Source organism: Atractosteus spatula, chromosome 8 (genome assembly GCF_055471065.1).
Source record: "Atractosteus spatula isolate fAtrSpa1 chromosome 8, fAtrSpa1.hap1, whole genome shotgun sequence".
NCBI lineage: Eukaryota > Metazoa > Chordata > Actinopteri > Semionotiformes > Lepisosteidae > Atractosteus > Atractosteus spatula.
The window spans coordinates 27,986,709-28,110,996 of record NC_142713.1 but is presented as its reverse complement, the minus strand read 5'-3'; the positions used below and the strand labels follow the sequence as shown (position 1 = coordinate 28,110,996).

Here is a 124,288-nt window from a genome sequence, read left to right as displayed (position 1 = left end):
CACACTTCAGGGACTAAACATTGACTCCAGGGGTTAACTTCAAGATCAAGAGCAACCCAAGGACAGAGGGTTTCCTTGGGACTGAAAACTTAAATGATAAAGACTAATCAAAGGCTAATGATAAATTAACTCTTAACTGCTTCTAATAATTAAGCACAGGACTAAAACACAGCACTTTATATTAAACTGTACAGAAGGTATGTCAGCCCAGTATTTCACAATAGCAAAAAAAGCAAAGTAAAAAGTTTAGAAAGCAAGTACATTTGCTCCTAGAAAGATTGTTCTGTTTCCATGTGATACACTGAATGTGACATTCTGTTAAGAGTACAGGTTTCTGCTCTCTAGAGACTTTTTCTTGCCTTTCACCATGTGCAAGTCTGCCACAGTGCTGCGCTACAGACAACAAACGGCCATACACCGAATTTCAAATAGTGTCTGCAGATATTGATATAAAAAAGTAGACCTGTAAACTATTACTTTCTTCAAATAGAAGTCTAAGTCTAGTAGATATTATGCACTTTATTTTTACACTATAAAATCTTGCTATGGTGCTCACAATATAAAGAGATGTATTACAGCAGGGAAGTATAGTATGTTTCTCCTTCGTTTCAGTTACTGTCATTTGCATAACTACTTAAACAATGTTCCTCAGTTTGTTAGAAATAAGTGACATTTTAATAGGTAAAATGAAGTAGGAATGCATCTAGAATTCCTACAGTGTATAGAAAATCTACTGTATAATAAAGCACTGAATAGAAATATGATACCACACATTTCAAGACAAAGGCTTGGATGTGATGATGGAATTGTAAGGTTGTACAATGCCCGTTACCTGAAAAAGATAACGAAATCAGTAGTTCTATACATTTTTCAAGAGTTGTCTGTCCGTCCTTTCCAAGGTGCAAATCTCTGATTTGTCACAAAAACTAACGGTTGTTTATTTTTGGTGTAAGAGATGCAGGCATGCAGGCTCGGAATGTGGAACTGAATTGGACAGGATTCCAGCATATCAACGTGTAGCTTCAGTCAGGATTCAGCTTTCTTTCAGGGTGGGTAGACTACAATGACCTATAGTCTCTACTGAGGGGCATGATTTATAACTCCCACTTTAATGAATGCCATCAAACGTCATTTCTAGGTGATGGGAGGGTTCAGTAAAATGTGTTTATGCGGGTTTTAAAGGAAACAGGAAAATGCAATAGACATGTATAATGAAAAATGGGCAAAAGACTTGCTTTTGGAATTAAAAGCTGCCAACGTCTGCTGTGAATTTTAAATTAAATACCAACTTCTTTAAAATATTACTAGTTCATACTGTACATTTCTGTATACAGGTCTGTACACACCAAAACAGTGTCAAACATAAAAATAGATTCTACTCATTTTTAACGCAGAAAGACAGATTACATTACTAGGGAGAATTTGCGAAGAGGATATTAGAAATTATTTCCTAATTTGCTCAATGTTGTCAAAAATCTGGTGGATTTTTGTGGGTCTTTACAAGTATAGAAAATTGCATCTTACAGTCTTTTTCATACATCATCTTCATTGCTGATCATCTGTTACTGAAGCACCTCCACTAGAATTTCCATGCAATAAAAAATCTTATTGAAGAAACCCTTCACATTTTTAATGGCATACTGTTCTGCAAAGAAACGTATTTTCTTCCAATCTACACTTGGAATGGACATGCTCACTAACATCAATTCATCCATCCATTTTCTAACCACTGCATCCAATTCAGGGTTGCAGGGGAGCTGGAGCCTATCCCAGCAAGCATCAGGCACAAGGCAGAGTACACTCTGCATGGGATGTCTGTCTGTCACAGGGCAGATACACAAACATGCATATGCTCACATCAGGGCCAGTTTCCACAGAAGCCAAATAAACAATAACAATATTAAAAATAATAATAATTCCTCACACTTATATATGGTGGACTCTGGAATTATTGGCACCCAATAATGAAGAAAAAAGTCATAATAAAATTAACCACATAGATAATGACAGATATTTAATACTCATATGTTAGGGGGACACTTGTCCTTTTTCCTAAAACATTTTTTTCACTTCAAGGTTTAATTGTAAACACGTAATACTGTTTTACCTGAAAAACACAGATGACAAAATTATTGGCACCCTTCAGGATGCCTTCAAATACAGTACAATCAAACACATCTGAACCACATCTGTGTGTACACCGTACATCAGATAACCTAATTAACCTATCGGTATGTTGTTGGACTGTGGGAGCAAACCAGTGCAACCAGAGGAAACCATATAAACATGAATAGAATGTACAAATATCATTGTGGATAGTATACTGGTCCAAAATTAAACCCAGGATCCCAGCTCTGCAAAGCGGTTGTGCTAACCACTGTGCCACCCTTGCTCATTAACAATAATTATTAAAACAAGCATTTTTCAAGTGGAAGCTTTGGAATGACAATAGATAGCTTCACAAATGTTCTGGAATCAACCACTGTAGGTACTCAGAACTGACAAGACACTGAATCGGTGACCTAACTTTCATACTGTTGTGTTTTGTGTTCAGTTTGTGGGTTTTCCAGGTATCTGAAACACCACTTCAAGAACTGGAGGAAGCTGTTAACTTGATCCAATTAAGCCAATAATGAGCCAATTGGGGGTGTTACAAGCCTAGCTGGAGTGAACATTTATAGACAAACTGGCCCTCCAGCTTCGGGACCCTGCTCTAAGGCAAGAGTTTATGCAGTTAAGACTCTGCCAGGAGTCTGGAATCCTGATAATGTCTGTCCCCATAGTTCAAGTCCCAGTATAATAACAGCTATTCTATGACTTCTAACTGCATGTCTTTAGACCAGACAACATTTGCATATGCATTTTATAATTAGATGATCTTGCCACTTTAAAATTGAGTAGAGCTGTGTGTTTGTGTCTCAAAGGGATCAAAAATAGCTATTACTGGCAGTCAATAAATAAATGGCAAGAATACTACAACATTCTGGTCATTGAAACTGTAAAAAAGATAAAAGGGTATCCCATTTATTTTCTGTTCTGATTGTCAGCTATAAAGGCCTGACCTCAAATTATCTGACTCAGCTGTTTGTATGTATCCTTTCTAATTCCGACAATCTGTAGTTCTCAGTTGTAGCTGTCTTATAAGAAGGGAGGGGAATACACCTCGCCTGTATGGGTGTAGGCTTTCAGTTCTTTAAAATCGTTCACTGCATTTTGTTTTGCAATTGGACACAGTGTGGTGATGATGAGGCTTTTCTGCGCACTGCTAACAAATCAGACTCTTCCGGTACACATTTTCACATTTTTAATAATGACAAAAATACAAACAAAAAACATTTGAAAATCTTCGAGTGAAGCCTAAAGAAACGAACAAACAGCTCAAAAAGGAAAAAACATCACAAATAGGAAATACGTGTAATAAAATATCTAAATTTATAAAAGTGGAACGATTCGTTTCCAGAAGAGTGGAGGTGACAGAATTTTCAGATACTTAAGAAGAAAGCGATAGCAGATGTTATGTATCTAAACTTAAATACAAAATGTCAAAATACAGAGTATATGTGATTTGAGCCTTCTCCGGTTAACATTAAACTTGAAAATCCGACGCAATGCAGGAGCTGAGGCTCAACATTTTCCAAATTCTCGTCGCACCATCACCTACAAGATATTAACTGCACAAACTATACACGATTCTCGTTATTATAAGGATATGTGAAAACGGTAAGAAATGAAATCTTCAGTCTTTTCGCAGTCTCTTCTTGTAACCTTTTGAACACAATATGCAAGAAAATTACTTAATATTATTAATTTTATTGATTTTGTGCGTGAATTTGCATTGACACCAATAATGAGATGAAGAAAACACCCACACCCAGAGGAAAAAAACAACAATCGTAAATATACTGGAGACCATCAGGAATTTTACTTACAAAACATGGTATCCTCCGCAAGCAATACACGTCTGATCTATAGAGAAAAGAGTTAATGAAGGCTTTCCTTCCCAAGGTTCAACATTAAAGGCACATCTCTCCACCACCGGTGGCTGTTCACCACAGAATACAGAAGACACGAAGCTTCCAAAGGAAAGATCAGAAATAAAGAAATGTACATGTTTAAATTTCGTGCTCTCTCCTGCTGTCATCTGGGCTACAGGAACGGGACGCGCACAGAATGTAAGTGAACGATCCAGTTTACATCCCACGCTTTGTGTTTTAAGGATGGATCTAATTCTGGAAGTTAAACCCCTTCAACGAAAAAAAGACACCGCCGATTGTTTCTTAATCCGTCAATACTATCTCCTTCATCGTCCACCTTCCACCACACTGCTCTTCCAGCGTCTATTCTACCACTGCTCCTCAGGAAGCAGCACCGGGCGCCGGCGATGGCGCTGAGGGTCGCTGTGGGGTCAGAGGGTAAAGGTCGTTCACCCAGCATCCTCGGCTGTAGATACACAGCCATCTTGGATCTGCGAGGAGAAGAGAAATTAATGCGGTGAGTGTTTTTTTCTCTGATTTATTTCTACAATATCTCGCTTTGACCACCGGGGAACCGGCGCAACCCGGTCCAGAACCTTTTCTGATCACGGCCGTGCCGGTTCGGGAGGGATCCGAGCCGGCTGGCGGGGTTCACTCCGAGCGGGTTTCTTTCTCGCTGCTGGTTTTTGTCTGGGGCTGTATAAATCGAGAGGGACGGATAGGGAGCCGAGGGAAAGCGACAGAGCAGGCCCAACCCAGCACAGCAGCCCCCTTCTTTATGGTACTACAGTGTGTGAATAAAATACTACAGAGCCACATATGACCGGTAAAACACTTCGAGCGGGCCTACAGCAGGACATATTATTCCCAAACAAAGCGTATAGCAAATCGAAACGGAGGCTGTAGATTCCACATCAAACACCCCCTGGATTCCACAAATTTATAAAAATCGCATAGGTTATCCTGAGAGTTACGGTTTGCACCGTGTTTTATCTCCATCACAGGCTTGAGATTATATTGTTTCGTAAAGTTCAAGTGACCGATCTTTTTTACCTTGCAAGTTCAGGTGGATGTGGAAAATACATTTATTGCAAAGCTAGGATGCCTTATTAAAAATGCGGCTGTCCGTTGCCGGAAGCGATCGGTGAATGTGTGAAGTTTTGTACCCCCCCCCCCAGTTTATTTTTTTTCAAGCGGTGCTTCGTTGTCCTTAATTTGGATTTTTTTGGGATTAGCTGGGGTTTCGTTTTTATTTGTGAAACTGAAATAGTCTGGTACCGAGTTCTGTGTTTTGCTCACATAATCCCGGAGCCCTGTTATTCTACTGCTGGAAAAATAAAAAATTAACGACGTGCATTGTGCTCAACGATATAAGAGATGTTGCAAGGCTATATGCACAACTTTCTTCATTTGTTGCTGAAAGTTGGATCGGTATTTTTGCACGTAGCCCCGGGATACAGTTTCGGCGCTTAACGAGAGGACGAAAATCCACTGCCGTTATGTTACAGTACTGTAGCTGTACGAGCGCTGTGGGCCGGAACACACGTATACGCTTGTGTTAGCGCCGGTTTTCGGGGAATGCTAGGAGTTTGTTAAACATTTAGAATAACCTGTTCTCCAAGACTTTCTAACACTATTAAAGCATACACGGGCATATTAAATCTATTTTGAAGTACGTCGGTCGTTCTACAGCAAACATATTTGAGCGCCCCCCCCCCCACTCAAACGTAGCTTAACTTCCTTTTTTATTTCACATTTTTGAATTCATAGTTTGAAGGAGAGTGCAGGACCGAGCTACTGATTGCAGGTTACGAGAGAGTGCCGTTATTCAACCATACATAGAGCATTGCTTCTTTTATTGTAACGTGACAGTTATCATGATGGTCGATTTCCAGTTTTGAAAGCTATATACGTGTCGGCTCAGGAGCACGTGACCTGTTTAACGCGCTGTTACGGAGTGGGCTCAGGTGATTCACATTTCGGCTTGCTGCGATTTGCACTTTTTGCATTGTGACAGTTCGTGAGATTTTAGTTTTCAAAACTAGTGGCGGCCTGGAATGTCTGGTCAGCCCGAGAATTTAAGAACCCTTCGGGTTTCCTTCCGATTGCTGCCAATCAATAATGTTTTTTTTCCTGTATAGAGAATGGAGGGAATTGATCAAATCCGATGAGTTATGAAGATTTGTTTACTCTTGTGAATTATTAAAATGTGAGCGCCCTCCCAAGCATTCCCAAGCTGTTGCAACAGTTTTGGAAAGATAGCTTTGGACGTTTTAAGCGGTATATTTCCATATAGAATATTCTACGTCATATTTGTTCTTGCTTTTGAGTTTCCGCACTGAAAGGTATCAGTAGGTTTTCATTTGAAAAATGATAGTATAAAAAAGCATTTTAGCTGTAGTTGTGAACATTTGATATTTTGTTTCATAATGTGACTGCAGCTATTATCTAGTGTAAGTTAATATGACTGAACTATAAATTACAAAAGCCTGAGAACAACACTCAATAGAATTACACAAATGTAATTTCTAATTATTTAGGAAATATTTTGAGAAATGTTAAAAAAGGTCTGTAAGTTTTTTGTGGGGTTCTGCATTCAATATTGGGTCTGCTTTTCGTTACAACTTTTCTTTATATTTAGGAAATATACAAAACCTCTGAGGTTTTTTTGTGAGTCTGCAAGTTTTGTGAATGAACATATCTATTGATGTTTATGGTGTTTGGTTTCTTTCCCCAGTGAATAAATAATTTTAGTCTTAATGTTAGTTTCGCCATTATGTTGCAAAAAGAAATCTGTATTTTGTCATAGTGACATCTATGGTGCGTACCTGAGTTTAGTTTTTGTGCTCCTTCATGGTCAGGAAAGTGTAAGTAGTCTGTTTTTACTTCATTGTTTCACAAACACATTTAGTTCTTTGCTTGGCACAATCCCTAAAGGGTTGAAACCTCTTTGGAAAAATATGGCGTTTTACACTACAATGTCAAACATTATACAGCATATTAGTTGTGTTTAGTTTTCCCATTCCAACATGGGACGAATTGAAGGGTTAGAAGAGCAGGGTATAGTTTAGACTCATTATTGCCCTTTCCCTTAAACCACAGTTTGAATTTTCACCCAGCCTGCATGTAGGTGGACACAACATGTTGTGTTCATCCATGATGAGATTGGCTTACCCATAAAAAGGTGACAATTAGCACTTTTGAGATGAGATAACGCTTCACTTCTGTGCTGGCAGACAAGCAGATTTAATAATAAAGGTAAAAGTGAGAATTTAGTGAAAGCAGTAGTAATCTCCACTCCAGAATGGGGTTTTTGTTTTGACGGGTCCATCAAGTAGGCTGTTTGAGGAGTTCATTTCCAGTTTTAGGTGGTGGTTTTAATGGCACTGTTTGGTTCCTAAGTCAAGTGACCCACAGACCTGTTGTTTTTTTCCATCTTTAGGCGAAGAAGGGTGTAAAGTCTTTTTTTCTGAGGACAGTTAAACCTTTTCCAAAATTATACACAGTATTCTACATAAGGTCTGGATAGAAAGGTGTACTCTTTTAAAGTAATCTTATACCTTATTTTAAATTACACACATGTCTATGTATGTTTACGTACAGCTTCCTTTTTATTGCTTCTACACAGTGGCTGAAAGTTGAAAGTGATCAGAAGACGCATCTAAATGTTTTTCAACAGAAGCTTTGTCAAGATTAGTGTGTCTCCTAGCTTGGTTTCGCATGTAATACTCTCCACTTGCCATCATGAAAATGTGATCTGCGAATCTGAATAGTGTACGTACTCTACAAATATTCTGATTTTGATATAAATTAGGAGGCACAGTGATCCTAATACAGATCTCTGTGGTACTCCGCTAACTACATCATGCCAATTTGACCATTCATCCCTTGTTTAGTGTTTTCCAGCCATTGGTCTTTTGTCAATCCCTACATCACCTTGAATGTCTGCCTCCTACAATTTAAGAATTCATCTTTCATGATAGAAGTTATTGAACATACCATCTCATATGTTCTGTTTGTATCCCTCCTGGTGCTGTTTAAGGAATTCTGGCAGGGTAGTTATGCATTCCCTATAGCTGGTTATCTCCTGGAGCCCACTTATTATAAATGATCCTCAGGTTGAGCTCTAATTATTGTTTCCATAATCTTGCATGCAATCAGCCTGTCTGTCACCGTCTCGCATCTCAACAGCTCTGTCTGAAATACATTTATCCCCAATTTACAATGAAAGCTTTTCCATCTGGCTTTTTCCTAACCGGGTTTCTCTGTTAACCGGCATTTTCTCCCTAAGCCAATTCTAAATCATCCGTTACTGGCCGGGAGAATTCCTGTTTCTGCCCATCTTGCGTCCTCTGCCCCCATGTGTTGAGTTCGGTTACTGTGCGCGAAAACCATGGTTCAGATATGGTGTATCTTCTTTTCCTGGCTTCATCTCCAAATATTTCCACCTTCCGAGGTTCTCTGTGCGGCCTCAGTCTTCCGCATTGCCTCGCGTGCGGATCTTCTCTTGTCTGTGCGTTGTCTGGAATTTTTCCTCTGGGTTTGTAGTGTTATCCTTTTAGTCATGGCTGAAATATGTCCTAGTGACGTGAAAATTAAGCCAGCATGAGGAATTAAGGGACGTGACGTTCTGGGATGCATAACTGTCTGGAATGGTTCTTGCTTGATTTAGGTTTATCAAAGTCCTGGACACTTTAATAATGTAATAGTATACTGTTATCACTACAGGACAGTAATAACAGTTGCATGTGTGAATGTACTGTAGAGCAATGCTGACTCTTGTAACTTTCAGCTTGTGTATGTTTGTACAGTGCATTCTGAAACATTAGTATTAGTGTTATCACCTTCTTAAATCTTGCTTAACTGGCATCCCTGGGAAATGACCAGTGCCAAATAGTAAAGCTTTTACTGTGGTCACTAAAACTCAGCAAACTCACCTGTGTATAAAGGGCTGTTAAATGCCAACAGTGCAACTTCACTTTTAGGTATTTTGGGAACATGGTGAATCTTTGACAAATGCTTTGCTGAAAATAATAACTTTGGCAAGAAGTTGTCTTCACTTAAAATGTCCTCTAATTTTCCCCTGTAACTTCTTCCTTTTAATATTACAAAGACAAACTTACCATGCAGTTAGCAATTGCACATCTGAGCATTTTAAAACTGAGCATGAAAATCAAACACTTGTCTCTCCCTTGCGATGTTAAGACCGCACTTGTAACTAACCCTAACCGCACTTGTATTGAACTAGAGTGTCAAATCTCAAAGAAACCATTTTAATATCTTGCACTTGTCTATCGCTTGTGGGTATTTTTTTTACTGTGCACCATACATTTCTGCTGTATCAAGTAAAAATTTGATCCCATTCTCTTCTGCTAAAATGTAAGGAGTTGTAAAATATTTGTTTTTTCCTCCTGACACAAGGGGCAGAAAGAAGCTTTACTGTTGTTTTGGCCACAGTTTGAAAACTCTATCCTTTGCTTTTCTTACTTGTCCAGAAGCAGGGGCGCAGTAAGCTATTCCTTTGTCCTCGTGCCAGGTGAGGTTTGGAGAACACTTGTACGGTGCCACAAGGAAAATGCCCATTGAGTTATTCACCGTGTTGTGAAATGGGAAACCTGCAAAAAAAATGATAAAATGGTAGCCAGTTGTGTTGTACCATTGTGTAATCCAGTCTTCTCTTCACATGACTTGATGGGAGTATGTCATTTGATTGATAGTGTGGCAAACCTCATTAAAGTACAGCAAGCCCTCAGTCAGTTTAACGGATTTCAGATTTAACAGCCTAAATGTGCTGTGTGATTTTGTGGGTAAAATCATATATGCTGGACAAAGTCCGGCAAAGCAACTAGGCTGGAATAAACAGGCTTTGTTTATTCTTAATAATAGGTCAAAATAGAAGACATAAAAGTAAATGTGTTGTAACAATATGTAAAATAATTCTGTAAAATGTACAGATAATAAGACAAGGTAAAATAAAAACTACATTGTCTTATAAATCAAATATATCTATGAAACCCTATAGGGGTAGGTCTGTTACTGACAATGGTGCTGTTTGTGTTTCGTGTGAGCTTATGTATTTATGATAAAAGGCACAGAAATTGTTGATGGTGTTAAAAACATAAGTCAAATAGATCCAGAAAGCATATATATATATATGATAGTAGTTCAGGTGGGTAGCTGTGTCAGCATGCGTAGGCTGCAAAGGAACAGGTAAAGGTTTATTCCATACTGAAAAGAGAAGGAAGGAAACACAATATTTCGGCTTTGGAGCCTTCTTCGGGCTTGATGGGAATGGGTATGATGTATATTTATTTTCTCTTATAATATTGTGTTTTTCGGTTGTAAAAATGCCACTCAAGATGTAACAATCTTTTTGTTATAGTGGACGCCCCTTACCCTATTAGTCTGTGAAACGGAGGGAGTGCTGTATATTGTTTAAATTTCATGAACTCCTTTTAAGAGAGCCTTTCAAAGTGATGGGGTGTTTGCTAGTTAATCCTGCTGCCAGGCCCAACTTCAAAACGCCGGTCCTTTTTGTGGTGAGCCCATGCCATGCAGGTCTCAGTTCTCTCTCTCCTTAGTTCTCAGGCTCGTTCGTCTTTGTCACCACATTTGTTACTGCGTCAGAAAGAAGAAAATGCAAGAGAAGGAATCTTTATTTCTTCAAAGGCACGTACATTGATTTAAAAATAATTAAAAAAGTAATATTTCACGTAGTGCCTTTTAAAATTGGCTTCTCAAACAGCAGGATTAACACAATTACAACACGAGTTTGGAATGGAGGATCTCAGGCGTCCATGTCTACACAATGAGTGAATGTGTTTTACCTTTGGCGCTAGTTTCCCATTAAGGAAAAGGGTATTCGGTTTTCCTCGCTGAAGTGTTAGGAAAGTATACACATCTGAAAACATGAGTTAATTCCTCATGTACCTGGTAGCTTTGCTTTTACCTACTGTAGGTTATCAAACTTCCATCAATTGATTTAAAACTTTTGCATGCATAGCTTTGTGCAGCAGTACAGAGAGCTACTACTCTAGAGCTTTGAATGTATGAAAGACAAAGGAGCTGTGCTTTCATTCGGAGGAATGATGAGTACAGATGTTAATGAGTTGTGTACTTATCCTTTCCTTGAAGGCCTCAGTATCTTTAGGTTTATATTCCAACTTTTGGGACAAAAGCTTTTTTTTGCATCAGTGACCTAATGGAGCTTAAGTAGCTGCTTAATTGGGTTAAGAATAGGGCTGGGCGATATGGCCAAAAACATTATCACGATAAAAAATTTCATATCAGTCGATATCGATAATTATCACGATAAATGTCAAATCATTATTTCTTTCAAGTTTAAAGGCAGATTTTTTCTCCTGAGTGAAAGTTGAAGAAACCAGACAGTTAATTGGTAAATTAAACAACTCTTTATTTTAAGAACACAACAAACACTTGCCAAACAGCAGAAACATTAAACAAATCTGTTAGCTGCCCGGTCTGCAACACGCACGTGCACTCGCGCAGTATTCTGTGCGCATGCGCGTATCATGTGCAAAGCATAAACATATATATATATAGAACATTTATCGAACTTTTGTTAAAATTATATCGAGGAAAATTATATCGCGATAATTATCGTTATCTAATTATCGCCCGGTTCTAGTTAAGAGTTGTAATCCTGTCATTTAAATGGAAAGAACCTCCAGTTGTATACTAGGTGATGTTCTGTAATGTCAGCTCTCCAGTAAGGGTTGGGTTGTTATAGCTTGCTGATGGAGCTGGAACACAGTAGAATAGACCAGGATTTAAACCAGCCTTGCATTAAAATACATTAATTTGAAAATTCAGCATTAAGCCTTTGTTCGGATGAAAATTTGTCCTTAAAGCCCATCCGTAGTAGTGTGTAATACGGGTCTGTTGTTCACATTTCCCTGGTGGTGATCAGACGGTGTGAACAGCTGAACAGCGTAATTAATTTGTAATGTTGGGTTAGGTTTTGTAGTGAATCAGTAATTAATTAATTGCTTACACTTATATAGTGCTTTTCTGGACACTCCACTCAAAGTGCTTTACAGGTAATGGGGACTCCCCTCCACCACCACCAATGTGCAGCATCCACCTGGATGATGCGACGACAGCCATAGTGCGCCAGAACGCTCACCACACCTCAGTTTAATGAAGCCAGTTCATAGAGAGGGATAATTAGGAGGCCATGGTTGATAAGGGCCAATTAAAAATTTGGCCAGGACGCCGGAGTTACACACGTACTCTTTTCGAGAAACACCCTGGGATTTTTAATTACCACAGAGAGTCAGGACATCGGTTTTACGTCTCATCAGAAGGACGGCGCCTGTTTACAGTATATTGCCCCCATCACTATACTGGGGCATTAGGACCCACATGGTCCAAAGGGTGAGCGCCCCCTGCTGGCCCCAGTAGTAATAATCAGTGTCAGTGTTGCATGTCTGCTATACACTAACGCCAGTATTCATATCAACAAAGGCATACTGCAATTTACACATTTCTTTTTCTTCTTCTATTCTTGCATTTTAAGGCAGTTATTAACCCATCTTATCTCAAAGTACCCCAGAAGACATTTCTCTATATAGCAATAGTTAAGTTCAATTCAGTCAAAAACATATGATGAGAGTTTACATTTTGTGATTTATTTAGAAATAGCCTTCTCACACAACTCTGAAATCACTGGAAAACTATTCGTAAGTTTAGTTAATAAGTGAATAACTACTTAATCGTCTGCAGTTTTTTGTAAAAATGCCTTTTCCAACAGTACAATGCTACGCCTTTTTCCAATAGTTGTTTCACATGTAATGTGCTGCCCTAGGGCTGGTTAAGATAACATCTGAGCACTCTTTTTAAATTAGTAGTTGGTGTGTAATTAGTATTTGTCACTGAGTACTCATGTTAATTTTGGCTGCTTAGTAGTGTTTTTGTACGTGTGACTCATCAACCAATAATCGCAACTATCTAAAGTGAAAGATTTGCTCATGTGTTTTTGGGAAGCAGTAGTAAAACAGTTCTGTGGTTCCTCCAGTGTTATGTCATATGAAAATATGAACGCATGTACATTATTCATGGTCTCTTAGTGTGTAGTCTCTTCACAGCCGCAGTACTATAAGTTTAGTGGTTTATTTGTACAATGTAAAAATGTTATAGGTCCATGTCCAGTTACACAAAGAAGTAACATAAACCATTTAACGTTAATTGCTTAAATGAAAAGGCTGTCTGTAAGGGTTCAATAAATTTGTTTTCTGTATAGCCCCAAAAATATAGAGTGGACATTTTTTAGTTTGTTGAGCAAGGTGTTTTTCTTTGCTCTAGTTTATTGGTCATAAAATGTTAAAAAGTAAAATTAAAAATATAAGAAGCCTCCCTGTGTCATCTCTATAATACTTTTAAACAGAAAACATCTTGTAACCCTGTGTTTGAATGTAAGAGTATTGTGCATGTTGCCCTGGAGTGTTTTGGAGGCTTGATGTTATTGGAGAATTTAATTTGAGTGCACATCTTATAATATATAACTCATTTACAAGATCAGTGGCAACTTCCAAATTATTGGTAACCCAAAAAGACCTACATAAAAATAATAATGATGCCAAAATAGCAAAAGTTTGTTTCTGCAAAAAATGCTTTGCAGAAATAGCAGACAGATACACATAGCAACTGCATAAAAGACATAAGAGGGCATGTAATGTATAAATGCAAAATTCTTGATGTATTAAAATAATAATGATGACTAGAGTAAGTATTATCCCTGCTGTAATCAATATATTAGAACAATCAGAGATTTGTTAATAGACGTTATCAAATATTAATATGGATTACTGCCTGTGTGTCTTAACTCTGTATTAATGTTCTTTTAATCGATTCTAGGTAAAGAATTTATAAATGGAACAGACGCACGTTTTATGTTTTGTTTGATGTTTTTGGCAGTTGGCTGAGACGAGAGGCGAGCACTGTAGTGTGCGGAAATGTTCTGAGTTATGTACAGAGCTTTTGGTGAAATGAAACTATACAAAGACAGCTTTTCTCCCCTGCTCTCCAGGGCTGTGGGGAATAAAACCCAGAGCCCATTTGCTAAGTTTAGTTTAAGCCACAGACATAAGCCTTTTCTGAACTCTCTGCTATACTCCTTCTAAATTTACTTTAGAGAGAGTTGATAAAAATGTCATTGCCCACAGCTGCATTTTATTTACACAGTTGAAGGTATTTACGATCATGCAGACGTACGCGATTCGAGATTGGTTACCCTATGCACAAGCCACAATCTTTGCCTGTACGCCTACTACGTATGTTATCCTGTCTTCAGGAAGCTACTTCAGATTTGTGCAGAGTTTTTCTGTGTATTGGATAGTTTGGAATAGATGAGTAAGACCGGTGACGTCTCGGGAGATGAAATGGAATTACATTTTTTTTATTCTGCAGCCGACATTAAAAGGCAAATCGAACCATTTTGTAAAGCAGTAACAAATTGTTTTCTTCAGAACAGGGTAGAAAACCAAGCTGAGCTTAATTCCACACTGAAAAGTGAAATGGAAGAAAAAATAAGTTTGTTGTTTGAGCCTTCTTCACACATGGGGGGGGGACTCGGTGCTTTAGCTGTTGAGCCACTTTCAGGTCTGAAGGCGGTTCTTTCTGCTTTTCAGTATGGAATTAACCTCTGCTTGTTCCTTTGCAGCGTGTGTGCCAAAACAGCTCCCCTCTCAAACTCATGGTAAATGACACCCTTTAAACTCATGAAGCTCATATTTGTGCGTACAGAATAAATGGAGCAGCTTATGAATTTATTACGGTGTGTAAAGTTTGCGGTGTTCGTGTACAGCCCACCGGCAAATGAGTTGCAGCTCTGGTTTCTGCTTGCTATGAGGAGGCACTTAAAAGGTGAAGAATGTCTTGCGAGCTTTCTCTGCATTTTTGAAAAAGTTTTCAAAGGAGAAAGCATGGAAATGCAAACGATGCAGAATTTGTCCAGAAAAATCCGACCCGTCTTACTTTCTTTCCACCGAGCTGGTAAAAGGCTGCTCTTCTTTCCGTTCTTTAGCCTTTTCTGCATGTCAGTCAGCACAGGCTGCTTTTATTTAAAGGCACTCCTGTGAAATTGATGTGAAGGGTATCCATATGTTTTAATGCATGTCTTTGACAAGGTGATGCTTTGAGCCTTTGACCTCTGTAGAATATTCCCCAGCATAATAATCTATACTGTTTTTCACTGGGGTTTGGGCTTTTAGACTGAGTGGTTGTGTGCACTGACCATAAATTTACTGCCCACTCCTTATTAGGTAGAAAGCTTCCAGTGTGTTTTTTCTGTTGCATGTGATATAGATTTAATGCCCTGGTTTTTTTTCATAATGGAGGGTTGAATTATGCCCACAAATTTCTGACAATCCAGGTAGTGAGACAGTCGTGTGAAATATGTAGTGTGATCCTGATAATACAATATGACACTGATTCATGCTTACTGGTATCATTTTCTGCTCTATTGTGATAGCGCTCGCAAAGAGCCAAGCTATGGAACTGCCGCAAGAGATTCCAACAAACGGCGAGCCTGAGCCATATTGTGTGTCTCAGATGAATTTTCCTTCATTTGTTCTCTAGGAGATGCTTTTACATAAGAACAGACCGGTGTATTCACTGTGTAAAGATGCACTTTATCACATGTATCTTTGTACTAAAGAGGTGGCTGAAGGCTAACAGCAGAAGTTTCAGTAACTGATAAGAGCAATGTGCTGTCGCTATCAGAGCACTAAATCGCATGGCAGAAAGTCACAATGCAGAACCACCTGTCCAGATTTTCCATGGCCGGCTGCTCCGGAGAGCTGGACATAAAGCTTGGCCAGGGTTGCTAAAGGTTGAAAAAGATGAAGCTTTATCACTGAAGAGGAAAGGATATACAGTATTGAAAACAATATTTAAAATTGAAAGTGTCGCAGCTTTAAATACTGTTGGGTTGCATAGAAATGACCTTTAGGGGGAAGAAATGACACTTTTTTTTTCCCACCGCTGTAAAATCTTGAATTCTGCTTTGTATATTTTAGCATCATTGTGTGAAGTATGGAGTGGACGTTTAGAAATTTGAAGGATTAAAAAATATTGACTAATATTTTGCAGATTCTGTGTATCTATAACCACATAAGGACAGGGCACATTAGTTTAATAAAACAGTCTTGCTGTAATGCACTTCTTCCTCCTGCAGCTGTTTGCATGATATTTGAGTTATTTTTATTGTTGCAAAAACACCATTTTTCAAACTTGATTACTGTCACTTAACATGGCATTGCCTGGTTTCCCACTTCACACTTTTGAGTCTGCCTTTAAAGCAGTGTCAGTTGTACCCCTTGCCATTAGTAGATAAGTCATGCGAGCCATCTGCAGGAGACTGTTTTATATTCCTGAAATGTAATCCCATTTTTATTTAGTCTGTTCTTAAGCTTTACCCTACAGCATATCTGCATGTTTGAAGAACATGCTAACATTATAATGCACTTGCGTGTGCTGGCAAAAATATGCAGCATGTTCCCACTGGAAACCCAGTTGCTGAAGTGTTCATAAGTTGTTTGCAATTCCTGCTGAATAAACCTTCTTAAGGCACTTGATGAGGAGAGTACTTTAAAAAATATTTACAGTTTCAATTAATATTGCAGATGAATTGAAAATTAATCAAAATAAATGTATCACTCTGTGCTGGTTTTATTAGAGACAATGTGTGTGGAATCTGGATATTGATTCGATGTTTATGGCATTATTTTGCTCAATCACTCATGACTGACCCATGATACACCCATGACTATTTGCATAAGCTCAGTAGTGAGAGAGTTGATTGGGCACAGGTGGTGAAGTGATTTAGCCTACTGAACGGCTAGGAGTGTTTTTGTTTCTGATTATATAGAGAATTGCTGGTGTAAGTGATTATTTTTGTCTAATGCTTATTGTATACACATCACCAAAAATAGCAATATTTAAAACCAAACGTGTCTTTGAAAGGCCTTGTGACTGTAGTACAAAATTTGTACACCCTTAACTACACATATAAGGCTATTCTTTATTCATCACTTGTCTATCGATGATGTTCTTAAATAACACATTAACATGTATAAGCAGCTGGCATTCTTTAATTCAATGTTTTGCAAAAATTATATTTTTAAGTAATAGTTCATTAACATTGATGGCTTGTGAATGGTTTTTTTTATATCAGAAGAAAAGTAATGAATTTGTGGAGAAAGCCTTAAGAAAAGAGCCGACTCGCACACTGTTTTTAGCACAGTCTGTGCATTATTTCTCTTCATATTCCACCAGTCTGTCATAAATGAGCAAAAACTGCTTTCTTTAGTGTTAATCGGTAGTTTAAAATACAAGTTTTGAACATTTCTTTTATGAACGCCGCTTTGTGGTTTGTTGCAAACCGTTACATGCTGTACATGAAATTTTAAATTTTGACAAATTGTAAACGGTGTTTTCTCCGAGCTGCTGCCTCGAACCAAATAAAAAAGAAAGTGTTTGGAAGGGAATCTCCTCCGCTGAGCGAGGACAAAAGCCACTGCCAGGGTGATTAAATTCAGCTTTTAGCCTGCCTGTTCGCTATTGCATTGTGCTAGTGTATAAAAATGGTAAAAACATAGTTTAAACAGTTTATCTCTTATCCCCATTGATTACAATGCAAGAACATGCATCCCCTGTTTCCTATATTTCCTGGCAAGACCGGTGTGGAGAGATGTAAGATCATGGCCAGCAGCACCAGTTACCTATTTCTCCAGCCTTGGGGTGTACTGGGCTGGCACTGAAAATGGAGTATTTAATGTGCGTAGCTTGGGTACACAGTCACAGGCAGCACACTTGCCGAAAACGTCCAGAATTAATTTCTTGTTCCCAGAAATCCCTGAATTTTATTTTTCCTATATATATCTAGGGATTGTAGAATTGAAAACGTAATCCATGGAGCCTATGCACGGCTTACTAGGCACCATTAAAATACATTTTAAAGACTGCAAAAGTTTTCAGTGCCTTCCTTAATTTGCTGTGCGCATCGTTACTGTACGCAAAAGACACTTCTGCTTCAAACTTTTGGTGTCCCGCATAAAAAAAAAATACTGAAGAGAAAACGCTGAATATTGCTAACTCCCCCAATCACTGCCACATACTTCCTGTTTATGGATTTTTTCCTTCAAAGATGTCATTTCGTTCACTTTGTGTTTCACTGTTTATGCAGTTCTCTGTAAGAGCGCAGGAAGGGAATGAAGAATTTGACCAGTAGTGAGTTTAGGTATCGTAAAGCATGCTTCAAGCATTCTCACTAATTCGGCATTTTAGTTCTGTTTTAGAAATTCGTGAGTAATGTTATAGTTGCCTAATTATTCAAATAGTAGATCCTATGTAGAATGCTGAGGTATTTGAATATTCTATCTTCTATCTCTTGAATGCACATTGAAAGAAACTGAAATTCCCATTAATGTGAAATCAGTAGAAACGTGGTAAAAAATAACTGGATTTTGTGCTTTGTTCATGGTAAAATTCAAGCTATGAAACAAGTAAAAAAAACACATTCTCAATTCTGAAAAAAAGGCTGTAAGAACAAACACCTTTTCCATGCCATTGAGATAGCAGTGTCATTGTGTATTAGTGTGAGTGCTGTTTGAAATACTATACAGGCTCTATGTCTATGAAATGTCTCTATGAAATCTATGTCATAGATTTCAACAGTCCTAGCAGAAAACTCCTCCCTCTTTAATTTCACGGCTGAATTAAGGATCAAAGCTCATTAAGAGAATTTTTCTCGCACATTTTGGTTGTTCTGCAAGTGGAGAAAGATTAAAATATGGACTAGAAGGCATAATGGTGACAGATACAACATCTGGTATGTTGTATTTCAAGACGGGGTTTTTGTATGTTGCAGTCAATCTGGTGTAAATTGGATTTTTTTATGTTTTATCTCATTGTTTCTTCACTTTAATTAAAGCACAAGAGGAAGCTGTTGACTATGATATGATGTCTCATTAAAAGAAACACTGCATATTTTTCAGTAGGTGTGAGGTCTTCGTGGTTAATTCCTTAAGCAGCTCATGCCCTTCACATCTATTTTCTGCCTTCATGTGCTCACGTTTGCACATCAGAAACGTTTGCAAACCGGAGGCGGCCATTTGGGTCCTCTGACCTTGGTACTTAATTGATCCAAGGATTTCATCAAGCTGTTTATTAAATGTAGCTGAATTTTTGTTCCATACCCCCACAACCCTTTGTGTAAAGAAGTGCCTACTATTTATGCGTTTGTGCAATGGGAAAGGGAATAGGATATCCAAGGCTGGCTGCTGTTGGTGTTTAGGTTTGGTGTTAGGAATTAAGGTTTTCTGATGTGGGGGGGGGGGTCTCGTTAGTCAGGACAGGTGCGTCCTGTGCTTTCATGAGGCTGCAGTTACAGCAAGAGTTTTCAGTAAATATGGCCACTCCAGAAAATGAAGGCTAAAACTAATCACAGAATATTTAACGCTTCCTCCGAGAGAAGTTGTGGTTTTGTTGTCAGGCTTGGAGTTAAGGTTTTATTTTTTTACCTCAAAAAGTCACCGTAAACAGTCCAGTTGAGCAGATCGGGTACCCTTTTTAATGAGAGCCCTGTTGCCTGGGTGACGGAATTTCTGACACTTTCCACGTTGTGTTTCTTGAGGTGCACTCTGGAGGTTGAGCCTGTTTCACTGTGTGAACCGCGGTTCAGAAGGAAATGACACCTGAAATTGCAAAAAAGCCCCCAGGGAAGAGCAGGAATGGCAGGCGAGAATGACACGATACCTGAAGCTTTCTCAGACAGCCAGTCGTACTACTGCTGCAGATCATTAGTTGCAAGCATCCTCTTCGCCTGTACTTCAGAGTTAGCAAGTCAAAATATGGAAATATTTTTCAAGTGTATCTTATTTCACTTTCTGATCAGCCTTTGCTTTTCCTTACCTACAGTCATGTCCTGTCATTGTCTTTTAACAGTTGTGCTGTAGGGCAGCAGTCGTCGGAGAAGCTCAAGAGCTTCAGGTTTTTACCTTAACAACAGCGAGGTGTGTAGGGGGTGGCCTGTCAAAGCTCCTGTCTGCTTACATGGCTTTCCAGGCACACCGTTTTAACTTCATAACTTCATGATCACGTCCGTACAAATGTGAGATGCAGCAGCATAATCTTGAGTCCTATTCAAGAGTTAAGGTATGAGAGACCTAAATATGGCAAGACTCCCTTTCTGTAATGAGAGGACTCCCTCTCTGTAAAGAGAGGAATTGGGAATTTACCCTTGTTTTTGAAAGGTAGTGGATATAGTTCTGTTTTTTTTCAGGAATTTTAGTTTTAAAGCTACATTGCACAGACTTGCCACTCCACATCTTTTGTGGGGTTTTCCTCTGTGTTAGAGCAGCACAGCCCACGGGGACAGCATTACTTCTAGAACCCGAATCGGTCTCTCTAATTGAGAGGTCTGCTCGTAAGAAAGCTACATTTGTTTGGCTCTCATATAGAGCATTATTACTTCATTGTGTTAAAGTGCACATAAACCTTTAGAAGTTAAAATTGCAAACCATTGTAGATGAGGTCAAATTTGTTATAAGTGACACTTTCATTCTTTTGGAATTTAAAATTATAGTATGAGTAATGTTCTGGTGTAAATTAAGAAGGCAGCCTGTTAGACCTGTATCACTTCCAAAATGTCACATTTTCTGCACTACAGAACTTATCCATTTGCTATAAAGTCTATCCTTTCTGCCATTCAAAAGGATTTTTGCGGTATTCTGTCTGATAAGAACCTCAAGTCTGCAATCCAGAGTAGGCTGCACAGCCCATTTGGGTCATCTGTTTGGTATTGGATTAAGGATAAAGTGATTCTAGCTGTATATATTTATATTTGGCACTTAAATATGTGTTTTATGCTTTCCTTTGTGTTTGTTTTCATAATAGTGCTCCTGGAGTTTTTACATTTTTTAAAGAAAAGGTCTGAAGAACAGATAATGCAATAGAAAGTGCCAATTTAAAAGTGAACCCGACTTAGTTTTCTATAATGTTCCTAGAAGTTCCTTTGAAGAGATGGAAGGAAATATTTTATGCAGTAGATGGTATGACATAATACATTATCTTCGGGGAGATGAGACTCAGCCTGTCTAGCCCAGTTTGAAGAAGAAGGCACATGTGCACAAAGCCATGTTAAGGTTTTGCATTATTCTGACTGAAAATATCCTGTCTTTAGCTAAGATTTATGGCAAAAATTGATAGAGCACCATATGAAGTGTGATTTTCTGATGCTTATTGTGGAGAGAAAACTGGGAAAAAACCCATAAGATATTCTTCTATTAAAGCACCCTGAAAATTATACATTGAGGTTTAAAAATTCAGAAACATTTTACTGAATAGAACATTAGCTTCCTTTTGTCTGTGACTTTTTTTCAAGTGTACTGCTTAAAAGTCTAATTTAAGTGTAAATGTATTTTTCCCTCACTATGGTTATGATTGTCTTTAATAAGGTTGTATATACTCTGGCCAGCTTGTCTCTCTAAAGCTAAGAAAGGGTGTTTAAGGTGTATGTTGATCTAAAAATGTCTGTATTTCTACATTTTTAAAATATTTACATTGTGTAAGCCACGAAGCAGCCTTTTACAGAACCAAGACTTGGATACCTCAGTCTCTCACTGACAGACAGATTCCAAAGGTTTCTTAAAAAGAGAGACATTCAGTGTAAGGATGAAACTCTTATGAAATAAAAGGCTCTACTCAAGACAAAGCTAGCCTGCTAAACCGATGGAAGTGTTTCTCCCTATAGCAAATGAATCAATTGCCTGATACATATCACAAAACACAAGTAATTCCACAAGTAAAAGCACAGCCCACTTTTCCATATTCTCTTTAGATGAGGTCTCTTCAGATCACAATTAACTGTTCAATTTCTGTCTTTCAAGGGGGGAGGCCTGTAAAAAATGGCACCTGCTCGCACTGTGGTCATTAGAGGTTGAGAGTTGTGATTGCTGAATCTGTGCTATACTGAGCTTGTCTCCTAGACCCACTGTTGACCTCTTAGACTGCAGTTTCATTGCTATATTTGGGTATCGTTTTTACAAATCTCTGCCTATTTGTAGCTCCCACTCAAAGTAGTGCTTAGGTTCAGCATGTACTGCACGCTGTCCTGCTGTGTCGGCACTTCCCAGCTCACTTTTGTGTGGATTGAATTGAGTGGTGATCAGACTGCTTGGTAGCTTCGCACGAATCTACAGAAGCCCCTGTAGCACATAACAACATGTACAGCTCATACATTCCCTCGCAAGAAAACAAGTCTACACTGAAGAACAACAAAGAAAAAAGCACATTTACTTTACTTGCAGCTAAACATTTGTTGAATATGAATGTGCTTTTCTACGTTTTTAACAAATTTGTTAATCTTTCTGCGATGGGTTGCTGCTTGTTGCTCTTTCGTGGTTGTTGCCATGATTGATTCTAGTGATAATGCGATCAGTGTAGCATCCCACAGTGATCTTTTAGCATACAATTTGCATACATGAGCCTTGCATTTGCATTATGTGCAATTAGTTGTTTGCTTCTGGAGCGCTATATGGAACCAGGGTGTGCTCAGTGCTGCAGAGGAGGCAAACAGTAATGAGCAAGGTGAAATTAGTTGTTCCAGAATTCACTTTTTTCATGTACAAGCTGTACTAGATTTGAGGATTTTAAATGGTTTTGGTATGGTGTCATGCCATCTTTCTGAAATGGGACATCCCACTTTTTAAAATATAAGTCAATACAGTATTTCTATTCATCCAATATCCTTCTTTCTCTAAAAGTTTGTGAAGTGCATCAATATATTCATCAGTTGTGCCCCATCCTTAAATCATTGTGTGAAAAGAATTGGTTTTATGGTTTCCATTTTGTTTTGCCTCTCATTTCTATATTGCCAGCTCCTTATTGCATATTTCTAGTGACTTTAAGACCGTTTTAATCAGGTGGCCACTCCCTCCTCAGAATGATGGGCTTTTAAAAGATCAGTTTGCATAATGAAGCTTGAAGTATTGCTAATTGACACTTTTGCTGAGGACAGCAGCTGTGGTTGCTCAGGGAATTACGTAGCTAGGCATGTTGTGCTATACACCGAGACAGTGCCAAAATGTGTCACACAAGGCTCTCTTTTTGTGTACACAGATAGTGGTTTTTCTATGTCTCCCACTCTCCTCCAGCTGTCAGGGATTTTGACACCAGGTGAATTTACAGAGTATTTATAATCAGTATTGCTTTCAGATGCATATAATCCAGTGTTTCTCAACCTTTTAAATGTATACTTAATGACTGATGTAGCTGATGGAAAAACAGATGGACTGATGGTAAAATCTGATTGTGATTCTCTAAGCAGTACAGAGTGTGTTTAACGAGCCACAATTAATCACCTGAAAGAAAATGTATGTATAAGCAATGTAAGTAATCTGTTTCACATGTAATGTTGTGTTACATACTACATACAGGACAAGATTAGAAATATCCTAATTTACACAATTTATCAATTTTAAAAATAGCAACTCAGTTTCATCTTAAGGCTTATCTTCTTAACTAGATGCCAAAGGCAAATCCAGTATACACCATGCTGAAATGTGTATGGCATTCTATTATAATATTTAAACATCAACTTACAAGCAACCGACAGTGTAGAATGATCTCTTTACTCTAAACCAGTAGTTGCCAACCCTAGTCCTGGAGGACTACCTGCAAGTCCTCAATCACAGGCTAATTGATTTTAGTTTTTGATTAATATTTGTAAATTTGCTTCCGGCTCTAATGAGGTCAAATGGGATTTGTCATGTATCAACCCTGCACACATTTCTGACTCTTGGAACTGCCCTCATTCAGGTGTGTACAGTACTGTTGACAGTCAGGATTGACAGTAAAATGCAAACAAAATGGAAATGGATTCAACTCTGTTATTCATTTCCATTACTTGCTAGTCACTGCTGCATAATGCTCTGCTTCCTTTCTGGGCTTCAGTCTGTATTCTACCATCTGGAGCAGCGAAAGATTACTTATTGTGGCACCAGTATAGTTTTCTGTGGCCCCCTGTAGACTCAGAAGGAGGGTCTCGAGGAGATACTGTCCTGTGAAAGTCCGCTAACAACAACAAGAGTGCTAAACTTCAGTTGCTCCCATAGTAATGTCAATAAAAGCAACATTTGGGAAGAGGATTCTGCTGAAACTAAAAGAAAACTAGAAGGAACTGATGAGCATATGACATTATTTTCAAGAATATATGTAGATTTATATCTAGTCCTTTGCGCTCCTGGCATGCGAGATAAGACAAGCAGATGTCCTGCTTCCATTTTTTGTTTGCAGACCATCACTATAGGGCCATTTTTCTAACACTTTTGCCAATTAAGGTTAATTAGGAGTGAAATGTCAGTATGTATTTGCTATATGTTACCACAGAGACGTACTTCTCTGTATATCTTCTAACGCCCCTTATATTCTGTTACTGAGTGGGTATTGAATTTACATGTCTTGTCAAATCGAGTTATTCCGAGCCCTCTGCTCTGGTAAAAGCACATTTAATCGATCCAACAGGACTCAAGGTATAGGTATAAACCGTGTTGTAGCGGTACGCTCAATATATTTTTTTATGCCACTACAGTGCTCTATCTGAGGGTGGGTTGCATTTCCTGTATAAACTAGAGGAGAGTATCTCTTGCCCCTGACAATATGAAGATGTTCTGGAGAGCAGATGGTGTGGACTTCCTGCAACATTGTAAATGCCCTTTTCTGATTTGCCTCTTTGGTTATTTTCATGTTGTTTATAAATCTTTAAATATGAAAACGCTGGATTGTTCTAGCTACACAATCTGCTGCCTTAAAGATCTTTAGTGTTGGGGTATGTTCAGAAAACATGGTGGTGGAACATTTGGGTTCAATTAGGTACTAAATGCAGAAAATATTTACATTAAAAAGTTCATTTTAATTCTCACTGGGTAAGATCCGTGAGGGACATTTTGAGGTTTGACCTTCCAGGTGCTCAATGACTAAGAAGTTGCAGGTCAGTCGATCTCAGATGGAGTCATACTATAATAGGAGGCTCCAGCATCTCAATTAATTACTTGGTAGGACAGTGTCAATATACCTCTGTAGTGGATCTGCTGTGATATCTCATATGATAGATGCAGTTCACTTGCCTTTTAGATTTTATAAATAATAACAGGATTTTTTAATATTATATTTAACCTCAGTTTCAAATATGAGGCACACCTGTGAGAGCTAAAGAGGTCTCCAGGCTCTTACATTGGATGGTATAAATTGGGCATACATGACCTTTCATTTCTTATTGCTCCAGATATGACTTGGATCATGTGCAATGAGCATCAGTCATTGTGCATTTTGTTAACTTCTTACAAAGTTCCCCCATTGTTGTGTCCCATGTTCATTTGCAGGAACCCTAAGAAGTCCTAAAAATATCCCAAGCCACCTAACAAATCCAAGATTGCTACTTCTTACCCGCTCGTTATATTTTTGTAAAGCCCATTGTTATTCAGCAAGTGACTCATCTTTGTTATCCTTCTAGGAGAAGCAAGTACTTTAGTGCACCATGGAATAAGGTCTTTGTTTCCTGAAAGCTGAGCAGGTTGTTCATGGAAAACCTGAAGATAAGTAGGTAGCCTTCGGATACTCTTATCTGCTGTGGAAAAGTCTGGTGCCATGATTACAGAGAACTGGGGACCTCACATTAAACGCTCCCAAGTGCAAAGGGGGTTTTTTGTGTATGTTTCTCCTGTTCTTGAATGCAAAGAATAGGTCAAATTAATTTCACTTTCATCCCTCTTAACAGTGTTCAGCAAGTGGAGGCTTTCTCTGCTGTGTAAAAAAAAAATTCAATGCCAGCCAATCACTAAACAGTTTATGATCACTGGTGGCAGATATGAATAATTTTGTAGAAGAATAAAAATAATACCTCAGTTACATTATAGGTTTCAACTATAATTTATTTTCAGTAAGTACATTTTCCACAGTTCAGTTACAATAAAGGATGGTGACTGTTCACTTTGAAGATAGTAGGCATGGAGGATGGATCTTCCAACAACAAGGTTTCGACAAGGGCTTCTTCCCCTTGTACATTTTCACTGTAATGTTTCTGTAGCATTTAGGCTTTGTCAAAACTGAGTGGAAGCCTATTCAGCATACTGGAGCGGAAAATCGTAAAACCCATCATTGAAACATATTAATGGGTCGTTCTGCCTTTCTTGTTTGGTTGGTTGTAGGTAATTAATCTTCTATTTCTTTAACCTAATCCATCCCCTCCCCCAAATGGAAGGCAAGGTCAGTGTCCTCTTAGAATAGATGTACCCTTTAATATCCTGAATGGTCTTGGAAAGTATACACAGTACAGGTGTGGGTAGGGTCTTCAATTAAAGAGAACCCTTTGGACATCCTGTCTGAACCTTCAGATTTGTCATGGTTTACTCAGTACACACATTGTAAAGAAATATCCAGAACCAAAACATGAAAAAAAGCACAGATGAAATTTAGTGTCTTTCTGCAAAAGTCAATTTCTCAAGTTGTGGCAACTCAGGATGTGAATTTCATTTTCTAGGTCTTCCACCTACCATCTATCAAATGTCTACCATCTTGGATAAAAATCTGAAAGTGATTGAACAAATCTAAAAAGTAATCTGCAGGATTTTACTGAAGACAGGACCTGGATTGGGTTTTTCACAAATATACAAGAAATGATACAAATAATGAAAAGAATACATTTTCTACTATTGTATCTGTTGTATTTCACTACTGCTGGCTCTAGAGTGGACCCTACAATGTTTACAGTTACAGTTACACATTTAAAAAAAAACTTTTTTACACTTTTATGATATTTATTTGCTTATACACAGTTCATAAGAAAATAAAAAAAACTATGTAAGTAATGCTTTAGAGAGGAGGGTTTTAGTCACTGAATGGTCTTATTTTGCTGAATGTCAGCTATTTTAACCTATTTGATGACCCTTTTCTAAAGCTGGTCGATTAGAATTTATAGGGGAGCTTTTTGCTGAATGAGTTATTTTTATAAACTTGCAAATCTCCAGAGCAAAATTAAAGCACTTTTTTAAGGTAAGGGAAAACATTTTTTATGTATTTTAGCACATTTTTGCTTTTGCGCTTGCATGTTGCTGGAGAACTGATAAATTATCGATAAGTTATCAATATACTTTGGTGCTACTCTGAAACGTAAGATGAATATTCCTATGAAAAAAGGCTCATTTGCTTTATGCTGACATATGGAGTTATGAAACAGTTTTGAAAAGCTTGGGTTGTTTTGTGATAGCCCATGGTGTTGTGATTTGCTGGTAAAAAAATATATATATATTATTCTGTATTGTTCAACTGTTGTTCAGTTTCTGTTTAAAGTGCTGTTGTCAGAATTGCAGTATTAATTTGTTTATTATACAATGGTTTCACTGTAGAGAAAACATAATGGTCACGTTTAGAGGATATTGGAGATCACTTGCATTTGTGATATTTTGAAAAACATAAACAAAAAGTTGGTTTTGGTCATGAAAATTGTAGCTTGGAAAGCAAATACACGCTTAGGTGTGCCCACCCAGGGGACTGTACTTAAGGAAGCAAGAGGATCTTCCTCAACAGCTTGGCCAGGAGTCGTTTATAGACACTGCCCGCGGCTCTCCTCCTGTTCCCGGTCTCAAATGCAAGTTGCTTGTTTAATTTTTGTTTTTATTCAGATGTTTGTACTCTGTAGTACCTTTGTTTTACTATAGTGAGGAAAATCCTATCTAGAGTGTCTTGCAATCCAAAGCCATTGGTTCTGTAAGTTATCCAGCAAGTAAGGGATGTAAGGTAATTCACCCGGAACCTTTATTACAACTCACTAGAATTAACCGGCATTTAATGAACATTTGAAATCACTGTAGAAAAATTGAGCAGTTTTAGAAATAAGCATTGTTTATGAATGATTCTATGGAATTGTTTAAGCTAAATTTATTAGTAAACAACTGTTTTAACTGTTGTAAACGTCTGTGTATATGTGCTGCTATATAATATGATTTGCTTGAATTTATACAACACTTTTCATCCAAAAATATATTAAAGCATTTTACATAAAGGCAATAGCACCATTTCACACTAGATCAGGTAATTGAGAGATTGATTCAACAGTACAAATAAGAGAACTTTAAATAGTGCAGATCATTCAACCCATAGATTTCAAAAAGTTCCATGGGATCTTTAAAAACAGAATAGTCAGGAACTCAGTTTAACATCTCGTCTGAAGTAAATACTTGTAAGTTCTGTTCTGAAGGGAAGAGTATTGCCTGCTAGTTACGCTTGCAGCAGACACCTGCTTTTTCTTCGATATCTCCTGTGCTAGTGTTGTCCAGGCCCAGGCTTGCATAGCTTCTGAGATCTGATTAGATCAGGTTACAAAGTCAAAATGCTGCTGCCAGCAATATACAGTGTGTACACAGTGCGTGTGTTTACATGAGAATAATCTGCCCTGAGCTACTAGTAACTGATTCTATATCTTTACACTCGTATATCAGAACACATGGAAAAGCTTTCTGTATGTTATTCAGGTGTTTCTAAGAGAAGCAGGAGTCTCGAGCAGCATCAGCATAGTCAAGATGGAGGTCTTAGTGTAACAGACAAATTCTGTCGGGACTCTGAAAAGAGATCACTACTGGGTCAACAGCAGACTAAAAGACAAATTGAAAATTAAAAGGCAACAATGTCTATAAAATGACTATAGTGTGTAGAGTGTAGTGTTGAAAGCACACCAGTGGGCATTTCAGTGTAGCACCAGCTCAAGGAGAAACCTCAATTTTAATATATCAAACTAGTTCTACCTGTGTGACAGTCCAGAAATTTACGACCTAACTCCCAGTAGCCTGTAAACAACCTGTTCAGTTTTTTAATGCCTCCTTCATGGTGCTTTTAAACTGAAGCTGCCAAGGAGATTTTTAGCTTATTTCTGCCCAGGGATTCTGTAGATCACTGGGTTGTTAAGGAGTTGTGTTTGGGCTCCTTGAACAGTTTGAAGTATTAAGCGAGGAGCACTGGTTGAACTCAATACACAGTTTATTTTGTAATTAAGAGTGGTTTCTCAGTTTATTTCCATGAGCAAAGATAAATGTCAGACTTCTCTTGCCTATAGGATTTGCAATGCTTGTGTTTAAGGTTAATTCAAGACAAGATATTACAGGTGTATCTTGTTGTTTGGGGGTAGATGTGTGGTGTTCAAAATTGAAAGAGGGTGCCTTTCTGAAAATGTGAAGGCCATTTACAAGTTGTTTGAAATTTGTTTCAGTTAACGGTTTAACTTTATTTTGTTTTTGTTATATAGGTGTAAAGTCATGTATGGGAGTAAAATACATTACAAAAGAAAAACGCCACAAAAACATTTGATTCATAAGAATACTGCACCTTTGAGGACAGTGATTTAGCTGTGCGTTCGGTACAACTTTTTGTGAAGGTTTGCTGGTTTGTTGCACAGTTCATGGGGCATGTCTAGGGGCGAGGGATTTGGAAGGCAACTCACTTTATCTCAGCGTTCAAGAAGAGGAAGTGAGCAGTAACAAAACTAGAATCTGTGCAACAACAACAAATAGTCCTATTTTTTCCTCTATATCGAGTTGTGCTTTATTCTAATTTTGCGTTGATTTTATTTCTACACATTCTTCACACATTCACTTTTTTGGTCATGGCAAGGCCTAAGATATGAGTCTAGTCTAGTGGCAAAGCTCATAAGATATCCCTTCATGTCGCTCCTGGAGGTCTGTGCTGAAATTCATTTTCCATGGAAATTGAGCTGTGCTCATGCAGCTTACTGGGGACATAAATTTTAAATGGACTTTGTGGAAGTGCGTTTAAAACTGACAGCAGGAGGCATGTCTTTTTAAAGGCTTGTGGGAGAATGGAACAAGTTACCCAGCCATGTCATTGAAGCTGATACCATTGACATCTTTTTAGAAATGGCTGAGGGAGACCTTCCAATCAGTTAGCTACATGTAGGGGAGAATAATTGCAACACTTGGCTAAATGATGGACATCAAGTATATTGAAAGCAAAGGCTTCCACACAGGTGTGGCTTATGTTGTAATTAACCAAATAACATTCTGGCATGCTTATGGTCATTTATAAGTGCACACATGGAGCCAATCTAAAGATTTCAACAGCTCTGAGTGCTTGTTTCCAGCATTGAAGGGCTCTGGTGGTTCTGTAGTGTTGTGGAGCACCTTGTCCCAGCATGGTTTGGGTGCCCTTGTTTCTTTAGAAGGTAGGACCAATGATACTCACTGCTTAATGACACTGATCATCTTCACCCCGGGTTGCAGCAGTTCTTTGCTGGCAGGAAGGGTGTCTCCAGGGTGACAATGATCCCACCCACAGAGGGCACGTGGTCACCCAGTGGTTTGATGAGCCTGACCCTGATGTTCTCTACATGTCATGACTGTCTCAGTCACCAGATCTGAACCCGGTCCAGCGGTTAGGGGAGTTTCTGGAGCATCACCTGAGAGCGTTTTCTACCTCTATCAAGTACTCCTCAGTTGACAGTCGCTGGATTTCTCCTGCAGAATTCCAGACACTGGATGGCTGTCCAACAGATCATACAGGCTGGACTGACTGCATGTGGTGGATTAGTTCCCTGTGAGGTGACTTTACTTTGCTGTTTCCATCTTCAGTCAACTACCTGTACTAACTACCAAATGGCTTAGATGGGCCGAATGGCCTTTTCCTTTTTGTAAGTATTCTCATGTCCAGATGGACCAAAAGCCTTTCTGCCAAGCTCAAAATAAGAGGAGGAACCGTGGCCACTATGTTTGATAGCTACATTTACACATTTGATGTTTTACTTCATCTAGAAGTGCCATTCCGCTTTTAAATACATAAAGATTTTGGTCACTCAGTGGTAAAAGACTTCTCATTCCTATGAATGTTACACAGTGTGGAGGATGTTGCCAGTGAAGCAATTTGGCAGTGCTCCACTCTCTTTATTACTCCCATTCATTCATGTGCTTTCACTTTTGAAAAGCTGTGTATGTCTACATAAGCTAAATCAGTTGAATATCCTTCTTACATCTAAAGTAATTTCACGTGACTAATAATAAAATATACTTTTACTTTAACGTTAATGTTAAAGTGCTTTCAAACCAATATTTTACATTTGCAGTATTGTTTGTAACAGTAGATTTATTTCATATGCTACATTTTTATTATTTCTAATTGGCCGACACTTTTCTAAAGCATCTTAGGTTGTACCCATTTACACAGCAGTGTGTATTATTGAGTTAGTTTCAGTTACTACGGTATTAATATCTATGATTCAAACCCATTTTTCAAAGTTTTCATTCATAATTACTTTTCAAGATGTGTGATTTTTTATTGTCACCTGGAGGTTGCCTGTTAGAATCTGTAAAAAAAGGTAATTTTTTAATGTGCCTTGATTTCAGGCTGTTAGGCAGCAAAATGCATTGCTTTGAAAAGGGTGTGTCGACGGGCGGTAGTCACTGCAAGTGTTCTGTCGCTGATACACCTTTTGCTTCACAGACTTGTGCTTTAACAGTGATAGGTGACAGCGCACCTGAGTGAGCTGGGCTGAATCAGTTGAAGGGCTGTTGGTATTTGTAGATGTAATCCGCTTCTAATGAAGAATCACAGGTTTGTCAGACCCTGCAGGACCTTTTCCTCAGTCGTTGCTAAATTGTTGTGTAGAAGCTTTTGTCACCTCTAAAGGGTACCACAAGACATGTGAGCAGTGCCTTTCGGAGTTGTAATGGTGTACCAGTCGCAATGTTAATTCTAGCTTTAATTGGCCAGGTAAGTGCCATCCTGAGCTATGACAAATAGTGTTTAATGTACAAATTAATAAAGTAATTGTCAAGCAGTAGTGTGAATGCTGTTTAAGGGAAGGGAGAAACACCAGATTGGTTAGTGCTACTCTTGTTATACCTGATTTATCTTTTGTCAGTCTATCACCTCTTGTTAATAATTTGTTTTTCGCATGGTAATTGTAAATAGTTGGGGTGTTGTGAATTTGGGTACCTTTAACGGTACGTGGTGTGTCTGACAACAAAGGATGGTACCTCGGGGCTGGATAAAAATAGATTGTTATACTTGGCCTTGGCTTGTAAGCAGCTAGGCACAATTTATTAAGTTGGAGTGAGCCACATTTGGCCCAGTTGTTAGTTTCTGATGCCTCCACTGTTAGTTTGTTTCCTGTTCTGGGCTTTGACATTGGCTGGGTGAGTCTGTGTTGAATGAAGATGAGCGGTGACACAGATGGTGAGAGTAAAGGCCTGAGGCAGTAGGTGTAGCAGGGGCAGAACAGCCTGTGGAGTCTGCCAGGGGATTTGTAGTGTTTTGAAATAGTCCTTTTTATAATTAAGGGTTCGGGATTTCTGTCTGAAAGCAGGTCAGTTGTTTGTGGCCTTTGTGCATGACGTTAGACATGTTAGCCTTGTGCAGAACAGAGGAGGCTCCGTCTGCCAGGTGCAAATAAAAACCACTCTTGCCTTTCCAGTATAATGGAGTAGATGTGATATTTTCATTCATATTGGTAATACTTGTCTCGCATTACAGAGGCATCAGTTATTTGTGTTTGTGTTCTTTCAGTGCCTGTAGCACCACACTAAACAACTGCATGGTGAAGGCGTCTGTCTTTTATCTTGTGCTTCACTGAATCCCTACCTGTCTGCATTAGAAATGTCAGCACCCTACCTAATTTGCTTTTTGATGGCATAGATTTTATCAAGCAATCATGCTAAATGTTGCTTGGCTTGTAAGGTACTTAGTGTTGCATGCTTCACTGTATATATTACTGCGAATCGATGTTACAGTTTAGCGGAAAGTTATGAAGGCCCTTTTCATAAGGCTGCGACGATAAAAACCCTGTTTTGTGAGTTTTCATTAGTTACCTCTGGAGTTTGGTTTGAATAACTGTATGTTTTGCAGCTTTTTTGGTATGCCATTATACCATCAAGGACCATTGTGTTATAGTTTGAAATGATTTTCCGCAAGGAGGCTCTCATTATTCTGATGGAGCTAGCCAACACTGTTGTCTTCATCCTTTAAAGATTGATGCGTATGTCACTACGCATACAAGAAGTTTGATATTTTATCAATGTGCATTGTGTTTTTTTACCAGCAACAAACTACATTCCAATTCCTCAGGCAACCTCAGTGTTTAACTGTAGAATGATATACTGAGATGCTTTACAAATGCAGCAAATTGGTATTAGAAGCAATTGAATTGGCTGTTTTTAATGCCTCTTAGTGTATTGTACACAGCTGTATTAGTAATGATAATTATTCACCGTGTTTATATGTCACTTGTCAGCCCAAAGGATCTCAAAACACTTCACACACAGGAGGGGAAACCGTTATGTGCCAGCCGGCCTACTTCACTGCTGTTCAGGTGGAGAAGTGAGAACTTGCTTTACCAGTTGACGTAGCAGAAACTTAAGGTAAAAAACATTATTATTCGGGAGGCTGACACGCTTTCTCTTCCTGAGGCGGTGACAGGAGATCATGTACTGGGCTGCCAGCTCAATTGAGTTTTCTCCCCCCAACAGTCAAGGTGAAATGTTTCCACAGTACAAAACTCTTATATTGTTTTGCTGCGGTAACTCAGACAGCAAGCAGGTCTAGGGGAAGCTAAGAATATGAGGAAAAAATAAGGAAAAAAGAAAGGTAGCAAACAAGAGGTGAGCATTCAGCCCATCTTACCCATTTGGTTTTTAGTAGCCAATTGATCTGAGAATCTCATCCAGACATTTCTTGAAAGAAGTAAATGCGTGAGCCATAGATTGGTAGCTTGTTCCCTCTTTATTGAAAGCAGTTCCTCCTGTTCTTGGGTTTAATTGCACATCGCCTTAGCTCCCATTTTCCTCCTCTGGTTCGTGTTTCAGTGATGTCTAAGTAAAGAAGGTTAAAGTTTGTCGAACCCTTTAATACTTGAATTGGATTCCCTCTTTGTCTTTTATGTTCAAGACCAAACAGACCAAACTCTGGGTCTGCCCAGAGTAGTTTTCTTTGAGCTTTGAATGTCAGTGCTCCAACACATTCTCCATCAGAATGGGAGCGCAATGTTTGCAAATATACCATGTACAATATACTAAGAATTGCCTATTTGAAAATGCACTGATGTGCAATTCCTTGCTTTTTTGCTTACCCCCAGAAACCATTAATTGCTAATAATGGATACTTTGTGTCTAAAATACCAGGTAGTGCATTGCTACAAGTTCAAGTGATACTTTATAAGATTTCTACTACATTGCATCCACGCCTGCAGTACTTATCCCTCTATTGCATCTGCTCAGGTAGTTAACTTCTCTTTTTGCACCAGAAGTCATTGTGGCTATTTGTGTGTTTCCTTTCCTGGAAGAAGTTTAATTTCTAAGCAGCTGTTGTGTACTTCACTCAGGGGCTGGAAGCGTTCTCTCGTGTCTTTGTTAGAAGAGCCTAAGTTTTAATATAAATGGGCTGTTGTAGTTCAGGTCAGAATACAAAACAAGCTGTTAAACCTTTAAGCCCTTTTGCCTCAGTAATCCTGTTTAAATTTGGTAGAGGTCACAAGTCAAGCGAGTGAGTGTCGGTGCAGTCTCCATAACATGTTTATCACAGAGCTTGTACATGGTTCGGCTGTCAGCCTTGTGCAGAGATGGCAAAGAATGAAGAGCCGTGACTGAAAACTGCGATCTGTAGTGCCTGCCCTCTGTGAGTGTGGTCAAAGAGATGTGATGGTGAAGGCGAGTTCCCAAAATAGTTTGCCAGACCTTCTGGAATGCTCTTAAATAGTATAATGTATGGTGCCTGTAGAAAGTCTACATACCCTTTCCAAAGCAACACATTTTGTGTTGAAACTTTTATATATTGTAACACACAACTTCCAAGTGAAGAACAAATGCTCAAACATCCTGAAAAGTAATTATAAATAAAAACTTAGAAAAATTAGTTGGTAAGGGTACAGACTCTTGAATTACAGCCATAATCCTGTTTGAATAGGTCTATACCAATGTAGCACACCTAGATCTGGGAGTGTTTGCCCATTCCTCCTTACAGAACTGTTTGAGCTCAGTCAAATGGCATGGGACCCTTGAGGAACTGCAACGTTCAAGTTGTTCCACAGATTTTCACTTGATTTGAGGTCAGGGCTCTGACTGGGCCACTCGAGGACATTTACGTTTTTGATATTTAGCAACTCCAGTTCCATTGACTGTGCGCTTTGGGATGTTGTCATGCTTGAAAGGTGAACTTCCATCTCGGCCATAGAAGTCTGTAGCTCTTTCAAAGTTGTCATTGGCCTCTTGTTAGCCTCTCTGTTCAGAGATCTTCTTGTTCAGTCATCCAGTTTGGATGGACAGCCTGTAACAAGGCAGGATCTTAGTACCATAATCCATCCACTTCTTAATATTTGTCCACGTCTTAATAATTGGTATATTGAAATCCTTTTTATATCCGTCTCCTGCTCTATCTGCTTTATCCTGGAGGCCTTTTGATAGCTCCTTATTGCCCATAGTTGACTCTTTACTTAGAGATGCACTACTCAACATGAGCAGCTGTCTTTTTCTAAAATTATCAGAATCACTACAGTTGCACACAGGTGGGGGCTAAATTAGCTTGTTGTGTGATTTGGAGAGGAAATAGTTATATTTGCAATTGCCTTTACTAAGGAGTTTGTGAACTTATCCAACCCATTTTCTAGGTGTGTGAAAGTGTGTTGGCTTTCTGTAGGCACTGTAGATGCAGGCGGTCTGACCTTCTCCATCTGAAGACTCCAATAGGCACACCTAAAATGTTTTAATAAACATATTGCCAAACTATGTTTACAACTGACCACAAAATAGAGCCGTTCCTGAGCTATATGTAGTGAAAAAAATACTGCATATTACATAAAAGAAAACATTACTGAAACTTTAAGAAACTGAAAAACATTTTTTCCAGCCAGTCACCTGTTTCCTGTGCTACATATGGTATTTTTTATAAATACTGAAAGACTTAAAATGGTATCCAGAAGTTATCTGAACGGGCACAGGTCATTTATTTTATATTACTGACAAGTAAATGGCATTAACGACTTGTTGCCTTGAGTGATTGTGAATCTGCGCTGGAAACCTGTCACATTTTTTTTAAAACACTGCCTTAGTTCCTTCACATATTAAAAGGTCAGGGTTTTCTGTAGTGTTTTTAAAAATCTAAAGTATATAGTACCTTACATATTGACCTATTAGAAAACATTACAGCCATAATTCTGTAATGTAAGAAAATTAGTTTTCTGTGACTTTTGCTTGACATCCACTCGTAGGCAATCTTTAACATGTTTTCAATTAAAAAATAATAGTTGCGCCTGCAACTATATAGTAGGCCTCAATAAAATGCCTATGTAGTAAACAGTGCCTTTTATTTTCTTTCTTATTCATAAGTCAGTTAAAGTAATTGAAATTACTGTTACAGTAAACCCATTCCTCCTTAAGCGAGCACTTCTGAGTAGTCTCTAAAACCTTTTTATCTTGTACGAGTGGTCCCCTCCTTCCATTTTTACTTCTCTCCCCTCCGTTGTTGTGGCCTTCACTATCTTAACAGAGATGGCAAGAGTATTAAATTAGTTATAGCGTAGCATCATATTTTAAAGGCATCATTTGTAAAAATAATATTGATTCACGAATTTGATCATTTTATACAATGAAATGTTTTATTTAGATCATGCAAACTGAATGCACAGTATTGCTATCACCAGACAGCTTGATGCTTGATCTTAACTTGTACTGTTACTGGGATTTAGTTTGTATTCGATTGCTTCATGTTGTCTTTTTTGTTCATGACTGCTGTTGAAATCGTGTATATTTTCTTTCTCCACATAACTGATTAATGAGAAATTTAAACCTATCAGCCAACATAAAAAGTTAGCAATTAATGGTGCCAAATTACTCAAATACAGCAGAAGAATGCCTAAACCCAGCTGGTTTATGTGTTATGGTTATGAACACCCAGAAGGATTAAAAAACATTTGCATATGTTTCAATGGTCAATTAGCATTGTTTTTGCAGGTTTTCACCTACAAGCATAAATCTTGGAACTAAGTATGCTTACACAGAGAGGGGTGAGTGTCTTCGGGCAAATCAGTGTGCAAATATTTAAATATTGGCTATCCGTAATTCAGAGATTTGTATGGAACAAACTACCCAGTCGAGAAGATAATCTGGCTTCTGTCGAGAAATAGCTGGATGAAATCCTTGAATCAGTTATCTACATGTTATCAGTTATCTTCTGTTAAGCTCCATTTTATGTGTGCTTCTTGATTGATGTATAATTTTGCATATGAGGGATTTATATCTAAGATGTCAATATGCATCTTTATTCTAAGGGTTACATATACATTCTTTCCCACGACTTCTTTGCATTGATATTGATCTGTCGCTAAACAAGTAAACCCTGGTCAGCTATTGCCTTTCTTGTAAGTGTTGGTTAAATTTCAAGTTTCCTTTAGTCATTTAAATACTTGAAACTTTCCTCCAATCTTCTGCCTGAAAATAAAAAATTAAATGTTTAAGGAGTTCAACAATTTATTCTTCAGACAGCATATTTCGTCACTGTCAGTAAAGAGCTACCCAGTGTTATTCATTCTCTCTGTATCCATTTGATGTTACCATGCTGAATCATTTCAGGGATAACTTGATCAGCAGTATAGAGCTGATTCCCAAGGCAGAAAATTGCTATAGTACTGTAGTATTATTTTAGCAGTGAGTCAAGGATTTGTTTTGGATATATAAGAACAGTTAACATAAGATCAAGCGATTGTAGAATATAAAGAATTACTATTGGAAGTTCTACGCCACCAGATTTCCTATTTGTATATGTGTCTTGTGCATTAATACACATCTGATATGGTCAGTGTGCAGATGTACCAAAGATATTCGGTACAAATGTTGACCTTTGCATATAGCTGTTTGGGATAATAAAACAAAACAAATCTAATGGAGTATTCAACCTTTCAAGTACTGTTTTTTTAACTGAAGCCCATTTTAGCATGTTTAATAAAATATGTCAGCATGACTTGCTCAGGTGTTTGTGTGCTTTGATGAAGATCTGGCTGTTAAATGGCCCTCATACACAGTCCTCCAGGTCCCCCCCCCCCCTGCAGACCACACACTCTCCTGCACCCCCTTCACCTGACAGCGGAGCCTCTTCTGAGTGATGTACAGCCAGCAGGACGAGCTCCGGCGCTCACAGATCTGGGTCATCGCGCTGCTGTAAGCTTCTGGCCCAGCCCACTACATTTTAAATCCTGCCAGCTGCTGCCGCCGCCGAAATGTGGTTTCTGTTTCATTCCTCTCAAAAGAGCAGCTCAGCTGACACAAACACAGTCCTGCCCGCTTGTTGTTTTTTACGGTACAAACTGGAGTGCTGCTTAATCTTAGTACAGATGAGCCGAGCGCAACATCCATATTTCAGAGCTGTGGACTCCTCTGGGAAAGTTCACAGCAGTCTTGACCTGTTTGAGGCACGTCTGATCAGGGGAAACCTCGTTTACTGTAGAGGCTGTGTAAAAGTCTGCTCTCTCTCTCAGGACTGTCATTCAAGCTTTGATGTGTATTGTGGCTTTAAAATGGAAAATGCAACCTTTTCCCAGATGAGAAAGCTTTCCTTCATTTCTTTGGTTTTGTAAATGTTAAAACTATTGATTGTAAAGCTAAGTAATCTGTGCTCTTCTAGGTTTAACGTTTTTTCAGTTCAAGATAACACAGTGGCAGTTGTAGTGTACAAAAGAAAGCGAGAGGCACATTTCAAGGTTTTCAGCTGTGCCAGAGGGGGGCAGTGTTTAGTTTTCCCTGTGTTATGGTGTTGAGAAGTGTTCTGAATTGTGTGATATGATTCCCGGCTGGACTTGTGCCCCCCCCACCAAGACATCAGAATCCGTGATGGAGAGGGGAGCATGACGTAGGCCAGCGTCTCCAAAGAGCTCTGTTGTATGCCACATAATTGTCACCTTAGAACTTAGATCTCTGAGGTACCAACTGTTAATTTTCCAAGTACATCTGTAGAGCACTTTTAAAACGAGGCTAGTTCTGCATGTGCGTATGTAAGTGAACACATGCATGAATACGCTGCCTGAATGCTATAAATTAGTCCCCTGACTTGTCAAAAAAAATTTGGAAGATGTCTGGGCTGTTGGGGATCTTGGGATGTGGCAAAGACATGACGTAACCTTGTAATGTCTAAAGCTGCAGCATTCTAATCAAAACAGCTATGTTCCTTAGAAGAGTACTGATTTTAGAAACGTAAGGCCTTTCTTAGCTCACTAGTGCTTAAACCCAAAAATAACAGGTGTTCACAATCCTTTTTTAATTTGATGAAATTGCTCATCTTTAGTGATATGGGAATAAAGGGTTTTAAAAAGGACCTAATGCATTTTTTTATCATATTCAAGTGCAGACCAAATTATTATGCAGATTATTGAATGGCATAGGTATCCCTTTCCAGGCGTGTGTCTTGTCTCAGTAGCAGCTAGTTAGCCATCTTGTCTAGCTGCCCAGAGATCATCCTCTGCTGTGCCGTTCCTGTGCTTTGTGTACTCTGTGGTAATTGGCAGAGAAAGTCTGGGAAACATTGCCTTGATTTTAGCCGACTTCAAAAGTCCTTTTTCGAGCCTGTTTTACACCCAGAAGTATTAGTCTGAAAGTAAAGTGCTTTGGTGTTGTGATCGAAAAAACACTTCTTCACCACTATGCTCATTTACTGGGTCAATACCCCTACCCATAATGACTGGCAAAGTATGCAATAATAAAGTCAATAAAGAAATCTTTTAAATACAGTAGGATATAAGAAGTAAAACATAAAAATGATGGAATCCGTGAGGCAGGCACACTGGGAGTACTACGCCTGTGCAGAGCAGAGTGAAAATGGTATCCCTCAACATGCGGGCAAGGAATAATTGCAAGTCTGATTACAATACGGGCGGTATGTCACTGAGCAGAGAGCAGTATTTGTAGGTGATGAAAGTGCATGGCAGTGTGAGAGACCCCAGGTGCTGTCTAAAGAGACTCCATAAGGCGGTCAGGGACCAAGCAGCTCAGGTGTCAAGGGGTAGCTCATTCTGCCCCTGTGAGGCCACGGTCAAGAATGAACAGGCCCTGGAGGTGGGACAGTGGACAGTGGACAAGTAGAGAGAAGGAACGGGCAGTCAGGCGAGAGGAAGAGGAGCAGTGTCGGATCGTGACAACAGCAGAGAACCGAAACATTCCCCTGGAAAAGGGGGAAAAAAGTGAGGGCTTCTCTTTTGAATGGTTGACCTACATTTCTTGGTATGCCATACTGCATTTGCTTCATGTGGTGGTCAGGAGGAGATATATTGGAGGGGATTAGGATTTTTGCTTTTTTCAGTTAGAAAAGGAAATGGTCAAACGATTCCAGGCGAATCACCTGAGATGCTGGGTATGTGAAAGAAATTAATACAACCAACGAGTGGCTTCATTCTTTCTCTTTTTTTTCTTTTCCCGTACTGTTGATTGGTTGCAGGCAGGAGACTTACTTATGGAAGAAAAATAGTGATAAAATCGCTTAGTCTTATCTAGCTCCTATTCATCTTCTTGTTGCAGATCACAGAGACTCAGATTAGTGCAGATATATGGGGACACAGTATTGGGGTACTGAGAAGTCTTGGCGCCCCTGTTTCCTTCTCCCTCAGGACCTTTCTAACACCAGTGAAGAGCAGATGTACATTCTCTGAACTGGCTGAGAGCTTACCAGCGTCTCTCAAAAGTCCTGTAATAGACTAATTGTTAAAACATGGCCTAAGGAATCTGTGTTTGTGGTGTACACCAGGCAATATGCCAAAAGAGTTCATTCTGAGTTCTCTGTGGTGGCATTCTGCTACACTTTATCCTAACCTGTAAGTTGATGTTGATGTTAAAGATAATATTTTAATAAGACATTTTGTGACATTTGCTTTACAGCTTCTACCTCTCGAGACCCAAGAAGGAAAGTGCACTTCTGTGATGCGCTAGGGCAAAAGAGATCATCAGTGTGTGGAATGTCTAATTTCCCAAGTAACATGAATTAACAAGGAACACAAATATCTTTGTCAAGTTGTCATTTAGCGCCTCTCCACCTCACTGTGTATGTTTCACATACGTGGTCTCCAGGGTGTGCATACAGTCATGATTCTAAGATGGCATCTGGACGAATAATGGCTGACAGTTCAAATTATTATAATTTGACCCTTCCTGTCATTTAAAATATGTGATCTTGGGACTGGCTGTGCAGGAGGAGGAAACAAGTATTCAGTGTTTGACACTGAATTGTTCAAATCTACCAATGATGACAAATCAGTTTTTAACCATGCTTAATTTTGTTTTTCTAAGAATTTGTAAAAATCGCTACTGCTCTACTATCTTATCTAATCAGCTTTTTTACACAAGGGTTATTCTTTGTGAAGCATAGTGATTTTTAGGCATTTGTTGAGTTTATTCAGTAGGTATGACTTCTTTAGATGGGCCGTTGTAAAACCTATTGATATAGGAAGGTGTTATAATGGGTAAAACATGGGTGTTTACTTGTATGTGTTGTTTCTGAGATAGTCAGTTGTATGCACAATACTACCTTTTTAACAAATGGAAAATACTCTAAACAAATACAGTGTGTAACTATAAAATGACAAAACATTATTCCTTCATTTCTCTTTTCTTTTTAAGAGATACGAAACTAATAACAGTGAAATCTATACTCAGTTCTTATTTCTACAGAGAAGGGATAACAAACTATACCAAAATCCTCTTGGGTGAAACAGAATTACTCTAATGTAATGTCAAAATAAGTATTAGAATGCGACTTACTGAAATTAATGGATTTTCTAATGCATTAGTTTCCTGTTTATAAATCTAACAAGAATTTATCAGGCTATAGAAATGTTGGTATTTTACTTGCCTACCCCAAGGCAGAAATGTATTTTTCAAAAATCAAGGCAGGAAATGTAGATAACAATACACCTGGTCATTCCATCAAGTTTATTTCTGACTTTTGACATTGCATTTGAACAACGGACGCTGCTCTTGCAGCTTGTCCAGTCATCTGCTTATACGTGTGGTTTTTGACTTTAAATGATCAAGACTGAGGAGCAGCAGGTCAAAACCCACTTCTGCTCTGTGGCTGTTCACTTATAGGCACACTGCATCCTTACAGTCTAATCCAGTCAGAATTGCAGTGGGTCACTTCTAGAGACTTGTTGCTGCCAGACAACTGAATCGATTAGTTTAGACTCCGTCAGTCAAGTGGCTTTTGAATTGCTCTCTGGCGGTTGTGTACAGGTTTGTAGAAATGATGTTGTAAATATAAAAACCACTCAGTGGGCTTAAGCTAGAGCCTGCAGGTTTCAGCTGAGATCCCAAATCACCTTGTGGAAGTTTGTATCGAACAATGTTAGTAATGTAATCGCAGTAAATATACTAGCTTTAATATCACAAAGGTCTGTAAAGGGCTCATGTAAAAACCTGGTGTCAAATAAACAAGCTCCGGTCTGTGGTGTTGGTTTCCTGTTCTGTGTGAGGGCCTCTCCCAGTACCATCCATGTGTTGCACAGTAACCGTTCTGTGTTGCAAATCCATTTTCTGGTAGAACTGTTGTTAATACAAGGGAGGGGAAGCAAGAAGCTCCCAACACGAACGAATGAGAGGAAAAGAAGAAAGCCAGTTGTCTCTAGCATTGCCCTTTCTGGAGTATATTTTGGTATTGCTTGTATTGGTGTTTTTTTGGTGGTTCTTGGATCTGCGAGAACTGGTGTTTTAGGTGTATTCGGGTTCAGTTCTCTTTGTAAGATGTTGGGCATTTGTTAGATGGTTCAGTTTGTGGTTAAGACAGTTACACCATTATTGGAGACAGCTTTAGGTGGAATTTAATGTGCTGTGGTCTATCTTCATGTCCGGATGGCTGGATCGTTACATTATAATTCCTAAACACTACATAGCTAGTCTGATGTTTGTGTAATGTGTTTCTTGTTTCTTTGAAAACCTTTTCTAAAGCTGGAGCACGTTTGTTTTCTGGCATGTTTGACATCCTAGTCCATTGTCATCAATGTAAAAGAGGCTGAATACTGGGGAAGAAATCTCTTTCACCAACATGAACAGACGTCTCCTATTATTTCTTCAGGTACACAGGCTTCTGGGGCTACTAAATCTGATCAGTTGAAAAGCGTTCGGTTTTAGGGAAAAGAAGTGCACCACAAATTGCAAGCAGGTTTATATGTTGGGTGTGGCTGACAGACCTTGAAAGGGATGTTTGAGAAGTCTGTGTGGACTCCTGTTTCTCTCTGACCTGGTTTCCCTGTCTTTGGGCAGAGAGCGTATTGATTCAGATGACATCTGAGCGCTTGGAGGCCCGAACTCCCTAAAGCGATTCACCCCAGTAATTGAGAAGTCCTGTCCACAGACCGCCGGGATCCTTGCGTTGTTCCACGTTTGTCTTCAAGGTCATCCCACAGAAGAGTGGTAGGCAACCTGTAGGAACGAAGCCTCTATTATTCTAATGCTAGGGAAGCTTTTAGAAGTTCTGCCACAGAACAAAAAGTCTTGCTGGTCAAGTTTCGGATGTTGTCCTGTAGCCATTAAAGCTGCTTCAGTAAAAGCCCTCTCCTGGGTTTCAGATAATGCACAACTTTGCATTGTGAAATGTTTGAGTTACCTTTTCTCCTAGAACGTAATGCACATGCAGCGGTGCCATTATCCTCCTAAGATCTTTAATTTATTATCGTTCATAGATATTATAAAAGCTGATATTACTGTTATACACCAAGTACACTTTTCCTTAAGGTTTTCAGTCACATGCAGGCTGTCCACATGGATTTTAGTTAAAAGCTATGGCCTCCTGAACTATACATTTATACAAAAGAAAGCTTATGAATTTCATTTTTTCTGAAGACTTGTTTGTAAAACAGATTTTAAAGGAACAATTTCAATATTCTCATTATCTACTGGTAATATGAACAGGTATCATTTCAGCAAGTCTTTTACCAAATGTTCTATTGTGCAAGTTGTGAAAATTACTTGGAATTTATTCATTTAGGAACTTAACGTGCCTCACTGTACAAAACAGATGAAAATGTAGCATTGGTCCTTTTCTTATACATTAGGTAGAATACCACTTGATAAGCCTTGCACAAAAATATAGATGAATAGTCTCAGTCAAGAATGATGCAAAGGTTACATTATTAATTGATTATAAATTCTAAGGATTAGAAAATATCTGATTGAATTATCGCCCTAAAATAATTGTGCATGTAATACTGGACTTACCATAACACAGCTCTGATGAATGCCTACCCCAGAGCCACAAACTGTAGCCCTGACCTAGTATATCATTCACTTTAGGACTGTGTGTTTTGGTGATCTGTCACTGTTGGCTTGCTAAGATGTATTGATGGTCCCCTTTCGGAGACGCCTGCTCAATCCTTAAAACCTGTCCCTTGTAGAGATTACTCCCTAAAAGATCTCGAGTCCTCTTTTCACATGGAACAACTCTTCAGTCCTCTAGTCCAATCAGAGAACTGGAACTGGAAGAATGTTTGTCCCTGTTAATCACATGCAGAGCCATAGAGTCAGAAAGCACCTGTAGGTTTTCATTTCGCTTTCCCTCTTAACTAACCCAGTCACCTCATTATTGGCTTATTTAGACATGTTTAACAACTTCCAGCTCTTTAGGTGGGGATATTTTAAAGAGACATATAAATCCTGCAGAGAAACAATTTCGAGGACCTAGGCTGGACATCTCATCTTAAAAGGACAAGGAATCAGAGGGGATGCTAACCACTGAACACCCATGGTGTCGGTGATGAGCTATTGTACCTGACATTTAGTCTTTGTGTTGTTAAATGTACTTCATTGGTTTGTGCCTGTTATCATTTTTAGGTGGAATAAAAATGTAAACGCCTTTAATCAGAAATGGAATTTTTCTGTTGTCTCTTCTGTTTTATACCAGTTTATACTACTTAAAGCTTTCCTCAATTCCCTTATGTGGCTTTTTTAAGAATAGAAAAACCCGAAAGACAGTAATAGTTAATTCCGTGCTGAAAAAATAAAGGGTAAACACAACCTTCTTCAGGTGGGACACATCTGATTGTTTTTCTGGTTTTCAGCATGGATTTAACCTTTACTTGTTCATTTGCAGCCAGTGCATGCTTGCACAGCTCCCCACAAAACGACATATCTGTTGGATATTTTTTAAAGACTGAGATCTCAAAGAGCAGTGACAGAGACTGGAACCAAAGCCCAGTACTTGTTAACATTTTTAAGATGCGTCTCTTGACACAGCAAAGAGAGGTCTTGTGTGGGTATATTGTTTTAGGATATAGCTCTCATCCAACCAAGCTGTGCCCCTCCTGATATTGGCATGCTAAAGATTTTAAAAGCGGGATCTGTTTGTTCCTCTGGTACACTTAAGTACTTCCTAAGTGGACCTAGAAGAATGTGCAGTGTGTAGAATATTTGCATAGAAAGCTGCTCTGCGTGGCTAACTGCTTCTGTTCACCTGTCTGTGAGACAGCTTTCTCTGCTCTGCTGCACTGCAAGTTAATTAGGCTCACCGCAAGACAGCCAATCATTGAACGTAAGCTTAAATGCGCTTCTGGAGCAAACTTTTCAAACTATAAGGTTAAGTAGTTTCTAAGCAAAGCACCAGAAGTAATCCTGCACTTCCTTTCTGTTCACAAGTAACTTGCATACTCCTTTATTTGAGATTGTTACAGCACGAGTTTGTACCGCATGTATTAATAGAGTACAGTAGGTTTGTTTTTCACAGCCTTCAAATTGAATCACCTTCTTCCAGAATCACAGTTTTCTCTGGGGAAAAAGATTCACAAAGCCTTTTATTTAATTTCTTTTTATATCCCACTTCGCCATAACTCACACCTTTGCACTCCCACACTTAACCTTGGAAGACTGGAGAGACACAAGCACTATCTTCTCCGAGTCCTGTCAGGCCGTGCCTCCCTTTCTGCAGAGCTGGCACAGAAGCAGCTGAACTGAAGTGCCATCTTTAGAGCAAGTAGACTCTCTTCATTATAATTTCAAAAAAAATTTTTTTTCATCACTCGTTCATGTTCCGATACCGAACCAAATTAAAGTCAGAACTCAAAAACGGTTATATTGGTGGGATTGAAAGGCCTTCCCCTCTGTAGTACTTGTCCTGCTGTCAGGGCTAAGACTTTCTGGAGCAGCCAAGATGATACATTTTGGCTTAATAAATACGATGTATAAATGTTATTTTAGCAAAGGCTGTGTGTGTGCAGGGTTTGTGGTACCGAAGTTAGTTTTGAGGTAGTGGATTGAAAAAATGGTTATTTTTCCTTTTTTTTGTCGATTGTCTATTAATCACGTTTTAAAGTAATGATGTTTTCAGGAATCAGATTTTTAATTTGATTATTATTGATTAGCGAAGATGAAAAGGTATATTTTCAACATTAGAGTTGAAGGTATTGTTGACCATGCAAACCAGCATTATCGCCAGAGTTTTCCTTGGCAGTGCCTATGTGACTACCGCTTTGTTTCAGCATTCAGGCCAGTCAGCTGCCGTGCTCGATCGGATCACAGAAGACTTGTTTCTCCAGTTGCCCGCTGTTGAGCAGGCCTGTCTTCTGACAGTAGCTGTTCCCGCTGTCAGTGGATTAAAACCTCTTTCTCTTTCTCTTGCCACAGGTGACAAACAGCATGTTTAGTGCTACAAGAAAGAAGTTTGTAGAGGGGGTCGAAAGTGACTACCCTGATGAAAGCCTCTACTACAGCCAGCCGTCGATGTTCCCACATCGATCGGAAAAAGACGTAAGTGAGCCTTTTAGGCATCTCATCATGAATTGCACAGCCTGAAAGGATTCAAAAGCTTTTTATTGTGGCTCCTGTAATCTGCAATGCCCCTGATCAAACAAACAGGTTAAGTAGTCAGCTCCTCAACATAGTCTCACTGTACAGGTGACCATCAATTTCCTGGGTGTCTAGTTTTTAGGTAATCATTAGGTCCTGAGTGAAATTATAGTAACTATTCAGAATCACTCAATTTAGCATGACAGCCTTACAGTATAAGGAAAATGCACATTAGAAGTAATTCTTACTGCACTACACTTTACTATTTAATACATTGATGTATTTTTATATGCTATATTATGTCAATTAAGCACTGTCACATACAAAATTTCATAAGTATAATTTGTAAGTAATCATAAGTAGAATTTATAAGTAATCCCTACTGACTGAATGAGATTTTGCTCCTCAGGTTGTCTCAATCTGAATAGACATAGTACTTTCATGTCAGGCACCGATGGAATTTCAGAATGCTGTAGATGACCTTTCTTTCCATGCATGGAATCTATAACATATTCGCCAATTTGACTTAGTCTTGAAAAAAAATTGTGAATAATGTTTGTTGATTAAGAAAAATCAATTTCCAACAGTGAGGTGCAGTTTTACTGGTAATTTTATGAGGCACTGAACAACAACCTGAACAACAGGCCGCTGAATTTGTGAACCTTTTTCCACTCCTGTGAAGAAAGCGGAACAGCTAGTTTTCCAGCTGTAATTGCATGAAGTTGCTTTTCAAGTCCAGTTGTACTTCATGTTTTAGATAATGAGCTTGTCTCTTATCAAGATGAGTATAAACTATGCTCCCCTGGGTCTGTTAGCCAATTTTTCCGGTCTTTCACTGACATGGCATCGAGGTGTTTCTTTTTGTTACTGCTCCTTGCCTGTTAAATGGTATGTTTGCGAGAGGTTGAAGTTAATCTTTGCCTGACTGACATCCGCTCAGAGTTGATAGAGAGCTCTGACCTTGTCTGCAGTTGTCATCATTGGATCTCAGAGCAACATCCTTCCTTGGCAGGACCACTTGATTAAATCAGACAAGTCACAGGTCTCAGAGTTTGGACTTTAAAAGTGACAAATTAGAAAATTGTCTTTACTAATATCCTAGTGTGAAGGCGAGAAAAGATTGGCCGAACGTGATCTCTTTCCAGCAACCTTGTCTTTAAGCAATATGTTATTACATTTTGTTTTAAGAGACTAAAAACATTTAAAAAAATGTTTCTAAAAATTCAGGGATAAAGAAGTGACTGTATTGTGCACGATTTAACCTTTTCTTATATTCTTTCATAAGTTGTATTGTTGGTAAAATTGCATTGTGCATTGCGTTGTACACATAAAAATTTTTTAGCTGCATATCGGTTAAATAAACATCCATCCGTTTTCTAACTGCTTCATCCAATACAGGATCTCCGGGGAGCTGGAGACCATCCCAGCAAGCAAGGGCAGAAGGCGGGGTACACCCTGGACAGAATGTCAGACCAGGGCAGGCAGACACAGACACGCTAACACTCACACCAGGGCCAGTTTCTTCAGAAGCCAGTTAATGTACTAGTATGTCTTTGGACTGTAGGTGGAAACCCACGTGAACATGCATACAAACATACAAACTCCACACAGACTGCACCCCAGGAGTTGAAGTTGCGTCCCCAGTACTATAAGGCAGCAGTGCTAACCGCCACACTACCTTGCTGCCCAGTAACAAAGTCATAACTTCATAAATTAAATCAAAAGGCTGATTGCCTCAGTCTTACTGTATCTGTGATCAGAGTAGCGCAATGGCAGCTGAGGCAGCAAGGACCCCAATTTGCAGTAGCTATTGCTACTTACTGAAACTCTTAGGTTTAAAAATAACTAAAAAAAAACAGATTTGTTTTAAGAGGTTACTTCTGTTTTATCAATGTTTTCTTTAGAGTTTGTAATCATAAGACTCTGGGCTACATTTTGGCTTCTTCTCACTAAAATGTTTTGAAGCCAGCTTTTGAAGTGTGGCAGGGTTTTTGGTGCAAAAGTGAAATCCTTTTAATATTTAATTCATAATATAAAATTCCCCAAACTATGCGATTCATGCTTTGTTAGTAAAAGCAGTCTTTTTATAATAAAAAGCTGTTTTATTCCTTTTTGCTTGCTTTCTCCTTTAATGGCTTATCAGCTAGTTTGGCCAGCTTCCATTCTGGGAGGGGTGTGTGAAGCAGCTCTGTTTGTCGTCTTACCATCTCTCTCTGCAAGATGCTTTCACTTGGGCTCGTCGGTGATTCTTCTGTTTTGCAGCCTACCATTTTGGGCTCTCCAGTTATTAATCATTTTGGCAAAGCAGTACAGCTCCCGTGCCAGCAGAAGGAGAGCGGGGCTCTGTGTATGTTCTCAAGTGTCAAGCCTTTTGACTTGTGCGTTACGCGGTCCATTCTAGGAAAGTTAGCTAGCACAGAAAGAGAACTGATTCTCTCGCTGTTGATATTGCAAGTTTGCAGATCGCTGACAAGTTCCAGCAGTGTGTTATTCTAAGTTTGTATATCCAAGATAACTCCAGCCTTTCCAGCCCAGCTGGTGCTTGGGGTGTCCTGCTCACTGTGGATTGATGGCATGGCCTAGTCTTGAACCGCTGGTGTGTGGTTCCTAACTCTGGTCCTGGGGGACCACTCTGTCTTCTGGTCTTTACTTCAGTTGACTTCTTGATTACAGGCTTGTTGATTGCAGTTTTCTGTTTGGGGGCGTACTTGTGAATTCTCTTTCAGCTCTTGAAAGATCCAGTGGGATCATGCAATTGGGATCACTCCTGTGCTGGTTTCTGACTTTCAGAGCTGTCACAGTTTAGGTGCGTTGCCTAAATTGTAACGGGAGGGAGAGAAAAAGAGAAATGTGAATTATGTTTGACACATTGTCGCCTGCTTACAGCTTTGTACTCAGAAACAAGGATGAGCAAAGTGGAGAGAGAGACTGAGTAAAGTTTTGTGTGCTGACTTTGTTGGAAACCCAACCCTTGAAGAAGGGTGTTTTTTAAAACTCCGGACTGAGCACCAAAACAAGTTAACCAGAAGTCAGAGCAAGTAAGTCAATCAGAGTCATCAGTGAGCACTTGGGATTCCGAGCTCGGCAGGAATGACGAGTGGCAGACGTAGTGGTAGCACCTCCGTGGGGACTGGGGGTGGGAACCACCAGCGCACAGGGCTCAACCTGTGATCCCAATTACAGCTTTAACTGTCTGAGTCATGCAGGAGCCCTCCTCCCCAGGTGAAGGAAATATGCTGCTTGAGTAAGTCTGAACTCCTTTTCCTGAGGGATGATTCTAGCTAGTAAATATAAGCTGGGTGACGGCCGTTGCTGGTATGATAGATATTAAAGTGCATCTTTAACATCGAGGAATAAAGTGACATCTCGGTGAATATAGCACTTCTTAGCTTAGGATCAGAACATTGTCTAACTCAAGAAAATACAATAATAACCTGATATTTCTTTTATTAATTGAAAGTTTGTCTTGTTTGCATTCCTTGAAAGCAGCTGATTTTTAGGTTGCTTTTCAGTCACACCTATGAACACTCTAGACAGCTTTAAAACTCAAGGGTGAATCAGAGTTGAAAAAACTGGGAGAGTTTTATTTGAGATGGCCAAGGACAGACCCTGGGCCCAGATCACAGGCCGGGTACGTGAATCTCGGCTTTTAATCTCAAAGCGGAAAGGTTTGGGAAAAATGGAAGCTGGAAGAAGTCCCTTCACACTGGAGTTAACATCTGTTCATATGTTCTGTGGGCGAGAAATGAAATGTAACTATTTTTCCATCTGGTCCTGCTTCATATGAAAACATGGAATAAGGGAAATTGCAAACACCGTTTCAGTTACACTAAGATTATTAGAAAAGGCAAGGCTCTTTAGCCCTAAAACATTTATGGGGCATAAGATTATTTCTTTTCGATGTCAGTGCCTTTTACGTTTTACTGAGTTTTGTATTTCCCCTGTGTCGGTCTTGGTTTTAATGTTACAGTTTTCAGGATTAGCGGGTGTGTGTTGTATTATGAACTATGTTAAATAAGAAAGCTATTTACCCAAGTACCCCTGTTGTTGTTTGCCTAGCAGATGCTGTAATACAATATAGAAATCATTCAAATACAGTAGAAAAATAGTAAAAAAAACAAATGACAAAAAAAGCTGTATGGCTGGTACACATACCTCTGCTATACAGTGTTTTTCTATACATATTTTTAGGGCTGCCATGTCCTTTTTTTAATGCAGTGATCATATTTCTGCCTTAATTTTTTGTATTTCTGTATTCTAAATGAGGTCCTGCAAACATTGTGAGATATAGCATTATGTGATTCAAATTCTGTACTTTTCATTATGTAGTGAGCATAGTAACGGCCTCTGTAAGCCATTTCTACATTGTCTAGATCAGTGTTTCCTAATCCTGATCCTGTAGTAACCCCCTTCAATTTCATTTTAACTAAATTCTTAATCAATTACGTTATTGACCCCTGAGTTGAACTAATTGAGTGATTTGTAACTATGATGTGATCTCATTGTAAGAGATGTCCTTTACGGGTTTCAGTTTCAGGAAACACAGGGAGCAGAACTCTTTCAGCGTGGTTTACAATTGTACCTTTCTAAACCACTTTTGGTTCTCAAGAATATTGTTAGGCTGCAATTGAAATGACAGTCGAATATTTTCATAATAAGCCTCCTCTACACTGTAAAGGGGCCCATTTGTTAAACTCAAACAACCCTTTGCAATAATCCTGGCTGAATGGAGTGTTGAAGGACCGCGCCGCTCTGTTGATTAACAGTTGAAACTCTGTTAAAACTCCAAGCAAACATGTCAGGGTAAAGGGGCCTTTCCTTGAGGAGCCAAACATCTAGTTCATCTGGAATGAAAAACCGGAAGAGATGGGTATTCGAAGACCAGGACTGGGGTACTGGTCTAGATAAATAAGGTTAGGCTTTCCATAAGGTACTTGGGAATAAAGGACATTCGTTAGCTATAGCCTATTTCACACGGCTGTATTAGAAAAAAATGCTGTAAGCCTCATTACAAAGAGGACTGATGACACTCAAAGCAGTCTTTAGCGAGATATACCACCTCTCTGCAAACTGATATGCAGTTATAAGTCTCGGCAAATTCTCTCGCAGTTTAGTAAGAATCCGGTAGTTTTTTCAGAGCTGCCTCTGAGACATTACAACCTCTTGACTTGAAAGTCTTTTCACTGCCTTACATTTAAGCAGTGAAAATGTTGTAATAGCTGTACATTTACTGTTGTAACAGTAAATGATAGACTTTGTAATTAACATTATTAAATGAATGGTGACATGATTTCTCATTTTAAAATCGAAATTATTAAAGGAACAGTTCTGTGTTATAGGTGCATAGCTGCATCCATGTAGTAACTTAAAATGAAACACAGCCTTTTATGTTTGAACCTAAAATGATTTTGTTAAGCTAGAAAAAGGTTTTAGAATTAGTTATCAGACTTTTGATAATGGTTTTGCATGTGAAAATGGCATGTGTTATGGTGTGGCTACTAGTGTGAAAGTTTGGTTTTGACCAAAATAATTATTTCCTGTTGCTAAGCCTTAGGCATTTAGGTCTTTATTGATAGCTTCAGATGATACAATCTGTCAAGGCACACATTTGGCTGATTTAACTAAAATTAGTTACTTAAATTGAAATCACATTGCGCGTTGAAAAATTGTTGACCATTCTAGACATCCTGTAAATATTCGGAACAATCTCTGTATGACTTTTCTATACCATATATGCCCATGCGAATGATACTGACCATGATTAGAATTAATTGGCCATTTTGAAACAGCAGAAACATTCATACATAATGGAAATGGAATTATTTTCTTTCATATTACAGACATTTTACGTATACCTATTTAATGATTGCGCACTATTTTACTGTTGTATATAACTATTCGCCTAATAATTTGTTTTTCAATATTTCTAGTTTGCTATAGTAAAATGTCATTTTTATTCCATTTTTTATTAAATTGTTAAACCAAATCTTTGAAAATGGTTTCAAAAAAGGCTTCCAAGGTGATTGCCCAGAGGTGTGGAGGAGAAGCTGGAATTGTTAGTCCAGCTTAAAGTCTATTGGAGATCCACACAAACTTTAGTGGCAATAGGCCCAAGTGCATTCCTCATTTTACTTCCTCTCTCATTTTCTTAGCTATCTGTTTTTGCTTTTTTTAGCTTTCCGGTTACACTTTTTTGCCATCAGCATCTTAGAAGCACATTTCAGTACTGTGATCATCATGGCAAATCATAATCTTAGGAGAAGAAGCAGCAGTGCATCCCTCAGAAAGCATATTTGAGATTTGAGACAGCTAAGAAGTGAAATAGCAGGAGAGAGTGGATGAGACAGAATTCTGCCTTAAAACCCATTTTCTGTGACAGGCAAGTAAGCAGTCACTCAAGATACAACAAATTAAATTTGTAGGCTTGTTAAATGCAACATAGTTTGAAGCAGACACATCTGAAGTGAAAATTTCATTGTGCAAGGTGAGCGAAAGACACTTCCATTCAGCTTAATCTTTCTCCCCCATTCTATAACTTGTAGTTCTTTGAAGCAGTCCAGAATCTCAAATGCACTTTTTTATATGTAAACAAGTAGATTTACACGTGAAACAGTGCAGAGGGAACACAATGTGGATACTGCAAAGCAATTTAACCAGCTAATACCATACAAATCATCTTTCAGATTCTGGGTTCCTGTTAAATATTGTCCCTCTTTGAACCTTAGCAATTTGTAATTATCTGATACTGCTAAAGAGATCACTGACATGCCACCAGGGAGCAAAATAAAATTTATATATTTTTTTACCAGTTTCTCTGGTAAATGCACTAGTGCCTGGAGTGCAGAAGGATTCATGCGGTTCACACAAAGGTTTTCTTTAAACTACTAAATGATGAATAGAATTATTTTGTTATTAAGAGAAAACTTTTAGAAGCAAATCGTATACTGCTCAGGTTTCAACAGAACATCGTATCATCGTATTTTTACCATTCAGTTTTCATTAAATGAAAAGTCGTGCTTTCAATCCAGTGAAGGTCATTTCAGGTGGCTTTCCTGCCTCTGAGGTAGACTTCAGGCATGTCAACGCAATGAATGGCTTAGACTGTTCTGGTAATAGGTGCATGTCTGATTTTACTTCCAGAAAGCCTTTGCTTTTTTGAAGGCAAGATAATTTGAAGTCTTACAGGTACTGAACCAGCTTGCACCCTTGCTCTTATTGTTTTGACTGTAGCATTTTGGTAGGCTGTGCTGTGATTGTTCATCACATTACTTCAGAGGCAGTGCTAACTGAAGGCAGTACACCATCTGAATTGACGTGCAAAATCACCCTGTAAGTGTGTATGTATCAGTTGTGTTGATAAGGTGAATAAACCGTGAAGTGTAGCGTGGCTAACACTTATCTGTGATTCATCAGTGTTAGTGCATTCCTTATACACTATATGTAGTCTGCTTCATAGTTGTAGTCTGGTTTTACCACGATTACTTCATTCATGCACTAAGGTTCAATATTAAAACTTCAGGGAGCTGTAGTGTATGTTAATTTGATATATATTTTATAGTAGTTTTATACCATATCATTTGTGCAAAAATTCTAGTAGAAAGATTGTTTGATTCTAAAACATATCATGAGTCTCGTGGTCCATATGTTTCTCATATTCGAGAATGGCTCTCTCTCTCTTTCTGTGAAAATTAAAGTGATAAAAGCCAATTTAAAGCAGATTTGTTTCCTTGTTGATTTGCCACTGCTAAAAACTCCACGGTAACAGTCTGTGGTCTCCTCTCACAACAGACACCACCGTGCTCTAGCAAGATAAGGTTTCAGAGCCCAAAGACATTCTTTCTTCCCTTATGTATTGTGTTGTAGCAGAAGTGCCTACAGCATGGTACAGAAAGCCAGGCTCAAAGCAAAATCTCACCGACGGACAAAATGACAACAGGAAAGTGCTGAGGCAAAGCTGGGCTGTACAATATATAGCACAGCCTTGTAGCTCTTTTGTGCCAAACCTTCATATGAACAGTCTTGTCCGTTTTTAGGCCAGCAGCCTGTCGACCATCAATAACGTGGACACAAGTGTGCAAGATATATTTTCTCCTTTAAATTTAACTGGTATGATTCTGGTATGATTTTTTTTGTGTTTTTATAGTACATTCTGAATATTGTAGATGGTTATAGATTTAAAACTAGTTCAGTGGAGTTAAAGGTACATGGTACAAGGTATTTGCTTGTATGAAGGTTTTAAATACACATTAAATTCAGAAGGCAGTTGAGCAGTTAGTGTTACTGATTTTAAAGGAAACTCACATACCCAATAATTTAATATCAGAAAAAAGGTTTTGAAAAGTATTCTGAAGTTTACATTGTTGTAAATGTACCATAATCCCAGTACATAGCATACTGTTGAAGGAACTTGGATAGTATTTGTTTGACCAATATTTTTAATATTCATACTTCAATTTAATTTTGCAATGTTTTTTTCAACAAAGTAAATGAAAAACATTGCTCATTTTCTTTGCTCTAGAAACCTGGAGTATCGCCCAGAAGCCTGATATCCTTACACTGCATTTGAATGAAACATGGAACTCGCATGTATCCAAAACTGAGAATATTTGGTGAATACAGTGTGTTCACACCTCCCATAATTATCTTTCTGAAAGCCTTTTCCTTTAGAAACCTTTAAAATTATATTTAGGATATTTTTCTCAGTAGTAGGGAGAACAGACAAGACACAGCTCAATTAATAATAATAATAATTGCTTACACTTATATAGCGCTTTTCTGGACACTCCACCACCAATGTGCAGCCCCACCTGGATGATGCGACGGCAGCCATAGTGCGCCAGAACGCTCACCACACATCAGCTATCAGTTGGGAGGAGAACAGAGTAATGAAGCCAATTCATAGATTTTAAGAAAGTTGTTTTTTATGTGATATTTAAGCAGTGGTTCTCACTGCTGGTTCTGAAGTCTTCCTGTCTGCTGGGTTTTGTTCCAAATGGACCCTAAATCACCGGTGACAATTGCCTGTAATTTATCTGTTTGCTAACCCTTTTCAAACCCTCAGACCTTGTTTTCAAAACCACTTTAGTTAAAGCACATTATTTCCAGCAACATCACACACGTTTGTCGCTCTTCAACTTGGTAATGAAGAAATTGTTCACTTATTTCTGTCTTAACAGGCGATTGATTGATGATGAACAGACAGAGGTGAGAGTGGCACAGTATCAGACACTCTCCCATTGATCAGTGTTTGCCCTTCTGTTTATGACCTATTGGTTGTATTTCAGTCAGCACACCTGAATGAATGCAGAAACTCAGTACAAAGCACAGGGCCCATAACAATTACAAATCACATTCAGCTTTTAAGAGCTGAAAGAAAAATTAAATGGATGGCTCAAAAAGAAAATTAAATTTGCCTGTGATTAAGAACGTGCCTGGAGCAAAACCTAAAAGAGATGGGAGTCACCCAGGACGAGAACTGAGAATCCGTGTTCTTGGCGGTATTTGAAACAAAGGCCTCAGGGCAGAAAAGAAGCCTAAACAAGCGAGCAGGTCAGACGCTGGCAGCAATCAGCACTGGTGTTTAAAGGCCCAGCTGGAAAGAAAAAGACAGGAGTACTCCAGCAGTGAGAACCTCTTCTCTTGAGGAGGGGAGGCCAACTCTCGTCCTCAAGCATTGCTGTCCTTAAATCTCCAACTTCTCAAGAACAAGGAAAGACTTCCACTTGTCCAGTTAGGGAAATACATTCAAATAGCTAATAAAGAGCTCTGGTGGAAGGAAACCAGAAGCCTTCTGAGTCTTCAGGACTGGAGTTGTATCCTGCATCATGGGTGATATAATTGAATGTCTGCAATTTTGTCGTTTGGGCTCTTTAACTTGACATTGGTTTGTCTCTTTAATTTCTGCTGCTGCCGAGTCTTGTGTTTGAAGAAGTATGGTCTTCTTGTGGCTAGAGTGCTGTGACGTCACCCCATTGGGCAAGTTTAGTGATGTTGTAGAACGTGCATTGAAGGTTTGACAGGTTACAGTTTAAAACACTGTCCTGTCTGAAACACCTTCAACTCTGTTCTACTCTGAAAGGTCATTTTTAGTGTTTTACAGGCATTGTAGTCCTTGGTGCTTAACTCTAATTAGGCTGGTCTGTTTAGAATGTTTTATGAGTGCTGGTGATAAATGAAATGCCACATTTGAGTTTTAGACATCACCGGCAATCCATTTGTGTTATAAAATCATTGCTGTCTACTTGATTATATTCTCATTTCTCATTTCAAAGATCTAATTAGAATTTAATTCTAATTATAAATCACCAATATTTTCAGTATAAATCGGCAGTAGTTATTTAGTGTAAATTGCATGGTTTAACTCAGACTTCACTGTAAAGAGCACCGTTGCTTCCCCTTTATGTTAAGCTTTTATAAATTTTTTGTGTTCTCGTGTTTTGTTTTGTTTCTTTGTTCGGCTGAGGAAGAGCTACTTTTTTTAGAAGGCTCACTCAGGATTTTTCATACTCTGCACTGCTGCGCATTTTGACAAATTCAAGTCTCAAATGTTATTATTTGAAAGAGGATAAGCTTATTGTGTTCCTTTCAATGTTTAGAACTGGTGATTTGCAGTTGTGTCTTGCTCTGCATTTAAATCTCTACACACTTTTAAAACCCAACTCCAAAACACCTAACATAAACAAATACTCATGCTTTTTTTAATGTTTAACGTGCGGAACTATTTTAAAATCTCAGTAGTTTACAAACAGATGTAATTAAGCATTTCTGTTTTTGGATAAAGGACATAGTTTCACATAGTTGGACAAATGTTTATTTATTGGTGCTCTCAGGAAATATTCTCTCGTCCAAATGTGTCCTCCTTTCACTTTTAAATTTCTCTGACTGGAATATATCACCCAAACTTTGTTTCCCTTCTTCCATATAGATGCTGGCATCCCCATCACCCTCAACGTCAGGTCAATTGTCTCAGCTTGGTGCAAGCTTATACGGGCCACAGAGTAAGTACTGTCTCTTGGTGTCTCCCTGTCTGAAAATGAGCTTATAGTCTGACGAAATTGCACTTCTCACCTCTGCTATATCCCGATTCTTGTCTTCGTTAAATGCCATTAACAGTGGTAGACATGCCTTCACTGACTATTTTACAGTAATAATTCTTTTCATGTGTTGAACTCTTTGTTCACGCACACATTTTCAGTAGCTTTCACAGGTTAGTTTATCATCATTGCCACTTTCTGGTGTGGTGGGAGGAATGGGATTTATGCAGGCGGGTGCCATTTCCCCCCACTGGACCTTTAATACTGAGGTGGTGTTAAAGAAGTGGAAAAGATTTTTAAAAAAAAGGCTCAGCTGAAATTGGAATGAACACTCAATCTGCACGGACCCATCTTGGCTCATTTTAAAACTTACGGCTTTAATTTTAGGGAGATGTAGGCATATGTGTGGGCTGTTGCCATAGATACCTCAAAGGAGTTGGGGCCCACTGTTGCATGATGAACATGTTGCACTGTGGTACTTCATCAAGGTATACAACACTGCTCTTGGCTTCTTGTTGAAGTTTGATTTCAGGAGCAATGCTCCCAGGCTTATATTATTGTCCCTAGTGAGGAGTTCATTTGGCTAGTGTGTGCTATTAGTTGCTTCTCTAAATTGTACCACAAGAAGAGGCAAGTTGGACACATGCTGTAATGAAGGCCATTGTAGCCAAGAGGGAAATGTTTCTCTGTTCAAGTGTGAGTTATAACTACTTTTAAAATTAAAATCATACATGTCAGGGACAAGAGCTTGATGAGCCTCAAGCCAACAGTGCTTTGAGCTTGAGTGCGCAAAGGAACAGGTAAAGGTTTATTCCGGGCTTCAGGTATGAAGAAAGGGTGCATCTCTCTTCTTTTCCTTTTCCTTTAAATAAACCTTTACCCGTTGTTCCTTTGCAGCTGACTCAGCTACCTAATTGAAATGCTTTGAGTATGTTGTCAGTGATTTTTCTCAAGGCTCCATTTATATGGATGTATGTATATTTGCGACTGTCTGTATAGTTATAGCAGTCCAGTTTTGAATGTTGAGTCAATTTTAACTAAACAATGTTAGTTTGGAAAGTGGTATTCCTCATGTAGGTCCGGAAGAACGTAGGTTTCGCCCACCTGAAGTATTTCACTGTCAAGCAGTGTAATAGATTACAGATATAAAGTGCAACTTAGTGAAAAAACTCATGAGTATATTATGCCGAAGCAAATTCCTTGAAGTCCTTATGTTTGTCTTTTTTGTTCTATTTACAAACCTATTCATTTTCCATTACTTTTGCGATGCTTTTGTCTTTGTTAATTGCAGTGGCACTAGGAATGGGCTTTAATCAGCTCCACACAAGTTGCAGCCAGTCTGAGCAGCTTTTGTTCTTGGCAGGTGATGCTGTTCGTCTGTAACCCTTGGAAAAATCCTGATTTCACATCAAATTGGTGTCCTTCCCCAGGTGGCGGAAGCTGCTGGTGCTAATCCATTTTTTTCTCACCCTGTCTCAGGTGCACTAGGCTTTCCAATGAGGGGAATGAACAACAACAACCCTCAGATAAATCGCAGCTTATCACAAGGTACCCAGTTACCGAGCCATGTAACCCCAACGACAGGCGTACCGACAATGTCTCTCCATACTCCACCCTCACCAAGCAGGTAGGCCTGTGGGCTTTTTTCTCATCAATTCAGGGTATATCAGGATGGAGCATTGCACATTTCCTTTTCAAAAGGTGTAGCTTTCCCTGTGCACAGGGTAAAATAAAGACAATGTTTGAATGAAGCTGTAGATAATGATTGAAACATACCTAGATTTGTGTTGGGGTTTCTGGTTTTGTGAGCTTTTGAGTGCCTCTGCATGTAGCATTGTCAGGTTTCAGGATTTTTACTTGGCATCCTCTTTTATGCATTATAAAAGCCTTTTACTCTGTCCTCAAATAACAGGTTGACAAGAAGTTTTCATTCTGTCAAGAGTGTCACTTACTTTCAAGCAGTGATGGGGGTATTAACTGTTGTTAGATCAATCAATAAGCTATTTATGTGAATAAGTGATCATTTTTAAATCGTTTTGTCTTGCACCTTAGTGTCATGACCGTATATGTCAAGAGCGCACACACAGCACAAAAGCAACATATACGGTGAAACAGTGTTGTATATATGAATATTTTTTAGATATTCCATGCACAAATAATCCTAAAATCTCATTATCTACTCAAACGCCTGTAATGTCTGTACTGAAACTTGAATATCTTCTTTAGTTTCAACATTTAAAAAGTAGCAGATATCAATGAAAAAAATGGAGTGTTATTTTGAACATTGTCAGCAGATCACAATTCTGTCATTAAACTGCATTACTGTACTACGTGGAGTTTGAACACTTTGCCAGAATGCCTTCAACAAACCCCCCCCAAAAATGAACAGTTTTTTGTGCCCCTTCAACTTAAGTCATTATTTCTTGTTTGCCAAGACGCCACCAGTTGCAGTTAGTATAGAATATATCAGGCGATGCTGCAACAAGAGACGCAGGGAAATATGTGATGAAAGCAGGAGTTGCTAAGGATCACGTCTCCGAAAAAGAAGTCAAGCGTTCACAGCAGTTGTTAAAAAGAAGACGGGAAGGAAATGCAGTAAAAGCAAGCTCACTTGACTGGAAGGCGAATGGTGGTAGGGTTTCAGAAAAGTGCATGCATGTCGTAATGGAGAAAATGTGTCCTCAAAAGAAAAACCTGATGGGGTCAGTAAGCACGTCTCAGTGGCTGGATCATTTAACGAATTAAAGATATCGGTGAAGATGTAAAATTCCAGCTGTGTAAGAAAAGCTATCATCTTTGAGGATCGATCGTTCATTTCCTTCGGATGAAAGCAGAAACATATTTGATGGTGTTGAGATGCTGATACTTGTATGTGGGATATGCAAGGTATTTGAAATTATTGAGGTTCTGGTACTGAAATTACTGAGGTGAACAATTGTTTTAAAGACTTGTTGAGACCAATTAATGACCTTAACTTGACATTATCATATAAACATCGATTCCAAAAATACAATTTTAGTGATACATGATACATGTAATGCACAAAATATACCAGTTCAAGAATGTGTAAGTATGTGTAAATCATTCCGCTGTACTGCAAATGGCTGTTCACCCGCTTGAATTATGGAAGACGGTAAACACAAGGCAAAATACACTAAAACTCTCATTATTTTGGCCAACGTTGGATTTTAAATCAGTCTCCTATAATTACTTAAACATTAATCTGCTTGACAGACAAGTAAGTGTTTGATTACTTCCTTGGATTCAGTTTTATCAAACACTTGTTTTGAACAATAACTGAATTCTCGAGTGTTATATCGTGAACATTGAATGTATGCTCATTCAAAGGACAACGCTTAGTCAGGCGCAGTTGGAATGAGAATTTTAAAAGTCCCAGGGGGAGTGGAAATAGGTGGATCTAATCACAACAAAAAAGGGAGAAACGTGATCTGTTCATCCGGATTTGGTAGCTGCTTTCAGTGGTGTCAACAAATGTCCCAACCCTTTTTTTTAATTGAGCGAAATCACAAAACATCTGGTTGCAGAGAGAACAGTGTGATTTTGAGAGACACTCAAAAGAGTGTCAGTGTGATTGTCCTTTTAAATTAAGAGGAACATCATTATACCTTTTCTCAACACTTAATTCTAAGCACAATAATCATAGCCTTGCTGCTATATCAGCTGTGTGAGGAGGCTGAATAGTATAATGCTAAAAGGCCAATGGCGTTGTATTGCATTAACCAGCAAGCACTGTGTGGCAAAGTTCTAGATTTGCATAATGTCATGCGAGTCGTGTTTAGCACAGTAAATACACTTGACACACAGCTTGAATCACTGCACATTTCAGACCTTTAACAGGGAAAATGATTCAAAATACGAGAATGCGCTTTACCACAGTGAAATGCGAAGTCACTAAAATATGCCCAAGTACTTTTTTGTCTCGCAGAATGAAATTAGTTGAATTTCCATACCAGAAAAGTGTGAAAATGTTCCTGAACTTGCAGACTAGGCATGGCTGTGATATTTTGCAGTTCTGACAGTCTTATCAAACCAATTGAATGACCTCGTCAAGATAAAGAAAGGCCTGTCTTTCACTTATTCTCAGATTTCAATTTCTGAGACACTGAACAACACTGAACAGAATGTCTTTCAAAGACATTGGAGGCAGGCACTTTCTAGCTTTCCTGCCTCTGAAGACCTGAATTAGGACTTGAGCATGAGTGTGACCGTGTGATAAAAATGTCTTGACTTGAGTTTTCCATTACAAACACTTGACTGGCAATCTTGAGACCAGGTTTTTCCATCCTCAAGCTATTGCTAGTGTGGATTGAATACCTCGCTCTCTTCAGATGGAATGTCCTGAACTGCAGTAAAATTAAATCTGCAAATCTTAAATCTAAAAATCTGCAGAGGTCCATCAGACAAGTGTGTGCAGTTTTTGGCGGGCCTTATATCTGACATCAGTCATGGTCATTCTAGGTAAAGGAAATGAACAAATCCAAACCAAGGCCCCACTTGACAGATGACTTTTCTTGATAGTGGTATCACACATCGTGCCCCATGGTTGTTTAGTAATGCTCTCTTATTTGACTTTTACTATTAAAAGTTTATTTGGCTTTTAAAGAGGTTCAAGTGTAACAGCCAATTCACAGCTTCTAAAAATGAAATTAATGTGTGCTTATTTAAAAACCGTCCACAAAGATGTTTGCTCTGTTCAGCTCGTTCGAGGTTCCTCTTAGGTCTGTGTGGCCAAAAGGCTGGGCACAACTGGTCTAATGTGTAGGTCTATTGCATTGCTTAAACGAGTAAAATAATGTTCGTGATGCTTACTTGTTTCAGTAAAGTATCTGGCTTTTGCTGTAAGCAAACAGTTTGGGCTGTTTCATGGTGGGACAGCAAGCATTGTTTGATGAAGTGTATTGCTCAGGCCACACAGAAGAAAAAAGGCGAATTGTAATTTTCAGCATAACACATTTTATTGGAAGTAAGCTCCTGTTGGGGCTACAAAGAGCATCGGTTTGGTACCTAGAGAAATGATCATCTGTCTCTTACAATCTTGATTGGCCAATCTATTTTTTCAACCTTATTAAATGAATTGTTTATGGTCTGGCAGCTTCTCTTGCAGTCTGCAAATGCAGTTTTGGGGTGATATAGAAGACGCTTGTTGATTTTCTTTATTTGTACTATTGATAAAATGTTCATTTCTAGTTGTCTATTATCATTCGATTTAGGGTCTGTAAAGGGAATAGACAGTACAGGTGGTTGGTACTTTTCTGAGTCTGTTGCTGGAGGAAGAGAAATAATTATGGACATCTCTTCAGACTTTATCCCTCAGCTCCTTTTCTATTGTTAATTGTTTTATCCACAATTCGGGAAGAGGGAAAGGTTTTGTAGGTTGTTGAATGGGGGCAAACCCAGACATGTTGTGAAGTCAGCGCTCTCTTTTTCCACAGGGGTATCCTGCCTCTGAACACAAGGAACATGATGAACCACTCCCAGGTTGGACAAGGGATTGGCATGCCTGGCAGGACCAACAGCATGAGCAGTTCAGGGTTAGGCAGTCCAAACAGAAGCTCACCCAGCATAATATGTATGCCAAAGCAACAACCATCTCGGCAGCCTTTTACCATTAACAGGTATCTTTCTTTGCTTCTTAAGTTTTAATGTGGCACGACGCATCTTACCATCTCTCCAAAATAATATATAGAATAATTATATATGACAAAATAACAAGCATATTGGCAGCATTTTACCATTAATAGGTGTTATTTAAATGTATTATTCTTCACGAGTAAAGACCTGCAAAGACAGGTAATATAAAAGGTAATATAAACCAAGTAAGTGAATGATTGATTCAGCTAATTTCTTCTAAGATTGCAAGGTGGCCTGAAAAACAGATGACAAGGTGGTCATCCAGGACCAGGATGAATATTATTCAGATGTGCACTCCATTTGAGGCTTCACCACAAAGATTTGTATTCATGAATCCTTTTATTTTAAACCAACAGGGACGGCAGTGGGAAAAGCTCATTTGAAAGTGAGATATTAAGCTTGTCTCACTGGTGTATGAAGCGCAGTTCTGACTGTTTGAGTTGTAGGCCCATTGTTGGTTTACAATTTTTTTTTTATATTGGAGTGTTCACCTGGGAAGTTATTCACAGCACTTCAGTAGTACAGCCACTGCTTTAATGCTCTTTTTTAAATGATAATTTAATTAAAAAACGCTTTCAACTGTTCATCTGGAGCTATGGTTTGTTTTTTCTGTATTTTTAAATAAATGTATCAAAACACAGTAACGGGACACAAAGTAATGGATTTCTCTAAATAACCATTAATGTAGAATCTAAAAATATCTGAAAGACATTGTTTGTCTCCGTTATATCTCCAGAGTTATCATAGTGGCGTGGTGGGTTGTTTTAACAATTGACACCTTTATTGGTGTTTACTTTAAAATTTACTTTAACACGGACAGTTGCTTATTCAGGATTTCCAGAGCTTGGGCTGAGTCACAGTTTGCCGAGTCAGCTTTTCCCATAACTATTAAGCTGATTCCGAGTCTGGACTTCTGGAGTCCCTGATCTGTGTTTTCCAGTTGAGCTGAGTCCAGCTCAATCTGAGTCCCAGCAGTCATGAGTCAAGTTGGACTAAAAGAAACTATTATTGAAGCAGGCAGAAGGATTTTATCAATTTGTATATGTATTTCCATTATATAGGCAAAGAAGATGGAAAACAGATGGTTCTCGGTATTATAGCAAAGGAAATTTCTATGCTATATCTGCACAGCAAACAGTTTACTGTGAGTGCCATCTCAAGTTATTCTAGCTAAAGTGAATATCTAACTTGAATTAAAGCAAAGCGCAGCAGAATGTGCATTAAAAACTCGATTTTCGTAATAGTGTGGTTGATTGTTGTCTGTTTCTGTTGCTGCAGTATGTCCGGATTTGGAATGAACAGGAATCAGGCGTTTGGAATGAACAACTCATTATCGAGCAACATTTTCAATGGAACAGGTGAGTGTCCCTAGTGCTGCAGGGGGATTTGTTCGAGGTGGTGGTCTTGCAGGCATATACACTGCTGAGTGCTGCCCTCTTAACCAGGCATGAGTCACCAGTATTTGTGTCACTTGTATGATGTGAAACATCCAAACGATTTGCCACAAACACACTACAGCTCTGGAGGGCTCCGTTGCACCAATGGAGATTATAACCATTTCATTGTCAAAGACTGTTTTAATTCAGCAATTTTGTGCTTTTCAGTTTTAATAATCCAAAACATTAAATTCCCTGACAGTAGTAGTTCTTCCGATTGTAGTTTTTTATTGTTTGTGGGTTTTTGTTTTTCCTGTAGATCAATCAAAGCTATAAACTTAATTAGGCTGTTTAATTAATTGATCTCAATGCTAGAAAAGAACAGGAATACCAGAAGCAAATGCTTGTTTGTTAGAATGAAATTGTTAGAGGGGAAAACTGTTTTCCAAGAAGGATGGGATTTGAGCATCCAGTTTATGGAGTTTTTGAGGGTAAAATGAGATTAATAGAAATATATTGGTCATCAAAAATACAAAGAAGAGGTTACGGTGCCAAGGAAAAGTTTGTGAACTCCCTATAGTAATGGAAATTTTAATTTCTTATCATTATACCCTTGTTTAATCGAAGGGTCTTTTCTTTTTCATATTTATCATTTCAGTGTTTAGAGGCACAATGGTGTAAGAAGTAGAATAAAACAGTTAACAATCAGTGTACGTGAAACAATAAATGATCTAGCAGAACCTCTGAAAAAGAGTAGTGATGAGTGAAGCTCATCAGTCTGACAGGGGTGAAAAAGCCATTTCTAAACAATTAGGGCTCCATCCATTACAAACAGAAAGTATTCAAGACCATAGTGACTACCTAGAGACCAGCTGTGCAGTCAAGATCTCCCCAGGAGCAGCCTTGAAAATCCTTCAGAACACGTGCTAAAGAGCACTTGGGCGATGCACAAGACCACTGGAACAATAATTTCTGGACAGTAGAATCCAAAGTAACAGTTATTTTTTCATACATGTTGTATCTTCAAATTCTAGAGATGGTTGTCAGGCCATTCATTCATCAGCTGAACTGAAAGTGGGTACTGCAGCAAGTCCGTGATCCTCAGTGTACAAGCAGCATGGCTAAAGAAAGACTAGTGCAGGACCTGAATTGAGCAGCTGATATAAGGAAACCCTCAAATGTCACTGACTTCAAGTGGATCTGTAAAAAAGAATGGGCCAAAAGTCTGGAAAGCAATAAGCAATGCGAGAGACTCTTAAAGTTATAGAATATGTTTAGTTGAAGTCATTACTGGTCAAGGAGGTGCCACCAGATATTGAATCTGTGTTCATGTGGTTATAGGTATATTTACTGATGGATCATTTTATTTGAAATAATTCAAATACATCTTATGTCTCTGTGTTATAAATTTAATCAGGTTATCTTCATTTTTTAAGACTTTCATGATGATCTAATTAATGTTTAAATCTAAAATGTACCAGAGTTTGGATCAACCTAGGGAGTCCACAGACTATTTCTAGGCACTGCAAATGTAAAAAGTCCAAGCTAAAGCTTTTCCACAAGACATCTGACTTGTTCAATATAACTGTCATGGTGCCCTTACTTAAACTAATACTGGTGTAGAAGCCTAACTCCGCAGGAAGTACATTTTAATAGGTGGATTTTCTAGTTATTGAGCACATGTTCAGAAGTGGGTTATAGATATGCAGTTCTTAGTGTTACATATGTTTTTTGGCTTTCTATTTTGAGATTCCATCTATAGTGGCTGCAGGAAGCACTTGTGCACTGTGGTCGCATACTGATTGGACCTGTTGAATGGATGATGTGATGATATTGTAAGTACTGCTACAGTGGCCGCTGTCTGCAAAGTGGTTACAGTGTGTTGACTTGCTGTTCCAGACGGAAGCGAAAACGTGACGGGACTGGATCTCTCGGACTTCCCAGCACTAGCGGACAGAAGTAGAAGGGAAGGAAGCGGCAATCCAACCCCGTTATTAAATCCTCTGGCTGGCCGGGCCCCATATGGTGAGGCCCCCCTGAGCACCCAGCTTGCAGTTCTTCACTTTTCAGAATGACCAGTCTCTCGACGGACTAAGTGTAGAATTACGCAATTATATAGAAAGTGTGGTTACAAAATGTCTTGAATCTAACAATCTGCGTAGCTGAAGGTGCTACACAATGTGTGACATTTACAGGACATTACAAGTTGTATAAAGAGTTCAAGCAAAACTAGCGAAAGATGGAACTGCAATTGCAAGAGAAATAGAATTGCACAGGCCAAGCTGGGAAAAGCCAGAGTTATGGATACAACAGCCTTTTAAAATATTACTATGTTACAGTTTATCAGATGGTTGTTTATAAACCCCACATTTGGTTTTGTCTGAACAAAACATCTTTGCCTGTGCTTCCCTGGCTTGTGTTGTCCAGGGTTTCTGATATTTTGGCTCATGTTGTCCCCTTGGCTCATGTTTCACCCTTAACCAGATTACCCTGTAATTTGTTTTCTTCTAACTGTTCAACTAAATGGTTTTACTTGCTTCCTATATTTCACATGGGAGCTTTTCATTTTAAGCATTTTTTAAAAGACTAATGTTGGATTACTGTGCTTATGAATGCTGCAGTATTTAAGGTTTTAACTTTCTAACCTTTTTTTGGTCGATATTAACTATGCATCTGGGTTTATTAGTCATCTTTGCACTTAAATATTTTCTTGACTTTCTCTCTCTCTTCAGCTAAGATTTCTTGACAATTTAATATCAAAAGAAAAGTTATTAATCATTAATATATATATTACATCTTTTCATACATGGCTTGTGACTTCACCTCACAGCATGTATGCAAGTCTAACAAACAAAAATGATTTTATATGCAATTAAAATGTTAATGTCTCACAGAATGTTAGTGTGGCTAATCTTCTATCCCAAAGCCATACCTGTTTATAATTATTTTGCTTTGAACAGGTATTTCATGAACGTAGATATTACATACTTTGTTCTTTGATGTTTTTGTGAAGTACTTTGACATAAAGGTACTATCAAGATTATAAGCATTACAAAATGCCTGTTTTTCCCCCTCTCTCCATTATTGTTTTAAGCACAGTGCACAGTGTTCAATAACTAAAAGTTATGTCCTTTGGCCTGTGTAAAAGAAACGCAGTGGTCTGCCAAAGCCGAGATGTAAGTTGGGCAGAGTTTGGCAGCACATCTGCTGATGTGCTGCAGAAGCACAGCACGTGCCTGTGTCACTGCTTCCTGGCTTGTGCTGTTCTGCTTCTCTAGTAAAAAATAGAGTCTGCACTTCATTAAGTGCTTTTACAAAACTGGACATTACACTTTTTCTCACCTAACATGCATAGTTAAATCCTTTTTTTTTCAGAATCAGCAAGGTTTAGATATTAAGGTTGCATCTTAACTTAGGTTCTTTAGCAAATATAATTTAGCCAGTGAATGTAATCTGGAGCTTTGAACATTTTAAGTGTTAATGGTCTGCATTGACATGAGCAGGGACATTCAGTATATTATATACTGGTTTCTGTGGAATGACCCTGAAGTAGAGAGGAGCCCTTTTAATCTTGGATACTTGGGAGTTTTCGTAACATTTTAAACAGTAGACATTTAATTTCTTGTGAGAAATTGATTTTGACAAATAGGAATTAATATTAGTTTTGCCATTACCACATTACCATAGAAAAACGTACTCCTGTGAAATATTGACCATTTGGATTGTGTTTTAAGTGATTATGCACAGCTCTTGTATGAACATGGAGGAGTTTCAGAAACTTAAATATATAAGTACAGTAAGCAAGATATTTCTCACATTGATTTTAGATGTAGAACATTTCCCAGTATGCACTGAACAGTTTTGTGACTAAGTCACTGTGTTCAAAAGATAGAGGATATACACATATCACTACACTCTGAAATACAAGATTAAATTTAGTTCTTGTGTTTAATTTCTTGAAGTGCTTTTCTGCCGTGTAGGTACAACAGGTTTATGTCTTTGCAGTCGTCTTTGTGGTTTTAATATTGAATGATTCAAAATGTTTTAATCTGCTTGTCAGTTGAGTAAGACAGGCCTCCAGTATCGGAACACAGAATCAGTGACTAAAGCAACATTGATCGGACACTTATCTAGAGGAGCCAGTTCTTACTTTATCACCACTGCAGTTTCAGTCTTTCCACTTCCCTTTCCCTTTTCCAATGACATTGCTTTCACAGGTGAATGACTGTAGAGTCCTTTTGAATACTCCTTAAGCTCACAACTAAATTAACAAGTTTGATATAAAACTTTCTAGGCAGACCTTCAAATCTGAAGAAATAGTGTTATCTAAATATTTTTTTTTACTCTTAAACCATGCAGTTGGGATGGTAACAAAACCTGCAAGTGAACAGTCCCAAGATTTCTCCATCCATAACGAGGATTTCCCTGCACTGCCTGGCTCCAGCTATAAGGACCCCACGTCGAGTAACGATGACAGTAAATCGGTGAGTGCTGCTCTCTTCTCCTTGCTGTCCCGACTGTCTTCCATTAAACCCCCGACAGGTGACTTTTCCTTCACGTTTTTACATCAATGCACAGAATTTGTGTTTTAGAATTCTACATCATACTGTGCTTTTTACCACACAGGTAGTGCTTGCAGTTTTATATCAAAATCTGAAATGAGTTGAATGATCTATTCAGTATCTAAATTGCCCTTCTTGGATTAATAGGCAACAATGCCTTTTTGAGCAGGAACAAGACATGACAGATTAAAAAATGTTCCCTCTCAGCCAGTGTTTCCCAGCTAGGTGCCTGTGACTGACCTGCAAGTGGTCCAAGAGTTACTCCCCAAATTCAGTCAAGCTCTCCCAGCATACACCCATTTCTGTGAAGTCCTGCTGCAGGATTGTTTATTGCTTGCCAACAAAGCAGAGTAAACACATTACATTTACAAAAAGGTATATAGCCTTTCCCTTACATTCTTTGTGTTTTAGGCTTTGATATACAGCTTCGTCTGATGCAGTATGAGGTATGGCCACCAAAGCCTTCATCAAAATGGCTGAAGGCTTTTTAGTGTGACCCAAATACAGCTGTCCATTATCCTGCTTTTAGCCAGCATTATGTATTTTTTTCAAAAGCTGGGCAAAATGAAGGCATTTTACTAAACGCAGCTTTCTCATTGGTGGTGCTTCACTATAATCTTTCTTCAGCTTTTGTGTAATATCCTCCATGGTTCCTGGATTGTATGGGATGGATTCACTCTTGACTAAAATACAAGACATTCAATATCTGTTCATTTCAGTGCAATTCAGTACTGAATTAAATAAAATATAAATATGCAACTGACAAGGTTAATGTTCAGACAAACAGTAACTGTAGCAGAATTCTCAAGAACAATATCGCTATTACAGCACAAACAAGATTAGCAGCTATTACTGTTTTTATACAATATGACAGGGGCATTTCCCTTACTATTAGCCTGCAAAACAACAGCATATTCTCAAAGCTGAAGACAATTTGGTCAGTGCAGGGATAATAGTAGTTAAAAGTGATGTTTTTTAAATATGGATGTAAGGTCTCTGCAGGGGAGAGGAAAAATGTAGAGAACCGAACACAACATGTGAAATGAAAGTCTTTACTAAGGCTTAATAGTAAACGGACTGTTCACCAACAAAGGCCAGCTAATTCATGTCACTTCTTTTTCTCAAGAGCAACATAATATATGTCACAGAAATCGGTTTTAATATGAACATTTTGGTCTCAGTGTTAGTGTATAAAGTTTAGCTTCACTTAAAATGATCTGTGGAGCACTGGCAGACAGTATGACTATCCTGATTACCAAAAAACTTCTTTTGAATGAGCAGTGATTTTTTCGTAACAGTATGAATGTATACACTCCAATGGTGCATATTAAGTATATAAAAATAATAGTCCTGGAATGCAGTACTGACTGTATTTGAACCTCCTATATCTACAGAAATCTCATGAAGTGATAACTATCTTTATACATGCATGTACGGATAAATTCAACATGTATGGGCATTATTTTTTTGTGTGAGGAATTTGTTGAAAAGATTCCAGATGCTATTACATATTTTTCTGTCCTTTTGTACAAATTTTTACAAGATATGCATATGCTGTTATTAAGCTAAGTCATTGATTAAGTTCTGTTGAGTTTTCCTAAATTTGGCAAGGGAAGTAGTAATTGACAATAGTTCAATGATGTGTCAATACATATTAGGTCTCTTAATGAGCAAAAATTTAAAGAGACTACAATATTATAGCCCTAGATGACAAACACAGTGGCTATTAATAGTAATTACCCCCCTTGACCTTTTTCACATTTTATTACGTTACTATATGGAATCATAATGTATTTCATTGGGAATTTTTGCCACTCATCAATACTAAACACTATAATACAAAGTTCTACAGATTCTCCTAAATTAATTATAAATGTAAAATAGAGCATAACCGATAGCATTAATATTCACCTCCTTTGCTATGACACACTTAAATAGACTGAGGTTCAACCAAGTGTCTTTAGAAGACAATCCATCCATATCCATTATGATATCCACACTATTGACAAGTTCTGGATTCTGTTAGACCTGGGTAGATCTGTATTTTAGCTGTGTAATTGACACTGTGTAGTACTTAATATTGAATAAGATGGGCTTTGGTAGTACTTTAAAATGAAAATGTACTGAAATTGATTTCCTGATTTAGGTTGTCATTGTTCAGAACTGGTTTCTTTCTGCCAGTGTTTTACCGTCACTAAAATACAAAGACTGCAAAAAAGTTTTGTTATTTAAAAGCAAACAAGCACGTCTTTATTTCAAACGGTTGGCACATCCTAACTGATTAGAATCCTTGTTGTATTCTTATTAATACGTTTGAAAGGCAATGAAATACCGAATGAAATTTGTGAGCTTGTTCCTGTTCTTTTTAGTTTTCCAAGAAAATGGCTTATTTGTGCTTGTGTGTTTCTGGAAATACATTAATTAGCTGTCAGTTCATCATTCACAAGGAGACATACAAGCTTCATTTTAAAAAATACAATTTTTAAAATTACAAATGGCACACTACGTTAGGTATTCCTAACTCCTAACCAAGACTGGAATCACTTAACTCCCCCCCAAAAAATAATTCAGACACATTAGGAAATATAAATACATTTAATAAACTTTCTGTGTTTACTGACTTGTGAATCAAGGGTGATTCCCTCTTTGGGAAAGCTTTTGAAACGGTGGCACTGAAAAGCTGCTACAAGGGTAAGAACTGGGTTGTTAGAAGATTGCAGGGGGGGCTTCAGTCAACACGGCGTATTGGCTGTGCCGAGACAAGGTGAAAATGTTTGTGCAGACTCCTCCATTTCACACTTGGCAGAAAGAAGCTGTTGAAAGTCCTATCAAGTCAGACCATCATAGACCCAATAGTGGCATTGTTCTGGTGAGCATTAGGCACTTGTACCATTTAGAGAAATAACGTTTGAATTTCCATATTATAAGGAAAAGCAAGGTTATGGGCAGCCTGTACAAGTACCTTTTGTTAATATAGTGTAAAAAGAAGCAAAACGAACTTTCAATACAGATTTGAAAACCTGCATAAATGGACCACAAAATAGTGGAGGTGGTGGGTATTGTAGATGAACAATCATTTCTAGCATTTATTTAAATGTATTTTCTTCCTCCAATTTTAGAATTTAAACTCGTCAAGCAAGAATGCGTCTAGTACAGATGGGCCCAAATTCCCTGGAGACAAAAGTTCAACAGCGCAAAACAACAACCAGCAGAAGAAAGGGATTCAGGTGTTACCCGACGGTAAGAGACTGGCCACAAGACTTGCGCCTGGTCAGGACAGCCAAAACACGCTGAGAGACCACTGGCTTTATTTCTCCTTTAATCATTCCTGGTGTTTGTTACTACAGTGTTTTGAATGTAGTACCAGGGTAGGTTGACTGTTAGTACAGTAATGCATCGAGCAAGTTGCAACTGCTGACAAGCAGTAATTTGGTCACACAGTTTTTAGTGCAGGTCTAAATTTTGAACATATTGCGTTACCACGTCAGGCGATAATAGGCAACTGTCCTATCATAATAAATAGATTGAAAATAGATGGACAGTTTGTGACTGCTGTTATATAGCTACAGAGAAAAGTATTTGATCACTCCAACATCTGAGGTAAAAGACTGCTTTTTTAAAATTGTCTGATTGTGCTGTTGAAATATTCAAAAATACATGTTTGCTTTAAAATAAAAACTCTATTTGAAATATGAAATCTATCATGAAAAACAAATTTCATACTTCAACAAAAATATTTGGAGAATCAGTATTTTGTGTGAAACCCCAATCATTACTGATTGGTTATTGACAATTGTCATTACCGAAGATGATCACCTAATAATTTTTGTAAAGTGGGATACGTAATTATCAAGTGCAAATTGGATTTTCCTGAATAAAATGCAAAAATGAATGTGACTAAAGACTACAATGGCCCCCTGATATACTTAGCGATACACAAAAAAAAGGAGAACCAACCAGTACAATTATAAAATGAGTTGATTTAAGGAAAAGTGCAGGACTATAGCAGCTAGCTGCAGGAGTGGAAGAAAAAGCAAAACAAAGGGGACAAATCATTTGGATCCCCTTCAGATTCCTTAGATTATTCTGAAAGACTTGACACAAGGACTGCAAAAGAAGAAAATACACAAACCAGCAATTCAGAGAAACTTAAAGATGGAGATTTTAAATGCAATATGTAAAAGAGCGCAATTTGGCATTTTTCATTCAGTGTTTGAAGAAGCCTGATTTCTTTTCAACCAATGTTTGTGAGTTAACCCTTAAATGTTTTGTCGCCAAGAAAGCCAACAGTATCTTGGGTGGAGGAAAATCCACCCATCCCAGTGTTAAACGTGAAGGATGTTGTTTCATGGATATGGACTTCTTTTTCCTTCCTGGGGCACCAGTAGCCAACGCAGTGGAGAAGTATCCGTGAATATATTGGAACAAGTAATAGGTTTATTTCATGCTGAAAAGAGAAGAAAGAAAACTCAACGTTTCGGCTGTGGAGCCTTCCGAAGAAGGAAAAAAACTATTACTTGTTCGTTTACAGCCTACGCATGCCGACGCAGCTACCCACCTAACTACGTGAATATATTGTGCTCTCTCGATATACTCTGCTAGAACACATGCTGGACCGAAATTTGTCACAGCAAGGAATTAATACCCAGCATTCTATGAAACCTGAAAATACGAAAATGAAGGCATGTTGCACAAATGAAAGATTACACTTTGTGGGATGGCCATCTCACACTCAAAATTTGAATCCCATTGAGAAGTTATGGATGGATTTAAAGGCACCAGTGAAAATCAGAAACCAAAAGCAATTGTGGCACTCAAAGCTTTATGTGTTGGAGAATGGGCTAAACTATCTCCAAAGAAGAACTGTACTGGTTTCAGAATAAAAGATCACAAGGTATACAGAAGTAATCAGGTAACAAAGAAAATACTGTAATAATATTTGCTCAAATAGTTCTGACAAAGTTTGAAATTAGTTTTGGGTTTTTTCGTGTGGTGTTTTACGGTTTCAGAGCCATGCTAAATCTCTGTATTAGTAGCACACTGTAATTCGGAGAACTTCCTTTTGTCAGTATGTTGAATTGCCCAAATACTTCTCTCTGTGTGTAAAGTGGCATTCTTTTCTCTTGTTCACTGTCAAAATCTTTAATGTGCAACCTTGGGATGTCCAAATACTTTTTGAACTTGAGAGCAGAAGTGTGGAGCAGTAGGTAGGGCTCTGGACTTGTAATTGGAAGGCTCTGGGTTCCAGTCCGAGGCAAGACACTGTTGCTGTACCCTTGAGCAAGGTACCTCACCTAAAAGCACTCCAGTAAAACACCAGGCTGTGTAAGTGGGTGTAAAGCATAGGGGGAAAATTTAGTCAGTTTTTAAATCTCACTTATCCCAGACCGTGTAGTTTAGTCAAGTGTGTCTCCCTCTAATTATAACCAGTGAAACTGGGCAAATGTTATTCGCACTGTTTAACCCAAGGAGAGAGCTTTATTGGTTAATTTAATAGAGGGGATTGCTGAATTCTGAAGCAAAGTAAATTAAGGTATTTGTTCGCATTTTAGGGACTGTGAAAACCAGTTCAGCATAATCTTCAACTGTTTGTCAACTGGACTTATCCGACGTGATAATACAAAAATTGTATTACATGATTAAAAAAGAGTATAATTCTGCCAATATGTTGACCCTCCAGGTCGGGTGACAAACATTCCTTCAGGAATGGTAACGGACCAGTTTGGGATGATTGGTTTGTTAACATTCATCCGGGCGGCAGAGACGGATCCAGGGATGGTACACCTTGCATTAGGAAGTGACTTGACAACACTAGGGCTCAATCTCAACTCTCCAGAGTAAGTATCATCTGAGGATCTGCAATAGAACCACTGACTGTTTGCACCATGTTACAGAAATTGGTATTCATCTTTTTCATGGGTTGATCATTAGGAATTTTTAGGGTTAGATTTAGAGATCATTAGGACTAAGTTTTTAATCAAAATAAAAAGAAGCATCAGTTACATTAAGAATGAATACTACCCATTAACCTTTTAATCACAAATCACCTAAATACACCATCTTTGAAAGATCAGAGAAAGTCAGAGGTATGCCTAATGTTAAGCAACACCAGATTTGTTTTCAAGACCGTGTGTTTAACCATGATCTAGGGTTCTCAGTCCCTGAAATTGATCACTTTCCAATGATTTTTTTTGCTTTACTGCCTTAAAATGTTGTTTTCCTTCGAGTGAGAACAACAACACGCAAATGTAAAAAAATAACATTTGGTGCTTTTTTGCTGGCAGCAGGCATTTGTGAAACAGTTCATTGAAGTTCTAAATGCACCCCCCCCCCCCTTCAGACACGGATAACTACTGCCACAGACAAGTCAAAGCTTCTTTTCTAAGTACTGTATAAACCTTAATGGTAAATTCTGAAACCGTAATTCAAATACAGAGCATTAAGGACTGGTACAGAAGGAATTATCAAAGATTATATTGCAGATTTTGGCTATACTGAGTCTGAGCTGAAAGCAAAACAACTAACTGGTTGGTAAAAAAAATGGTTTCTAATCTCTTGTTCTTCTCGGGTTGTATGGATTAAGAAAAGAAATGCATACGTACTGTGTGAAAGGATCAATTTTCTATCAAGGATTTAACACCACATTTTTTAACTGATGCGGACTGAAGGACTCTATAGAGGATTAAGGGATCGTTTTTAGACAGTCGGGTAGCAGGTTTTAGCTCTTATCAAGATAAAATTGAGCTTTCAGTCTCCTGGGCACAATTTATCTTATACTGTGTTTTTGCTCACCCTGCTGGTAATTGTCACGCAGTGTGTAAAGATTAATTTTAATCTCTTGTTCTCATCTAATGCTCTGTTTTTTAATCTGTCCTTTCACACAGTGGGGTCATACTGCCCTAACAGATTTATTCGGCCTGCTTTGATACAGCAAAAAACTATAACTAAACCTCCCGTGTTCACTTGCCCCCAAATACAACAGAAATCCAGAAAAGCGTTACATTTTACCAGTATTGATTTTTTCAAGGCGGTGCTGTATTTCTGAAATCAGACAACCAATATTTGATATTAATCATCAATATTTCACTTTTCTCTAAAACTATGACGTTGCTAGATGGTAGAAATACAAAACTCTTAGGAGCACATTTTGTAAGGATGGCATTGAGTGTTAAGATTATTGCTGTCAGTCGTGGGCAGAAAGTGTGTTGTTGTTAGAGCATGAGCTACAGTTCTTTGAAGTCCTTACAGATTTTACAAGTGTTTAGTTTTTCAAATTTAAATTGCTTTTTAAAAGTGCTTTTGCTTTGCCCTGCTGCCCCATGTTCTACCAGTGCAGGGCACTGCCTCCTCTTCAGGGCACTGCCTGGACTTAGTGCCCGGTTTTCCTGTTTCAATACATCTGATAGCAATGAAGTGCATTGCTAGTACGATAGAAATAGTTATAGAATTGATATAACTACCTAAAGCACTAATGAAATTTAAAAAATGATCTATTGGCTAAGTTCTATGAAGTAAATAAGGAATTTAAAAAATTATCAACTTTTCTAAATGTACAGATCCTTGTCATAGGTAGAGATTTTTTTCTACACACAAAATGTCTTAAACGTCAAGTTACTTGTGTGTTTACTGAATTTTTAAAAAAGTTTTTATTCAAATGCATGGTGTAAAAAAATTTTCTTGTCTCCAAGGTAAAGATAAAAGCTTAATCTGGAGTGAGCTGTTTGTGCCAATTTTCTATACTGAAATACAGAAAGAATCTGTGAGTGAATAGCAGCGTGGTTGGGAAAGGAATATAATTGAAATCTGACAGCCAGTAAATACAAAGGGGAGCTGCCTCATAGTTGAAAGCATTGAAAGATGGCAGGGATGTCTGCCTTAAAGTGCCAAGTGTGGTTCTAGGTAATTGGCCCTTTTAAAGTGACTTTTTAAGACCTGGTATGAGTCAAGACATGCAGAGCTTCTGCGTCCAGTAAGAGAGTGTCTCAAAGTTGAAGGTACTTGAGCAACAAAGGATGAGCACATCATTGACTTCCTGGATACTGATACTGCCTAGTTTCTAATTCTTTGCTACTCTAGAGAGACTGGGTCCAGTGTATATGTCTGAAAGGTCTGGATATTCTGTGCTCTGTGGGTGAATCTGTTACATTCCAGCAGACAGCACTGGTTCACCCATTTTTGGCAGAACAAAGGTTTGTGCTGGTGGACAAATTGCTACAGTTTAGTAAAAAAAATTGCAATATACTAGGAAATCAAAATCCATTTAAATCACTGTCAGATCAAGCTTTCGAACCAGGGATCAGAAATCATTCTTTTACTCATTGTATGATGTGTTCTATTGTAGATGAATTTAACTCTTGTCTTGTTAATTGAAATGGGAAAGAGTAAAACCTTTTTTTAAACCTCTTACAGAAATCTCTACCCTAAGTTTGCATCTCCATGGGCATCAGCACCTTGTCGACCTCAGGATATTGGTGAGTGGCACGGAAACCTGGTGACTCAACATGGAATAATGCAGATTTCCACCATGCTTCACGTTGACAACTTGCCCTTTCTGGTTCTCTTTCAGACTTCCATGTTCCATCTGAGTATTTAACGAACATTCACATAAGGGATAAGGTAAGTGCTGCCAAGCTGAGCAAATTGGTTCGTAGGTTTTCAGTTTGAATATGAATCATAGTGATTCTGCACTTCAGTTGTCTGGATGATGTGATGTGATCATGTTTACTTTTATTTATCCAATACATTTGCATGTTCAGTTTAATGCACGATGTTTTGGGTGTAGTTCTTGTTTGAATGCCTTAAACGTTTAAGTTTTTGCTTTTATATAAAGAATACGGTTTGTCACAACATTAACTATTTTATGCAACAGTAAAATAGGTAAGTGGCAGAGACCCATTTAGCTAATGTCTGCCTGGGATTTCCACCCCTTAAACATTTTGTTATATCTCTGCAGCAGAACATAGCATGAGCCTGGTTCAGGTCTTAAACCCCCTTGGCTTTGAGTGTGAACAGTCAAATTTCTTATATTTCTTAATGTGTCCACTCAGCAGACAAACATGAAAAAAAAACAGCAGGCGGAAATGTTGTTTTGGTCTTCAGAGGTCAGAATTTTCCATTCTAGGCCTGGAAATGTCCTGGGAATGATTTGAAAACCTTGTTCTAGGTGACTACTAGCTTGGATAAAAATCTGTGACAAATTGATCAATTAGAAAAAAATCGACACCATGTTTTGTGAAGACTGGACCTTCTGACTGAAATTTCACGCATATAATAAAAAATCATAACAATATTGAAAATAATAACAATAAAAACCATTGCAATTGATATAAAAACCTTTAGACACTGCTAGAGAGCCTTTATCTGCTGTTATGCGATGGAAAAAAAACCTCAGAGTTGCCTTCTGGTGTGGAAAAAAAGGAGCACTGATAAGAAACTGATAAAAAACCGATTGATTACCCCTTCTGAGTCAATGATTGACAGCTAAAAGGCAGGCGGAGTGCAGCCTGAGGCTTCTAGAGTCTTACCCCCTAAGGGCTCTGAATGGCTGAAAATACAATGAATGACAGCTTTTTATCAATCAGATCGCCTTATTTCTGGTTGTCCTGCTTCAAACATTTACTACAAAGTCAATAACGTTCAATAGCCTCCAGGTCTGGAGATAATCTAGTTTTTCTACAATTTCTAAAAATGGTGTTGTGAAGCCCTAGTTGAACACTTTTGGATTGATAAAAGGTTTTCTGTAAAGGTTTTGTGGTTTTGGTGATATAAAATAATGAAGCGAGACAGAACTTTTGAAGCAACCTTTCTTAAAAAGTGGCGTATATGCACACGTCCAGCCAAGACAGCATAGAGGATACTGTACATGAGAAAGCTTATTCATTATGAGGCTTTTGAAAACAGACATTTACAATGCTCACAAAATGCTACCATAAGCATTCATTTTGGGACTGTGCATTAAATTTACAATTTTAGTTTTAAATGTTGCGAACAGTGACATCCTGGGCTGTATTGTTACAGTTTCCACTTCCTTGTGTTTAGCTATTGACCTCTCTTCTTTTATCGCACATTAGAAACCCACATTTTTGCACAGAAAGTAATTCTAAACTGGAAGAACAGGAAAATGCATCACATGAGCAATGGTTTAGCTTAGTGGTGCAGCATGCATCTTTTGAAAAACTTACTGGCTCTTTAACAAATAATTCTAATGAATTGCAATGTGCTCAGTGTTTTAGAATCAATTTTTCACTTACCTTCAATCAGAAGTGTTGATCGTCTGCTTCCAACACTTTAAAGTATAAGTATTTGATGCTACAGGTGGTGTTTTTTATTTCTGTTTTTTTATTCTTTGTCTTTTTTAATACATATTTTCACTAGTATAAAATGTATATCCCTTTTATGTTTTATCTGTTGTTTAACATAAGAATGCACAACAGGTATTGTTTTAAGTCAGTAAGATATATTTTTTTCCCTACTTGCAAGCACAGCCATTTAAAACTTGTTGTAAACTTATAATTAAAACTTGTCTTTCTGTGGTATTAATGCCTTGATGGGTTTTGATCATATCAAAAGCAAGGAAAAGCAATGTAAACATTTTAACATGAGTGCACCACTGTTTTAACATTGTCTTGTTGCCTCTCATCTGCACAGCTGGCTGCAATAAAACTTTCGCGGTATGGAGAAGACCTGCTTTTTTACTTGTACTACATGAACGGAGGAGACCTCTTACAACTTCTAGCAGCAGTTGAGCTGTATGTATTAAAGTTTATCTACGGACAGTTTTTCCATACAATGTTGTGCTCTGATTTGTGCTCTTTCTTTCCCTTAAAGAGGGTAAGCTGTTTCAAAATGTCTCCTGTGGCTCCTGTTTGTGGCTGCAAGATGGTTTTGCTGGTCTCTGATATCCCATTTCCAATAAAATGATTTCGCCTCAACTCCACCTGTAGTTTCTGGTCAGTGCCAAGAGCTGTTCAGCTTCAGCTATACAGTCCTGTTAAACACCTGACTTGCTGGTGGTCGGTTCACCCAGTAGAACCTTTAACCATTAAACCATTAACCCTCCACAGTATGGTGTTTTAATGCAAATCAAGTAAACATTGCTTTAAACACTTTTCAAACATAATGAACAACCTAGGTGTGTCTTAAAAAATAAAAGTATATTGAGTTTGTAAATTTTAGAATGCAGATTTCAGTTTGGTACACATCTAAGAAACACACCAGGTGAAAAAGCCTGAGGTATGTCACATCTCTGAGAAGTTTGGGGGTGAGATTTGTATGCAATCCTGCATTCTGAGTTTTTGTAATGAAATCATGCCTTGATCCAATGCTTTATTTGACAACTCGGGCTGCGAGAAAAATAAATGGAAAAAAAGCATCATTGCTGGTTTGCCCCAGTGGTGCCTGGAGTTGAGTGGCACTTAAAATAGGGTGCACGTGTCCGGTGTCGTTTCTGAGCCACACTCTTGATCCTGAGTCTTGAGTCGCAAATGTCTCGGCACATTGAATAAGTAAGGCTGTGCTGGGAAGGTAACTGCATACAGCAACTTTTCAAGCTCATTGCTGTGCACTTTACTGATACCCAGTCAAGTGCACAAGCCCTGTGTGTCCTGGAGATACCTGGAGACCTGCAGTCAGCTGGCTTTTAAGATGTTGACAATGGGAAAAGGAAATTACTTGAATACAGTGTAGTATGTAATTACACAGTTGTTGAAAGCTGTTAAGGTTTATTTCAATTAACTATATAGAGTGCCCTAAAGATGTATTCGTACTCCAGTGGAATAGGAACAATAACATCATATAACAGAATGAGTTTCTGATGTGCCTTGTATAAAGCAATTCTAAAAATGTTTTAACATAATAGCATTGCACAGAGAAACTTGTTTATCAGAAATAATTGAATTCCAGAAAACACAAAGGTCACCTTTTTTCACATCACTAAGTATTCCTTTAAATAAAATCCAACAAAAACAAATGTACAAAAACATTTTGATCTTTGGAAGCCTCCAAGTGCTTTCTGTGTCCCTGGGGCTAAATTAGGAGGTAAGACATAGAAAACTTTGTTATACCATGTACCATCATGGTTAAAGTGCGAGAGCTATTTGAAAACTGCAGGTCAATATTCATTAACCTGATGTTGGGAGATGGCTATAAAGGAATTCTCAAAAAGTTGAATCTACCACTTTTCAGTCTAGTGTCCATTATTAAGAAGTTTTTTTCTGGACTTCATTACAAATATGCCTTTGTTCTGTTCTATGTATATAGCAGTATGACATTTTTTTTCACCTGACCACATTATTTTATCTCATCCATAATTTTTGCTTTTATAAAAACATTTTCCTCTTTCATTGGTTTTACAAACTAATCCAGAGGGCACTGTTAAAAAGAGGGCAAAAGAATAAGAGAATAAGTATGGATAAGTTGTCTACATAGTTTGATGATAGGGTTATTTTAACTTTAAAAAAATGAAAGCGTAATGGAAATATTCTAAGCATTAAGTATTCTGAACACCGTTTCTTGCATAAATGTGAAATGTTCATGGTTTTGATTCTCCTTTGAAGTTTCAGAATTCCCAGTCTGAACATGCTAACTTTGTGTTGTTTGACCTTTGTTTGGATTGTGAGGCTGGGTGCTGATGCAGTTATATTTTATTGATGATATAAGCACCACGTTGTGTATTAATGTGTGCGTGTTGGTTTAATGATTTCCCCTTCAGTTACTGTGGGGATCTACGGTGCTTTGGAGAATGTGTTGGCTTTTAGCCTCTATTAACCTTTTTTTCCTTATTCGAAACAATGCACTGACATGGACGAGTTGGATTATGCATGATCAAATACAGTATAAGACTTAACACCTTAATGAGAGTATTTTTTAAATAAAAAGACTTTAGCGGTGATTTATTGATACATTTTCTGAAGCGTTTGTCTTAAACTGTTTACTTACTATTCGTACTCCTCTCTCCTTTAGACCTATGTTTTGAAATGCAGATTATTTCTACAAAGTGCAAGCTTCCAAATATTATTACACGTTGATTCAAATCAAGAATGAACTTGATTCTGCTTGGATAAGCATTACATTTTTACTGTGCCTCTCAAAAGTATTCAGACCTTTTTAGTGGTATCCCATTTTGAGAAATTACAAAATAATTTTACATTTGTGTTTTAAACAATATTTCATTCAAAATCTGACGGTTTAAGCTGAAGAAAATGACAGTACATATGTCTTCCAAAAAAAAGAAAAATATGGATTGCATAACTATTAACACCAGTGAATATAAGGTGGAAGCACCTTTGGCAGCAGTTATAACTACAAGTCTTTTTGGTCTCTACCCGCTGCACAGTGGCTTTGTGTAATCTGTGCCCATTCTTCTTGGCGGATTTGCTTCAACTCTCCCATGTTGCATTGAGGAGCCTTTCTAAATGTTCTCAATAGGATTCAAGTCAGGACTTTGACTGGGCTGCCCTAAGCCTTTTACTTTCTCCTGAGTGCTTGCTAAGCCCCTCCAGTGTAGCTTTGGCCTTGTGCTTTGGGTCATTGTCCTGCTGAAATCTGCCAGTACTTTGCTCCATCAAAGTTCCCATCAGTTTTGATAAGCTTCCCAGTCCCTGCTGATGGGAAGCAGGTCTAGAACATGAAGCTGCCAACACCATGCTTGACAGCAGGGATTGGGGTTGACTGAGTGATTGACATTTTCTCTCTCTCTGCATTTGAACTTAGTAGCTCTTCCTCCTTCCAGTCAGGGGTCACAGCCAGACCTTGGCAGTGTCTTGGTGGTGTGATGCATTCTGTTTCTTCACGGTGTTCAAAGGAATATGCAGCGTTTTTATACCATTCTCCTGATCTGTGCTTTTCTGCAATTTATCTCTATGCTGTTTTGAAAGCTCCTTAGTCTTAATGGCTGAATCCCTTCTTGAAATTCTTTACCAGACTTAGAGGGGTAGTTACATGATATTATTGCACATGGAGGCCACTTATCTTATTTCATGGTTTTTAAGGTAATTTTGTGCACTTTGGGTTTTTCACAGCAAAGAGATTGAATATTTTTGCAATCTTGACATTTCCATTTTTTATCTAAGCATTTGTTTTTGCTTTTATTTTTTGAATGTGTGGGATAGTTTGTGCATATAACAAAGCAGCATCATTACAAGCTTTAAAGCAACAAAATGTGAAAACTGAAAAGGTGTGCATACTTTTAGAAGGCACTCTATGACATTTATTGAGGAAACTCCCTTCATATAGGGGGTTATAATGCTTCTTAAACCTTTTCTTTATTGTGAATCAAAGACTGAGGATTTCAGGTAGTTGCTATCTTTTTGTACCGTTTACAGACTGATGAATAAAGCCATTGATTTTAACTAAAACACTGGAAGACTTAGGAGCACTGCCATGATAGGACAGACCGGAGTTTGAAAATATGCATGCAGATTCATAATGTGACACTGACATCAAATTCTAACTCAATCTCTAATTGCTCCCTGTACCTTCCTGTTGCTCTGCCAAGTGGTGGATGACAACCTATGAATAACCTGGAAATGGACCACCTGAACTCAAAAAATCAATTTTAACGTCTAGAATTTTATTCCAGGTACAATACCAAAATGTTAGCAAAAAATGTTATCTTGATCCAAATCCCTGCTTTCATTGGTTTTTGAAAAACCGATTGTTATTAAACAAAAAAAGCAAAAATGACTTGTATAAGGTTTAAACACTTAAATTTCTTAAGTGTGGGGACCAAAAAAGGATTTAAATTAGGTGGCAGCCTGGCTAGTTATACTCACCCAGGTTTTTTGAACGTTTTTTGAGAGTTTTATGCAGCGCAAACTTATTTTATAGCATTCTCTTGTCCCCAGGTGTCTTGGAGAGTACTTTTTGGGGTTTTTGCACCATGTTTAAGTCATATGAAATTAGAGAGCAGCTGTACTGAAAATTTTTGCCTAGGTTACCATTCATTTAGCAGCTTTTGTTTTGTTGCCTTTTTTGAAGATTCAACCGAGACTGGAGGTACCACAAAGAAGAGAGAGTGTGGATCACAAGGGCGCCGGGAATGGAGCCAACAATAAAGACCAACACTTATGAGAGGGGGACATACTACTTCTTTGACTGTCTTAACTGGAGGAAGGTAGCTAAGGTAAAGGTATTGGTTTGAGTATCCACTACCTTTATATACTAACATTTCAATGGAAGACACTAGGTCATCTTTTTTTCTGATTGTGCGCTGCACTAACCCTGTAAGTCTTTAGCTGTGGGCCAGCCTGTAGTAGAGGTGTGTTATGTGTGTGTCCGATGTGCCACCTAGCATGTTTGTTTAGTGTGACCGTTAGCCGTGCTCATCTTATTACATACCTGGAGAGGTACATCAATACATTTACTTGCAGAGGAGCAAGTAAAGGTTCATTCTGCACTGATAACGTAGAAAAAGAGAAACATCTGCAGCACTCGAGAGAAGGCTTAACAGCCAAAACGCCATTCTTACTTTTTTCAACTTTTTAGTGTAGAACGTGCCTTTAGTTATTATACTCCTGTGTTTGAAGCTTGTTAACCAATGTATGTTTACATTCACTTCTTTTCTGATCCCTCATTACCATGCCATCACATTAATGTTTCATATCTGTATACAATATTTGACATTCTAATGCATATTTTTCTTAGGCCTTTTTCTAGGAATACATGACTAACCTACAGGGGGCGGTTAAGAAAATAGAGACACCATTTTTAAGTCACTTAATAGGGCTTTGGTCCACCGTGTATGGTAGAATTGCCTGTATGTGCCACTATGAGAGTCTACCAGTGTCTGGAATCTTCCAGGAGGGATGCAGCACCATTGTTGTATGAGAAAGTTGATAAACTCACGCCTGGTTAATGGAGGTCCAAAACACTAACAGGCATCGTTCCACAATGTCCCATAAGTGCTTGATTGGGTTCTGATGTGGGGACTGCGAATGACGTACTGTATAGCTAGAATCAGTGTCACGCCCATCAAACCACAGGGTGACCACCTGCACATTGTCATCCTGGAAGACACCCCTCCAGGCAGGAAAGAAAAGCTGTAACACGGAGTGGAGATGATCACTCCATGTCATTAAGCAGTGAGTAACATTGATCTTGCCATTTGAAGGAATGAGAGCACATAAACCGTACCAGGACAATGTGCTCTTCAGAATTGCAGAACCAATGCAACCCTTTGCTTTTAGAACCAAGCACTGGATAGCACAGTTCTTCAGGTTGGTGCCACCTGATCCATTTAGCAAAAACATAGTGAAGGACGATTCATCTGACCATATCGCACTTTCCACTGTAGTAATCCATTGCCTGGACTCGCTTGCATTGCCAGGTGTGATGAGCTGTTCATGCACCGCAGTTCAACTGTAAGCTCCCATTCTGTGGAGGTCTTGGTGTTTATGTTGAAACTGACTGCGTGTGTCCCAGGTTGAAATATGCAATCAGCTATTCTGCAGTTGCTCGTTTGTTTTGTCTTGCACTTTGAATTAATATGCATAAATATCGCAGTCTTGGAGGATGTGCTTCTACACACTGTTGCACTTTGCTGATGATGTTTTTGCCTGGGAGGTCCATGCTGACGTGGCCTTAGAAATAGCTGCTCGTGAAACATCAGCAAGTTGAGCTGCCTTGGCCACTGAAGCTTCTGTCAAGCTCACTCCAACAATCGCCCCTCTTCAAAGTCACTGAGCTTTCTTGTTGTAGCCAGAATTATAGACGTCTAAGCTAGGCTGTTATTTTTTTAACGCATGAGCCACACCTATGTGGATGCCTTTGCTTTCAGTATATTTTCATTATGCTTTCAGGAATTATTAATCAAAGTTAAAATAAATGGGTTATTGCAGAGCTATGAACCTCTCTGCTGAGGTTTTAAAATCCATGGACATCCTGGAAGAAGTTAGTATTCCTGCTACAGGTTTTGGGGTTATACGGAGCAAAGTATTTTGCTGACATTAAAATTGTGTAGTTTTGGAAGGATTCTTTATATTTAAACTGTAGTCGTGAGTTTTGTTATTATAATGAATTTTGTTCTCACCCGGGGTGCAGACTATGCTGTAAAACTGGGAAATTAATTAGTAACTTCATGTACTTTATATTTCTATATATTTAAGTACATTTACATTTTGAAGTTCAAGACACTTTTCCTGTTTCACACATCTGTTGAATAACTTTTGTGGCCTGTGTAGGTCAGGTGATGCTTCGGGTTTCACAGTGGTTGGAGAAAGCTCAGTATGTTTTGATTTTCTTAATGTACTGGAACATGTTCCGAAACATCCATCAATTTTGTATCTGCTTCATCTGATACAGGGTTGTGGGAGCCGGAGACTGTCCCAGCAAGCAATAGGCACAAGACAGGCTACACACTGAACAGAATGGCAGGCCATCCTAGGGCACACAGAGATAAAAAACATGGACACACACTCACATCAGGGCTGAGTTTCCTCCAGTTAACCCTACCAGTGTGTCTTTGGACTGTGGGAGGAAACCAGAGCACCTGAAGGAAACCCAAACAAACATGAGGCGAACATACAAACTCTGCACAGATATCACCCAAGGTCTGAAATTGAACCCAGGGTCCCAGCACTACGTGGCACCAGTGCTAATCACCGCACCACCGTGCCACCCTGTTCTGAAACATTTGCTTCATATCCATTTCTTGTTCACTGTTTCTCCACCTTATTCTGGTCTGTTAAGATCTTGCGTGTGACCCGAGTGGAGTTGTTTTAATCCTTAAAGTGACTATTTGGACATCGAGGTAAAAAAAAATGGAGCAGGCTTTCAGCATTGACAGACTGAACTGTCTTTTCACCTGGAGAGTGTCGTTAAAATGCAGCAAACTGTTAAAAGATAAAAGAAAATGCCATTAATATTTCAACACTTTGGAAGAAAGCACGTGAAACAGCAGCTTGTTGCAGATTAGCAACTTTCCTAATCGGCTTCATCAGAAAGCCCAGGCACTTAAGTCTTCTCCTTGTTTCACAGTGTTTGGAATATGTCTGAGGCTCTGCTATAGAGCTTTCAGGCAATTGTATGATTTTTGGTGTCACATTTCAGAAATCAATGTAGTCTCAATCGATTTCTTCCCATGTTTCAGAGTGAGACCCTTTTAATTCCTTCTTCTACAATTTCTAGCTGCAGCAAAAATAGTAATGCTGGTAATGAATCAAGTGATGCATTTTGTTGGATGGGGTGTGAGCAAGTAATCTCTTTATCTTTTCTTAATTATTCTTCATGTATGGAGCATTTTTTAATTTTGTTACAAAAGTTCTGTGCTAGAAGCTTTTTATTCTTCTCTTTACAGTGTTAATAGCCAGATAAGGTACAGTTAACAATGGCAGATGCTACAGAATTCAATAGTACGTACACAACCTATAATCTGATATGAAGAGTTATGAGATGTTAGTTTTTAAATACAACGTATGGCTCGTTTTCATTCAAAGTACCCACTGTTGTAAAAGTGAGCATTTGAGCCCCTTCCTTATTCCCTGAGTATTTCTTTTTCTGCATGTTGGGCTTAGTGATGCAAGTCCTGCTTTCCCATAATTGAGCCAGTTCATTCTCTTCTGGTCACGTAAACAAGGTATAAATTTCACTTGCTTTTCTTATCACAGCCTGTACCTTATAAGCATTCTGACAACAGCTGGGTGGTTCTTCGCATGTCTCAGGAAAAGCAAGGGTCTTTTGCATCTAGATTTAAAACACTTAGGAGACTCTTCCAATGTAGCTATTGTACTTTATCCCTTAAAAAATACATCAGCAAGTCAAAAAGAGAAGTCAAAGCAGGACAGCAAGATTGCAGGCTCACTGGGGGGGGGTTTGCTTCTAATAATGAACAGGCTAATCACCTAGAGAGGACCGGCAGTGAGAGGATAAGTGTAGCATTCTCTAATACCCAAAATGTGTGGTAAAATGAAACTCCACTTTTTTTTTTACAGATACCTTTGTCACCTGGAAAGACGACTAAACAGTTTGTGTTGTGTGTGTTTGCTTTCAGGAGTTTCACCTGGAATATGACAAACTAGAAGAAAGGCCTCATGTGCCATCGACTTTCAACTATAACCCAGCTCAGCAAGCCTTCTAAAAGACTTCCCTGTTCATGGGGTATGGCTGTCTCAGCACATTACTCACTGAAACTGCAGAAACTGATGTGGCTCAGGCATCCTGGTTTTTATTCCTTGAGGATCTGGCAATTGACTTAGGCAGAGGGTTCACCATTTCGAGGGTCCTGCCTTATTGATTATGTGCTGCCCAACACCTAAGCTTCTTCTTTTATTTTTATTCCGTTTTTTTTTTTTTAGTTTGAGCAGGGTCTGAATTTTGTTTACGCCTCTTTTCAAATGCCCGTTTGTTCAAAGGCAGGAACACTGACAAAATAAAAAAAAAGGTTTATGCTTAATTTTCCAAAGTGTTAAAAAAAACCCAACAAAATAACAACAAAGACCAGAAAAAAATGCAATGTTCATTGTAGCACTATTGGTAATAAAAAACACAAAAATTGTTTGTGCATTTTTTATGTGAAGATACTTCTCGTATTTTGTTTGGAAAGATAAGCAGCCTGTACACTTTTTTTTCGTTATTTTTTTTTCCTCCACCTCTTCCCTTACCCTCCTTTGCAAATCCCTCTCCCTGCCCCAACCCGTTCCCACACCTTTCTTGAAGGGCGATTTCTGCCTAGCTTAATACGAGACTGTTTGAGTGAACGTTATTGCTGCAACGTCTGGACAGCTCTCCAGGGTTGTGCATTACTGAGCTTCATCGTTCCAGAATGAGCAAAACACTGTCCAGTCTTTGTTACGATTTTGTAATAAACGTGTACATTTTTTTAATTTTTGGACATCACATGAATAAAGATATGTATGTACGAATGTGTATATATTATATATATATGACATCTATTTTGGAAAATACTTGCCCTGCTGTACCTCATTTTTAGGAGGTGTGCATGGATGCAATACATGGAAACAGGACATTCTGGAACTGCTGGTCTGGGGACCATGGTGTCGCCCTGTGCACTTAAAACAAAACGGGCCAGATTTTCAGCAACCAAGGACATCCATACCCAACTGAACACAACGGGATTCGAGGAAGAGAACTGAGGCATTTCACTCTGGCTGTTTGCACAGCAGCATTTCATAGGAAAAAAAAAACAAATAAAAAAATAAACAGATCAATCTTGTATTTTCTGACCACGTTAAAGCTTCTTCTCTTTGTAATAAAGTAGAAAAGCTCTCCTGACTGCAGTGTTGAGTTTGATTTAAGAATGCTTGCCAAAAGTCACACTATTATGCATCCAGATATAGAGCACTGGGGGAGGGAGGTTCGGGGCTTACAGTATTGCAGGATGGGAAGAGACGAAGCCAGTGATTTTAGGACACGGTTGATGAATTTGACACTTGCTGAAAATGTTATAGAACTAGGTAGTAATTTGAACTCCCTCCCCTGACTCGACAGCTCTTTGGTCGTGGTGTAATTACGGAAAAGCAGTATCAGATGTATCAAATTGGTTTTGCCCTGTGTGATGTGGATGCCACATCAAAGTGGGCTTTGTTTCTTTTTTTTGGTGCAAATTCTTGTCATTGAGTCAGGAGATATTTGTGGACTAACAAGTGGCTTCTTAGGCACGAGTTGCAAACTTTGCTGATATCTCAAAGTTTAAGCCAATAGATTTGTGACAAAGAAAAGCTGTCAAATCATTTAAATTGTTCTTTTGCACAGCTTTTCCAGGTGGGCTTGGATGTTTGAGAGGCTTTTAAGGTGACTGTTAAGGTCAGTTTTTCATTCTGAACACAATGCAACAGCTTTTTCTTATTTCCTTAACAGGGTTTTGGCACCCAAAGGAATTGTGCATTCTGTGTACCCTCAGAGGCATTGTAGCACTATTTCTACACCCCAAGGGGTGACGGAGATGATTGCAGAAACTGTATGCTCTCTAAATAGTGAGGCAGATCTGAGGATAATTCTAGCAGTGTGAGGAAGATCACCTTTCGACTGCTTGTGCGATATCCGCTGTGCAAAGAGCAGATTGCTACAATGGGACTTGTATACAGATCCTCTTCTATGAGGCTTAGAGCTGTGGGGTCAGATTTGAGTTAATGCTTTTGTTTGGCCTTTTTTCATTTTGTGGTTGTGCTCTGAATTTTTCTATAAGACATTTTTAAAGTCGTTTGATTTTTCATTTCCCTCATGTCTAGGCTTTCATTTTTTAAATAGTTCTGTAGAGAAGATTAAATAGTTTTTTTAGAACTGGGAGGCAAACAGTCTGGCCTAAATAAAGATGTTTTTTTTTTTGGTTTTAATTGTTTTAACTTTAACTGAGTTAATTCAACTGGTCGAACTCCTTCACCTGATCTGTGTGGTGGCGCTGCTGGCGCAGAGTGGCTGCTGTGTGTTACCCAGGTGGATGCTGTCAATCAAGTGGGTCCTTTCCTTTATGTAATAACACTATAGAAATGCACAGGATTATTTTTAAGTGTTTAGGACAAAACACTGTTTTATGCATGAGCGTCAACGCGAAAAATAAGATCCGCTTTGAAAAACTGGTTGATTAGTAATTAAGAATGCTATATTTATGAGTTAAAGGTATATGAGAATGTTGATGTGATTCTCCAGTTATTTTTGCTGGTGGGGCTTGTTCATTTCCTCTAGCAAGCACAGTGAAATACAAAATACTGAAATATTGAGAGGCTTTCAGAGTTCAGAACCTTTTCATTGCATTTCTGTTTGCGATGGATTGTTTATATGGATGGCTCCTGTCTTTCCTTCTGAGTTGCAAGAAATGTGAAGATAAAGATTCTACATACAGTAGTGCCCTGCAGTGGACTGGCATTCCATCAGGGGTATATCCTGTCTTGCACATGTTGCATGCTGGGATAGGCTCTGGCTGGTCCATGACCCTGTATTGAAAAAAGCAGTTAACCTTAGGAAACGTATTTCAGACATATTTTCTTTTTACCCAGTCTGTTTAAGTCACTGTGTATTAAATGTGATTTTCTGAATCACACTTGAAACAGCACTTGGGTTATGACTGTGAGCCCCTTTTTTCCAGAGTTTGCTCTCTCCCTGCTCCAAGTGTTTTAGAGACTCTTGCAGCACCACTAGAAATCCCCGTCATAGACTTGTAGTTGGCTTTTACGTAATATTATTAGTATAGGTCTCACCCTGTGCTCTGAAGAAGCTTTTGGTAGAACCTCTCAGTAGTCCCCATTTCTGCTTCCACTCTTTACTAAAAAAAGAGGAGGCCATTCGACCCATCTAGCCCATTTGGTAGTAGTTAATGGAATTGGGAGTCCAGGATCTCATCCAGTTATTTCTTGAAATAAGCCAGGGTATATGCTTTAGCAGTTTGTGAAGTACTCCCACAACCTCTTGAGTAAAGAAGTGCCTCCTCTACTTGGGTTTGAATGTACGTCCACATAGTTTGCACCTGCATTCTCTGGTTCATGTTTCACTGCCAATTCGGAAGCAATACGCTGGGGTTGACTTTGGCAATGCCTTTCAGGGTTTGGATGGCTGTGTCCGTTCCCCTCGTACTCTTCTTTGTTAAAGACTAAAAGGATTCAGTTCCTTCAGTTATTAATGTTGGACATTTACTGTAGTTATTAACTGGTAAGTTGGTGTGATTTGTTCTCTATGGCCTTTGTACTTCCACATTGATGTACCAGCCCAGTTCCAGTAGTCTAGTGTGTTCCGCTGATGGTTCACCAAAACCTCCTTTTACCAAGTTCGTTGTCGTTTTGAAGACAGCAGGCTTGAGAGTTTACTCTGGAAAATCCAATTGGAGCTTGACGTCTACTTAAGTTGTGAAGTAAAGTATCTACAACCTCAGAAGTCTAAGACTAAGTAAAATCAGTTTATCTTCTCTACAGGTTCATGGAGGAAGCTAAGTCCAAAGAGCTTTTGGGTCTTAACATCTTTGCTGTCCTCAGATTCCAGTGTCGCTGGAAATTCCTTTCCTGTTTCTCCAAATGTGGCTGCTTGACAGCAACAGACTGCCTGAGCAGGACACCCTCATCTGGTGGAGAAGCAAGGAAGACAGACCTGAAGCCTACTGGCTGAGTGGATGGGCAGATGGCTACTTGAGCTCCAGCAACATGGGGATATGCTGATAAAGTAGTGTCAAGCCTGTGCTCCACTCTCTGCTGGACCCTTTCGAAGGTGAGATTCACCTCCTGTCTCGCTTCACTTTGCTCTCACTGAGCACACAATCTAACAAAGTAGATGTTTCCTCAAAGCACTGTGACCCTGACGGAAGGAATGGTTCTAAGTCCTTTCTCAGCTTTCAATGTAATTTTTTTGTTTTAAAAGTGTACAGAGCCCATCTTCCTTATTTAAAAGCCCGTTCTGATGCAGTCCCTGCCCATGTTCTAGTACCTTCTCATCCCTGTTATGAAAACCCCACTGGCTGTCACTCTTCTAATGCATTGCTTTCAGGTCTGGTGAAACAATGAAAATACTACGTTTTCATTGTTCTGTAATTGAAAAAATAATTCAGTTTTATTGATCTCTCCAAACAGGCTAGGAAGATATTTTTCTAGGAAAACTCATTTGATTAGTTGATGTGAATCCAAGTTTCTATTACCATGATATGATGTAAAAACACATTTTATGGAGGGAATTTGGAATATTATGACAACTGTCTTAAACACTTACTGATGCCATAAAGGGTTAAAATCCTGCCCTAGACTTCACCAAGTTATTTCAATAGTAAATTGTGAAAGATCTGGTTTGGTTTCAATTACTATAGTGATTTTTGTATAAACAATTGTGTAAACGGTTGAGAAGAAGAACCGCTTCCATTAATTAGAAACAAATGAGTGCTAAAGAAAGTATTATAGCAACAATTTGGGGCATAATGTTTCCTAAAGTATAAATTGTTTGATCTTTTAGGCCTCAAAAGCACCAGTCATCTAGTTAAAGTGGTTGTAAAGCAGCTAAAAAAATGCTGGTGTCATTCAATTGTATTTAATAAACTCTCAACCACCAAGTTTGTATCCAGATTCATCCTAAAATACAGTGCTGCCCTTTAAGGTTATTCCATTGTGTAATTTAATCAACCACAGAATTCTTCATATTCATGCATTTTTGATTCCCGTAGAAAGTGAAGGAGCTGTGCTGCTGTTCACACGGCATCGCTGTCAGTTTACATCCAAATCAAAGTCAACTTTATTGCCAAAACAACCCTTTGAGTTGTTAGGAATTTTTTGTGGTGTGCTTGACCAGAGCAAAGATACAAAAAAGGTCCAAAACAAGAAAAGAATGAAAAATTGTTAACTTATACGACATACTACCTAGTGCTACATTACAGTGAAGACCGAATACACACATTTACCAATAAATACAATATTAAATACTTTTATAATTGTGTTGACTCTTCCAGAACCGCTCTGTTCTCTGCTCTGATTTGATCTTGGCCTTCTTCCAGAGGGAAGGAGCTGAAAGAGGGTAAAGGGTGGGTGGGAGTGGTCACTCATACTGTCATTTTCAGAGGTCTTAGATTTTAACGTATTGCGTATATGGAAGTAGCAGATGATAAGTGACAGCCATCGCTGCTCATTCAAGAAGCAGTGTGCACCATTCTATCCAGCTGTTTTCCTTCCTAAGTGACTACGTTCCCCTTACCAGACTGTCACAGAAAAAGTTAACGCACTCTCCTGTGAAAACAGTCCATGGCTTCCTGAGACACACCCAACTTTCTGAGCTGCCTGACAAAATAGTCTCTTATGGGCTTTCTTCACTAAGTGGTGTGCGCTAGCCTCCCATTTCAAGGTGGGGGAGGTTGTTGTGCAAAGAAGCATAAAGATGTCTGTCTTCTCCACCATATGACTGTCTAACACAAGACGTTGTAGTTGATTCCTGTCACGCCTGAAATCACAGATTACCTCTTTGGTTTTACCAACATTGAGCCAGAGATTGTTTAGACTGCACCAACTCACCAGAGAAAAAATAATGAATATTTATTGAGAGAAAATAAAATAAGACTGCAGGCTGCTGATTTCTTTGTCTCAAAAGGAGAGTTAACTGCTTACAGTACTTGGTAAATGTAACAGCCTTAAATGTACTTTGGCTCACAGGCATAAGTCTTCTCTTGACCAAAGGTGTTTGGATTCACTAAGTGCTAGCAGGCAAATTGCTTTGTGTAACAGGGCAGAGCAGTGGCTCTGTGGCTAAGGATCTGCGCCTATGGCTGGAAGGTTGCCGGTTCAAATCCCACAGCCAGCAGAGGAATCCTACTCTGTTGGGCCCCTGACCAAGGCCCTTAACCCCAACTGCTCCAGGGGTGCTGTACAATGGCTGACCCTGCGCTCTGACCCCAAGCTCTCCCTGTCTGTGTGTCTCGTGGAGAGCAAGCTGGGGTATGCGAAAAGACAAATTCCTAATACAAGAAATTGTATATGGCCAATAAAGTGATCTTATCTGATCTTAACTAATGTCAAAGGGCACTAATGGTATTAATTATGTACATAACATTGTTTAAGGTTTAAATCTTTGCTTTCTATTTTTTAAAGGCAGCAATGGTAATGGTAACCACTGCACCACCTGCTAGCATTCATTAATGGACAGTATTGTGAATAATAATAATTGCCAAATGATCTTGAAACATGATTTCTTCCTTAAAGTGATTTAAATAGTAGCGAGTATACTGTGCATCCAAAGATTCTAGCCTTAAATGGAAATTAAATCAAGACCACTTTTGTTTGAGAGAAAAGAAATGTATTTTGAAATAGTACGTGACAAAACCAAGTGCTGTACTGCACAAATTCTGAAAATCCATCTATGCATATTTGCTCTTGGGTCAAGAGCACAGGAAACCATTGCTTGACGTCATAGAGTCAGGATAAGTAACACCTGGAAGCTCCTGCTCTAGCAGGGTGAAGGTAAAGGAGGTGGAAAGTGAAAAAAGAGACCAGCTGGGAGTAGGCTGTTTTCTGTACTTGATTAATGTACAGTAGGTGTCCTTTTAGAAATTAGATTTCCAGACACCACTATGTTAGGGAAAAAATGCCACTTTGTGTATTTGCAAAGAAACTTTTTAATGCATACATGTAGCATGATATATTAAATAAACCCACTATAAATGTTTTTATTGAAAATGTGTTACTGTGTGAAATTGGATATTCAACCTTTCATTACCGACTAACCCCAGCAGAGGGCGATCTGTAATCACTTAAAGCACCCGACTGAAGTTGAGTTGCCTTCAGATTCTATCCTAGTGTTTTATGCACTGATACCATGGATTAGTACAACACCCGCAATACTTATCTAAAGGGAAAAAACAATGTTAGCAGATGGTGTTAGTTGACATTTTTCTGCTTCTTTGTCAGGAAAATTCAATATTTTAACCTTGAGCTTCACTGGAGGGAAGAAACTGATTTGAAATAGGCTTTCATACAATAGCTTCAGGAAATCTAACTTCATGGTAGCTGTGTTCTGTCTTTGGAAAGTAAAGTATCTGTCGCCACCAATCAGCAGGGAGAAAAAGAATATGTTCATGCTGGTCAGGTTGGCAGAGGATAATTAACAATTCTTTTCTAAGATTAACATCTGTGTACATTTAGCAATCTAATTAAGTGAGCTATAAACCAAAATAGAATAACTAATGTAGGAACTTAAAGTTTGCACTAAACCCTAAACATTCAGGACACATTTATTACTGTATCACTTCAGTCGTGTATTTCACTAGTACATTTTTTCCCAATGAGGCAGAGAAATAATGCAGAGGTACATTTATTTTGTCTACGCCAAAAGACAGAAATGGATTTAAACATCTTTTTGCACATTCTGAATAATGATTTAAGCCCATTAAAATCAACTGATTTCAAATAGGGTTGCTAAATAATTCAGTATTTGTGAAGGTGTGATTTTTGGGTTCTTCTCTGGGAGTCTGCTCTTCAGTAACAGGCGATGAATGATTGCTGATGGGCACTACTGTCCCATCACAGATATTGCTGCTTTTAATGGAGCTTAACACTCTCTCCAAAGTACTTCCCCGGATACCTAAACATGATTCTGTTACTGATGCATTTCTTGCGCAATTTATCTAAGAGCTGACGTGTTGCACCAACCTGCATCACTGTCTCTGGGCTTTTTGGAGGTTTCAAGACATCAGATTTAATCAACAATTTCTTATTAAGTATAGCACCTCTGGAAATCTGCTTTCCCTAATCAGTTATAAAGTCTCTCATTACACACGGTGCGAGAGATTTTATCCCCTTCTCTAATTCAAAAATGAATGCCTGGACTCCAAACTGCCTCTGTGTGTACTGTCCAACGCCTTCATGTTTATTTCACGAACAGTGGTTCTGTTTTTAATATTTAATGTACATCTCATTAGTGAATGATTGATAATGCCATGGCATTGAACAGCCCTATGGGGCTCAACAGTCAGGAGGTCTACCAGCGACAGGACAACAGGGAAGAAACAGAAATGACTCGTCAATTATTACTGCTCTACAGTGGCACTGTGAAATATTTACTTAATTGGATGAGTATTCTAGGTTAAAAAAACGTTGAATCCTTTTAACATTTTGCCACGAAGTGCAGTAAAGCAGCAGGTCCTAGAGTTAAAAAACACTACCGATTAATTATAGAAAACATCAAACCTTCAAACCTGTTCCATTGCACTTCCTTTGTAGTCCAGTAATCCATCAGTCCAATACAGAGTCACGGAGGAGCCAGAGCCCATCCTGGAAAGCTACTCCAATAATGTATTCAGAAGTTCAATGTGTATTGTGTTCTCCTTGCTTTATTTTTTCCCGTTGTTTGTGTTGAAAAAGTGTGGACTAGAGTAATTACTACCAATTAATTTAATTACTACCAATTAATTACTACCACTTAGAAGTTCAGAAAAAAGGAATGACAACTACAGTTCTACTAGATTTCTGAGTGCCAAAGGCAGAGTATTCCTGTCAGATCCCAATATTATTCCAAAATACCTCTATAATATTAAAATCCTAGATAATTTGTGACTATCAAGAAAGCCGGCACTTAAACACTTACTAAGGGTTTTGACCCATACAAGTGATTATTAAATAATGCTACATTAACATATTAGATGAAATACTGTATAGTTTTCTTGCCAAATTCGTTTAATTAAAACAATGTAATTTTTACTTCTGTAACGCTTACAACATATGCTGCGAGTGGCTTATATTTAACAGTTTACACAGAAGGACAAATACTTTTGCTGAAGTAAAGGTATTCATTTCTTTTTAGCATTTGGCTCCTATTTTGTTATATTTGGAATTGAGTGTGTGTATGTGACTCTTCTGAATTGCCTAACTTTGAGCCGCTTGTCTTTTGTCACTGAATATGTGGCCCCAGACAGGGGGTTTGGTGCCAATTGGAGAAGAGGAGGCTCCTTCACCATGATCACACTGCAGGTTTGAACATTCCCAGTAAGTCACTCACTAGAGAGGCCTCCTGAATCTTCCCAGTCCTACTGTACATATGACCACCAATTAAGGGCACAGTCAGCTAGTTGACGTGACCCAAGAATATCGAAGCATATCTTCCAGATTTCTCTCTCTTGTTCAGCAAAAGGCTAGAATCTTTAAGGTACATAGTTAATCAGAAAGTAGCCAGGCATTGTGTGGGTATTTGAAGTCCAGACTGATCTTGAGAGAATTGAAGATAACACTATTCCAGTTTGCAGCAAGATGATTTTAGAGATAATAAGGATAGTTAGCAAGACGTGCATTATGTTAAATTAATTGTGAAACGTTTGTCTGATGTTAAAGGACACAAAAAAAAGTTTCTTTTGTAACTCACAGCCCAACTCCACGCACAGATATTTATGAAATCTGTTGCCCTTTTTTAAAATTAGATATTTAATCTTTTTTACTTCATGTGCATTATGATAAGGAACTTCTTGGCCAGCTTTAAAATGGCTGACAGGTATATAAAGATAACAGCACTAAACAGTTCAAGAACAGCACTGAAGCATGCCTCTGTTAAATTGAAAGGCTGCTTAAATGAATTAAAGAAATTGCTATAAGCTCATTTGCAATGTGTTCTAGCAACAGGCAACAGACTAGTCTTGCAGGGAATTCCAAATGAGGTGGCAGAGAAACAGGCAGCTAATCAAAATGCATCAGTTTTTCATGTACTGTACGCATTTGGAACTGAAAACATAAACTCGTCTAATATTGGAAAGTCATGCAAAAAGATCTTCAGAGTGCAAAAAGTCATACTGCTAGCGCGTATGTGCTGTGTTTTATTAAGAGCAATACGACACTGCAAAGAATTATGGCATAGTGATAAGAAAGTGATTATAGGATTTGTCAATAACAATGAATATTCATGTATCCCATCATACTCCAGGTTGCCATGACCCCTACCAAGTGTAAGTACTTTCTGATAACAGATGGATGGATATCCCGTCAGAGTTGCAAATTTCTACCAAAGTGATTTGGGTTGTGAAGTGTTGGAGGAGGCAAGCAAATTTTCCTTGTCATCTATTTCCAAAGAAAGTTATGATTACATCTGAACTTTCATTCAACAATACCGACACCAAGCCTTGGTAAAAAAGCAAAAAGTCTTTAAACGAAGCACAGATGTTGCCCTTTTAAACCTGATTTTTATTACCGAGTGCTATTCAGCATGGGTTCTTTTGTGGTCTAACAGGTTTTGAAGCACTGTTATTTATGGAGGCAGTGTTTCTACTCAAAATGTAAAACATTACTCTGTCACATTTACCTCCTACCCCATGACCTGCTGGTCTGTCTGCTTCAGTCTCTGAGATCTCCTTTTCCTTAGTGACAGTCAACTACGCTGTCCACTTGGTGCTGTTGAGGACTGGCCTCTCGCATGAAGTGAAAAATTAGTTTTCTTCCATTGGGATTCATTGTTCTTTTCTTAAATCTAGAAGTACTATCAAAGTGGTACTCAGGTTGGAAACTTGCTTGCAACAGTTATATCCACCCTTCCAAGTATCCGAGTTGGAAAAAGCACAGTCACTACGTTTCAAGACTGCAGAGCCCTTGACAACTCAATGAGAAAATTATTACAATTAAGCAGATCAACACAACCCCAGTTTTTCATTTTTACTTAAGGTTCAGCAGCACCCGTTAATTGATTGGATCAGTTTGCTTACCACCTTTTACATTTAGCACAGTTAATGTGTCAGAGACCTAAAACCTGCTCACTTTTGGTCTGTGTAGTTGATCCAGTAAAAATGGATGGATATTAGAGCAGATGATACAGTATGATGTGCATACACACAAGATTAAATAAAAATAATTAATAATAAGCACTTTAGACAATAAATTGCTGCTCTTCAGTTGGCTTTAATTAGGAAACATTCTTAATTCGTGGTTATCCAGTTATTTCATAAAACAAAATGATAAAACCGAATATTAACGAGAAGGAACTCCGAAACTGCCGTGCTCACATACAGACGTTCAAGCTGTTGTTTTTTTTCTTTCTCCTGTCGAGTTAGCAAGCACATCAGTTCCTTTCTGAAAACTAGGGCACCGGTTAGAAGTCTGTCCGAAGCTGCAATGAACTCGAATCCTGGAAGGAATAAAGTCGTTAAGGTAAGTGAGGACTTGCACGCAAACCGGTAGAGAAACCGACGTGAAAAACGTCCAGGAGAGAGCTGATGTGAGTCCTGCATCTTTTAAAACACGTGTTTGTCGCAGACCGCCGTAATCAACATAGCATCTGTTGAGCAATTTAAATATATACGGAATTATTTATTTTGCATCTGTAAACTGAAGGCTTTACGTTTTTGTAGGCCCAGAATTGTGGTGTTTTATCGTGTGGTGCAGAAAGATTACCCTAAGCTTTATAAAGCCGTATATCCACTTATGTAAACAATAGGGATAACCATTGTAAATACGAAAATATAAAAACATTATTATGAAAAGTGTGAGTTACTGTTCCTAAACATTATACATTTAAAAAGACTACAGATAAGATTAAATAATTCAATATATTATCAATAATTGTGCCTTCACATCCTTTGGACAAACATACACGATATATTAATGACTTATTTTTAATTTTTTTTCAATTGCAGGTAGGGACGGGAAAAGACATTTATAACTAATATGGCAATACAGATCAATTTTAACTGGATTATATAGAATGTTTTTACGATTCTTTTTTAATGGGAATTAAAAAGCAATGAGCAAGGCTGGTGTCAAAAACCGTATCTCAAAAACGTTTTGCTCTTTATCTGAATACAGCAGCGTCTCCTTTAAACGAGCTGACACTATTTGCACAGGTGACAACGTTGACACTGCTTGAGAAACAATTTGTTGGCGAGATGCCGCTTTAAAAATTGCCAACGGTGCCGAGCGAGAGATGTCTACTGTTGTGGTTCCAGCGGCGCTCGGAAATGCGTTCAACTCATTGTATCATTTCAGGCTTCTGGATATCTCAGTCATCGCGATATTGGGAGTTACCGACTTCTGTTGCTTCAAGGTTTTGAAGTTTGAAGTTAGGAGTGTTTGTTTTCTCAGCACACGTAGGTCCTAGTTGGGACCAGAATACTATTTCTACAGCACCAGGCAGACGGCGGTGATGGACAGACTATCTGCTGCTCACCAACATCTGATCGCCAGTCTAGAGCCGTATTTACACAGAACTCTGTGCTAGTTCTACATAAGAAGCTTACCTAATCCCAGATGTAGCTTTCAGCCTTTCAGCAAAGTCCAAATGTGAGTGGACTGCCCAGATCGAAATCAGAAGGCACGCTCGGGAAGGGAGGGCTGCAAAGAAGCGTTTTGCCAAGTTACAGTTGCAGTGGTATAGGGGTGTCATAAATCAAAAGCGATCGCGGAGTTCGCCTGCGAGAGAAGTTTCACCAGCTACTTCTTCGCGGTCCTAGATATTGGCACAGGTGGAGAAAGACTTGCCTTCTTCACTAGGTATAAATTGGTTTAATGCTCGTGATCACCGCGCTGCCGAGGACTGATGGCGAAGATCAGAGTGTCTTATGAGTACTCGGAGGCGGAAGATAAAAGCATCAGACTCGGGCTCTTTCTGATTATCTGTGGCATCGTGTCCCTCTTCATTCTGGGGTTCTGCTGGCTGAATCCCACCATTCAGAATATGCAGTGCAAGGCGGCGAACTGCACCGTGATCTCCGTGCAGCAGAACGGGGAAATGTTCGAGTGCACTTTCACGTGCGGGACGGATTGTAAAGGCACCTCGCTGTACCCCTGTCTCCAGATCTTCGTGAATAACTCAGAGTCCAACTCCACCGCTTTGCTGCATTACGACGAACAGCAACTTGTAATGAACCCAAAGGTAAGTCTAGATTGTAGACCCAGTGCCATCGAGGTGTGAACGCTACACATGTCAGCGTGCACACGCATACACAACACTAAACCTTGTTTTTGTCGCTTTGACCTGTCTTTTATTAATATAATTCTGCCTGTTGCAATAGAAAAAAAAACTGATTGCTCATCTTTCGGACAACGATATTTCAAACATCACAGATGGAGTGTAGAGCTTGATTACTGTTGCTAGCGGCTTACTAAGGACATACTGTTTCGGCATTATTTTGTTGTTGATGTTTTAGAACAAACAGCAGAGGGCTTTGCAGCCCAATGGTGCCTATTTGCAGACAGTAGGGTGAAATAACGTGAGACCAGCTCAAGAATGAGTTGAATTCATTTTCCATTTGCACCAGTGGTATTGTAATGGTATATACTGTCAATTGTGTCTCTATGTAGTGAAGCATTTTCTTTGGGTCGAGTTCAGCACACGAGAGGCATATACACCCATTTCATTGTTTTTGCCTTGACACAGTGCTGAGAGGACCTTTTGGAACTAATGTACACCTACTAGGTGTGTATAATGTTTGATTAATTCTGTGCCTTAAAACTTCTTGTTCTTATAGCCACTTACTCTTGAAGCAGACTCTTGTGAATTAAGCCAGTGTTTGCTTTAAGGGTTCTATAAAGAAAATGCATTTGCCTGTTATTGTGAATGATGTCAATATCAACTACATTTTCTCAACAGAATTGTAAAACTGGTGAGAAAAAACAATCGACGCCATCAGGGCTGTATAGGGAATATTCATTGAGGTCTAAAACTCCCTTCTGAAATTATTATATACATGCAATCTTGAGGGTGTGTCACACAGACTTAAAAATACTTACATCATTTAAAATATCAAAATATAATTGAATTATGCTGTTGTCTTTCTTGCAAAAGAATACGTTTAATTATATTAGTATAGCAGCTGTAGGGGTGGCAGTAACTATTGCAGTGCCAATGGAAGCAAACCTTTAATGTAAATTATAAATGATAAGTGTAAAACACCACCCGTTGCTTCTTAGAAGAACTTCCTTAAGGTTATAATCATTATCAACTAAGAAAAAAGCCTCAGACTAGTAGTTTTTGACCATATCAATACTCACGTTTCTTTGCCACAAGAAATATTTTTTTTTTTATAGCTGAAGACTGAGCATTATTGTGTATGACTTATCTTTACATGGAGGCCTTGTGAAATATTAAAAGAAGAATGTCTTATAATGTAATAGAAATGAACAGGTGTCTGTCTGCTTGGGTATAAAATGAATGGTAGAGTATATACTGTATAAATGGATAAAATGATTTATTCCAACACAACTCTTTGGAAGTACAGTAGTATGGAGCCTGGCAATTTAAATTGTGCTGTGACAACGATAGATTTGGATATTACTGCAATCATAGCATATGATTCAGACTAGTGTACCACACTACACAGGGGTATTCTTCGGCACCAGTGAGAGCTGTTGTTGTGTGGTGTTCTCTTTCATGCTTGGGGAAGAATCACAGACATTTTCCTCTGTCAGGTCCGTTTGTTATTGGGGATGGGTTTAGAGATAATACATCTTGGATGACAAAATAAATGGAGCACAATGAGGTCACCGTTCTTCTTTGCCACCACTTAAATATAAGAACCTTCCATAAACAGCAAGTTCAGTAGATTTGTTTGTGTGTAGTGTGAAAGGACATTGGCTTTCCTGAAGACCCTACTAGCCTCAAACCTGCCCACACACAGCTGAGTAACATGCAAGTTAGATTTTATTGTTTATCAGTGGCATATAACCATAGGAGCCACTTTCTGTGATGATATGATAGAACAATGAAATAAATATTGGACTGTCATTTTCATAATGAAAACAAAGCTGGAATTAAATAACTTGTGGAAGGGAGTCCTAGATTAACAGAAGCTAGTTTCCAGAAATTTAAATGCATTCAGTGTCATAAAAAGGCACTTGAGCTGATGGCCTTTGTTAAGGGTAGTTTTAATTATGGAGTTATTTGAGTTGAGGGTGTGCTTTGAAAAGGTTAACGTGAAGGATCATCATTTTTCCCTTAAAAACTGTTGTATAATCAATTTTTGTGTCTGCTTGCTAAACTGCTGACAGACCTCTAATGTGATTCCCCAGTATGGAGATGCATTGAAAAGCTATTGAAAATGTGCCCAATGCTCATTATGGCTATATCACTGAGAAATTAATTTTTAAAGGAAAACAGGAGTCATTGCCACAGTTGACAGTTACTCACTTCTGATAAATACTTGCGGGAGCAGTTCACTGGCAAGCTCCAGGGCGCGAGGGTTATCAGCTGATCCTGACGTTAAAGCAAGGCGTTGGCTCATCTGAAAGGTCTGACTGTCACAGTGAGCCGAGCGGCTCTGCGCTGCGGAGTTGTGCGAGGAGCACTGATCTATTGCCATTGTCATTTACAGGAGATTAAACTCCAGGACTGGGGTTAGAATTCAGTGTCTGGATACCAGCAGGTCCACTGGATAGGTCACAGCTCTTTTCTTGAAGCAGTGTTACTTCTGCAGGCTCTTGGAGTTCAGGAGCAGTTGTTTATGCAATAAGTGGCAAGCAGAAGGGGTAATTGTCATTGATTTTAGCTGTGTGCCTCAAAAATGCAACAGGAATAATTAAATTATTATTCATGTTTAATACTACAGCATACAAGGCAGAGTTACCCTACTGGGTCATTAAGGGGCAGGCTCACATTGAAGCAACTCATACACTGTGCAATTACAGATTAATGCAGTTTTGAGCAGAAGTGCTTTTTTTAGCCTTGTAATCACTGCAGTTTCAGATATCTAAAAATAAAATTCTAAAGCTCTATGAATTGCCTGTACTGCTCAAGGGATTATAAGGATTTTGAACTAAACACACAGTTATTTAAAAGGACCAGTGTTAGTATGAAAGTTTGCTGTAAAATTATTTTCTGAATGGCTTAAATGTCAGATAAGGACATTAATGCCTTTGGCTGCAATCATCTAATTATTTTTACGGCATTTTTTCATTTGCAATGCAGTGAGTATTGATAACAGAAGGCATCTTTATTTTGAACGTCTTAAGAAAAGGGTGACCTTTTGAAAGGCCAGGTAATCAAAGAAGAAGCTTCTGTGAGCCACGTTGCTAGTAGTTTTATTAGGCATCTGTAGTAATGAGTCATACTGGAAATTTAAGCATCACCCATGCCCATGCCATGATCTGAAGTGTACTGCAAAACTGTCCCTGGCTTATTACGCTCACATTAAAAGCAAGACAAAAGTAGTGGTCTGAAATGAACATACATCACAAAAAAAATAAAAACTAGGCTTGTCAGATCTTTTAGATTGTGTTTGGAGGCACTCTTGCAAATATCAGACACACTTTTTCATGTTTATCCCTTTTCAGAGAGTAGACATGGGCGGATATACAGTAAGAGTCATAGAAGATGAGTCAAGGGATGTTGCTGCCATTGGCCTTGTTGTGAGTCTACACCTGTGTCTGTGTGTATCCTGTGATGACTGGCGTCCCCTCCAGGGTGTATCCTGCCTTCCGCCCCTTGCTTGCCCAGATAGACTCCGGCCCCCTTGAGCCTGTATTGGATAAAGCTGTTGGAAAAGATGTCGATGGATATCACTTCACCTCATTTATGGTTGGCATGGTGCCTAGAGCTGCTGCCTTGTAGCTCTAGAGTCCTGGCTTCAGTTCTTGTCTGTGGGTCCCTTTGTGTAGAGTTTGCATGTTCTCCCTTTGCCTTCTCTAGGTATTGTAGTTTTCTCCCACCTCACAAAGACATGTTGATAGGTTGACAGACTATACCAAACTGCCTATTTTGTGAAGGGTGAGTGTGGAGTCTCTTAACTCATTAATCCCTGCTTTTTGAGTTGCCCTACTCAACTATATAGGGACTATATAGCCAAACATCAGTTACTGATGCTTTTTTGTTTAAGATTGTTTTAAATTACAGGTTTCCATTCCTTTCATGTCTCTTTCATGATTCCAGCTGTGTGTGTTTTTAACAAAATACCTTCCCAATTTGATGTTATGGCATATTTTATTCACACTTAGAATAGACAGTTTAAATCTCAGTTTCAGACCCACTGCATTACCCATTCATACTGTTATTGCTCTGAAAACCTCATCTCTGCCCAGCATTAGAGAGCAGGTGTATAGGGTGGGTTGCTGTGCTTTGGTGAGGAGAATGTGACCCCTTCAGAACAGCTACAAATTACGTCAATAGACATTCTGCCGAGCCAGAGATTTAATTAATGCCAGAGTTAATAGCAAGCAGTACAGTATGTCAGCATTACTAAAATACACTACTAAATTGCCTGTAATTGGCTTCTCCTTTTCTGTCTGATTATAAGTTGCAAAGCATTAATACTTTCAAAAGTCTTAGAAATTGCTTTTCTGATTTTGTTTAATTATACTTTAAAACACTGATCATGGTGTTTGGATACAAAATACTCATTGCACAGCAGTTCTATCCAATTCAATTTATGTGGGCAGCAGGCTCTCATACAAATTGAACTGACCAGGCAGAAAAAAAAAGATTAATATTATTTTCTTTTGAGTTTCTTGGAAAATGCTAATGGATACAATTATATAATTAAGTTGTGTTGTCTTGCTACAATTCTTTGAATAAGCAACAAGTATAACGCTAATACACATGATGTGAAAGGTTTGATAGTCCCTCATAGCAGTTAATTTTATGGTTATTATATACTGTAAGATTAAGATACTGTATATGGAGGTGGATTAAGAACTAGCTAATAAACAAGAAACAGCAAGTGATCTCAAGGGGCAAGATCTCTTACTGGGCAGATTGAAGACGTTCTCTTTCAGATGTATAATCAAAGATTTAAATTCTGATATAGTCAACAAACATCTTCAATTTATAGATAATACAAAAAGACGGTGAACAGAAAAACACGGAAACAAACAGACACTAAAAGGGAACATTTCGGATGCACCAAAAGAAATGCTTATCATACAAAGTACTGTGGGTAACTACAACAGCCTTCCCAGACAGTTGGTTGGGCCCGAAACTCTGGGCTGTTTCACAAAAAGAATGGATAAAACTTTAACATCACCTAAACTCCTAAACAAGCAAGATGGGTCAAAGTGCCTTATCTCATTTGCAGCCTTTCTTAGGTTCTTAAGTTATTACATCTCTCTGTGTACGGTAAATCAAGAAAACACAGGGTGAAGTGTCTGCCTTCCAGATTTATGGTTTGTATACAGGAGCGTTCAGCTCATAAATCCTAAAATGGATGAAAACTGCTATTCCTTAGAAGCTGTATGTGCTTCTTTAGGTGTACAATGAAAAAAGTAAGACTGTATAAAAATGGAATGTGAATACAGCATCTCCAGATGTACAAATTACAGCACATGTACAGTATTCATGGCTGTGTTTACCTCTCTTCTTTGTTTTGCATTATGCTCTTTTGCTCTCAGCAGTTTGCTGTAACCATGGTAACAAAGTGTGACACAATAAGTAATTTTTGGTATGATGGTGGACTAGGCTGAGAGATCATCAGTCAAGGCCTGTTTACATGTGAAGAAATGCAAATGATGGGAGGGCACATGATCCATCTATCTTGTTCATTTAGTAATTTAGAGTAGATAACTGAAACTAAGATTTTGTACATCGGGTTCCAGTAGTTCTAGATTTTGGGCCTTAACCACTTGGCTTTTGCTTAAGGCCCAAAATGTGATGAAGTTATGATTTCCAGATACCTATAACCTTTTTTATACCGAAATGTTTCCTATTCTTTGTCATAATTAAATTCTCTTAGCTTCTGTTTTGACGGTCTGTCCTTATTTTGCTAGTGAATGTGAAACAATCCCTTGGGTTCACCTTCTCTATACCCTTTTTTATACGTGGAAGTTTTTAACTCAAGTTCGGGAGGGACAAGGCCAATTTCACCCAGCTGTTTTAAATCACTATATATATAATCTACTGTATACTGTATATGTCTCTTGCAATAATTTCTTTTCACTATTTGTTACATTCATCAATAGTCCAACAAGTGTTGGACCAGCTCCAAATAACAAAACAAAAAAAAGAAAAATATTCTACTTGTCTTGGATTTTGCCTCAGGCATTATTTGTCTATATGTGGACTGCGCTCCAAGATGCAAAGAAGAAAAGAGAAAACAAGAAGGAATGTCCCTCATTTGCTTCGTGCATTACTTCTTTATATGCTCCAGACTACAAAAAGCAGAAAGAAATATGTAATACTTGTCTCACGTCTTGTGCATTAATTTAACACATGGAGAATGTGCCTTACAATTATAAAAAAAAAACATTTAAATAAAAAGACAGAAGGAAGAGAAAACTTTTATGTGTGTCTCCGTGTAACTTTTCAAACTCAACAAGAAGACAACCTACACTGTAAGATAGATGGAAAAAAAATTCAGCTGTGTTCTTTTTAAAATATATTTCCCTTTCTGTATTGATTTGCAAGTGTGCTCAAAGAACTTTTGGACCCAAACAAGAATCTCCAGCTTCTTATAATCAGCCTGCTGTTTTGTCTTCATCTGTTGCTGAATCGGTCCTGCTGCATTTTCCATTACTTCAGTCCCTGACATCAAAGACCGAACTCTAGCTAGGTGGCAAGGGACTCACTGCAATCATGCCATTCCCTTCAAAAAGGAACATTTGAATTTTTTCTCTCTCTACCTCTCTGAAGACCATAACAAGCAGGCTTTGCCATCAGGCATTCATCCACCTCCAGCAATTATGTCACCCAGCACACAGCTAGACTGCAATTATCAAAAGGGCTCCTGTGTTGCCCCTACTGCCACCCTCAGGACCTTTCATTCAATCTTGCCGCTTTGTTTTTGTTTCTCTTAACATTTGCTCTTCACAGTGTGGCTCTGTTTTTCCTGCTATTTGCTTACTATCCCTGCTGTTTCTGCTCTCTCTCATTTTTTTCTCATCTTCTTGTTCATTAATTTAATCTCTTTTCTGTCCTGTGCTCTCTTGTGCTTCTATCCCTGGCATCCAACATGGCCCAATCGCAATGTCTTTGGGCCCTCTTGGCCCCTGCTGCTCCTGATGTCATTCACGGTAATGGGTCTGTCCTGGATCCTAGCTTTGACTCAGTCCGATGGCAACCTACAGCTTCTAATGTCTGCCTTCTCTTACTAACACGATTTCACCTTTCCTCCTGCCACTATCCCCGGTGTCCAACACTGCCCGGTGCCTTTGGTGTTTTCAGCCCCAGGTTCTTGCCTCTCAGCCCTTGATGCTCCTATTGCCACTCTGGATCTGTCTCCGGCATCCTGTCTGTGACCAAGTCAGCAGGTTTCAACTACTGACATTTCCCTTTTTGAATTATATAATTATATCCAGTGATTGTCATTGTCTTTATTTGGGGTCTTGGATAGAAACAAATGTTTGTTCTCAAAGTGGCTTTCTATTAATCGTCAGTCGGTGCCATACATATCCCAATCTATTTAAAAATCGGTGATGCTCTCTCTAGTTCTGAAGTCCCGTCGATTAATTAGCAATGCCTCATCCTGACCACTTTCACCTTTGCAAAATTTCAGCAAAATTCTGGATTCTTCACTGAACAACTTTTTGTTACCTATTTCGAATTGGTGCAGCCTTCTTAGCAGCTCCTCAAGATATTCTTTAGCATTTAAGATGATGTATCTGGTCTTTACAAGCATAGATTTGGACCAGACCTGACGTCCTGAAGCAAGCGTCCCTGCAGCTTTTCATCCTATACCTGTACGCTCCTTCTGTCTGTCTCGGCACTGGCGGTTTAGGGGGGGGTTCAACCCTCCTTGTCCTGTAGCCAGGAGGCTTTCCCTTAACCAAGCGGGTTAAGCTAAACCTTCATATTCTTAAATACTCACTTGGACTTACTGTAATTATAGAAATTTGAAATATAAAAAGTTACCTTATGGTGGTCACAATTCTCCAGTGGCTCTTTCACATCTGTTTGTATCCTAGGTGTTTAAAATTATTTGCTCAGTAAGATTCTTTTCTAACTGGTGTTTTTCCAAACTGGCTTAAGGAGGAATCCTTAACAAAGGCCACCACATCTGTATTCCCTCTCGCAACATCCCAGTTTACCTGTGGAAAACCCTATTTAACATAAAGTTAGCTTTCAGTAGGGGGTCTGCATCAATTTGCATGGGCTATACAAGAACAAGGAAAGTTTCATTCCATGTTGAAAATAGAAAGGAGAAAGAATTTTTCAGATGTAAAATCTTCAGGAGTAAATAAGAGACAGAAAGGTTGCAGGGATATAAAGCATAGAAAAAACAAAAGAGCAATGAGAATGAGTGTCCAAATAAAGAGAAATTGGGGGATAGATACGAAATGATGAAATCTGCAGATGAATATAGAGGTTTTATTAAGAAAAAATAATCATTGAGACGAGGAAGAGGTGAGATCCAAGTTTAACGATAATCTTGTGCTTCTGATGTTTTTCCGGAGTAAGAGTCCTGAAATCTTTGTAAAATACAGAGAGAAAGTTCAGTGAAATCATGGTTGGGAGAGAGAAAATGAGGGAACTATCAGCTCTGAGAGATCTTTGTTCCTCGCTGGTCTGACATACGCCCTTCAACAGACTTCCTGTCTCATTGACGTTAATGGCAGGACATTTTAAATTACTCATTACACGATGTTCTCTGTGGTGATTTTGAAGTGGCCTGAGAGGCCATTTATATGGGTGTTACTAGATTCTAGATAAGCGCAGGTGATGCAGCAGCTTCTGTTTCAGGAAAAAGTGCCAGTTGTGGATGGTAACTATGGGTGGTGAAGGGAGCCGTGGATAAGAAGGTTGCTCACATCTGGTGTCTAAAGTATGAGATGATAGGTGGGTCTGAGAACAAGGTTCCACTTGAGGGGTATCTGTTTGGAATGGAAGAGTTCTCTCTGATGATCCTGAAAAAAGACAGGGTGTTGCAGTGGATGGGAAGCAACAGTGGAATGTGGTCCTGGTGTCCTGCTCACAAGGCTTGCTGGACTGCGCGGCGAGCTAGCGGGGGCGCGGCAGCCGGTGACGTCGCCACCCACCCGTCTCCCATCTCTGTCCGGTTGCCCCAGAAAACTAATCACCCGGAGACTCAGAGCACCTGGACTTGGTTTACCACCCCACCTTCCAGGTGCTCCTCAGAATAAATACTTGCACTCGGAAGACAGAGGGTGGGTGGGAGGGAGGGAGAGCCCTCCAGCGTCGTCTCTGAGCAGGTCCCTCGTGTTTGGCTTGCCTGTTTCCTAATGCGTGCTTTGTTCCTGATTGTAATTCCTAGATCGCCCCCCTCAGCTTTGTTTGCTGTGTGTCTCTGGCTTTGAACTCGGACTGAGCCCTGGACCTATCTGCCGGATCTTCCCTGGCCTTGTATGCTACTGTGTCTCCCCCCGGTTACCACCCTTCCCTTCCTTCGTTCGGATTTTCACCCTGCCCTGTGTTTGGCCTGCACTGCCCTCTGTGCCCCCAGCCTGTGACAGCAACACTCACTCAGGGCGCACGACCCCTGCTCGGCCCTGTACTTGGCACTCTGCTCACAGTTCCCCCGTGTTTCAGCTGCCTCTTGCTCAACAAGCAGTCCCGGATTGTGCTCCCAGTCCCACCTCTGGAACGTGTCTTTATACCTGGGTTTTAAAGTGACCTTTATAGTTCTAATGTTACCTTTGCTACATTCCTGAGCTCATCATGAAGTAAGCAACTTGTTCCTATGTCTGTTGTCTCCTACTGTTAAGACCTTAAAAGTTTGATTTTTTAGTTTAACTCACAAACTGTATTCAGTATGTAAGTGTATGTACTGTAGGTATTCAGCCAGTTCTTATGGTACCCCACTTTTGACTTCACAAAATGCTGCATTTGCATTTTTTAACTTAATGTTGTATGTAAACCCTGGATGTTCAAACTGAATACTTCTAAGAATAATAGACAGTACAGTAAATGCCACCCAAAAGTGAAGAGAAAAAACGGATTGATTGTTGATTGCATACGTATTCAGACATGCAAAGGCCATATTTGGTGGAAACATCTTTGGAGGAAATTGCAGCTGTAAGTCTTTTTGTGTAAAAAAACTTTGTACACAGGCTTGGTGCAGTTTTTGGATATTTGTCTTGGCAGATTGTCATTTTGCTTGTCTCCTTGCGCTTGGGGGTTACTTACTGTATGTGTGCAGCATTTTTCAAGTCTCTCCACAGATTCCCAACAGGATTGAAGTGGGGACTTTGACAGGGCCACTCAAGGACATTGTTTCTTATTCTTAAGCCACTCAAGTTAACCCTTGTGATCTGGATCATTATCCTGCTGAAAGGTGCATTTTGTCCCAGTTTCAGGTCCTTCGCAGGTTTTCCTCTTAAATATGCCATTGTTTTGTTCAATCTATGTTTCCATCAGCTTTGACAAGCTTCCCAGTCTCTAATGCTGAGAAGCAGGACTACAGTAATGTGTAACAGTAGGGATGGTATGAAGTAGTGATGTACTATGTTTGGTCTGTGTCAGAAGTAATGGTTTACATTTCGACCAAAAAGTTTCAGTTTTGTTTCATCTTTAGTTTAAAGTATAACTTACTGTAGGGGCTTTGTTGCAAACCCCATGTTTGAGATAGTGCCGTAGCGCTCTCGGGTTCACGTGGGTATGCGCCCTTGCCGCTGCCGCCTCAGGTCAGTCCCCCACCTCTGGGGACTCGAACCCGGGCCTCTGGCAGCACTGAACAGGGACCCAGCCAGTTGAGCTAAAGGGAGTTCTTCCCTCAGCCCGGCGGCTGCGGTCCCTGCTATTGTTGACCACAGTATTGTTGACCCATAGACATTGTCTCCCATTTCAGCCATTGAACTCTGTAGCTCTTACAAAAAATCCAATGGCCTCATAGAGGCATCCTTAACCATTTTCCTCCTTGCTTTACAGTTTGGCCGATCTAGGCAGTGTCTGAGTGCTTTCCACTTCTTAATGAACTGATTTCACCGTGCTCAAAGGGATATTAAATCATGTGACACACTACTACTGCACACAGGCAGAGGCTATTCAGCTTCTTCTGTGGCACATTAAGGTAATTTTGTGCACTTAATTTAGGTTTTCCACAACAAAGGGTTAAGTACCCTGCACAGATCTTTTCCCCAGTACATTGGTGCCCCCACGATTCGGGTACAACACATCCTTCTCTTATATAGGTCACATTTGTTCTAGAAAACCCCAGCATGTTAAATTTCCTCTTGATTTGCTTGCATGTGGAAAATGATAGAATTGCTAAGAAGACCTATAAATGTTCTGCCTTTTATTTTTCAAGCTAAAACCTTAAATTTGTCAGACAGAATTGTCAGCCCACCTTTTTGTATGATATTTTTTCTTATTCGGAGCAAGATAACTTATCCCCTCTCACCTGCTGTCCTCTTTCTTAGGGAGGTCTACTAACTTAGGCACCAGACAGGCAATACACTGTACAATATATAAGACTCCCTGTTATTCTAAGAGAAAGTTTGCTTTCTCTCTGTCAGTCCTAGAAGCATATCAGGCAGGACTTTTTCCTGTCTTGTCAAATAGGCTAGGTGTATGTTTTTCATGTCTGAAAATAAACCTTTAATATTTTGCTACAATTTTTTAAACTTTTTATTTCAGTACAGATCAAATTGCTTTATATATAACCTTCATCTGTTTTCTTTATTTGTCCGAATCCCTTTCTAAAGTCCTAGGTGCATAGTTCCTAGGTTTGTGAAATTGCACTGTATATATAGAAAAATTACCACAAAGGTAGAACATGCGTAATTAAGATATTCAACAAGTGAGAAATGAAATATCAGGAAGATCCATGTGATACACTTCAACAAAATATTACTCAGCAGCTGTTACTTCAAAGCTGTTTCTCCTGTCCACACTGACATCTCTACATGGATGTGTGAATTCAGTGACTCATACCAAGCAAAATGTTTTCTTTCATTTTACCCCAAGACCTTTCAGCCTTACAAGAGACCACTGAATTTTGATCACCAGTATCCCTGAGTCAGTTACTGCTCCTGTCATCAGGTAGAAAACATTAGCTGCTGATGTGCCACTCCTCTCTGAACTTGACTTTTGTTAGACATCACCACACCCTTGTCACACCCTTGCCTGATGTGTAGGTTATGTAATTGTGGTCTTTATTAATTATTAAACTATAAAATTGGAGCCTATGAAGAACTGTACAAAATGTATCAGTATGGAAAGAATCATGCATGGCATTAAAGAGTTCAGTGATTCTAAAAGGACAGAAATTCCATGTTCTGCAAAAAATTGAACTTGTACTTCTTTGTACAGTATATGGGAAAAAAAGCAATATGGAAAAGTCATGTCAGGTAAGATCAATGAGCTGTTTTGTCAGCAGTGCAATCTTACATGACTGTCTGCATTATATGTACCTATGGTACAATCTTCTTTGACCCTTTAACGTTGCATTTTTAAGAGCTTTTGCAGGACATTGCAACGCAGTATTTTACATCAGGTAGCAATTTATCTAAACAAGCATGAACTAGTAATGTGAGCAGTACGCAAGTCATTAAAATAGGTGTTTACATGATTTATTTTCATTGTTGTATGTTTAAGTGTTTATCACTGTGATCACTCTTTTAGTGATGTGGTTGTGGTGGAGAGATTATATCTGGCAGGCGGGAAAAAGTTTGGAGAATGTGGATTTCTGATTGGCTGGTCATTTACTCGGACACAGAGTGCCATGTAACATTGAGTAGTATCCAGACGTGTTCAGGACAATAGCTTGGACTAGAACGGTGGATGAATAGAGGGTCTCTCTATTTTTTATTTGTTAGGAATGTAATTATTTTGAGGTAGGCGTGCAAGGTTCCCATATAGTAAGGGGTGTTGGGTATGCTGTCTGATGAGTTACCTACAGGTAGTAGTTTATTCTGTGCCATATAATCTGATTTGCAATAATTATAGACCTAGATTCCTTTAGCTTTCCCTTCTCCCTCAGACAACAGCTACAATTCAAACACTAAAGAGTGAGTAAATCTCAGTCCCGTGCTGGCATGGCACAGACACCACACTTTCATGAAGCTACAGGAGTGTCAGGTGGAAATAGCATTAACACCACAAAGTTCTCCAGTGCTGTGAATGACCACAAGTCGTGCAAAGTCTTAAAGAAAAAAAGAAGGGAAAAAACATAATATTGTAAATAATGTTGCCCCTTCAAGCATGATAAAGGCAGTATTTAATCTCCATTGAGACAAAATCAATAATATCTTCTAGGTGGTTTTAGAAAAGAAAATAGAGATTTCATTATACTGGTTTGTACCCATTTCCACATCATCCTGCTCTCCAGGATTAACGATTCTCTTCAGCATGCAATAAAATCCCCTTTTGAATATGAAGGCAAACCTGTTTCATTGTAACCGAATACAGGATTACTTAGCTAGTTCATCCTGAAAAAATAAATCAATTCAGCATTAAGGGATGAGTGATTTAGGTAGCGATTATTATAAAAAAATGTAATAGCAGATAAGTCTGTGGATCACAAAAAATAATATACTTTTGTGCTGGATTGCTACGTTGTAGCAGTGGAAAACCACAGACCAGAGTTCTTGGTACAAAATTGATTTCTCAGATATAAAATGGCACATTATCCTTGCTGGCTATGAATGGTGATTTCACGGCCTTATAATTAGGAAAGACATTAATCTAAGCAGTCATTAGGAATGTGATTAATTCCATGTAAGTAATTATATTTAATTTGCCTCATAATCTCCATACAAAAAAATATAGGTGTACAGCTAACATCTTATTTCCAGCCTGTGAAATAGTTTTCTATTTCAATGTAAAGTAATAAGATAATATTTTAGCTCAATGCTCTAAAGTGTTTTTGTGTTACATTTTTCAGTCCAGCCATTTTTTGAGGAATCTCTTGTTTTGAGTGTTTGGGGAGGCAGGGGATTTACAGAGGCTGGTTTTGAGCAAACAGATGGTAAATGGAAATCTCCAGCAATCTAATTTCCGAAATCTCAAATCATTTGTTTATATTAGATCTTTCCTGCGCGGAGTGACATTGAAAAATCGCTAAAGCTGACCAAACAGTAGCCAGACTTCAGGAGGTACACTTTCAGCTTATTTACCCACTTATGATCACCTGGCATCAGTCACATAATAAAACTGTTTAAAGCTGCCGTGCTGTGTCAATGTCGCTCTGCAATCACACGAGACAGTAACATGTTTTTTTTCCCTTCCTAATGAACTGTGGGAATATCAGGCTGGGGTATCTGCCCCCACGGGACTCTCTTTTAGGAGGTGCTGATGAGTTTGGGAGTCTTGTTGTCGCCCCCTCCCCCCCCTAAAAAAAAGCCACAGGCTTTACAAGTTATACATGTTTTGTTAATTGTTGAAAGATAAACCTTTCACTATCAAACCTTATATACTGTATGCCGTGGGACTCCATGCAAACAAACCTGCATCACGTAGAAGTCATTTCGTTTTATAAACCTCAAATGTCTCTGTCAAGAAGACATTTACTGTAAGTCTTTAGAGCACACGTAGTTAGTATTATTCCAGTAATTCTGATTTCATGTTTAGAGATAACTGCAGCGGCTCTTAGATTTATTTACTGTATGTGTTCAGTTTGAAGAGGGGCTATTATAAATGAACCGGAAGTAAAAGAAAAGGACAGGGAGGTGTTTTGGAGCTGCAGGGTGTGGCTCAGGATACCTAGTTTGTTAAATACCAGGAGAAAGTTTGAATAATGTAGAGAAAATATGCTGATGGACGCAGGGAGGGCGTGTTCATAACAATCCTTAATCAGATCTCTAGAAATCTGAAAGCTGGAATCGCATGTTAAGAGCTCTTTACTGGATTCTGTCTAGACTTCTGTCTGCTCTGGTGTTCAACTCTGAATGCAATTCTCTACTCCATCATTAACAAGGAAAAAAAGAGACGTTTTTGGCAAAACAGAGTCCCAAAGTTTACAGTACCCCAGTCTGTTATGGATCCCTAGTCTGAGCTACTATAATTGCAAGCCATTCTTTTCATACGTCTTGCCTTAAAAGGGAAGAGCTTTTCGTGGTCCCTTGACTTCTTTGATCACACGCTTTCGATGAATCTCTACAGATCTAGACCAATGCATCAGCCTTGTTCTTCCTCACAGAACAAGAGCTGCAGAACTCTGGGAATGTCTGAGAGGCCTTTATGATCTTCCATGTGTAACTTGAAGAAATTGCCCCAGTCCCTCTTACAGTCCAATGTAACAACAGTTCAGCACTACCCAAGGGGATAAACCTAAGTTATGAGCCACTTCCACTTTGCCCAGAGAGTCATCTGAATGCTTTCACACAAACAAGGATCCATTTATTCAACATTAAGTGCACTTTGATTTAAAACAAAAACTGTCACAATGGCTCATTAGAACTGTAGAGGTTATATGAAGATAATGTTGAATACCATTTGAAACAGAAACAAAGGTGCTATCTATTTCTCTTTCCCATGACCTTTCAGGTATGTTTTCAAAGAGATACGGTAATAGAATGCAATTCTCATATTATCATGCTGTTATAATGAACTTATAGTTAACAGGAGAATAATTTTAGCAATGCACTTTTAAATAAGCATTTGCCAGGCATTTTCTTTTTGCTTGATACCCTGCTCATGCTTTCTGCTACCTTTTCTGGTAGTGCAGTAGGTCATTGATCGAAGCTGTAGATTTAGTCTATTTTGGCAGAAGAATAGTTCGTCTTCTTGAAGGAGTAGGAATTCCTCAGAAATCCAAGTCGAGGTCGTGGGGGAGACAGAACCTCTTGGCAAACAGCGGGCGCAACGCGGGACGCTCCCTGGATGGGACGCCAGGGCAGAGGCAGACACGCACACACTCACACCAGGGCTGATTTTCCCAGAAGCCAGTTAACCTACAGTACCTGCTTGTCTTCAGACTGTGTGAGGAAGTGCCCATGCTTTCAATGCTAACCACTGCGCTACTGTGTCACTATACTGTGCATGCATTCTTATTTTTAAAAGAAAAAAATCAGCCTTCTTACTTTGCTATTAATATCAATCCCATCAGAGTTCTATTATTTTTGTTGTGAATAGACTTGACATCCTCATAATGTGAGATACAGTATAAATGCTAATTGAACAGCTTTCGCAGACAGCGTGATTAGATTTTTGATTGACTTGTTATGGACGTTTTTTTTCCTCAGAGCTTAGCATGGCTTAATTATAGCATTAAAAACGTCCTTAATTGTTTTCTGCTTTGCTTTCACTTAATTTGCTAATTTCTAATTCACTGCATTTAATCTGCATACCAGAGGCCTCGCTCATGACTCCTGACAACACACTGAAATGTCACTTTCTTTGTGGTTTCTGAAATAATAGCTTTCAATCATCCAGATGTAAAAGGAGAGTAGATTAAAGATATTATTTCTGAAATTGAAAATACTGAAAGCGCTCGACGGATGTTACCTTTGACCCCTGAATCATAAAGAAGACTGCAGGTTTCTAATAAAAAAAATGCATAAGAATATAAGAATGATTAGGAACAAAAGATGGTCATTCAGACTTTCTGGCTTGTTTACTTTTCAATGACAAATTAATCCCAGGCTCTCATCCAGCCATTTCTTAAAGGGAACCAGAGTTTCAGCTTCAGCAGCATGATTGGGAAGTTTATTACATACTCCCACAACATTTTGCATAAGGAAGTGCATCCCTCCCTGTCTTAGTCATATCACAAAAGTGGCTGAAGGGATAAAAGTTAGAACAGAGTGCTAGAACACTGTCATCACTCAAGCAAATGAAGGAGCTCTGTCAGCATTTTCATGAAGGGAGCATTTCAGACACTCCTTATATAGCGCTTATCAATGAGTACAGTGACCCGCAGCGACACATTCTCACAGTCCCATCTGTGGACTGTGTGTTTTTCAAGACTTCTGGGTGATTGATTACAGAGAGATTGTTCCCTTAGCTGAGCAGAGATTGATACTACAAAGATCTTCCAAAAACTTAGAAGCACTCTGTACTTGAAAAAGACAGCCATGGTCAACAGATGTTCATTTTCTATTGTCTATCCTTACTTCATTTATCTCAAGACTGTCACCCTCCTAAAACCTGTCCAGTCAATTTCAGCAAAAGCATAATTATTTACCTTCATCAGCAAAATTCAATAAAAAAACAACAACTTTTGCACTTTTTACTGGGCTAGATTCCTGCTATATGGGGTCAGCTCACTGGTATCTTTTGTCTTCATTTTCCATTAGTAGATTCCCTTAGGCCTGTCAGTACCACAAAACGTATCTTCCACACTGCTCCAGTCCATTCAGATTTCATTAAACACTGCCTAAGAATGGCATGGCTGACACCGTTTTGAATGACTGAGGCAGTATATTTTCACTTGCTGCTCCCTGTATGTGAGTTTCCAGCATGATATTAGACAGACAAAGGGATTCTAGCTGACAGTGACAGTGTGTCATTGCTTTGAATGGAGTCTTGAAAGGTTGGGATTTGCAGTCATCTTCCATCAGTTTCAGGACACTGTATTAATAGGATACATTGATTGTTAAACAAAGAACCTTGTCCGAGAGCTGTAAACACCATGATTTAAATGATGTGGAAGATGGAATACTGGCCTATATTCATCAAGTGTTTTCCGCCTAATCGATGACTGTCATATTTTCTGAAGGCAGTATACATTCATATAAGCTATGAATTTAATTAAGAATGATTTACACACACAACATCAGCATTTATCAAACAACCCATATGCTCTGTACCCTAAAGCAACTTTAATTTCTACATATATACATTTTAAAACAAGGATCTCTTGTTGTGCACTGTTTGTTAAAACATTCTTGGGCCATTGCATTTTTCTCTAAAGAAATAACAAAAGAGTATTCCTTTTTACAATCATACATTATGTAATACAGAGACTATAAAACATGACTTGCATAAATACAGTATATGGAAAATATGTATGTACTGTATAACTTCATGGATATATACAATTTTTGGTTAATGTTTTCACATAGATATTAAATAATACTTGTTGATTCTCAGTACTTTAATATTATTTACCACTCGAGGGGAGAGAAGTGAGTCACACTGGAGTGTAGATATCAGATAAACACATTACAAATGTTGTGGTTTGACAGAAGGTTTGTTCAGCAGTACACACTTGTTAATGGTAATGATAGGAGCACTTATACTATTTCCTACTTGTTGCTCCTGTATGTTTCAGATTATATGGAAACCTGGAAGTAGATGTCTTATCTTCACTTCCATACATATACTGTAGTTTTCAATTCACCATCATTGGGTCTCTCACAGGTGGCATGGTGGTGCAGTGGTTAGTATTGCTGCCTCACAATGCTGGGGTCCTTGAGTCAGTTCTGGATGTGGGGTACTGTCTGTGGGGAGTATGTATGTTATGCCCGTGTAGTGTCCCTGTGAGTTTCCCCTGGGTGCTCCGGTTTTCTCTCCCACAGTCCAGGAGATTAATTGTGGAGGAACTGGCCCTGGTGTTAGTATGGATGTGTTTGTGTCCACCCTGTGATGGAGTGGTGTTTCATCTGGGGTGTGCCCTGCACCAGGCTTTCTCCTGACCCAGTGTTGGATGTAGTTAGAAAATGGACAGATGAGTCTCTCAATGCTCCATTCCGTGCTTGAATATCTTTGTGACATTCTACAGTATGTTTTTGCCAGGGAATTTCACAGATACAAGACTTACTGTTCCCATGCAGTGGTTTATTTGATATTATTTAATATATTCTTTATTAGAAATTGAATAACCTGAAACCATAGAGGGCATAACATTCTGCTTGAATTTCTCGCTATGAACAAAAGCAAAAGAATTGTGCCAGTAAGTACAAGATTATATGCGGGACTTGTCAAAAAATGTCAAAGAAAAAGGAGAATTGTTTTTGTGTACAATATTAAGCATTTCAAAATTTGCTTTCAGCAAAGAGTATGTTTTATTTTATTTTTTTCCATTGATCTCAGACCATGAACCACAGTATTAGTTACTGCTTTTAGTTTTTGGTCCAAAGCCCAACAAAAGACATCACACTGCTTTTATTTAATATGAGTGAAATGCAAGAAGAGGAAGACAAAAGGACATAAGATCCTTATGCAAATGCAAGGACAAGAAAAAAATATTTTTTCCAAGTGAAAAATAGAATAAGCCTATGCAGTCTCCACTGCAATTTAGAAAACAAAATGCTGGATGTACAGTAGGCCAAACAGATTATACCACATAAGGAGAAAAAATGATAATGGCTCTCTATCTTCATTCAGAGAAATGATATACAGTATTACTACTGTCTCTTGTCACAGGTAGTGTGTGCCAGAAAATTATTACTAAGGTGCCAACAGTGATTGGATGCTAAATGTGATGATTTCAGCATAAATGAACCTTCAGTCTCTGTACAGAATTCTGCAGTGTCTTTATGTATTGGTGCCTTTTCCTAGTGCAATTTGTTCCAACCAGCGGATTGCTTGGAGGTCACAGATGATGCGTATATCGGAGCAATTTTCATGCATGTGGTGACAAAGTTCACCACGTTGAGATGATGATGAGTAGCTGAGGAGTTTTAAAATGATTTAAATGGTCATCCTAACAGCATGGCCAACCCAGGCCCAAGTGGAGCCACAGTATTGCACATAATGTTTGAGCTTTAAGATGTCTATATACATGGAAACAATGTTAATTTGTGTTAATTGCATTAATTACAGTAAGTGCTCAGGTGTATCAATAACACCGTCTTGCAATTCAAGGCTAAAACTATACTTTAATAGTTTACATCTTAAAAGGGTATTTGTTGTAAATGTATGTAGAGAGAACATCAGACCTTGCGCTGTTGTTGTCCTCATTTATCTTCTTTCCTGAAACCTAACCACCAATGGTCCCCATCCAGCTTTAGGGAGCTTGGATAATTTTGCGAAGAACAGTGGACAAAAATTGTAGTGTGCAGATGTGCAGAGCTGGTAGAGATTTATCCAATAAGAATTATGGCTGTGATTTCTGATGTCTCTTTCAAATATTGACTGAAAGGGTTTGAATAGTTATACAGTCAGTTATATTCTGTTTTATATTTATAATTAATTTAGGAGGATCTGTATTTTATAATAAAATGATCTTCACATTTGTGACGGTTCAGTGCAGAAAACTGTCATGAATAGCCAGATTCACATATAACCTCTGTACAGTTGAATAATGTACTACAGTATGTAATATGTAAGGTTAAAAGACATAAGTAACCCTCCCATATATAATAATTAAATATTAATGCATTGGCTTTCAGTTCATTAAAATAACACTAATCAGCTACAACAAACAAAAGTAACCACAAACTTACAAATGTATAGTAATCAGTTAAAATAAACATGAACCCCTCCTCTGCTTCTGGATGCCTGCACTTTCCCTCTCTATCTCTACGATTAACATGCCCCCCTGTAAGAAAAGGGCAATAAAACTATCAGTGAGCCTGTAAGGTCATCTCCAGCCTGCCAGTTCCCATGCTGCTGACATAAAACCAGGTGCCGTTCAATAGTCAAACAAGACCATGATGAGATATGCATGCTGGGAAGTACTTGGGCAGGTAGTGACTCACGAGCTAGGTTCATCTCATGATCACAGTGTGGTGCATCACTAATTTGAAAGTTGTGGTTAACGCCCTTAGGCTTGATTTGCTTTGCTCTTCTTTCATCTAAGACTGCTTCTGCCCAACTGAATCACACAAAAGCGAATTCACAACACAGATGTGGACCCTACTGTACATTATGATTCCATGTTGTAACTCAGTAAATGGTAAAAACAAATCCAAGGTTGGTGAATACTCTGACAGCCACTGTATATTCCGAAACTACCAAGGGGTTAGTTTCACTTCAAATCCTCCAGTTAAATGGCCTGCTGCATAGATAGGTTTGGATTTACAGTAGGTTAAAGTGGCTACAAAATCATCTAAAGTAATCTGGGACAAAACCAGAGAAAGGTGAAAACCCACATGAACATAAAGCATGTATAATCTGTAAAGAGACATCCAAGGCTAGATTTAAACTTGGGCCACTGGACCTAGCTGCCCTCCTTTTAAATTCAATCTTGGAATTAACATCAGTGTATATCAACTGTCATGTGACATTTTTCCTAAAGTGTTCATAGAGCTGTTCTTCACTCCCAATTTTAACAGATACAGTAAGATTCTTAGAAACATGGCTACATTGGTCATTCTGAAGGCATCCATCAGAAATGACTTCTTGTCTTCCCCCCTTGCCTATTTGCTTGGATTTTTTTTTGAACCAAAAAATCATTTGCAACAGAAATGGCACTATTTAAAGGACATGTGACATCTTAATGAGGAGATGCTTTTAAAAAGTACTCCTCGCCACCTCGACTTAATTAAAAAGCGTTTTTTTCTCTGGACACCTGCTGCTATTTTACAGAAGAAATACCGAACATTTCCAGTAGTAATGAGCAGGTGCTAAAGGGGTGAGTCAGAGTAGCCTTCTAGATCACCTGCATTTTTCTTTTTTCACATTTTCCATCTGGCTTATTAGTTTGAATGCGTCATACATAGACATTTTTATTGCCTACCAGCTAAAAATTCCTTCAAAAACATAGCCAGAAAAGAAGCGGGACTGAACTTTCATTGGTCATCACGTTCACCTAGGAATGTTTTTGCAGAGGCAATTTTTGCTTTAGGAGAAACACAAGCCATAAGACCCTGGAGCTCTGGATGACCAGAGCTGAGGAACGCTACCGGGGGGAGAAACATTGGAACACCATGAACCCCAAAACAGGAAGTGAAAAAACAACTTCGATCCTTGTGGGCCAGCTGGTTTCTGGTTCTTTCCACCTGAGGTCATAATTACCTAATTGATCTAATTATTTATTTAATTGGAAAAGTTGATGCCTTTCCTTGTTCTTAAGAACCTGGAGATTTAAAGAGCTATAAACCTGCTGGACAAGCAAGCTCAGTTGGCATGCAATGTCTTTGGCTGTTTGAACTGCCATTGTTGTCTGAATTGTACCAAGGGTTGGCATGCCACTATATTAAAACAAGATCTTCTACTGAGGAGCTCACCGAATAGGCTCTGCACAACCGTATTGTGGCACTATCAACTCCCGGTTCTGCAGGATGTCAAAACTATTCATTCTTAAGCACCAGAGACCAAGAAACAAGGGTAAAGTTAGAAAGGTTAATTAAAGGTTAAAGGTTAATTGGTTCAAAGGCCCTCCAGGACTACTAGTAATCATCACCAACAATCTGTGTTCACTCAAAAACTAAACACAAGCTCAAAGACATGAGTTTGGAGAAGAAATCAAGACCAGAAAAATTAACAATAATTGGTAAGATAAAGGAAGGTTCAGTGCTGAAGTAAGAGTGAAATATTGCACATTCTAAGCTTACCATCTTTTAAAATCCTGTTTGGTGTTTAAAGACAGAGCAGGCATTTTAATTCTTCCAATAATGAAAAGAGTGGTCACAGTTAAAAAAACAGTACAGCATCAACAAAGAAATTGATATTTGAATTAGTCTGTTTTAAGCTGATCATGAATTCCACTGCTGGACATTATAGAGTTTGAACTCAGTTTTCTGGCAGACCTAACAGTTCAAAGTCGTCAAAGTTCAGGGCTAGGTTACAATATTTGTTTTTAAATAACAGATCTTTGTGTAAAATGTGTATTTGGAACATATTAACTAGAAACATAAAATAACT

General features: G+C 38.7%; 1 protein-coding gene across 2 annotated transcripts; it reads left to right on the top strand.

Moving 5' to 3' along the window:
* Positions 1 to 4,357: 4,357 nt before the first annotated feature.
* On the top strand, positions 4,358 to 89,634 carry cnot2 (CCR4-NOT transcription complex, subunit 2). Of its 2 annotated transcripts, XM_088922977.1 has the most exons (16): positions 4,459 to 4,491; positions 43,274 to 43,423; positions 46,625 to 46,747; positions 57,711 to 57,783; positions 59,299 to 59,446; positions 63,273 to 63,455; positions 64,750 to 64,829; positions 66,747 to 66,872; positions 69,207 to 69,331; positions 72,529 to 72,649; positions 75,090 to 75,246; positions 77,819 to 77,880; positions 77,976 to 78,025; positions 80,057 to 80,157; positions 84,386 to 84,530; positions 88,395 to 89,634. In XM_088922977.1, the coding sequence occupies exons 3-16, from the start codon at positions 46,637 to 46,639 to the stop codon at positions 88,479 to 88,481; spliced, it is 1,569 nt and encodes a 522-aa protein (XP_088779103.1). In that variant the 5' UTR covers positions 4,459 to 4,491; positions 43,274 to 43,423; positions 46,625 to 46,636; the 3' UTR covers positions 88,482 to 89,634. The 2 variants fall into 2 exon arrangements, with proteins under 2 accessions (XP_088779102.1, XP_088779103.1); XM_088922976.1 differs by lacking the exon at positions 43,274 to 43,423 and having other exon boundaries at positions 4,358 to 4,491.
* Positions 89,635 to 124,288: the final 34,654 nt, after the last annotated feature.

Bases quoted from the DNA above. Each gene is read 5' to 3' on its own strand.
- cnot2 (XM_088922976.1), top strand. From the start codon at position 46,637: ATGTTTAGTGCTACAAGAAAGAAGTTTGTAGAGGGGGTCGAAAGTGAC. The intron at 63,456-64,749 runs GTATCTTTCTTT...CTGTTGCTGCAG, and splicing joins CAGCCTTTTACCATTAACAG to TATGTCCGGATTTGGAATGA. The intron at 66,873-69,206 runs GTGAGGCCCCCC...TAAACCATGCAG, and splicing joins GGCTGGCCGGGCCCCATATG to TTGGGATGGTAACAAAACCT.